General features: G+C 39.5%; 3 protein-coding genes across 8 annotated transcripts; 2 read left to right on the forward strand and 1 right to left on the reverse strand.

The window, feature by feature from the left end:
* Positions 1-5,115: 5,115 nt before the first annotated feature.
* On the forward strand, positions 5,116-61,859 carry GPCPD1 (glycerophosphocholine phosphodiesterase 1). Of its 5 annotated transcripts, none has more exons than XR_014025786.1 (22): positions 5,116-5,350; positions 8,368-8,563; positions 11,865-11,942; positions 17,803-17,899; positions 19,158-19,242; positions 24,855-24,930; positions 27,376-27,414; positions 31,473-31,596; positions 32,089-32,335; positions 33,845-34,007; positions 34,378-34,510; positions 37,512-37,566; positions 40,948-41,040; positions 41,979-42,056; positions 43,427-43,466; positions 44,476-44,537; positions 46,124-46,189; positions 49,978-50,114; positions 51,017-51,152; positions 51,523-51,683; positions 52,322-52,423; positions 60,284-60,410. XR_014025786.1 is itself a non-coding variant. In XM_081322484.1 (21 exons), exons 3-21 carry the CDS (start codon positions 11,894-11,896, stop codon positions 60,468-60,470), a joined length of 2,028 nt encoding a protein of 675 aa, XP_081178610.1. In that variant the 5' UTR covers positions 5,116-5,350; positions 8,368-8,563; positions 11,865-11,893; the 3' UTR covers positions 60,471-61,859. The 5 variants fall into 5 exon arrangements, 3 of the variants coding, with proteins under 3 accessions (XP_081178610.1, XP_081178611.1, XP_081178612.1); XR_014025787.1 differs by lacking the exon at positions 60,284-60,410 and adding an exon at positions 53,130-53,142; XM_081322484.1 differs by lacking the exon at positions 52,322-52,423 and having other exon boundaries at positions 60,284-61,859.
* Positions 61,860-65,430: 3,571 nt separating this feature from the next.
* Positions 65,431-89,056, forward strand: NAPB (NSF attachment protein beta). The gene is made up of 11 exons (XM_081314462.1): positions 65,431-65,553; positions 74,203-74,282; positions 75,776-75,892; positions 77,440-77,486; positions 77,625-77,702; positions 78,209-78,264; positions 78,665-78,749; positions 81,088-81,192; positions 82,446-82,514; positions 83,689-83,739; positions 87,441-89,056. The coding sequence occupies exons 1-11, from the start codon at positions 65,447-65,449 to the stop codon at positions 87,543-87,545; spliced, it is 900 nt and encodes a 299-aa protein (XP_081170588.1). The 5' UTR covers positions 65,431-65,446; the 3' UTR covers positions 87,546-89,056.
* A 5,279-nt stretch (positions 89,057-94,335) lies between these two features.
* On the reverse strand, positions 94,336-111,517 carry LOC308678527 (GDNF-inducible zinc finger protein 1-like). Of its 2 annotated transcripts, none has more exons than XM_081345757.1 (6): positions 111,221-111,517; positions 106,474-107,833; positions 101,837-101,931; positions 100,067-100,234; positions 98,350-98,507; positions 94,336-97,514 (listed from the first exon to the last, which is right to left on the reverse strand). In XM_081345757.1, the coding sequence occupies exons 2-6, from the start codon at positions 107,820-107,822 to the stop codon at positions 97,155-97,157; spliced, it is 2,130 nt and encodes a 709-aa protein (XP_081201883.1). In that variant the 5' UTR covers positions 107,823-107,833; positions 111,221-111,517; the 3' UTR covers positions 94,336-97,154. The 2 variants fall into 2 exon arrangements, with proteins under 2 accessions (XP_081201883.1, XP_081201882.1); XM_081345756.1 differs by lacking the exon at positions 111,221-111,517 and adding an exon at positions 110,997-111,059.
* Between the last annotated feature and the right edge of the window lie 4,830 nt (positions 111,518-116,347).

Consider the following 116,347-nt stretch of genomic DNA (forward strand, 5'->3'; position numbering starts at 1 on the left):
CTCCATACTTTTTGTGGGCAAAGACAGAGTATGAACATAATGAGGACCTAGATTGTTGGGGGCAATTAAGCTGACTTTGTAATAATGCCGCTTGGGGGGTGTGTGAAAGCCCTAATAAGCAGGCATATACATAGAATGAAGGCTACTGCTAAGTTTGGAAAGCCGCCCTGAGTCTTCGGAGAAGGGCGGAATATAAATGGAATTAAAATAAAATAAAATTAAATAAATAATGAACCACTAAACTACAGCCACTCATCATTTTTATTTCCTATAAAAGCCTATAAAGCTGATTTGGGGACCAGAGATGTTCTTAGGAATAAATACCACCTTGAATGGTGGTGTTCTGTTTTGCAGTACAGCAGCTTTTTTTTTGAGGATGACGATGGTGATGTGTGTTTTTTTAAAAAAATACAGAAATCTAATAAAGGCAGATAGCCTAGCTCATGTCAAGGTGATATCCATTATCATATTGGTGGTCAAAACTACACCAGGATTCCAGATTCTATTCTAAGAGCCAATTCCTTCTTGGTAGTCTTCATTAATACTGCCACCTTCAATATTTATGTGTTTCTGATCCACTAAATGAATCAGTTTTTACTTTTTATGATAGAAGGTTGTTTCTAAAAGACTGTATTGGTGTACTTGTTTTTATGGACAGGTTACCCCTTTTATTCTGAGTATCTTCCCTAGTGAGATCTATCTCCAGGTGACTACCCATTTCTCTTAGTTCAGAGCTGCTGCTTCAAGAACCTGGAACACAGAAGGGAGATATTACAAATCAGATAAATCTCAGCTGCTTTTTCCTGTTGCTTTACCAGGAATGGTAATTGGATCAGACCAACCCCCATCATTTCAGATTAAATATCTCCTTTTCGGCTGTGCAGTTTTTAATTAATTTTCCACAGTATTCATAATGTCTCTCTATTCATGTCCTTTAATTAATTAAAATCACTACTGAGATCATCAAAGATGCTCATCAGACAGATTAGACAAGAGCTTGTTTAAAGGGCACACTAAGTGCAAAATAGAAATCTTAAAATCAATATTTAAGGATAAAAAATGAGAAGTTATATTTCAGAGAAACAAATGGTTCATATCCAGTTCTGATCTGGCAGTTCTGCTAGAAGATTAATAAAGTTGAAGACTAATGTACGGTTTGGATATGAGCTGTGTAATATACAGAGGTCATCTTGCTTGATTTAACTTTGACTCCATCACTGTGGCTTATAAACCATGATTTATCACCTAATATGTTATGTAATCTCAGCTAATTGTAATTCAGAAAATAATGTTCAAATGAGCCATGCCACAAATAAGCCATGGCCATGGAATATGTGAACCAATCAAAATCTATATTAAATGCAGAAAAATATATATGCCATACCTGATAACCTCTTGGCCCATGGGTAAACTTTGATTTTCAAAACTCTTTCAGCTCTCCTAGCCCCTTTTCATCACCCTGTCTGATTTGTATAGTTGTACAGGTTTATACAATTGTGCAAGCCAGGCATTCTGAGCCTGAGATGGTAAAATGACAAATGAAATTATACAGCTCCGCCATAAATAAAACTAAAGATTTCATTGGAGCTGTGCAAGTAACGCACACCTTTTAATAATTAAATTTTAGCATGCATGTCTTTGTGTATGTCTATGTGTCTAATAAAATTTTACAACTTCATAGCAGTTTTCCTTCGAAATAAACAGTTAAACTTAAAACCTAAGTGAACTATGCTTACTTAATTTTGCATAGTTTCTTAAATATAGATATCTGAGGCAACTACCATCATTTTTCATTCCACACTTATTTTGGAACAGTATTTGACTTTTATAGCAACAATTATAGATAATTGCAATTGTTGTTGGCACACCCAGGCTGAGTGGGGCCAAGATTTGCACCCATGCTCTGCTATAAGCCATTCTGAAAGGGGGTGCAGTGGCTTAAAGACGCTGGATTTGTCTGCCAGAGAAGGTTGGCTCTCTGCGTTCCAGCAGTTCAAGCCCCAGCACCACGTGAAGGAGTGAGTTCCCATCACTCGCCTCAGCTTCTGTCAACTTAGCAGTTTGAAAGCATGCAAATCCAAGTAGAGAAATATGTATCACTTCAGTGGGATTAACAGCACCGGATCAGCCCGAATGTGAGGCGAAAATGGGATGATGCTGACTCTCCCGCAAAACATTCTTAGCTGCTCTGTGTGTGGAGCTAGTTCACCCTGTAGTGCACTCTGAATAGCATGAGTGTGTGAATTAAACAAATTAGCAATCTTAGGCAAACTTCTACTCTATGATAACATTGTAAACTCCTGGCTTTCATGTACCAACACTATAAATAAATAAATTTTAAAAACCCTCTCTAAAACACCTAAAACAACAATCTCTCTAAACTGCCTTATAACAACACTCCCGGATTCATAAACCGTCATAATCACTGATCTTCAGCCTCACTCTGTCCCAATGCTTGAGAAAAAATCCAGCTTTTTAAGGACTTCCAGAAGACTAAAAGGAAAGCCGTGGATTGCTGAATCTGAAGAGGGCAGGGTCTCCACAGGACAGGAAGTTGTACTAAGAAGTTGTATTATTACCTAGATCCTGCTAGATGACAATATTTAAGAGAAGGGGTCTGGAACATGCCCATGCTGGTGCAGTGGGCACATGATCTCAACGAAAGGCAGTCCCAGAGATAGCCTGATTCAGTTCCATATTGAGCTTTAAAGATGATAACCAGCACCTTGCATTGCACCCAAAAAGAAACTGGAAGCTAGTAAAAGTCACCAGCAGCAGTGGTGTTACCAATTGCAATTTCTGGATGGTCTTCAAGGGCAGCCTCCTGTAGAATACATTGCAATAATCCAGCCAAGAAGTGACCGAGGATTAAAGAGACTATGAACAGGCCTCCCAGGTTAGGAACAGGTGCTTTCAATATGAATCTATGCAAACCCCACCCCCCCATCCCCCAGCCACTGCTTCTACGTGCTCCTCCACCAAGAGCTGCGAGCTACAGTGACCCACTCCCAACTCATGAAACTGATCCAGAAGGATACTGTGGTTGATGGTATCAAAAACTGCTGAGAAATCCAGGAGGCCAGAAGGCCTTTTGAAGAACTGAAAGTAGAATTCCACCTAGTATAAAAATATGCGTTAAGAGACGGGGGAGAGAAAACAAATATTGTGTGGACATAAAAACAAATCATGCAGCGCATGGATGCTTAGACTTGTTTCTTAATAATCACTAGAATTTAATGTACACACTGTAAGAGTCCAGATTGGCTATCTTCACATATTGTAATATGGCTTCAATATTCAATGACAATCACTAGATAGGATGCAGTGTTAGGGTACACGTTCTCCAATTCACGTGCTCTGTATCATACCTCAACCAAGATCCAAGCTACCCTTCTGTTGAGTTAACCACTGTACAGCAGGTTTTCTCTGCTGGTTTCTAATAAACAGAGAGAAGTGTCCTGTCCCTCTGGAACTCAGGACCATAGCCAGGATGGTAATGTAGGAAGCATGGATGATCTTTCTAATACCTTAGCAATGAAACTGATTCTAATCATTTTCTTTGCTTCTGTACAAGGCTTATCCAAGTGTAGTCTTGACATGCGCAAATTTCACGCTCATTCTAAGGAACTGAAAAACCAAATGGGCTTCAGTTCTTCCCGCAAAAAGACTGGTCTAAAGATGATGTTGCAATAGTGAGATATGTGAATCTATTTTTTGGCATGAAAGGATGCCTAAAAATGTGTTCTTCCATGTGATATCATTACATGATTTTGAGATTGTCATCATTTGTCTGAAAAGGCATAGGGTTTCCTGCTTGAGCTGGGCGTTGGACTAGATCGCCAAGGACCCCTCCAACTCTTCTTTAGTTTGTTATTTGCAGCATCAATCTTCAAAAAGACTCATCAGGCTTCGTGCAATGCGCCTCAATAAAAGAGTTACGATGCACACACGAGAGCACTACAAACGACCACCAAGTCGACTAGGACTATATTTAAAATGACCTGCCCTAAGGGGCGGCGATTACTTCCTACAGCTCCTTAGAAAATAAACTGCAAATAGGTTATTACAGGTTTTTTCGTTCGCTTCTATTATAAATGGTCTAATAATAAATGTTTTGCAATGTACGGCAGTGAAAGCTGGACCATAAAAAAGGCTGAGCGCCAAAGAATTGAGGCCTTTGAGCTACGGTGCTGGAGAAGACTCCTGCGAGTCCCTTGGACTGCAAGGCGATCAAACCGGTCAGTCCTAGAGGAGATCAAGCCTGACTGCTCTTTAGAAGGCCAGACCCTGAAGCTGAAACTCAAATCCTTTGGCCACCTAATGAGAAGGAAGGACTCACTGGAGAACAGCCTAATGCTGGGAAAGGTTGAGGGCAAGAGAAGAAGGGGACGACAGAGAATGAGGTGGCTGGATGGAGTCACTGAAGCAGTAGGCATTTTATTTATTTATTTATTTGATTTATATACCGCCCTTCTCCTGAAGGACTCAGGGCGGTGTACAGGGCAATAAAAATAAGAATACAGGATACAAGATTTAAAGTAAAATGATTGTGCCCAATGCATGAGCCTAAATGGACTCCAGAAGATGGTATAGGACAGGAAGGCCTGGAGGAACGTTGTCCATAGGGTCGCGATGAGTCGGACACGACTTCGCCGCTAACAACAACAATAATAAATGTTAACTAGCTCAGCAACAATCGGTGCCAAAACAAGTACAGGACCGCCGCTTACGCAGAGCTCCGCCTAGGGCAGGGGTAGGCAACAACCTCGGCTCTTTTATGACTCGGGGACTTCAACTCCCAGAATTCTGTGAGTTGTAGTCCCCGAGTCATAAAAGAGCCGAGGTTGCCTTACCCCTGGGCTTAGGGCCAGGCGACCCCACGTTCCCACCGTTGGCTTTTCCTGCCACGCGGCCTCGACGGACTCCACCCCCCCCTTCTCTTTTCCCGAGACCGCCCGCGCGCGTCGTCTAAGAAGGGTGTCGCCTTCCCGTCGTTCCCCCCCCCCCGCTAGCTCGCTCCGCCCCTCCCCCCGCCTCCCTCCCCCGCGCTCCCATTGGCCGCCCGCCTCACGTGCTCTTGGTGCCGCTTGTTTTCCCTTCCTCGCCGCCCGGCGACGGCGGTTTCAGCCGGGCGGCTGTAACCGGTTTGGGCCGGGGAGAAGCCGAGGCGTCAAGGAACAAAAGCGCCGCGCCCCTTTCCTTTCCCGCCTGCCGCTTGCGTTAAAGCCGCCCTCCTCCCCCCCTCCTTTGCGGGAAGGTGGTTGCCCGAGGGAGGAAGCCGAGAGCCGACTGGTGCTTTGCCACATCCCGGCTTCCATCCGCAGTTCTCGCCCTTCCCCTCCCGGCACAGGTTAGTCGCGGGCTTCGGGCGGCGGCGGCAGAGAGACGGAGGGAGTGGGGGAGGAGGAAAAGAAGCTCCTCGTTCCTTAAAGGGGATGCTGTGGCTCTGCCGCCTCTTCCTTTCCCGAGACCTGCGGGGGAGCAGTTTCCATCACCCTGGCCGCCGAGCTGCTTTACTCAAGGGTGTAAATCCTGGAGCTCTTTCCTTCTCCCTCAACAATGCGGCTTTTTTCAGACCGTAACTGCTACCTACGCCTCGAAAGTCGCTCGTTCTTTGCCCGACTCGGGAGGAAGAGAGCAGCGCTTGAAAGCAGTGCGGGGTCGGGGACTGTTTTGTTGCCCCCGTTGTTTTTTCACTCGTGATCTGCCCGGTCACTAAAAGAGGCATTGACAAGAATGGACGAGGGTTGTAGTCGGATATGTGTCGATCTCGTGTAGCTTCTCTTGATCGGATACCTTTCCCCCCCCCATTATGTATCTATGGATAGAGTTATACAGCAAATTAAACCAGGGTTAACTAAGCTGTACGAATTCAAATATTCTGGATTTACAAAGCAAGTGACCCGTCTACTCATCACAGCCCGGTCCATACAGTACACTGTGCCACAAATTAGACACGCTTTTATCTTAATAGGTTATGTTAATGCAGCCTTTTTTTGGGGGGGGGATGGGGAGAGTTGAGTAAGACGTGATTTGAAGCACAAGGTTCAGTGTGAAAATTTGCCATGATCGAATAAATTTTGAAGCCAAAATAATTGGCTGCAAATAAATGAAAATCAGCCTGCCTTTCCACCATATGTTTTATTCATGAATGACTATCTTAACTGTGGTTTAACTCAATTTTCTAGTTTTCTACAATATGCTGTAGTATATGAACATATGTATAGTGAGCACAACATCCTGCGCTACAATGTAGTGGTTTGGTGTGTAACCCAGAACAGTAGCCTTAATATGTCAGAAGGAAGGCAAAGATGGATTTACCGGTATTTGTCCAAGACATACAATTCTCCAGTAAAAATGAATATTCTACATGTAAATTTCTACATACTTTTTGCACTTGAAAATCTAAAATAAAACAGATCTGATTTTTAACTTGGATTGAGTGATGGCTTATTCAATGAAGGTATTCAGATGTTTTAGTTCATGCAACCTATTTAGCCACCAACTATCTTTATTAAGTTCTAGTGGTCAATTTCATATGTACAGTATACTGTGGTAGGTGAATATAGCCTTTTGCAATCTGGATAGGCGAAGCCCTTTTATAATGGCTGGTGTTAGAAACAAAATCCTTGGTTTAATTCCAGTCTGCAGAGATTACAGGACAGCTATTGAGTTTAATTCATGATTTGAGCAGTTTTCTCCTCTTGTAGAAGAAAAAACGAAGTTGGTTGGATTATTTGTACTTTGCTGAGCAAATGGAGAAGGATACCAAATTCTCATGAGAATTTATTAAATTTATATGCTGCCTCGCTCTCCCGAATGACTCTGGGTGGCTTACAGTAATACAGTATAAGAGCATAAATATAAAAACTTTAAAAGCATTAAAATCAAGATAAAGATTAACAAAGGTTAAATCCAATGGTATGGATGCTTAATCAACCACCTCCACCCTAGCCATCCCTCCTTTGGGGACCCAAGCCAAGCAGAGCCAGGTTTTAAAGCTCTTCTGGAAGATCAGGTGGAGGCAGACCTCATCTCAGTAGACAAAATGTTTCAGAAAGTATAGGTCATGGCAGAGAAGGCTCTTCTCCTTGACCCCATTTTTAATTGAGTTGGAAGAATTTGATCAAAGAGGACTGTATAAAAATGTTAAATTACTGTACTTGCCATGGTTGTAACCATATGGACAAGATGAGAAGAACTAAATTTTAAAGGTTTTGCTGCATTTCCTGATAAATAGAATATTGCTTCACTGAGGCAACTCATATGGAACAGCTGCCTGGGAAGAATAGAATTATATTAATCCTTACAAAGCTAGATTTCTAGTTTGACTGTCAGAACATACTAAGCCTTAGGTATTTTTGAAAATGAAAGAGTCAAAAGATGAGTTACTTAGAAATGAGATTGAATGAGAATTCTTTGTTAAAGATGAACATGCTTTCTCTGAATTATAGCGAAAATAATTTTAATCCTTGTAGGTAACTGCATTAAAAAATACAGTATTGCACATAAATCTAGACTAAAGTTGAACTCATTCTTTTAGTTGGTCCAGTAAGTAGTAGGTATTTACTTTTTTTGGTAACTGAAACATATTGCCAAAAAAAACCCCTAAAGCAGTTTACAATTAGTAATACAGTCCCTATTATAATATAAAAGTCCATATGTGGAAAAATTGGCATTTTACTTATTTCCAGTAATACAGTGTAAGTTACAATATATTCTTAAGTACTATTGTTGGGGTAAGGGACAGTGTTATGGTGTCATGTGAACTATTGAGGGAACAACATTCTAATATACTTTGATGCTGAACTTCTGGTGGTAAACTTCTTATGTGCACACTCACAAGAATTCATATCAAAATATGTAAGATTTTTTTTTATTTATTTTCAGTCCTTCTGGTACGTGGAACTTTTTTTTGTAGCTTGTCCATAATCTCTATTTTTTGTGATTTGAGCTGCTTTAGAAAAAATAATGAAAGAAGATCTTGTTCTTTCTGCTTACAGCTGCTTTGATATTGTAGCTGAGTCTGCTCACTTTTTTCCATGATAGCAATTTGGAATGGTTGCTGGAAGTCATCTTTAACATGCTAGTAAACAACCTGTGACCTCTGAAATCTTATTTCAGACAGATTTCCTTATCTAAGCAGAGAAACAGAATGACCACCCAAGGGAACAAATTCAAAGCAGGAGCAACTTCTGACCTGCTGCCTGCTTTCCCACTGAATATCCTGGGAAGCTGGCAGTGACCATCAAAAATCTCCTTCCCTTCCTTCCCCCCTTCTTCTTTCTCCTCTTTTCTTCCTTTTCTTTCTCTTCCTTCCTCTCCCTTTTTCCATGTTCCTTCCTTCCTCTTTCCGTTCCTTCCCAGAGGCAATTAAGTGACTGGTGCTGGGTGGAGTAGGAACCAAGTGATTGCGTGAGTGGCTGGGAAGCTGTCAGAGAACATTGAAAATGAGGATCACATGACTGCAGCAGTGCGGTGGCAATGGCACTGAAGAAGCAAAATCCTAGAAGTAAAGCAGACACAACTTTTCCAGATTTCATTCCCTGGGTCCCATTATTCTGTAAGCCCAGAATACATAACTTCTTTACATAACTTCTGTTAAAATGTTCAGTTCAACCTGCTCTTTCCTAGCCCTAAGCCAAAGCATCCATACAGGTATCCTTGACTTAACAACCATTTGTTTAATGACCATTCAAAGTTACAGCGGCTCTGAAAAAAGTGACTTATGACCATCTTTCACACTTCTTACTGTTGCAGTGTTCCTGTGGTCAGGGTGATCAAAATTCAAGCACTTGGAAACTGGCTTGTATTTATGACGGTCGCAGTGTCCCAGGGTCATGAGACTACCTGTTGTGACCTTCTGAAAAGCAAAGTCAATGGGGAAGCCAGATTCACTTAACTGTGTTACTAACTTAACAACTGCAGTGATTCACTGAACAACTGGCAAGAAAAGTCATAAAAGGGCAAAAAACTGTCGCTTAGCAATGGAAATTTTTGGCTCAATGGTGGTCATAAGTCAAGGACTACCTATAGTTGCTGCTTTAGATTTCATGGAGGCATTAAATGGTGTGCTGTATTTCTTTTCTTGTTATGAAATATACCTGGAGTTTGTTGTTACCAATGTGTGACTATTTCTGTGGTAAACATGCCAGAGAGACTAGGTCAGTAGAATTCAGATAACTCACGAATGGGTTTTTCTTAGCCCATTCTTAGTAAGGTGATAATTATAACATTACTGGACTGATGCTTTATAAATTCACAGTGGTGTAGTTGTTTGGTGATCAGCAGCTTATTAATTTCTAATTCACATCAGAAAAGTGATTTTTCTAAAAGGTAATTCACACACTTTCATTGCATTTCATGCAAAGTGACTGCTTTCTGTGTAGTCCACAAAGATGAAACGCATATTATGAGATGTTCTACTGGCTGTCTGCAGTGCTCAAAGCTGAAGGTTTGAGGTCGGTGAATTCTGCACTGCAGTTTAAAGCAAGCTGTAAGAAGAAGCAAATATGGACAAGTGGATTTCCACAAGAAAAAGAATGATTGCAGTAATAGATGCTTTAGTTATTATTGCATTAGATATTTTTATTTTGGTTTAGGATTTGATTGTAAATATACTTGAATGCTGGTTTACGGTTTCTCTATGTAGGATTTTCACCAACATTCTGCTAGAATAAGTTGCAAGTTTCTTACTTATTTCCCCAAAGAATGAAATATTTGAAGACTGCTGTGCAATAATGTAAAGGAAAATAAGCATACTATACAGTTTCTAAAATTGTGATTTAAATTAATGATTTGTCAGAGCTTATTCCCTATACTGTATATATCCAGCTTCTTGGTCCTTTGAACATACAGTATATCCTGAGTGTAAAGAAAAATCTCTGTCCAAGATTGTTTTAGCTATTCATATATAGAAGAGAAAGAGGTTCATTTGATTCTCCGTGTCAGCGAATTAATGGATCAAACCATGGTTGTTGACTGTTCAACCTGGGCTTACTAATAGCGAAATTACAGAATCAAACAATTTAACTCTAAATGAACTAGATTCACAATGTCCTAAAACATAATGTAATTGTTTTTTATTTTAGTTTAACATACTGTATGGATAGTTGAATTGTTAGGTGTGATTTAGTCAGTAAATCATAGTGAAACACTGATTTACATGAAATATAAACCAACTTGTATGATACATGTAGTGCAGTCGTAGTTTCAGCCATTATGGTTTGTAACTAACTACCATTATGAATGAACTAGGTAATTTGACTTCTTCAACAAATCTTGATTAAAACAACCCAGATTGTAGTGCAGTATGTGAACTAAGCACCTATACCTGTCAGTAAGAGGCTTGATGAATATGTGCCATCAAGTTAGTACAGGTAATGATCATTCGAAGTTACAACAATATTGAAAAAGTGACTTATCACCGTTTTTCAGTTGCCGCATCCCCATGGTCATGTGATCAAAATTTGGATGCTTGCAACTTGTTCATGTTTATGACGGTTGCAGTGTCCTGGGGTCATGTGATCATCCTTTGCAATCTTCTGACAAGCAAAGTCAATGGATAAGCCAGATTCATTTAACAACCGTGTTACTAACTTAACAACTACAGTGATTCACTTAACAACTGTGGCAAAAATTGAAGCAAAACTCACTTAACAAATGTCTCGCTTAGCAACAGAAATTTTGGGCTAAATTGTGGCCATAAATCAAAGATGACCTGTATTGACTCTTAGTGTCTACATAGCTAGGTAGTTAGACCCTTAAGATTGGATCAGACTCCTGAGAATATTGTGGGTACTGAAGAAAACAAACAAAAAGGATCATTGAACAAATAAATCCAGAGTTGTCATGTGAGGCACAAAATGAGCAAACCTGTCCTACTTCAGCTACATTATGAAAAGACTTTATCTTTTTGAAAATGTCTGTCGTATTGGAAAAGGTGGAAGAAAATAGTAAGTGGGTTGACTCAGTTACACTGACAATCAGTGCACCGTTGAAAGGATAGATCATTATGGAGAACATCTGTGTGGTCACTAGGAGTCGAAAAAGATTTGATAGCAAATAATCAAATTCACTCTATACTCACTTTTTTAAAAAATGTATTTCTTGGCTTGAAATCATCTCTATTTAACGAGGAAGTTTGCTCCTTGTCTATATTTATCAAAATTAATCCATGAAAACGTAGCCCTTTTATTCGCTGTAAAATAAGTACTGGCTTTGGGGAGCTCCTTTCAAGTGTCATCTTGCAAAATGAGTTTGCATGAATTGTACATCTTCTGAAGAACCAAGCACATCTTTTATGGATTGTTCTGGATCAGTACTATTTGTGGATATGAAGATGGCTGCTTCCTTGTGTGAAATACTGATTTTTAACTCCATTTCCAAATGCAGCTTCATTGGGAAAAGGTGGGCATAGCTTCAATAATTTGTACACTAACTAACTCCACAGCCTTGCAAAAAAAAATAGATGGCTTTTAAGGCTGCAAAAATATTTTAGTATATGCTTTATTTGACAAATCACTCAATTCTGTATGAATATGTTTGAATTTGGTTTCATAGACCTTCATCTCTAGTTTGCTAGTAGTTATGATCAGTTTGGCAGATTGCAGAACTGGTCTCTTCCCCTTGCAGAGAAATTTAACATTTGGCTTTGTTTAGATATGCAGTAAATAACTTTTTTCCCTCTGTGAAATTCAGAGTGCATGACTTGTCCACGTAGTATAATACTTTCTTCCCTTTTTATCCTCTGTTTTTATTTTTTATTTTGGCTTGTATTGTAATTTAAATCAGGGCTCTTTCTTGAAAGATTGTGTGCAGATAAATAAAATAATAAGATGATGCTTTCTTTTCTTTCTCAACAGATTACTGCGCTCTTCGAAAGTAATTGAATATGGCACCTTGTCAGGTTACCTTTGAAATAAGAGGAGTATCTCCACCAGGTAAAAAGCAGTTTTTAGTGCAGACTTGCAATAGAATTGAAAGTTAATTTTCCATGTAACAAATTACATCCAGGCAGTTATAGATGGGGTTTTGGGAAAATTTCATTTCTGTTACCTTTTGTAGATATGCTTTACATTTAATAAGTATGTATGTAAAAATTATTTTTAATGGAACAAGATAAGTTTCCTTAGTTCTAGTATACTGTCTCCAAATATTAGGCCCTCTCAAATATTTGTATAATTATGTCTTACAAGTATGTGAAAATTGAATTTCCATATTTATTCTTCAGACCAGTTTACCACCTATATTTCTTGCTTCTATTACAACACTAGGTGAAGAGATTTTCCTATTGCTTGAGTAATTTAATCCTTACCCAAACTGAATGTTTGTTTGTTTTTGTCCAAAATGGTATCATACGGGTAGTTTTTAACTTAGGACTGTTCGTTCATTCAGTGATCGTTGGAAGTTATGACAGTGCTGAATGAATGATGATTATAATCGGTCCTCAGAATTTCGGCCACCCTAGAATTCCCACAGTCACAGGATTATGATAGGCGCTTGGCAACTGGCTTGCACTTGATGCAGTCACCCAATCTCTATTGGTTGCCTTCTCTGCTGGCTTCTCCTGAAAGTCGGTTGGGAAGCTGGAAGGGAAGGTTAGAAGTCACTAGGGTAAGTCTCCCCTACCCATGTACCCTTTCACTGTCCCTTTGCACTCATGTCACACTGGTCACTCATGCACTCCCACGCACCTTCCTGGAGCCTTGATGTGCCTCTCCTGCCACTTATGCACTTACATCCACCACCACCCCACCCCAGTGTTTCGGTGCACACCTCTTTCAATTTCACACAAACCTTCCTCACTCTGCAGTAGCCACTTACATGCCTGCTCTGCTGCATGCAAGCTGCTTGGGACTTTGCAACTTCCTGCCGGCTTCCCCATTGACTTAACTGTGGTAAGATGGTAAGGAAGTTTCCTTGCTTAATGACCCTGAGATTCAATTAATGGTGGCAACCAGAATTGCAGAGATTGTCATCGCTAAGTGATGCTGTTGCACTTTATGATCACATTGCTTAGCACTGCAATTCTGGTCTCAATTGCCATTGTAAATCGAGGACTGCCTGTATTTCCCTTGCTTCTCCCAGCCAGTTATATAACATTGCTTCACAAAAATTTCTGCAATATAATATAAAATAGAACCTGTGACTAGGCAGTTTCTGCTGTTTCACTCTATAAGACATCTATTTTAAAACTGAGTCCATATTGATTGAATAAATATTAAAAACACTTTTTTCCTCATAGCCCTCAAATTCTGCTACCTTGTGCCATAAGTTGTTTTAAGTTAAATGACTTGGTTCCCTTTTTAAAAATAATATAAGACACTGGATAACATTTTAAGAAAATTAACAGTTCCTCTAAAAATCTGATGCAGGAGACCTGTTGGGAGAAGATTCTGGATGTTTATTTGTTGTCTTTCTAGTCTCCTAGCTTTGAATCCTAATTCATTTTGAATAAAACCACAGCTTTATAAAACCATTTGTCTGAAATGGTATAGGGTTTCCTGCCTGAGCAGGGGGTTGGACTAGAAGACCTCAAGGGTCCCTTCCAACTCTGTTGTTATTGTTAAACAAATATGCTCAGGGAAACAAAGATCCCGTTTAGTGTAGCTAAACCCTATTATGTGCGCAAATGTGCTCAAAAAATAATAATTGTATACATTACTGTAGATCAGGGGTTCCCAACCAGGGGTGCTCACACCCCCTGGGGGAGTGAGACGATATTCCAGGGGGTGCAAAAACTTAGGTTTTCAAAATTATAGTGTATATGCATAAAGGGACGCGGTGGCTCAGTGGGTTAGCGCACTGAGCTTGTCGATCAGAAGGTCGGCAGTTTGGTAGGTTGAATCCCAAGTGCCACGTAGCAGAGTGAGCGCCTTTGACTCGTCCCAGCTTCTGCCAACCTAGCAGTTCGAAAGCACGTAAAAATGCAAGTAGAAAAATAGGGACCACTACGGTGGGAAGGTAACAGCATTCCGTGCGCCTTTGGCGTCTAGTCATGCCGGCCACATGACCACGGAGACGTCCTCGGACAAGCGCTCGCTCTTTGGCTTTGAAACGGAGATGAGCACCAGCCCCTAGAGTTGGAAACGACTAGCACGCATGTGTGGGGGAACCTTTACCTTTATGCATAATTTGTTGCCATTATTTCAAATTTTTGTAGGAGGTGTGAGAATATCTCAGAAGCGTTCTAGGGGTGTGGGGTATAGAAAAGGTTGGGAGCTGCTACTGTAGATGAAGAGGAACCATCTCTGACTCAGTGCTGCCGAAACTCTGTGGCTGGGGGTTAGTACCCCCTAAGTATGGAGACATTCCATTTTTAGTCTTGGATGGGGTAAGGCTTCCCATTCAAGAATGATACACAATCTAAGGATCTTCCTTGATTCACTGTTTCTGCTTTATGGGCTGGTGAGCAGCTGTGGCCAGGAAAACCTTTGTTCACTGCCCATTCTTAGATCTAGCGGCCTTTCAGTCATTCATACCCTAGTCACTCATGGTTTTATTACTGCAATGAGTTTACATGGGTTGCTCTTGAAGACCACCCAGAAACTTCAGCTAGGCCAGAATGCAGCCCTGTGGGCTGTGACAGACATGCTTCAGTGACACCTCTTCTTTATATGAGCTGCACTGGATGCCACTTTCCTTCCTGGTGAGATTCAAGGGACTGCCTGTCCTCTGTGGTGTCAGCCCAGCTAGTTCAGTCCAATACACACTGGGTTCTTTTTAACTGAGCAGGACCATCTATCAGGATCCTGGAAGCATAGGAGCTCTGTGGAATGAGGTTTCCCCTGAGATCTGAGTGGCTTGCAGCCTGATGGCATTCCAGAAGCTCTTAAAGACCTTATGGGTATATATCATGTTTATCATATGGCCTGGATTTGCCAACTTCTTTTTTTTAATAGATATTTTATTGGTTTTTAACTATTAACTATCTCCAGTGCCTGGTGTACGCGTGTTGTCTTGGTTTACATTTTAACAAGGGGGGAAAAAGGACAATTATAATTAACAGTCAATAATAATTAAATTTGATAATTCCATAATGAATATATTAATCAATAATACATTTCTTTGATCTTCCCTTCTCCCATTTGTATTTTCCTTCTTCAACCTTAGCCAGAATATAATTCTTAATATTTTCAATATATAAATAATTAGGTATAGGCATTTTTTATATTTATACAAATAATAATCTCTATAGATAACATTTTTTCAGCTTATATTATTCTCATAACCATCATCTCGTTAGTTCAGCATACATTCTATTTTTATAATTTTTGTTCGATTAGGTTCCCTTATATTCAATCCAATTCTTACCAGTCATAATTTCTTCATATTAGTCTTCTCAATTTCTAAATTTTCCCATTTAGGTACATCATCCCAATATTTTATATCATGCATTATAAAAATACTATACTTTTTATCTTATAGATATAACACCCTTTTTAATCAGTTTATATTTTACTTATATATTAATAAAAGTTACTTCAACCTACTATTTAAACATTTAATATATTGTAAAAACATACTATATTACTTAAATCTCGTTATCTTTCTTGTTATAAGGCCCCTCCCTCTATGTTTGAAATTCTCTGTTCTTTTAGTCCCCTCCCTTGACTTCTGTAGGTTTTCTTGCTTTGGGAATCTTTTCAAGGATTTAAATGGTAGATAGAAGAAACAAGATCAGTACTCTCACCAATTCCAAGCACGCTGTTCACTGATATTTAAGTTCGTGCTCTGGGACTTCGGCTGCAAGTAGCTTGGGCTAGACGCTGATCTCATGCTAGCCTTTCTCCTGTTGGGTTCGGAGAGCTTTCCCCGGATCAAACGAAGCGATTGCCGTCACTCCATGATTGAAGGGGTGTCCCTCCTTCACAGTCACCTCTCCGGGGCAACTTCAGACCCATCTAGGGTCCCCCAAGCAGGAAGAAACTAGCCGTGGGGAGCAGAGGTCCGCTCTCGCGTAGCCATGCGCTGCGGATGCAAAAACCAGAAGTCTAGATTTGCCGACTTCTTCTTGTATGCTCTTTTTTTATTGCATATTTGTTTTGTTATCCCAGAACTGGAATTGGGCAGTCCCTAAGTCAAATAAAGTAATTTAAATAAATTTCATTCTAAAAAGAACATAGAAATAAAATGCCAACAATACCACTGAAAATATGGTAAGTTAAAATTGCCATCATTATATAAGCTAGCCCTGATTTATTTTAAAATATTCTAGGGGCTTTAGCCTCTATTAAAATGTAAGGCATTTCAAATGCAAAACAGTTTGTATTAAAGATAATTTTGTATACTGTTATTATCTAGCCATTTTAACTTGTGGAATCTTATGCAGTCAAAACTCTCCGTAAGATTCACATGTCTGTATATGTATGTATTTATATACATAGACACATGGGGTTTATTCCTATCATTTGAGAGCCTTGGTGGAGCAGTGGGCTAATGCCTCCTTAAGTAACACCAGCTGCCTGCAATTAGTGCAGGTTCGCATCCCACCAGGCTCAAGGTTGACTCAGCCTTCCATCCTTCTGAGGTAGGTAAAATGAGGACCCAGATTGTTGGGGGCAATTAAGCTGACTTTGTAATAATGCCGCTTAGGGGGTGTGTGAAAGCCCTAATAAGCAGGCATATACATAGAATGAAGGCTACTGCTAAGCTTGTAAACCGCCCTGAGTCTTCGGAGAAGGGCGGAATATAAATGGAATTAAAATTTAAAAAAAATAAATTTTTTTTGCTGCATCTAGGCATTCACAGATAAGAAGACTACAGTAATATCAGGCTGCTGATGAAAGTTCTTTGAAACTTGGATCATACCAATGTGAACCAGTACATTTTGAGATTTCAAAGCCTTTTCCAGCTGAGGCAGAGATAACAGAATATTCTTATGCCCAACAGGGAAAGATTGTATTCCCCTTTTCATTACAAATAACTCTTTGTCCAGTTAGAAGAAGGGTAATCAACTTGGGAATTGGATAAAGAGACACTAAGAGTCAAAGGCTCTTCTTTCTTCTGCAATCATGATTAAGTTTATTATTTCCCCCATACACTACAGAACCAACTTTTATGTCCTAGCCACTGAGTTGACAAATGGTTACGGTAGTTAGCTATTAGTTAAATAAGTACTAATTCACAGAGACGCTAAGGAGGGAAAAGTGTAGGGTGGATTGCCCACTTGCAGACTTAGGAGGTAGCTGCTACCAAAAGATTACATGTACAAATCTGTTCAGGAAGGGAGTAATTGTTTTATTAGTGAAGTGTATATTGGGTCCTAAGTGAAAGAAATCCAGCATATAAAATCTCACTTTGGCCTTCTTTTCTATGAGCATGGGCTCCCACAGCAATGTTAATAATTCTAATATTTGGCAAAATCCCTTTCATATTTTTAATAGATAGCTTTGAGATTGTATCATTTTGCTTCTGTGTATATCATTTAAATAGCCTTGGTGGAGCAGTGGGCTAATGCCTCCTAAAGTAACACCAGCTGCCTGCAATTAGTGCAGGTTCGCATCCCACCAGGCTCAAGGTTGACTCAGCCTTCCATCCTTCCGAGGTAGGTAAAATGAGGACCCAGATTGTTGGGGGCAATTAAGCTGACTTTGTAATAATGCCGCTTGGGGGGTGTATGAAAGCCCTAATAAGCAGGCATATACATAGAATGAAGGCTACTGCTAAGCTTGTAAGCCGCCCTGAGTCTTCGGAGAAGGGCGGGATATAAATGGAATTAAAATTAAAAAAAAATTATGTTAATCTGAATACTCGGTATTTGAAAGTTTATTATTTATTTTCTGATACTTTTTTTTCTAGGAGAGGTTTTGGCTGTATGTGGAAGCTGTTATTCCCTAGGAAACTGGAATCCACAGTGTGCAGTAATCCTTCACCCAGAAGATGAGGCTGGTGATACGTAAGCTCTTTTTAGTAGTACCTTAAAACCTAATAACTGTAACAGTCTGGATAATACTAGGTGCATTTGCTCGTTTCATTTCTTTCACTGGTATCAAATTCCATTGTACTTAGGTGATTTGACATTCCTATAGGTTAAGGATTATTTGATTGGTTATTAAATTCAAGGCAACATATGTAATGCCACCATCTCCTAATTTTCCTGACATCAAATATCTTATGAGTAGGGTTGGTCAAAAGACATATAGTTTGTTTTCATGTCTAAAGAAGGACAAGACCAAGAATTCAACATCTCCTGGTTTCTAGTTCAGCACCTTGCTCACTACAACAAACTGGGCCTCATATGTATTTATTGCAGTTGTATTCATCTTTTCTGTATGGGTGCTCAGGTGTTCTTTGCATTATTATTGCCCTCATTTTACCCAACTAGCTTCCATAATTGAGTGAGTAAGAAATGCTGTTTTGCAAAAATTTAAAATTTCTGATTAATTTTCGGCATGGAATGTTTTTTCTCCCAGTCCAAGTGAGTGGAGATATTATTCTGGTCATTTGCTTAGAGGTGATTATATTATAATAAATTATATTATAGCCTGGTTGGTCATAGGTATTCATCAGCCTAGTTAATACAAGGCTGGAGTAGTTGTTAAATACTGTTAAAGCAGTATTATTGTCATAAATGAAGCCTTTGAATAAGTGCCAATATTTAAGTCGAGGTCAATGTTATGTGCGTTGCATTCCAATAAGGTTAATGTCTAATTGGGAGATACATTCTACTGGTAGTTAGTAGTTGGTGCACATGTTCTTTTTTTACTTTTTCTATACCTTTCAATGCAGTACAGTTGTCTGGTTGGGAAAATACATTGTTCTTCCTAAGAATGACTCATTTTCAAAGGACTTTTGAAAATAATTTAAGAGCTATATATATTGACCATACATAGTTTATTAGATTTCATGTTTCTTTTAAAAATGTTTGGGAGCTTTACTAAAACATGGAAGTGACGTTGTCTGAAAACACTTGATAAATGCCTCTTTTTTTTTTAAATCCTGAATAATGTGCTAGGGTGCTTGGATAATTTTTATGTTCTCTTTAACCTATGGAAGTAATTAAAAGCTATGATCTCTACTTAAAGGAAAAGGGAGTAGAAAGGCTTTAAAATCTCATTGTACATGCATGTGTAATATATACTTGCACAGCCAGTTATTTTTATTTGTTATTGTTTAACCTTCCTGTATTTTTTTAAAAAAATATTTTTCTGCAGTCTGCTGTGGAAAGCTACAGTTGATCTCCCTAGTGGAAAGAATATTACATATCGATATTTTCAAGGACGTTTCTTAGAACCCAAGGTATGTATACATCAATGAACATTAATTAAGCTTCTTAGCTAATTGATGGTAACATGTTTAAAAATAATCTACAGGCACTTCAAGACTTATGCAGCTGTTCCAAAAATCTTACTTAATTCAATTTTGCACAAGAATTGTGCCAGCTGTGCAAAAACTGAAGTATATTCACAGGAATCTGACTGGAATTTTGGTGGTAGATGATGAGGACTTAATTACTAATTAATTTTCAAACCTTGAAAATTGTACATGTGGCTTATGAAAACATTCGTTCTAAGTCAAATTTATGTAAGTCAATTCTTGCATACCTCTGGGGTGTTTACACTATATAGTCAGCTAATGAAATTCAAATATCCTGACAGCAGACTCTTTTTAAATCCACATATTTTTTTACACAAAAAGCATCCTATATAAGCATAAAATCTGTATGGCAAAAGCAATGCATGTAGCATTTTTCCTGTATAGGTAGCAAATGACAATTGATCCCTCCTCCTTAATCCATATAGATTGATCCAAATAAGTACCTGTGGTGAATGCACAGCAGTAATATATTCTATTTGTTTCTTATTCAGTTGCTTTCTATGTAGACCATAAGTAGCCTAAAAAAATCAAACTTAATGGTACCTTCAAATCACCTTGTTGCTGATAACTTAAATTTGAACGCAAAGTATTAAATATGGCACTCGCGATTTTTTCAAAATAGAAAATAGAAGTCCTGTTTGAAGGACATGCTAGAAGCAGACAATGACATAGAGGAGGCAGGAAATCCATAAGTGAGAACACTTGCCAAATCAATTCAGTATTGTCATAATTTTGTTAATCATTTATAGTACAAATGATGGCATAACCCAGGGGTAGGCAACCTCAGCTCTTTTATGACTCATGGACTTCAACTCCCAGAATTCCTGAGTCAGCTGACTCAGGAATTCTGGGAGTTGAAGTCCATGAGTCATAAAAGAGCCGAGGTTGCCTATCCCTGGCATAACCATTAAAACCATTTAGACATTGGTAGATCTAATGTAATAAGACATACCCCCTTATAATACATGCAAACTTCATAGTATGTATTGGTAAGTGTGTTTCCTTTGAGTAGGTACTCTGTATTGTGCACGCTATAAGTACCGTGTGATGCAGAGGCTTCTGTGGTAAGTATACATTTTATGGAATAGCAGAGTAGAAACATACATAAAGGATCAGTATAAATGGACATCATGAACGTGGTTGCCAACAAAGATTTAATGATGGATGGAGTTGGTGGGAGAGGATATATTGCAGTGAAGCATAAGTTGCTTCAGTGTGGGGATACAGCGCAGGCAAGGTGAAAATAAATGAGATACAAGAATGAAAAAGAGTTTAGTGTGATTGCAACTCAATATAAAATGAATGTATCCTGTGAATTGGATTAATGATAGGATAGTGCTTTTATAAACTATTTTGCTATAAACATTTAGAATTGAACTAAGATAAAATCCAGATGAGTTTTTTAATGTATTAGAAACACAGGAATTAAATATGGTTTTAAAGTACATGAAATATAATTTGGAACTACAGAAGCTGATGCAGGCTTACTTCCACGTACTATTGACATTTTAAGTATTAAGGTAAATTAATTTTTTTTGAGACCTCCTAACAGAGAAATGGCAAATCTATAAATTTTGCATAAATTTTACATGTTGCTTAAATTTGATTTCTACATGTTGATTAAGTTTGGATTTGTGGTTAGAATGGCAGTAACAAAAGAAAACAGCAGTTTGCTTTTGGACTTAAATCATTTCGGATTGTGAAAGTGCCATATTTTTTTGTAACAGCAACTTATTAAATGACCCTTAGTCTTAAATATTTTGGATACTGACATAATACTCTTTTGGAATTTTAGTAAGAGCAGGCTGAATTGCCAAGAGATGATGACTTGCATATGCACTAGATTATAGTTCCTTGGATTAAATTGAATTAATCAAACATTGTCAAATAGCTCAACTTTTCTCTCACTTTCTTGCTTACCATATTTAAAAACTGATTCATATTTGATTAATGCTTCAAGAATCTTGCTTGACAGAGGCACCTACTTGGGATACTTAAGAAACACTGATTCATTATCATATATTAAAAAACAGATATTAAAAACTAGTGTAAATACACATAGCTGGCAGAATAGTAGATAGGCTGTGAACCTTTTTACCTTTATTACGACAAGCAGAAATCCAATTTTTACTTTTAAGAAAAATGAAACAATATATGTCTTATCCTCCTTTCCCTGCTCAAGTATCTTAAGAAATCTATAAATGATGCTTTCCCCCCTTGTTTTGAGATGAGGTCTTCCTGTTTCTTAAACCAATCAAAATCCCCATCTATAATGATTTTATCAATTTGAAGTTAAGGTTTTTAATCTTATTTGTTTCTTTGTTTATTTTGTAACTTTTGCCTTGAACAACGGAAGTTAATATCTCCTGGTATCAGTTCATTTGAAAATGGAAGCCTAATCAGACAAAAGTTTTTCACTTGGGAGTTTATCCTATTATTGTAATCTTTTTGTTAATGAGGAATATAATGTGCACAAAATACTTTCTTACATCAGTTAAAATATATCATCTTCCACTTTTAATTACTTTAATTTGAAATAGGTTTGACCATGGGCCTGCTTAATACAAATATTTAATAAATTGTATGAGTGCAGTGCCTAATAATTCAGGGATACAAGTGATCATAAATGTTTAATTTGTAAAATCTCATCAGATGATTGTGTCAGTAATTCAAATAAAGCAGCAGTTTAAGTGTTCACTGATTTAAGTAGCTTTTATTTTAAAACATAGCCTGCTTTCAGTGGGAAGTGTGCTGAAAATCAGTAGTCCTGTATGTAAAGAATTGGATGATGGAAAAGCCGCAGGGCATGCTGTAGTTGTTCAATTGCAGGCATGAAGATAGTTTTCATAACTTTTGTGCCACCTTACATGTAATTGGAAGAAAATAATTTATAACGTCAGATTTCTTTGGCCAGACCAGACCAGACCTTCTGTATTATAAAATTATTGTCCTCGCAGATCAGTGCTTTGTCTGTATCTGACTTTTGGTCATGTGGAGGACCTCTGTGAAATAATTCACTAATATGTATGAACAGTGTCCATGAATTGCTTCATCTACAGTTCTGTTCTCTTTCTATTAAAGCCTTAAGTGTTAATCCTATGAATTCTCTGATAGTTTTAAATAAAACTCCTAAACAAATTTTTATCACTGAAAAGAAAATACGGTATATGTTCAACTGCCTCCACCAAAATAAGCTACATGAGCTATATAAAACATTGAAGATATGATATTATTCTATATGCGTAGAGTTAATGTTCCACCCAGGGACAGAATTTCTAAATTTCTAAATTTATGTTACTAAGACATTGCTTTCCATATACGACGAAATTATGTATAATTAAATAGTATATTCTGGCTACCATGCCATCAGCAAAAGGATGCTACTCCCACACCAGATTTTCCTAACAGTTTCTTGAGATGCAGGATTCATAGGAAGACTTCTTCCATCTGATCTGTCCTGAAGTTTAGGTTCACTCTAACTTCACAGGTTCAGACTGTTCTCTTCAGCAACAGAATCGATTTATCAGTTGAGCTGTTGTTTACTTAATTGTTTTATATTCTCCAGTTTGCCTTGCTCTCAAATATTAAACAGAAATTGTCAATCTGAATTCGTTTCATGATCCAGATTTATTGTCTTCTCAAATACTATTTCTTACGAGTCTGCAATCAAAGCAGCTTCATTGCCTTCTGATCCAGGTTTGCCATTATATATAGGGCAGGAGGCATCTGAGTTAATTCCTTCTCAAAACACATATATTAAAATTAAAATATATAGCGTTTGTCTTTATAAATCCTAATCCTGAGATTGGACTTTATTTCCTCAATAACACTTTGCTAGTTCAAATGGATCTTAAGAGATTTACCGTATTTTTCGGACCATAAGACGCACTTTTTTTCCCCAAAAGGGGGGAAAACGAGGGTGCGTCTTATGGTCCGAAGGTGATCCGTATGGCCAGCCCCAACCTCTGCAAGTGGAGCACGAATCGGCACGTGCTGAGAAACGCCGTTATCACGCTCCTGCACTCTCCCTCGCTCGGTTTCAGCTTCCCTTGCTACAAGAGAAAGCAGGCTGAAACGGAGTGAGGAGATTGCCAGGAATGCGAATCGGCTGATCTCGCGCTGCTGCAATCTGCCTCGTTTCAGCTTGCTCTTGTAGCAAGGGAAGCTGAAACCAAGAGAGGGAGTTTGCAGGAGCGTGAGATCGGCCGATTCGCATTTCTGGCAATCTCCCTCACTCCGTTTCAGCTTGCTTTCTCTTGTAGCAAGGGAAGCTGAAACCGAGCGAGGGAGTTTGCAGGAGCGCGAGATCGGCCGATTCGCATTTCTGGCAATCTCCCTCAGTCCGTTTCAGCTTGCTTTCTGCAAGAGAAAGCCGGGCTGCAGGGCCGCCTCCGCGGGTACTGCTCTAATGCAGAGAGGGAAGGACAAAGAGGAAGGAAGGAAGGAAGGAAGGAAGGGACAATGGGAGAGGGAGGGAGAGAAAGAGAGAGGGAGAGAGAGAGAAGGAGAAAGAATTTTTTTCTTGTTTTCCTGCTCTAAAAACTGGGTGCGTCTTATGGTCCGGTGCGTCTTATGGTCCGAAAAATACGGTATGTAAATCTTATTGTTGGGGTAGGAAGAAGGAAATATGCATAACCTATAAATTTATGCATGTTATTTAAAGTCTAACTGGACTTATGCTTTAAAATATAATTTTAGGAAAAGGTGTATATAAAGCAGCTGAGCAATGTTGATACTTTTCAGACAAATATATATATCCAAGTAGTAGGTCTGTGGCTACTTAACGGAATCTTTTGTTAATTCTTGGATATTTTACACTAAAAAAGTTTTCTGTTGAATCTAGGTAAGTGCCACTGATTTTCAGCCAGAAGTCCACTCAGATGTACATTGTGTATATTCCATAGTAACATGGCAGGTTATATAGACTTGCAGCCTAATTAATAATTATGGAGGCTGCAATACCTGCATAATTTGTGATTTCCTACAAAACCATCTTGTTAAAATATAATCCTATTCATAAGTATAAAGTATTCATGCTTTATAATCATATTCTAGGAAGAATGTTGTCCTAAATTATGTTAATAGAATTATATCACTCCCAGTCTGGTCTTCCTTTTTATAAGAAGCCTATTTATGCGACTTATGGTAGAAGGGTTATGTTTGGATGGGATTATACCCACTAGTCTGATTTAGATTTTCACATATTCAATCTAGCCTCTGAATAGGCTGAAATATGCAGATTTTATAAGAGATAAGGATGAATGCATATATATGGGAAATACTGTAAAATGCTATCATAAAATTCCCCCGATACCATTCTTTGACTGGAAAAATAAAAGACTAAATTTTGATTTTACAGTGGGCTAAGGTATCATAATAGCATCAATTATAATAAACTTGGTATAAATTGAGGCTGGTCTTTGTACTTCAAAGGATGTACAAGCAAATTTGGCTCATGAAAGAATGTAAATGGCATCGCAGATAAACCTTAATTTAACAAAAATTATTGCAGACATTTAACTTTTAAATTACAGACTATCGATGGTCCATGCCAAGTCATAATTCACAAGTGGGAGACTCATCTACCAGCACGATCAATAACCCCTTTAGGTATGGGCATCAACTGCATCTGTTTGAAACATATGCATAAGATTGCTAATGTTACAAAATGGTTTAATTGGGTTATTATTTTATAGGATTAACATTAATCTGCTACAAAGGGATCCTCCACCTAGTCAATATGAGCACTGCTTTCACAAATTTTGCAAAATGAATTTATATGACAGAAGACTTACAAATAGTATTATCGTGAGTCCATTTTTATCAGGTGTCCACAGGTTTTCATTGCCAAAATTTGTGATTGCACATCTGGGTTTTAAGGCATGGCATGGTTGGATCCCGGCTCTCTTACCTTCAATCTAGAAGCTAGGAAAAGGTGGTGGAGATCATCCTAGCACAGGTATATCATAGTTTGGAGATTCAGTACTCTGAATCTTACTCGGCTCACAGAAAGGAAAAGGAAGTTTTAAGTTCATTTTTAAAGACTTTGAAACACTATTGATAATCATTATGCTTTGAGATTGAAAATCCATGCTGATATTTTCACAAGTCATGCCTGTGTGATAGAAACTATAAATTGTTAATGGTAAGTTGACATTTAAATACTAGTTAAATTTTCTTAAAGAGAACAATGACTTCAGAAGAAAGACATTCTTTGTCTCCTATATTATGCTAAACAAATTCATGAATAAAACAGGTTTTAAAATAAGCATAGATTACTGTAAGCATAAATCATTACCTTTCATTAATTTAGGAGAAACAATACAACTGGAAACCTGGTATAATTTGGTCTGTTGCCTCCATTAAAAAGGTTATTTTATTCAAATAGCTTGTTTTCAATGAATCTGAAAATATTGTCACTGGCCTTTCCATTCTACACTTCTATTATAATTGAAAGATTATTTCTCATTCAATCGAAATGTATTGCTCAAAAGTAATTTCCATTTATTAAAAAAAATAAGGCTTCAAATTATTAAACCTAGGCTGATAGTCTTAGGCTACAGTTCTGTGCATGTTTAGACAGGACAAGTCAGACGGAGGTCAGTGAGACCTGTCTGAGTAGATATACATACTTACGGTAGTTTATTTTCTGGCTTTCTGATTAAAAACAAGCCTGTCCTAAGTTGTTTTGGCTTATTAATTTCTTTTTTTAGTTAAATAATCAGGGATTTATGTCCTTCAATAATAAAAGTTTTTTTTTCATTCTCTGATAGTCTAGATTCAATCCTGTTCAAGCATAGATAACATCTTAAATTCAGGTAGACTCTTTGTGATAAAACATGATAAATAACTTACAACTGCCTTTAAAGGTAAATTAGTAACTTAATACAATCAAAATATTTTCTAGACCAAGTCTCTAGGTTTCAGTGACTCAACATGCACACATTTTAGAAAATTTCTTATATTTTCCAGCTAGTTTTAAAGTTTTTAATTTACCCCTCCAATCTTGGACAAAATAATCAAATAGAAAAATGCATTATTATCCATGGAGAGGAGGATTATTATTCTAACGAGAATTTTTTTTGTAATAGTGGAAGATATGTGTCTCACATTGAGAGATGAATAATAAAGATTTATACTTTAAAATTTAGGTAAAGGTAAAGGTTCCCCTGCACATGCATGCTAGTCGTTTCCGACTCTAGGGGCCGGTGCTCATCTCCGTTTCAAAGCCAAAGAGCCAGTGCTTGTCCGAGGATGTCTCCGTGGTCATGTGGCTGGCATGACTAGATGCCAAAGGCGCACGGAACGCTGTTACCTTCCCACCGTAGCGGTCCCTATTTTTCTACTTGCATTTTTACGTGCTTTCGAACTGCTAGGTTGGCAGAAGCTGGGACGAGTAACAGGCGCTCACTCAGGATTCGACCCACCAAACTGCCGACCTTCTGATCGACAAGCTCAGCATCCTAACCCACTGAGCCAGGGAGAGTTAAATATAACTTTCAAGATGTCAAAGTTCTATTTTCAAAAACTTATATAATTTTGTTGAGTTTATTGTATATTTAAAGATTTCATTACATTTCTATAGCATGTGAAGACTAATGCTTGAAAAGTGAAAACATTTTAATAAAATATATCTAAATCATAATCAAGTAGCAAATTAGATATTTTAGCTTCTTAGCTGATACCATCTTCTGATTCATTCCATTAGTAATGATACATTGTCAAGTTGATGACATATTGTTTTCATATTTTAGATAACTTGGATGGAACGAAATACATCCTACTAAGGATGTTTTAAGATATACTTTAGCAATAAACAAAACTAAGCAATATTTTTTAGGTGGCAGTAAAGTTATTATCTTCCTGTTTAAATTGTTTATTGCAAACAATGCTAAATTACTGTTAATTGTGTAAACCGCTAGTTATCTAATCAGAAATAAGTTGCTTAAGTCCAAAAGGTTTATTCTTTGGCAAGTGTGTAGGATTGCTGCCTAAACTAACAAATTATAATCTGTGAATGTGTAGTATGCTCACACTTTGTCCTTTTAATTCTAGATAACATTTCCATTGATGATGGATTCTTTGGAGTCTTTGGTAAGTGGTCACTGACTTTAAAAAATTAAACGGCTTAAAAAAGTAAAAGAACTGTGGTGGCGCAGTGGTTAGAATGCAGTACTGCAGTACTACTTCTGCTGACTGCCAGCTGCCAGCAGTTCAGTTCGATTCTCACCCGCTCAAAAGCTTGACTCAGCCTTCCATCCTTCTGAGGTTGGTAAAATGAACACCCAGATTGTTGGGGGCAATAGGCTGACTCTGTAAACCACTTAGAAAGGGCTAGCAAAGCACGGTGAAGCGGTATATAAATCTAAGTGCTATTGCTATTAAGATGTAATATGTAAACATACTAGTAATAGGATGCACTTGAAATGAAAAAAAAATGCTTTTAAATAGAATGTCAGAGAAGTAGAATCTTGGACTCCAAACCCCTAAAGCCCCTCCAAAAATCTTTTACTAAATTTTGATTTTCAATGTGCCCCAAAGAAAGGTGCAATATTATTGATTATTATGGCTGTGACGACTCAAGCAAAGCATCACTTCTTAAGTTTATGGAAGACTTAATGTGGCTGCTTGGAAGAACTCCTGGTTGCTTAAATAAACATGCACAGACACTTTCATTTTGACTTCAGTGGTAGCAGCCATGCATAAACATACTTGCAGAAAACCAACGTAACTATTCAGGACAATTGCATTTATCCTTTCAAGTGCACTTCTCCAAAGTTCTGGGACCTGGAAATATTCCATTAAAAAAATAATTTTACTAGTATTGATGTGATATTTATATTGCTTGTAGTCATTTTATAAGAGCTAAAGTGCAATAGACTTAATAGTTCATTGTTGTTAGCATATGGTAATTTATGTTTGTTTCTACATTTATACCTTGTATTTAGCTCTGAGAAGTCGGGAAGGGGAGGGGGGGAGGGTTGGGAGGGGGTGGGAAGGGGGTGGGTGGGGGAGGAGGGGTTGTTTTGTTAAAGATAAAATGTACTGAAAAACTTTTCAATAAAAAAATAATAATAATTTTACTGAAGTTTTTAGTAAACATTATAAAAACTAATAAAACTAAACTGGAAGAAACAAGAAAAGTAAAGTTCAGAAATGAAGAGGAAAGGGGAAAAAAAAGGAGAAAATAAAAATAAAAACAGACCATAAAGAAATGGCTTCCAACTTTCACCACATTGACTCTAAGCTAATATAGTAACTTCACCCTTTTAAAATTATGAATAAAATAATAATTCTTACTATAACCTAATTTTTATTATGTATAGTCCACAAATCATCATATTTTCAGTGCTGTTCAGCAAAAGATCCATTACGAATTATCAGAAATATCAAACTAATAGTTGATCCCTGATCAAATAGTCCATGTTTATAGTTCTTATTTTTACTCTTCATAAAGTTGACCTTTAAATCATTCCAATGGCATCACAGGATCTGATCTTTCATCAAAAGGAGTCTTTGGCAAAAGGAGTCTTTAAAACTTTCACCAGCCTACTTTGTAAATCCCATAAAGAGGTATCGTCTGAGATTTCTTGTCACAGCCATTCCATGTTCAGATCCTTTTCTTGATTTTTTTTTGTATTCCCATTTTGGTAGTCTCAATTTTGTTATCTTCCATGCCTTCAAAATTATATAATATGTGTGTCAGGTAAGAGCTGTTTTTTAATTTTTTTCATCATTTTCTAAACGTTTAACCATTGAAATCTGTATCATTTCGAGATACTAGTTATTAATATCTCAGCCCATTTTGAAGGATTATCTGGCTCAGCTTTATAACTCTTTTCTGCCCGGTCTTTCAGTTTCCTCTAGTGTCCATCAAGCCTCAATTCCTAATACAAGTTTAATTCTATTTCAGTAATTTCCCATGAGTATATTATTTAATTATATAATTGCTTCCAAATCGTACAGCAAAATAAATATTCCAAATCTCTGTAGTCTTCCAATCCATTTAAAACTTAAATCAAAATCCCTTTTTTGCCAATTGTATATTATTTTAAACTTTTAAACTGTTTGAAATTCCTTTAATTCAAAGAAGATAAGACTCACCAGGCTTCAGATTCTAAAGTTCTCTTAATATCCATAAAATAGTTGAACTGAACATTTCCAAATGTGATTTTAAAAAGTGAGATTTATCTGGCTTATCTGACACTGCTGGGAACAAAGATGTCATCTCCCTTAGTTTCTGGCACTCAGATCCATGGGAGACCACTATTTTATGGTCTTCTCAAAAGAAGCTGCCAGACAGAGCTCTCATGGGCGATCTCCTGTTCTCTCCCTATCTGGAGACATTCCAAAGAACTGATCTACTTGCCAGTTCTTTGTCCTGCACAGCAGTCGTCCATAGTAGAGATGTCTTCAATCAGCCAATACCCAGAAGTCAGAAAACTTGGAGACAACCAACAAAACATTTGCAACAGTTGCATAGATCCTTTCAATGTGCACTACCCATTGTTTATAGGAAAAACTTGGGTTCCTACTTTTAAAATTCAGTCCTAATTATGTTAGAATATAACTCAGAAGAATCCTTCCTACAGGTAAAGTAACAGTAGGAAGTCCTGTAATAGAATGAAAGAACGCTCTGATAAGATCTTTCTCTGCAGTAACTCCTTTCACCTTCTGCAAAATACATTCAATTTCATTTAGAGAATGAAATTGAATTACTATACTTAATGTAAGAGGGCAATTTGGAAATAAACCTTTGTTTGGTTATCAATGACAGACACTCGCAGATGCAGAACTTTTATTGTACGCATTAGAAAACTACAACATTACATTACTTTTTGACATAATACACATTCAAATTGAGGCACTTGTCATAACGACTTACAAGGTTTGAAATTCCTTAGTAGTAAGTTGCTCGGCGCCAAATCTGGGCTATGGGGGGTGGTGATCAAAAACATCCCAACAGAACTGCTTCAAAAGTTCTTGGGGGCGTCTAGAGGTGTGTGGGAGAGCATTATTGTGAACCAACACCACAGCAGAAGTCAACATGCCCCGGCACTTCACAGTAGACTTCTGAATTCATGGTTGAACCACACTCCATGAACTTCACTAGCAGTACTCCTTTGGCATCTTCACATTTGGCGGGATTTTCTATGGCACCACTTCCAGTGTGGTGTTGGTTCACGATAAGGCTTGCCCGCACACCACTAGATGCTCCCAATAACTTTTGAAGCAGTTCTGTTGGGATGTTTTTGATCACCCCACCCCCTATAGCTCAGATTTGGCACTGAACGACTACTGCTAAAGAATTTCAAACCTTGTAAGTCATTATGATAAGTGCCTCAATTTGAATGTTGATTATGTTGAAAAGTAATGTAATGTAGTTTTCTAATGTGTATAATAAAAGTTCTGTATCTGTGAGTGTCTGTCATTGATAATGAAATGGAGAATTATTTCCGAATTGCCCTCATATTTGCTGCTAGTGATGCTGGGATGAGTATGTATTTGTGTGTCTTTCTTCCCTACAGTGTGTTTCTTTAACTTGACTACAGAGCAGTTTACAAGAAAATAAAAGCCACAAATTAATCCCCTTTGCACTATGTAAGATTGATTTTGGAAATCCTAACTTGAATTGTACTCTAGTATTCCATATAATAGTTGCTAAAATTTGATCAACCCAAATCTGTTTTGATTTGGATCCATATTGACTAGTTTCAGCAGCCACCACAATAAGATTAGAATTGATTTTCCCTGTGGAAATGGATACTAATGCAAAAGTACCATATATACTGAAAAATAAACCTACGCATAAGACAACCTTCAAAGTTTCAGTTACGTTTAAATTTTTGCAATTGGCTTATCCATAGGTGGTTCACTTTTCATGGTATTACAGTTACAATTTTGAGGGTTGGCTTGTTCTCAGATGGACTAGGCTACAAGTATAAAGAGGTATCTATTACTTACTGTCTATACTAGTGGTTAAGCCCATCTGTGGCTAAGCCAAACACAACTTTTTGGCTGTAATTTTTTACCCTAAAACTCTCAGCTTATCCATAGTATACAGTACCCAGATTTTTTATTTAGATGAGTTTTAGTGACATTTCAGAATGTAGCAAGATCATTTTTCAATATAACTTTTGTTGCTTTGTCAGATGATGTGGAGAGCGTTGATTCCGGATGGCTGACATGTCAGACAGAAATAAGGCTACGGCTACATTTTTCTGAAAAACCACCTGTATCAATAACGAAGAAAAAATTTAAAAAATCTAGGTTTAGGTATGGTTATTTTAGTCCATTTACCATTCATTAAACTGTTTGTCTTTGCTTTTATAATGTAGTGGTTGTTACGTGCTTACATTTTGTATAGGCTTTGGGTGGATTTTCTCAAAAAAGCAATAATAAAGTCAGTGCCAACATCAATTCTCAGTGGGAGAACTGAAGTTACAGTTCTAAAACTGTTTCCCTTGAACCTATAATAAGCATAGTCACACATCACTTTTTAGTAAGTGTAGGAAAAAAGTGTACATTTTTTAGTAAATATACTATTATAGTAATCTTGGACGTCTTGTGTGACTCACATTTGGATCAATTGGGAGCTTGTCTCTTTCAGCTTCTTGTTTTCCATAATGGTCACTAAAATGCTTCTAGAAAAACATCAAGTAAGATATAAAAGTAGTCACTTTTTTAATGCTGGACTTTGAAGGGCAGCTGAGCAGCTAATCAATCATGTATCCTACTTCAAACTTAGCTTTTTTTTTAACTGTTCAGAGTGAAACTCACCCTTGAAGGTTTGGAGGAAGAGGAGGAAGATGATGATGATGATGACAGACTTTCACCTATGCTTCAACATAAAATGGCAAATACATTAGAGATTTCACTTATAAGTGATACTGAATACAAGTCTCGACATTCTCAGCCTGAATGTGGATATGGTCTGCAGCCTGATCGCTGGACAGAGTATACTATACAGACCATGGTACCGGATAACCTTGAATTAATCTTTGACTTTTTTGAGGTAAAATTTGGCTATGTATAAAATTTGGCTTTTTTGTTTTGATGTTTAATGAGTGTTGATGATGATCAGACATTTTTTTAAAAAAAATATGCCCTAACAGAATGGTGGGACGCGGTGGCTCAGTGGGTTAGGACGCTGTGCTTGTCGATCAGATGGTTGGCAGTTTGGCGGGTCGAATCCCGAGTGCTGCGTAACAGAGTGAGCGCCTGTTACTCATCCCAGCTTCTGCCAACCTAGCAGTTCGAAAGCACGTAAAAATGCAAGTAGAAAAATAGGGACCACTACGGTGGGAAGGTAACAGCATTCCGTGCGCCTTTGGCGTCTAGTCATGCCGGCCACATGACCATGGAGACGTCCTCGGACAAACACTGGCTCTTCGGCTTTGAAACGGAGATGAGCACCGGCCCCTAGAGTCGGAAACGACTAGCACGCATGTGCAGTGACAGGGGGAACCTTTACCTTTACCTTTTTAACAGAGAATGAGATGTTTGCTCGTGAATAGTCATCCTAAATCAGACTACAATTTTTATTTAAAGTTCTTGTTTAGTATGTATAGGAAACCTGAAACTTTTTAAATGTTATGGACTGGAAAGATCTGTTTCTCCCTCTCTGTTTCAGTAACACTGTCTAGTAATACATAATAACATATAGAGCAAACCTCAAATTAATGTTGGAGTAAGCAGCTTAGTATCCTCCAGATATTTTGAACTATCGTTTCCACAGTCACCTGTTGGTGATGCCTGAATAAAGCTATGGATCAAAACGTCCAGACTGCAATACGTTATCTATACCTGGCCTCATCTCACTTAACGTAGCAATCTCTCTTGCCTTAAATGTCAACACCACAGTTCACTAGCCCTTCTCAAAAGTATTGAGTATAGAGCTTAGGCAGATCATTTCCCTTTTTTAAAGAAAATCTTATTTTAAATCTCTCAATCTAGCATTGGGGTTTGAAAATAATGGCAAGTTGAGTTATTTATAAATCAAACATAAAAATGGCTTTAATGAAACACCAAACATAGAATAACAACAGAGTTGGAAGGAACCTTGGAGGTCATTTAATCCAACCCCCTGCTTGAGCAGAAGACCTTATAGCATTTGAGACAAATGATTGTCCAGTCTCTTCTTGAAAGCCTCCAGTGATGGAGCACGGGTGTCAAACTTGCCACGTCACGCGATGTGTCGTGACGTATTACAACTTTTTTTTTTTTGCATTGCCGGAGCTGGGGTGGGTGCAGCCTCCGTATGATGCAACTGGCCCCCGGGCTTTGGCAGTTTAACACCCTTGCTCTAAATGCAAGCCATTCCACTGGTTGATTGTTCTCACTGTTCGGCAATTTCTCCTTAGTTCTAGGTTGCTTCTCCTTGGTTAGTTTCCATCTGTTGTTTCTTGTCTTATGGAATACCTTTCTAGTTTTGTTTTTAGGCAAAGCTGATTTTAAGGGAAACGCTTTCACCTTGCATAAGCAAAATAATAACTTTAAATACCCAATAACTTTGTAATTATAGGAAGATCTTAGTGAAACCGTTATCCAAGGAGATGAAATTCCAGGCCATGTGGGCTCCGCTTGTCTGTTATCTTCCACCCTTGGAGAATCAGGAAAGAGTTCTGGTATTCTCACACTTCCCATTATGAGCAGAATTTCACGAAAAACAATTGGAAAAGTTAGAGGTATGCTTAATTTCTAAAAAAAAAAATGGTGCCGATTGCAAACATGAACTTAGGCTAAAACATTTCCCACTATTTGAATTTTAAATATTGATTCTGGTTAGCGCTTGATAGAATTATATGCATGCCGGAAGGGAGGGTGATAATCTGATGACTCCACCAGAGCACCAAGAGGCAATTTTAAGGAAGACAGGCATTGTGTGCAATGAAAATAACTAGGATCTGTTTAGTGATTATTGTTGTCAGTGTACGTATATCTTTCTTGTTCAGGTTTGGGAAGCTGGGTTGCTTTCCAGTGGACTTAAATGAAATGGACCTTAATTGTTAAAAATGAAGAATCAGAAAAACAATTCTATTTACTATCTTTCCATAGTGGACTATATAATTATTAAGCCAATTAATGGGATTTCCTGTGATATGGAAGCTTCATATGCCAAATACTGGAAGCCAAGAATAGGACTGGATGTTGGGCATCGGGGCGCTGGAAACTCTACAACTACAACTAAGTAAGCTCATCTGATTGAATTATAATTATAAATTCATACATTGAAGTCTTCTGTATGAAAGGCGGGGACAGTGGATTCTTAGATCCTAGACTTGGGTTATATTGTAATTCACGCCCACAAATGACCGTAACCTTCAATACCATCAACTAAGGTATCCTTTTGAGCTGGCTGGGGGTTTGGGGCTGGGCAATGCAGTCTTTTGCTGGTTTGGCTCCTTTTTTCAAGGCACGTCCCAATTAGTGTTGATAGGGAGTGAGAGATTCAGCCTGTAGTCGTTCCAACATTGCTTCGTGCTTCTGATATCCGCCATTTTACCTGGGTGGTGTAGCATTATTTCACCAAGACCATCATTTATTTCTAGCCTACCAAGGCCAATCTAAAGGGTAGTCTATTCACTAGCATTTCTTCAAGTGATTTCTGGCAATTCATGCTTTGCAATGAGCTTCCAAATCGCTGTACCCTGTTCTGAGCACACTCATTCAACCACAGCGATGACAATATTGCCAGCCTTTCATGATCATATTTCTCTGTCAGATGGCCACAGACATTTGATCACCTTATGACGACCAGATCCTCCAGATAATACTTACGTATGTGAATTTTAGAAAGTACAACAACTAGCTGCAGTAGAGACTACATGAATTGATTGTCTGTGGTGGAATTCTTTTGAATAGTCATCTGTAAATTCAAGCAACCTGCATTTCCCTGACATTAGTAGTCTTTCCTACTGTGCTGGTCTTAGGAACTGAAAGGATTCAGCAGACATGGCGCTTGGTAGTAGGATATAGTTTAAGGGCAGGGGTCTTTATGAATAATAGTGTAAGTTCTGGAAAGTCTTGAGCTGAGTTTTCTGCAGTCATAAAACTGATGCATATGAATTCAAAAATGACCACTCAAGGAATTAAAATAGCCAAAGCTGTTAATTCTTCTGTGGTCCTGCAATGGAGACCTACCCAATAGCTGCTATATGAAGCAATCGAACATATGGATGTTCTACCATACAGGTATGAAATCTGCCACTGTATTATGGTTGCTGCTGCTGCTTCACATAGGAGGATTCCATCAAAACCAGACATGTCAAACACAAGGCCCGGGGGCCGGATCTGGCCGGCGGTTTTATGTGGCCCGCAAAGCCATCCTGGAAACAGTGAGGGAACGGCCCCCACTGCCTTGTCCCTGGCCCAGAGACCCTCCTACCAGAGACCCTCAGATCTGTCCCACTCCTGCCCAGGCCCCCACAGGCACCATTGATGCGAAAGATGTAGAGCTGGCCACGCCCACCCAGTAGGCCATACGCACTCTAGCCACGCCCACCCTGGCCATACCCACCTGCCCCCTTGAGGGGAACCGCAATGCTGATGCGGCCCTCAATGAAATTGAGTTTGACACCCCTGATCAAAACCATAAAAGAAAATAAGTGATTTTAACCTTGGGCTTTTACATTGGTGAAGTTCAAGATTTTCAAAGAGAATAATGTATTGTGTGAGGAAGGATAGAAGGGTCTAAATGCAGAGGTTCCCAACCGGGGGTACTTGCACCCCCCCGGGGGTGCGAGATGATATTCCAGGGGGTCGGAAAACTTGGGTTTTCAAAAAAAAATATATAGTGTACATGCATAATTTGTTGCCGTTATTTTGAACTTTTGTAAGAGGGGCAAGAAAATATCAGAAGTGCGGGGTATGGAAAAGGTTGGGAACCACTGGTCTAATGTGTTACTGCTGAGTACAGTCTGCATGAAATAAGATCCCTTGTTCCCCTCACTTGTCTGAAGGGGAAAAGTCAAATTATAGAGGCAAAAGCTGGAACTTCAATTCAATATTCCAAAGTGCTGTTCCCCAAATATTTACTCCTCAACTGACTTCATAAATTAAAACCTTTGGAGCAAGTAACGTAGATAGGGCTCGCAACTTGGGTGTCCTCCTAGACTCACAGCTCTCTTTGGAAGATCATATAGGAGCTGTGACTAGGGGGGCCTTCGCCCAGGTTCGCCTGGTGCGCCAGTTGCGGCCCTATCTGGACCGGGATGCCTTGCGCACAGTCACTCATGCACTCGTGACCTCCCGTTTGGACTACTGCAACGCTCTCTACATGGGGCTGCCCTTGAAGACTACTCGGAGGCTCCAACTGGTGCAGAATGCGGCTGCGCGAGTTGTGGTGGGGGTGTCCCGATACTCCCATGTAACACCTCTACTCCGCGAGCTGCTTTGGCTTCCGGTTGTCCTCCGGGTAAGATTCAAGGTGCTGGTTACGACCTATAAAGCCCTAAATGGCATGGGTCCGGGTTACCTACGGGAGCACCTGCGGCCGGCATCAATTTCCCTTCGTCCAGTGCGCTCCCACACAGAGGGCCTCCTTAGGGTGCCGTCGGTCAAAGAGTGTCGACTGGCGGCCCCCAGGGGGAGGGCGTTCTCTGTGGGCGCGCCAGACCTGTGGAACCGTTTACCGGTGGAGTTCCGGATGGCTCCCGACCTTCGCTCCTTCCGACATGACCTAAAAAAATATTTATTTGAACAAGCCGGCCTGGTCTGATGGGTTTAGGGGTATTTTAATGTTATTGTATTAATGTATTGAATTGGGCTGTAATATTTAATATTTTTTTTAATTTTTGTATGTTGTATTTTATTGTATTGCCCTGTACACCGCCCTGAGTCCTTCGCGAGAAGGGCGGTATAGAAATTAAATTATTATTATTATTATTATTATTATTATTATTATTATTATTATTATTATTATTATTATTATTATTATTATTATTATTAATTATTTTATAGTAATAAAATATTTATAATGGTAATATCATTAACTGATGAATTTTGAATTACTGAATACAGTAATATTTTTGGGTTTTGGTTTTTTTTAAGAAATAGAAAATTTTGTAGCATAAGATTTTATATTTATAATAGCAGGGGAAACCATGACAAGATGAATCTTTACATACTGTAAGATCATATCTGTTTTATTTGTATTTGTACTGACTTTCTTTATATGTGGGTCTTTTCAGACTTGCTAAAATCCGAGAAAATACCATTGCTTCTTTAAAGAATGCTGCTAAACATGTATGTATACTACTTTTTTTAAAAAACATAGATTTCTTTTTGCATACTAAAATTTAGAAATTTCTGTTTGCAAGTAAATAAATGATCCATACTGGAAAGGAACTGGCTGGAATCCAACTAATGTTTTTTCTGCCATTGATAAGCCCTCAATATAAGAGTGAGAGACCCATTGCCCCCTCTTCTTCTGTTCCCCAAATCTGCTGTTGATAGTCAGCAATTATCCTGGGTTCCAATTATAGCATGTGACTTTTTAATGGAAACATAGTAGAATACTTCTTTTTATGCTAGCTTTTGAATGGCACGCATGAATTAATAGATTAGTTTTTTATAAACATCAATGTTCGGTCTTCCTTTTCATTTCTTACAACTATTGTCTCCTCTTTCTTAAAAAAGCAAAAGAAATTGACAGTGGGATATTTATGCAGTTTAATTATACAGCAATCCTACAAGCTAGACTCCAGCAGTATGTGGATCGAGAACTACCAGAAGTACAGGCAGGATTTCAAAGAGGCAGAGGAACTAGAGATCAAATTGCCAACATAACGCTGGATCATGGAGAAAGCTAGAGAGTTCCAGAAAAACATCTACTTCTGCTTCAATGACTATGCTAAAGCCTTTGATTGTGTGGATCATAACAAACAGTGGCAAGTTCTTAAAGAGATGGGCGTACCAGACCATGTTATTTGTCTCTTGAGAAACCTATATGTGGGCCAAGAAGCAACAGTGAGAACTGGACACGGAACCACTGATTGGTTCAAAATTGGGAAAGGAGTCCGGCAAGGCTGTATACTGTCGTCCTGCCTATTTAACTTATATGCAGAGCACATCATGAGAAAGGCAGGGCTAGATTAATCAAAAGTTGGAATTAAGATTGCCGGAAGAAATATCAACAACCTAAGATATGCAGATGATACCACTCTAATGGCAGAAAGTGAAGAGGAACTAAAGAGCCTCTTGTTGCGGGTGAAGAAGGAGAGTGCAAAACTTGGGTTGAAACTTAACATTAAGAAAACCTAGATCATGGCATCCGGCCCTCTCAATTCCTGGCAAATAGATGGGGAAGAAATGGAGGTAGTAACAGATTTTATTTTCCTGGGCTCCAAGATCACTGCAGATGGGGACTGTAGCCAAGAAATTAAAAGACGCTTGCTCCTCAGGAGGAAAGCCATGGCAAATCTAGACAGCACACTAAAAAGCAGAGACATCACCCTGTCAACAAAAGTGCATATAGTCAAGGCTATGGTCTTCCCAGTTGCAATGTATGGCAGTGAAAGTTGGACCATAAAGAAGGCTGAGCGCCAAAGAATTGAGGCCTTTGAACTATGGTGCTGGAGAAGACTCCTGCGAGTCCCTTGGACTGCAAGGCGATCAAACCAGTCAGTGCTAGAGGAGATCAACCCTGACTGCTCTTTAGAAGGCCAGATCCTGAAGTTGAAACTCAAATCCTTTGGCCACCTAATGAGAAGGAAGGACTCACTGGAGAAGAGCCTAATGTTGGGAAAGGTTGAGGGCAAGAGAAGAAGGGGACGACAGAGAATGAGGTGGCTGGATGGAGTCACTGAAGCAGTAGGCATGAGCTTAAATGGATTCCAGAAGATGGTAGAGGACAGGAAGGCCTGGAGGAACGTTGTCCATAGGGTCGCGATGGGTCGGACACGACTTCGCAGCTAACAACAACAAAAATTATACAGCACCTATGTAAAAGATAAAAAGATTGGTGGAAAAGCAGCGTCCACTTCTACATATTTTAATTGTCACATTTTCTATGAAAAATTTATGTTGCTATGCTTGGGATTTTAACATATTAACCCTTTAATAGGTTTTAGTGCTATCCCAAATGTTATCCTTGTAAAATTATAACTGCTGCCTTGAGAATTTTCAGAGTGGGGGAAAATTCTTAAATACTTTACAACCTAATAGCTACCTCAAAATTCTAGCTATATGATTCAAGCCCTCCACACAAAAGGCAAAAGAAGGGCTGCAAAAGCATATAAGCACAAAATTAAGAAGACACTGAAATTATATCATTCTTTTTTAAAAGTCAATATTGATTGTTTACTTAAAAGGTATCTTATGCCAGCAAATTGTCAGTTGATGCAATATATAAAATATAATGGGACGGGATATCTCAGTGGTTAAAGAGTGAGCTCTTGTTACTTAATCCAGCTCCTACCAACGTAGCAGTTTGAAAGCATGCAAATTGTTATTACTTTGGTGGGAAGGTAACAGTGTTATCTGTGCCTCAGTGTATAGTCATGTTGTCCACACCACCACAGAAGTGGACAATGTTGGCTGTCTTGGCTAAGAAACGGAGATGATCTTCATTCTTTATGGTCGGACATGACTGGATAGGGGAAACCTTATCTTTAAAATATCTTTAAAATATAATAACTATATAGGTCCAGGTAAGCACGATGGAACAAAATCGAGAAAAAATATTAAATATCAGAAATTATTTCATAGCACATTTGGGGAAGCAGTAATAGTATCATAAGAAAAAGTATTTGTCAAAAAATTAAATATCTGTTGTGTCCCTGATAATAGGTTCATTTCCTCTGGAAACCATATATACATGGTCAGCTTATCTGATGCTCTCACTGAAGGAAATTGACTCCATTTGCACCAGTTTCTTCAGCCATTATGTCATTGGAAAACTTTTTAAAAGTTTATTACTTTTTAGAAGAGGTGCAATTGAAATTGTGGGAAAGAATGAATGACATAGTTGTTCTAGATCTTAAATTTTCATACATTTCTTTTTCATGCATTTATGCCTGACCTATTCTAAGAGGTCTCCCCACTCATTCTAAGTTGAAGGCAGCTTTGAATCTGTGAAAGAGGCACTGTGGATCCAGTTCAAAGTCAAGGAATTATTTTAGAATTCTTGCCCAAATTACGTACCTAAGGGAATTTTAATGCATGGTAAAAGAACAAGGGATCATTTATGAATTCTGTGAAGGGGGATAATGTTGAACATTGCTTGAACTTTTTGTTTGTTATAGCTTGAGGGTACCTAAAATGTTCCCCCACAGAATCTCAATAAGCTGGTTTTGAATTATTATAAATTTCAATGGGAAGGATGGAAGAAATTTTCAATTTCATGAGGGATTAAATAAATGTTATGTGACTTAGTTAATTAAATGCCTATTAATGAAAATAAAATGAAATTTAGTTTTGTGTGCTGGGCCTTCCTGCTTCTAGAAGTGTGGCTCCTGGCATTTCTCTCAAAGCATACATTGAGCCACCAGATTCCATCAAGAAGGGTGACATGAAAATAATGTAACAGGCTTGGAATGAATGGGAGAGAACTCCTCTCTTTTTTTCTACTCAGCTTCTAAATTCTACATTGTTTAACACCCCCCCCCTTCCTCACTTTTCACCTAGGGAGCAGCCTTTGTGGAATTCGATGTGCACCTTTCTCGAGATCTCATCCCAATTATATATCACGATCTTACTTGCTGCATTGCAATGAAAAAGGTACGTCGATTCATCTTACACGTTTTAGTTTATGTTAGTTAATGTTAAAACGTCTACATGGTTTTAACTCAAGAAGCTAGCATTGTTTTTAGCAATACAATTCAATTAATGGTTTCTTTTTCAGAATACTGTATTTTACCTATTTATTTCCTTCTCTCGATACTCAAGGTTAAAGTTACAATAAATCATTTAAGTTTAAAACAGCTATTTATCTGAATAAATCACATGGATATTTATTAGAGTAACATGTCTCAAATGGGAAATTAGGAAAAAAATATGTGGTTTTCAACAAAGGACTGTCTTTCATGTGAGTTTGCTGTTTTGTCTTGGTTTTTTTGTTTGTTTGTTTGTTCCCCCCCCCCCCGTATCTAAACACCATGAAATTCCTAGTAAGGTAACCTTTAATATTATCCTCAATGTTACCTTACTTAATAGCTTCAGGGTTTTTTTACTTCTTTTTTTAATTAATATATGTAATATAGATTCCTTCGTACAAATTTGTATAAATAGTTATTACAAAAATGCTGGAATTAGTAAAAATTGTAACATTAAGTTTTAAGCATAATCTGTATATGTTCGTCTGGGAGTAAGGCCTATTAAATTTATTTATTAGGTTTTTTTTAAAATCTTACCTTTATTTATTATTTTATAAGTAACTCAAGGCAGTAAACAAACCCCATTCCTCCTCTTATTTTTTCCCATAGCAACAAACGTGTAAAGTGGGTTGAGCTAAAAGAGTGTCTAGCCCAAAATTGCCCAGCTATCTTTTATCCCTAAGGGCAGGGGTGGGGTGGGGGGTGGGGTTAGAACTCATATTTTCCTGATTTCTAACCTGGTACCTTAACTAGCAGATCTACTTCCTAGCAGATAGCCTTAGAAGAATTTCTAATATTCGGTGACTTTATAACCTACCTGTATTTTTCACTCTTTCTGTAAAGAAAAGTGAAGCTGATCCGTTGGAATTATTTGAGATTGCAGTTAAAGAGCTTACATATCCCCAGTTGAAGTTATTAAAGGTACGGTATTGTATTGACTTGATTCATTAAGTATTTCTCAAAAAATACACCAAGTAACATGTTATTTATCCGGGCTGCCTACGGTTAAGGAAACCATTTGTTCCTGTCTTAGTGGGCAGTTCCAGTCAGTGGAAGATATGAGATTGGCCCAGTGGTCTCTCGCTTGTGAGGTACCTCAAAGGTTCTCTCAAACTTTGTATTTCATATCTTCATAAAGCTGCCGGGAGAGGTTATCTGGTTACAGGGGTGCAAAATTATTAATATACTGCTCATGCTCATTTTAATATTACCATCTCAGGCCTTGCTAGAAATGGTGTTCCACTCCTGCCTGGAAGCTGTTAGGGTCTGGATGGCTTTTCTATCATGGTGCCTACATTATGGAACAAACCCCCTCGAAAAATTAGGCTGTCTCCCTCACTGATTGTTTTCTGAAAACTTTGAAGACTTGGTTTTGAAGAATGTTTGTGATGTGTTGTTTTTTTTAATCCCATTTATATCCCGCCCTTCTCCGAAGACTCAGGGCGGCTTACAATCTAAGAAGCACAAATCAATGTGCTTAGCAATAGCCTTCATTCTATGTATATGCCTGCTTATTAGGGCTTTCGGGGGGGGCCCTGGGCATTTTACAAAGTCAGCTTATTGCCCCCAACAATCTGGGTCCTCATTTTACCTACCTCAGAAGGATGGAAGGCTGAGTCAACCTTGAGCCTGGTGGGACTCGAACCTGCACTAATTGCAGGCAGCTGGTGTTACTTAAGGAGGCATTAGCCCACTGCTCCACCAAGGCTCTTGTTGCTATTTGGATGACTGTTTCTCATTATTAAGTACTATTAACTAATGTTTGATTGATTATGTGCTATCACAGCAGCATCAGCTCTTCGAGATCACATAGATTTTCTCTTATAATGTTCTGTTCCTAACCTCTTTAGGTCTTCCAGTGGTGCACTCATCACCACTGAGTCCAACCACCTTACTGCTGATTGTCTTCTCTTTTTTTTCCACCTTTCTCAGCATTTGAGCCTTTTCTAGGGAGTTAGATCCTCACATTACGTGTCTTAAAGATGATAATTTGAGCCTTCATAATTAATGTTATTGTACTTTAATGTTTGAATATTCTGTGGTAAGCCATTGCAGTTGTGAAAACTTGGCAGGATAGAAATTTTATATACACATTCCTGACACTGACATTTATAAGACTCTTATGTTTCTTGACTCTATGTCAAGAAACTCGTGATGCTGGGTAGGCAGTTTATGTCTTTATTTTTAGGACAAAATTTTACAGATACTGTTCAGAAAATGAATATGCTTGAAAGGTTTTGCTACTTTTGATAAACGTTGATTTCTAAAATATTTATTTATTCAATTTGTAGTTGACACATGTGACTGCATTGAAATCTAAAAATAGTCAAGGTATGTAGAAATCTAAATTCTTTGTCATGCTTGCACACTGCATATTTATGAATTCATTAATGACCTTGCTGCTTAATTTCAGTAGTTTGTAGTGTGCTTAGGGGGAGTAGATTTTATAATATAACATTATTAATATGCAAAATATATTTTCTATTCATAAGACCTCTCCCCTGTTTTTAGTGTTTTACTCTCCTATTTTTTAATAAAGCAATAAGCCACAATTTTTTTTAGAAAAACATACAGTAGTTTTTAAAATCAAATTAGTAGTATCCCTTTGAAATTGGTTTTCCTGAACAGTATATCTGATACATTTTGATAATTCTGAATTGAGATATTGGAAGAATGGCAATTACTGCATAGATGTTTTTTAGTCTAGGTCCCTCCTATTTTATGGGGCATTTAAGGTGGGGTTTATAAGAGATGCTTATTGATGTATGATTTTTTTAGCATTCAGAAAAGTCAAGGAAGAAGATTAATAGGAACGATTTAGATGTGCTGTTATCATTAAATTAGCCACTATTGCATTTATCTTACTACAGCTCTGCCTTGGAGCAAGATCACTGACATTTCTAGAGATGGGGCAATAAATTGCTGGCCTTTATAAATGGGTGGGTAGTGTGTCAGCTTCATTGATAGTTCCTGAAGCTCCCTGAGACCTTGGCCCTGAAAATGCATGGCAGAATGTTGAAAAGTTGATGGTGTGATTTATATGCTTAGAAAGAGTGATATAAAAATGATGAGAATGCAGAGTCTCCTACTTTCACCCATAATCCTCAAATCTAATAATGGACCCTACTTTTGCAGTTGTGTCCCTTCCATTGACATGAGATACATTGAAAGATTTCTGATCCATTAACAGTTAGGCATGTGAATTGTAGCCTCCAAGATGAAACAATTGGACATCTCTGCCTCAGACTACGTGAATTATCATTTATAATTGTATAAAATGTTGAAATTGGGTGCCCTTTATTTAATTTTTTTCTTTCATCTTTATATTCCTTCTCTACAGAGTCGTTGAAAGAAGATGAAAATGTACCTTCTGAGATGCAGCCATTCCCTTCTTTACAATCAGTAAGCTACCATTTATTCTGTACATTTTAGTATAAGCTTTGAAATAGAATATACCAGAGGTATTAAAACCCAAGAGAATAATCCCATAGTTTAAAAATAATACTAAAATAATATATGGCCCTATCGTGGATAATGAGCAAGATGATGTAAATAATTTTTATTGCTTTTGTTGGTTTGTAAGTATTTTTAAATCTGTTGCCTAATCGAGAGCTGAACTTTTATGCTTCTAATGCTTGCGGCTAAAGATAGATTATAGACAGTGATTCCAGTGTCTGCTTCATGGAACTCTGCTAGCATTTCTTTTGTTAATTTGATATTATACATGTAGTATGAGTATAGTTAATTGGGTCTTATATAGTTTAGTATAGTTAATTGGGTTTTAACTGGGGTTTTACATGTTGCAGGGACTTAGTTTAATCTTTTTTAAATTGGTCTTAATTTTTGTATTAATGTTTTAAAAATTATACCCTGTAAACCGCCCTGAGTCCTTCGGGAAAGGGCGGTATATAAATTCAATAAATAAAAAATAAATAATACTCAAGGCATGAATAATCAGTATATATGCATCAAACTTAATTTTAAAAATTACATATAATCAATGAAAATAAATCAAGGGTAGGTAGCAGGTAGCAAACACCAGATAAACATTAAGGTGGCTATTGCAAAAGGTGAATCTTTGAAACCAATAGAAATTCTTTAAGATAATGTCAAATAGGTCTCTTGGAGCATCGATGTAGAGAAAATTCCAGTGCGCTAAACTGATAAAAAAAGCAGATTCAAGAAACAGATTTTTAAAAATTAGATCAGTTAACTTCATACACGTTTTCTTTAAATTTCTATAAATAGAAAATCTTCAGAATTTTTTTAATGAAAGCTGATTAAGTTAATGCAAAGATAGGAAGTTAATATAGCGAACTGCATTTATTTATGAAGTAAACCTAATAAATATTTTATTTTTTAAGAATCAATTTTTGCAATGTAGCATTAAACTTAAGAGCACAGACTTTAGAGCAGATATGTCAAACTCGTACGTCACGCAACATATCGGAACTTTTTCCCCATTGCCGGCAATGGAGTGGGCGCAGTTTCATCCTGACATGTCCGGCCTGCAGGTCGGCAGTTTGACACCCCTGCTTTAGAGGATTCAGTTTGGATAAGGGTTAAAATTTCCTTCTTTCACTGGTTGCACCTATTTTTATGTGATGATAGATTTCCTATGTGGCATTCATTACAATGTAATAGAATATTTGAGAATCCAATTGATTCTCAAGTTGCCATTTGTAGTTATTTGGAAGTCTTCAAAAACAACTGTTATAGGTTCTAAAATAACTCCCAAGATCAAAAAAAATCACTTCTAAATACAGGTAAGTTAATACAGTTTTACTGATCAACCATGTAATGTCAAATTTACAAATTGTGCATGCAAAATGATAATTTACATGAATATATATAAATTATATACCAATTACAAATTCAGATTTTGCCTGTAACTGCCAAAATCCATTAAATGAGGGTCTGTAAATCAAGGCTTTATACTTGGCCTGAACAGTAATGCTTATATTCCTGGAATTCCTTTTTTTATCCAGGTATTAGAATTGATTCCTGAAGATGTTGGATTTAATATAGAAGTCAAATGGATCTGCCAGCAAAGGGTAAGAATCAATTTCTTAATATACAGTGTTCACATAAACCTTAAGTTTTATCTATTTCCTTTAAGTCAATGGTTATATTATAGAGCAATAGTGTTGGAAGGTACTAAGACATTTCAATGTTTGTCTGTTACTAAAACCAATATATACACACGAGCTTGTAGTTTGGTGTAAGGAAGATTTATTTTATTTATTTTATTTATTTTTATCACATTTATATACCGCCCTTTCCCGAAGGACTCAGGGCGGTTTACAGGGTGATTAAAAAACAGAGATACAAAAGTTAAAAACAGATTTAAAAAAAATTATATTCGTCCCTGCATAAGTAAAACCCCAGTTAAAATAAGATTAAAGCTAAAATTAGAATTCTCAGCCTGGGCCAGAGAGCTCTTCGAGCCAGGTCTTCAGGTCCCGTCGGAATGAACGGAGGTCGGGGGCAGTCCTCAGCTCCACTGGCAGCTGGTTCCAAAGGGCAGGCGCACCCACTGAGAAGGCCCTATCCCTGGGTGTCGTCCGCCGGCAATCTCTTACCGGTGGCACCCTGAGAAGACCCTGTGGGAGCGCACTGAACGAAGGGAGCTTGATGCAGGCAGCAGGTGTTCCCTCAGATATCCCGGACCCAAGCCATTTAGGGCTTTATAGGTCATCACCAGCACCTTGAATCTCACCCGGAGGGCAACTGGGAGCCAATGCAGCTCGCGGAGTAGAGGTGTTACATGGGAGTATTGAGAAACCCCCATCACAACTCGCGCGGCCGCATTCTACACCAGCTGAAGCCTCCGAGTGGTCCTCAAGGGCAGCCCCATGTAGAGAGCGTTGCAGTAGTCTAAACGGGAGGTCACGAGCGCATGAGTGACTGTGCGTAGGGCATCTCGGTCCAGATAGGGTCGCAACGGGCGCACCAGGCGAACCTGGGCAAAAGCCCCCCTGGTCACGGCTCCTATATGGTCTTCAAAATTGAGTCGTGAATCCAGGAGGATTGCGAGCCCTATCAACGGGGGGTAACACCTCACCCCCCATCGTTAGAGATGGAATAGTCTGGTTGACCTGAGATGCCGATATGCACAGCCACTCAGTCTTGGCGGGATTGAGACGAAGCCTGTTTCTCCCCATCCAGACCTGGACCGCCTCCAGGCAACGGGACATCACGGCGAGGGCATCGCTGGGTTGGTTCGGGGTGGAAAGAAAAAGTTGGGTATCATCAGCGTACTGATGATACCCCACCCCGAAACCACGAATGATCTCACCCAGCGGCTTCATATAGATGTTAAACAGGAGGGGCGAGAGAACCGACCCCTGAGGAACTCCACAAATGAGAGGCCTCGGGGCGGATCTCTGCCCTCCCGTCAACACCGACTGCGAACGGCCCAGGAGATAGGAGGAGAACCACTGTAAAACGGTACCTCCCACTCCCAACCCCCTGAGACGCCGCAGTAGGATACCATGGTCGATGGTATCAAAAGCCGCTGAGAGATCTAATAGGACCAGGACAGAGGAACAACCCCTGTCCCGGGCCCTCCAGAGATCATTCACCAGCGCGACCAATGCCGTCTCCGTGCTGTATCCGGGCCTGAAACCCGATTGGTACGGGTCCAGATAATCAGTTTCCTCCAGGAACAGAGGAAGCTGATGCGCCACCACACTCTCAACAACCTTCGCCAAGAAGCGAAGGTTGGAGACTGGACGATAGTTATTTAAAACAGCTGGGTCCAGGGCAGGCTTCTTGAGGAGAGGTCTCACCACCGCCTCCTTCAAGGCGGCAGGGAAGACACCCTCTTTCAAAGAAGCAGTTATTACTGCCTGGAACCAGCCTCGTGTCTCCTCCCGGGCCGCATAAACTAGCCAGGAGGGGCACGGATCCAACAAACAGGTGGTGGTGCTCAGCCTCCCCATGATCCTGTCCACATCATCAGGGGAAACAGGATCGAACTCAGTCCAGATAACATGCTCAAGACCGTCCGATTCCTCCACGTCAGACTCTGCCCAGTCAGAGTCCAGACCGGTCCGGATCTGAGCGATTTTGTCCGCCAGATGATGACTAAACTCCTCGGCTCGTCCCCGTAAGGGATCCTCCCTCACCTCCTGATTAAGGAGGGAGCGAGTTACCCTAAACAGGGCGGCCGGGCGATTATCTGCGGACGCGATGAGGGCAGCGAAGTAGTTAGACTTCGCCGTCCTTATCGCCGCAAGATAAGACCTTATAAAGGTTCTTAACTGTAATCGGTCAGATTCGGATCGGCTGGACCTCCAACCGCTCTCTAGACCCCGTCTCCGACACTTCATCTCCCGGAGCTCCGCAGAGAAGCACGGAGCCCAGCGGGATCTGCGCCGGGTCAGAGGTCGCAAGGGTACAACACAGTCAAGTGCCCCGGCGGCCGCCCTTTCCCAGGCATCCACCAGGGCATTGACTGGGCTGTGGGTAAGGGTGATGGGTATAGACCCAAGCGCCCTCTGGAACCGTTCCGGGTCCATTAGGCGCCTGGGGCGGAACCACCTGGTCGGTTCCACAGCCCAGCGGCGGGGGGTGGCATAACGGAAGACCAGCCGCAGGAGATAATGATCTGACCATGACAGGGGAACAATGGTTGGTGAACCCCCTCCCAGATCATCCAACCACTGTCCAGACAGGAACACCAGGTCGAGAGTATGATCCCCCACATGAGTCGGGCCCTCAATAACTTGGGTCAGGCCCATGGCCGTCATGGAGGCCATGAACTCCCGAGCTAACTCAGACGACCCTCCCAGTGAAGGCAGGTTGAAGTCACCCAGAACTATAAGCCTGGGGAACTCCACCGCCAACCCTGAGAGAGTGTCGAGCAGCTCGGGCAGGGCTGTTGCCACACAGCTGGGTGCCAGGTATGTGAGCAACAAGCCCAACTGAGCCCGAGGACCACATCTCAAGAGGAGGGATTCACTCCCGGCCATCTGGACAATGGTGGTCTCCCGCGGACATAAAGTCTCCCGGACAACCACCGCCACCCCACCACCCCTGCCCTGAGCCCGTGGCTGGTGTAGCACACGGAAACCTGGAGGGCATAACTCGGTCAGAGGAACCCCTCCCTCCGAGCCCAACCAAGTCTCTGTAATGCACACCAGATCCGCACATTCCTCCTCAATCAAATCGTGAATGAGGGGAGCCTTGTTAACGAAGATATTCTTCTAAGATGAAAAAATGACTTGGAGATATGCCATCTGTCCGTGTTCCAGGTAAAAATTCAGCATTGGCTATTGACTAATTCCATACTACACAATGTTTATATAGAGAGAAAGGGAAATCTCCCAAATATTCATCTGCTGATTTGACCTTCAATTGTAAAATAACTATTCTATACTGTACAGTGAAACCTCTGTACAAGACCATTTTGTGGCAAGAAGTGTCTTTTATGACCAAATATTTATTAGGCTGATTGAAATTCACTTCATATTGCTCTTATTTATGTTTTTTATATCATTTGCATTAGTATATATAATTTTACATAAACAAATGATGTAAATTGATGTAAGTGATACTAACATTTTGTCATTACCTAAAATCTCATAAGTAACATTAATTGTCTGAACAAACCTTGAAAACAACTTCTCTAATATTTCAGGGGTAGAGCCTAAATGCAAATTTAGTCTCTTGTTCCTGAAGTCCATTAATTGGAGTTCCATTGAATTGAGATTTTGGTCCACTGATAACTTCAGTGAATGAGAGCCAAGTTATATATCAAAAGACATTGTCTAATCATGATCTAAATCCATGTCTCTCCATAAAACCTCATTAACCCTGTGGCTTTTATTTTTTGTAGGATGGTGTGTGGGATGGCAACCTTTCAACTTATTTTGACATGAACGTCTATCTAGATATAATTTTGAAGACTGTTCTGCTCAAAGCTGGAAAAAGGAGGATTATATTTTCTTCATTTGATGCAGATATATGCACAATGTGAGTTTAATGAAAATACTTTTAAGGGCCATTTCAATTAAGTAATTTTATCATAGAAATATTTTATATCAATAGAATGTAAAATAACTAGAAGATTCACATTCTCCCCCTCTCCCCCAAAATGCCAATAGAAAGAGACATGTGTCAACAATCCTTACGTTACTATGCTTGAAATTTCTAAGCCAGGGAATAAGCGTATCTATTGCAGCATTGACGATCCTAAATTAGTAGCCAGCCTGCCCAAAGATAATGGAGAATGTACTTCAGCAATTGTTGAAGGGCCATAAAATCCCCAGTTCCTATCCCTAAAGAATATGAATTATTCTGAGCCCCTCTTCTAAAATAAAAAGTATTTCCAAAATCCAGGAAAGTTACACATGTAGAAAATATTACCTAAATGTTTTTAAACAATGAAATCTTTATCTTTTTAAGAGCCCAAATAAAAATATTACAATAGACAAGTGGTATTTTAAACTGAATATTTCAAAAGAAACTCTTGTCAAAGGTAATGTTTCCTACAGGTATAACTTTGCTGGATTTTGGTACTGGTTTTTTTTTTATTAATATAAGAGAACTTCAAAATCACAATACTTTTTACTTGAGAAAAGGGATTCAGAATATTTCATATTCTTTACGAATTAGCAACTGGGGATTTTATGACCTTCAACAATTGCTGGAGTACATTCCCCATTATCTTTGGTTAGGCAGGCTACTAAGGTGGCGGTCATAACTTCACTCTAATTTTCTTAATACTTGAACACTTTGTAAGATACTCCGTAGCCATTTTTATGTACTTAAGTGATATTAATTGTTCTAAATATTCTACATTGAGAAAAAATATAGTTGTGTTATTAGAACCATACCGAAGATAATAAAAATGTTATCTTATTTTAATTTTCTAGGGTCAGACAAAAACAAAATAAGTATCCTATATTGTTCCTAACTCAAGGGAAATGTGATACTTACCCAGAACTCATGGATCTCAGATGCCGTACAACAGCGATTGCTACAAGTTTTGCACTCTTTGAAAATTTGCTGGTAAGTCATAAACCAATAAGACGATTTCATGGCAACTGTTTGGGATTTTCCCCCCCTGTCCATTGCTTGGACAGCACAGCAGTTTTGATCTCCAGATCTCCATTAAATGCAGACCTAATCCTATTCTGCTGCATTTTAAAGCAACCACTCTCATAACCACTTCAGGGGGTTACAGATGAATATGATTGTGTATTCTGAAGTGCTGCATAGACTGTTGACTATCATTTTTTCTCCTACAAACTAAATACTGGAAGGGTACTGTAATGACTGCACAGTATCTTTATAAACATAATCACATGTACCATTTCTGATGCATTCAAATTGATCTTTGCATTGTACGTGTATTTAATGCTTCGTATTTCTTTTCCAGGGTATTAACGCACATGCTGAAGAGTTGCTGAAAACTCCATCGTATATTGACCATGCCATATCTAAAGGCTTAGTTGTCTTTTGCTGGGGAGACGAAGCAAACGACCCAGAGAACAGGAAGAAACTGAGGGAATACGGAGTTCATGGTCTGGTGTATGATAGGTATTACAACATCCTAACTATCACATGTAATTTATAGTGAACATTTAAACTGTTTGCATTTTTTGAGTTGGGCCCTATTATGACTGAACAGACTATAAATGGAAACAAATTTATTTCAGTATTTGTGTTCTTATTTAAGAATTAAGTTGATCAGTTGCATTTCTTCACCAGGTGATTGCTAATAAACCCAGGTGATCAAAATTACCCTCCATGCTTACATCTACTATGGCTCTTTATCCAGGCCTTCCGTGCGGGAGAATGAGAAATCTCACTTCATTGCACTTGCTATCTTATACCTTTGTTTTATTTTTTTATTGATTTTATTATAATTTCTTTCTTTGATCATGGTGAACTGCCCAGAGTTATTGAAGAGTCTTGACAGCATGCACATTTCATAAATTATTATTATTGTTGAGTGTTGGGCAGCATGCACGTTTAACAAGACATCATTATCATCCTGTTGCAGCCATGTCATCTGCACTTTCAGTTTTGAAACCAAATACTTAATATAAAGTCACTAATAGGAATGATGAACATACTTAATACAAAATAGTGTATGCAATTTTAACTGTATGCAAATGAGCAACCATCTTTGCCATGGTGTGAGTAGCGTATTGTAACAATTATACTTGCTTCAGGGTTCCCTGTTTAAAAGGAGGAAGGAAGAACGGATAAATGTACATGCACTTCTCATCACCAAACGTGCGGCAGATAGTCTGCATTTTATCTGCATCAGGCTGGTAATTAAATGAAACATTTGCCAAGGCCAAATTTATAGTTCTTTTCAATGTTGTATCAAATTATTTAGAAAGCAGCAGATCTAAAACATTTATTTCCAAATATGCATTTACATAGGACTAACTCCTAGCAACCCTGACTAATCTAGAAAAAAAAGCTAAGCGGCATTAAAGCTGATTTGTACTTGGATGGGGGATTATCATGAATTCCTAAAGCAATAGATTATACTGGGAAGTCAAACAAATATTGCTGAATAAGTCATTTCTGCATTTTGGTCAGTAAATTACATGGGTGTGGTCATGTAGTCATCAGGAGTCAAGGGATTCTTTATATTTGTATATCTATATGGGACTCTAAATCCAGATCAGGTCATAGAAATTACTAGACTCTAAATCTAAATCTCTACCTTTTGGTAAGTATTTTCTCTGGATTCCCTTTCCAATACATCCAGTAACATGCAAAGCACTGTATGCATGAATCATTCCATGTCATTGAACAGTTAATTTCAGGCAGTCTATTTCTGTACTGAAACGTGTTTGATCCATGTACAAAAACTTGTGTTCTGAGCCAAAGAGTTTTGAGTGGATTGAAGAAAGTGAGAAAAGGGCAAGGAAATCAGTAATTAAGGGAAGGGAAGTTGAGAAGATGGGTATGGACTGTTTGAATAACCACAGCTGTCCATGAGCTTTTCTTTCATTTTGGCACTAGGACAAGATAAGGCACTAGGACAATTAATTGGTGAGTGGAAAAGTACAAAGGCTGTGAAAAAGTAGGAGGGAACAAAATGTACCAGCTTTACCCTGGTTGCAACTCAGAACAACCAGAATGGCTTAGGTGTTGATTCTGCAAAATTGCAGCCAACTCAGAACTGTTTGGCAAGTTTTTATTTCATGCACATCCCTACATTCTCTGAGGAAGATGCACTGAGGTTCATTGATAATAAATGATCAGTTACTTGGCTTTTATTATGTTGGTGAAGTATTTGAAAAAGTAGAACAGCTATTTCTGATTGCAACAAATTTCAAATAAAGTTTTTCATTTGCAGTCCCAAACCCAAATTTCAACTTTCATCATGCTAATGTATGTTGTGAATAACCGCTTTATGTGGGGTGGGTGGGTGTGTGTTTACACTGCTTGCGAGGAGGGGGACAATAGCTGGCATTTGGCAAAAGGTGGAGGTGTACTAAACTTACAGGATGTTATGAATGTAATCAGTTTCAGAGAAGATATCCCACGTGGCCTCACAGATTTTGAAAATCTGGTTATGTCCCAAAAATCTAGTTGACCTTCAGCTTTCTAATTTCTGTTTTTTGAGCAGAATTTTCTCTATTTGAGATCAGGATAATAATGCTAAGGATATTCATTACATTCTTTTACTGAGCTGGTTTTAGTTAAGGGTGTTTTTATTCCTTTGTAAATGATTCTGTCTTCCTCTGTGAAGAACAGTACAGAGACAGAACAATTCTATTTATCCGATTTGAGGTGTGGCTGTTGATGTGTCCTTCTGTGTGCTAATCGTTTGATCTTTATTTGGAAGGAACATTTTTAATTCTACGAAATAAACAGTCTGGTGCATTGTAGAATAGGCATAGGCAAGATCATGGGTAAGAAGACTATAATGCCTTGCAAACTTTTGAGGATAGTGGAGGCAATGGGTCTGGAATGAATTAATCATTCTACGGAATAATCCATCTGTCAACCAATCTGGATGCCACAACATCTGCATCCCTGCCCTCCATATTACTGTTCAGCTATTAAATACTCAAGACTTTAAATTTTAGCATACTTTTTCTGTGAGAATAGAAAACTAACCATCAGTCTTTTGGTTGACCAACCATTTAGTGCTTGTCCAAATGCAGTGGTTAACACTGACTCAAAGGCATACAAAAGTATAGCGTAAAATAGTGTTCAGATTTGGAAGACAAAACTAAATCATCTTATTAAGTATCACCATCCAGCAGTGATGTTCCTATCCATTGGTGTAAGATAAATAGGTAAGTCACCAAGTTATTCTGTATTATGTTAGTATTCCAAATGTGGGTTATTATGCTGAAAGCACAATCCAGTTGATTATTAGCAAACTTATTTTGAGTTTAGAATTGCTCCATAAGGATTCAGAAACAGAATTGGCACATGTTAGAGCAGAGGTCTCCAACCTTTGGGGCACCAGGGCCCGGTTCTGTGGAAAGAGGTTTTCCATGGACCGGAGGGGGGCCTGATTACATGTACTACCTGCATCACCGCAGATGGAGCTTTGCTTGTTTGCGCGGTCCGGTTTCTGGCATGCCGTGGCCCAGTGCCAGTCCACAGACTGGGGATTGGGGACCCTGTGTTAGAGCACAGCAAGAAAAGAAATTTAAAGCCATACAAACAGCATATAACTAGTTCTTTTTTTAAAAAAAAAGCTAATTTGCAACACATGAGGACCAATAATTTACTTTTATTTATTTATTGTTGTTGTTAGCTGCGGTCATGTCCGACCCATCGCGACCCTATGGACAACGTTCCTCCAGGCCTTCCTGTCCTCTACCATCTTCTGGAGTCCATTTAAGCTCACGCCTACTGCTTCAGTGACTCCATCCAGCCACCTCATTCTCTGTCGTCCCCTTCTTCTTTTGCCCTCAATATTTCCCAGCATTAGGCTCTTCTCCAGTGAGTCCTTCCTTCTCATTAGGTGGCCAAAGTATTTGAGTTTTAGCTTTAGGATCTGGCCTTCTAAAGAGCAGTCAGGGTTGATCTCCTCTAGGACTGACCGGATTGATCGCCTTGCAGTCCAAGGGACTCGCAGGAGTCTTCTCCAGCACCATAGTTCAAAGGTCTCAATTCTTTGGCGCTCAGCCTTTCTTATGGTCCAACTTTCACTGCCATACATTGCAACTGGGAAGACCATAGCCTTGACTATACGTACTTTTGTTGACAGGGTGATGTCTCTGCTTTTTAGTGTGCTGTCTAGATTTGCCATGGCTTTCCTCCTGAGGAGCAAGCGTCTTTTAATTTCTTGGCTACAGTCCCCATCTGCAGTGATCTTGGAGCCCAGGAAAATAAAATCTGTCACTACCTCCATTTCTTCCCCATCTATTTGCCAGGAATTGAGAGGGCCGGATGCCATGATCTTGGTTTTTTTAATGTTAAGTTTCAACCCAAGTTTTGCACTCTCCTTCTTCACTCGCAACAAGAGACTCTTCAGTTCCTCTTCACTTTCTGGTATCATCTGCATATCTTAGGTTGTTGATATTTCTTCCGGCAATCTTAATTCCAACTTTTGATTCATCCAGCCCTGCCTTTCTCATGATGTGCTCTGCATATAAGTTAAATAGGCAGGATGACAGTATACATCCTTGCCGGACTCCTTTCCCAATTTTGAACCAATCAGTGGTTCCATGTCCAGTTACTCACTGTTGCTTCTTGGCCCACATATAGGTTTCTCAAGAGACAAATAAGATGGTCTGGTACGCCCATCTCTTTAAGAACTTGCCACAGTTTGTTATGATCCACACAATCAAAGGCTTTAGCATAGTCAATGAAGCAGAAGTAGATGTTTTTCTGGAACTCCCTAGCTTTCTCCATGATCCAGCGTATGTTGGCAATTTGATCTCTAGTTCCTCTGCCTCTTCGAAATCCTGCCTGTACTTCTGGTAGTTCTCGATCCACATACTGCTGGAGTCTAGCTTGTAGGATTTTAAGCATAACTTTACTAGCATGAGAAATGAGTGCAATGGTGCGATAGTTTGAACATTCTTTGGCACTGCCTTTCTTTGGAATTGGAATGTAAACTGATCTTTTCCAATCCTGTGGCCACTGTTGAGTTTTCCAAATTTGCTGGCAAATTGAGTGTAGCACTTTTACTGCATTGTCTTTTAAGATTTTGAATAGCTCAGCTGGAATACTGTCACCTCCACTAGCTTTGTGGTTGCTCAGCTTTTCTAAGTCCCACTTTACTTCACATTCTAGGATGTCTGGCTCGAGGTCAGTGACCACCTCATTGTGATTATCAGGGACATTAAGCTCGTTCTTGTATAGTTCCTCTGTCTAATTTTGCCACCTCTTCTTAATCTCTTCTGTCTCTGTTAAGTCCCTGCCATTTTGGTCCTTTATCATGCCCAATTTTGCATTAAACGTTCCCTTCATCTCTCCAATTTTCTTGAAAAGATCTCTGGTCCTCCCTATTCTACTGTTTTCTTCTATTTCTTTGCACTGTTCATTTAAGAAGGCATTCTCATCTCTTCTAGCTATTCTCTGGAATTCTGCATTCAATCTTTCTTTTTCTCCCTTGCCTTTCGCTTCCCTCCTTTCCTCAGCTTCCTCAGACAACCATTTTGCTTTCTTGCATTTCTTTTTCTTTGGGATGGTTTTGGTTGCTACCTGTTGTACAATGTTGCGAACCTCTGTCCATAGTTCTTCAGGCACTCTGTCTATCAAATCTAATTCCTTAAATCTATTTGACACCTATTGTATATTCAACAGGGATATGTTTTAATTCATACCTGAGTGGCCTAGTGCTTTTCCCTACTTTCTTCAGTTTAAGCCTAAACTTTGCAATGAGAAGCTCATGGTCTGAGCCACAGTCAGCTCCTGGTCTTGTTTTTACTGACTGTATAGAGCTTCTCCATCTTTGGCTGCAGAGCATATAGTCAGTCTGATTTCTGTGTTGACCGTCTGGTGATGTCCATGTGTAGAGCCGTCTCTTGGGTTGTTGGAAAAGAGTGTTTGCTATGACCATCGTATTCTCTTGACAAAATTCTATCAGCCTGTGCCCTGCTTCATTTTGTACTCCAAGGCCAAACTTGCCTGTTATTCCGGTTATCTTTTGGCTTCCTACTTTAGCATTCCAATCCCCCATGATGATAAGCACATCATTTTTTGGTGTTAGTTCTATAAGGTGAAGTAGGGCTTTATCCTCTTCAGCATTGGTGGTTGGGGCATAGACTTGGACTACTGTGGTATTGAATGGTTTGCCTTGGATTCGAACTGAGATCATTCTGTCATTTTGAGGATTGTATCCCAGTATTGCTTTTCCCACTCTTTTATTGACTATGAGGGATTCTTGCCCGCAGTAGTATACCTGATGTATACTTGCCCGCTGATACCTAAGATGTCGATGTTCAGTCTCGTCATCTCTTTTTTGACCACGTCCAGCTTGCCTTGATTCATGGATCTTACATTCCAGGTTCCTATGGAGAAAAAATCTTTACAGCATCGGACTTTCCTTTCACCACCAGACACATCCACAGCTGAGCGTCCTTTCGGCTTTGGCCCAGTCGCTTCATTCTTTCTGGCACTACTAGTACTAGCCCTCTGCTCTTCCCCAGTAGCATATTGGACGCCTTCCGACCTGAGGGGCTCATCTTCCAGCGTCATATCGTTTTGCGTTTTGGTACTGTCCATGGGGTTTTCATAAAAAGATACTGGAGTGGGTTGCCATTTCCTTCTATTATTTTATATTCCACGATGGTGAGAAAACTACAATTTGGTCTTTCCAAGCACTAATCCAGCTTGTCTTGTTTTGTATACGCAAGACTGAATTTTAATCTTTTCTTTTTCAATCAAAAATTCAAGTAATAATGTCAAAGAAAACAGAACGGTTGGCTCTCCTTTTTTATGGTATCTTGGTAGATTTGTTGACAGATTGGTAGAGCGCTATCTAGCAAAGGGCAACTTGGGCCTAACATATGGAGTCCTTTCCATATGTTCCATATGTAGCGATTTAATTTCTGCTACTTTAATAAGCCTAGGCCCTAGTGTTACCAAAATTGAAGTTATTGGAGGAAGGCTAGACTTCACAGTTATGGATGAAGGAGCACATAGAAGAATCAGTTTTTGCGTACCTCCTTCAGAGTAATGCTATTCTCCTTTATTGGTAATGCTACACCACATATAAAATGCCCAGTTCAATCAGGTATATACCTAGAGAGTGCATCTCCTTTCTTAAATGCTTTCTTAGGCTAGAATGTTGCTATTGTTATGATTGTTATTTCATTTTTTGAAGAATCATTGGCTCTCACAAATGTACGTTAGATTGGAATACACATGTAACTATTTGATAATAAAATGATTTCTCTCATGCTGTAAAGAGAGATGTTTTGAAGAAAAAAGGCAATTTGGCTTCAGGTTTACTTTGAATATGTAGTTTTTATGTTCAAAGACTCCAATTTAGTGTGTCAGGAAGGAACTGATATCATCATCACCATCATCATCATAAAAAAAAAATCCACTGTGTCTTAACTAATATAAGGCCAAAGTGAAAATCTTAAACAGAATAATCCGTTTCCAACCATATTATAGTGGTAATTGTAATATTTTTGAAATTAGAGCCCGGAGGATGATTCTTGGTTTTGGGAGAACAGGCAAAAATATGGATACTTATAACCCATTGACAAGAATCTAAAGCAGGGATGGGGAGCATGCGGCCATAGTTGTGGTTGGACTTTCTTCCACTCTAACTAGTGCTGCCAATCATCAGAGATAATCCAGAATCATCTGTAGAACAGATTGTCTACCCCAAGTTAGAAGAAAATTAAAGCTGTTGAGCATGCTAGCTCAAGATCTGTAATAGGCAAGCAACTAATTAGCCCTTGACACATGGATTCCTCTTCCTCTAGAGTTTTACAAGATCCTCAACTTCCACATGATATGCCAGGTTTGTATTTGTTTCCCAGAATGCTTTTGTAAAATAATTCTGGGATTCCTGGTTTTTTTTTAGTTTTTTAAAAATTCCTTTTGTATGGCATGCTTTTGATTTGAAAACAAAGTTTATACTTTGCTTTCTTTAGCAACTGAACTGTAGGGTGAGGGGAATTTCCTTCCTGAAAGGCTTGGGGTGACAATTCTGGAAGAGAAGTCACATCAAAGGAAGGGTTGGGCTGGGCATTTATTTATTTATTTATTTATTTTTGCATGTATTTGGGCTTCTTAAGGATATAAATGAGACAGGAACATAAACTACACCTGTTTCCACTTTTGAAATGACTCCAGCCTCCCCTTCTGCCATGTAGGGGGATGGGATTATGGAAATGAGGAAAATCAGATTTCCTTATCTATTTCAACCCATATCTTGCCAAATGTTGGCTATTTTATTGCATTGTTTTGGCAATACAGTCTCAGTCCTGTGGAGTGCCTACCCCTTTCTCATATATATGTATATATATGTATATATGTGTGTGTGTGTGTGTATATATATATATATGTATATGTATATATATGTGTATATATATATATATATATGTATATGTATATGTATAGTATTTGTTAAGTATTTTAGAATACCTTGCCAGGCCCAAATACGGGCCAAACCTTATTGCCTGTATCAGCCTAACCTAAGGCCATCCACAAGCTGTAGTCACAACTGTGACAACTCATTATTTGTGTAAATTTTTTGGATTGCTAACAAAGAATTAAAGGGAGACTGATATGGCCATTTCAAACTCATTTGTTCTCATCAGTCAGCCATACCCTTCTGAGATTATATACATACATACATACATATATATACACATACACACACATACACATACATATACATATACTAACAACATAGCATGTGAGTAATAAGTAGTGGATGAGTTGATGCATGTAGTCTGAAATTTGGCTCAATTTATAACCTAATAATGCCTAACCAGTAAATTTCTGCCATCCATATTAGCATTGTTACCTCCAGACGTCAAGTGCCCTATTTTGGAAACGATCACTGATTGATAGATGAACATACTAGGATACAAAATGTACATGTAGCCCACATTAAGTGATGATTATTCCATTTTAAGTAGTTTCTAAGTGTTGGCATTAAACTTTTATGTGGCTTCCAATACAGCTTTATTACAGATTGGTAGTAGATTTTAATTCTTTTCTTTGTACATCTATCTTAGGATTTATGACTGGATGCCCGAGCAGCCAAATATATTCCAGACAGAGCAACTTGAACGACTGAAGAAGGAGTTACCAGAGCTTAAAAGCTGTGTGTGTCCCACTGTTAGCCACTTTAATTTTGCTCTGTGTAATTGCAATAGCAGTCAGATAAGAGCAAGAATGGCAGAAAGTACAACCCATTTCTAATGGACTCAGAGAAAAAAAATGCTGTTTCACATGAACATCTAATTAATTTCGCTGAATATGGTAACAGGCCCTGTTCTTCTTGCATCGAAATGAAGCAATAACTCATGGTCCACTGTAGAACATTAAACGTTATTGTAGATTATCAAATCTTGCTAAAATGCCTGAATAATTCTAGTTCTATGGATCTCATACATTTTAAGCAGTTTAAGATAGAATCTGTGGTATTGTAACATATGCACTTAATTTCTGAAGAATCTGAAATGCAATAGTTATCTATGTAGCTAGGATCCAAGCAGCCAAATATAATTATTTTAAGTGATTCAAGCTTAGTCATATTAGACAATAATGTACTGTATAGTATTTTTTCTAGTGGAAAAAATACCTCAAGTGCATGCATTTACACTGATGCATGCAGCCATACAAATGTTTGCTGCAATCTTTAGATTCTATCTTCCCATCCAGCAATTTCCTTCGGGCTATTATTATTTTCTGTTTATACTGCCAGACATAATGGTAAACAGTATGATCTCTTTAGCAACCCAAGGGTGAATAGCATCCCTTCTTCAGTGTTTTTTTTACCTAAAGTTTGCTGGTGATCTGAATGTTGTAAATCAATATAAACCAAATTTCTAGTGTTTGATTCTGGGTTGAAAAAAATTATCATTGTACTTAAATATTAAATGCACAATCCAAAAACCAGTGAGATCTAAATGTGATACTGTAGATGTATGCAGCAGTCTTTGCATCCTTGTGGTGCTACATGATGCAAGGGTAGTAAAGGCTGAATAAAGTGCTTGCATCTTTGCTGAAAAACCACAAGCCTCGAAGTGGATATAGTAAAATGAAGTTTTTATCATTTCTGTATTGCTAGCCCAATAGTTGTGATGGTGTTGTTTAGTTTTAAAACACACATTAATTGATTTTCAGAATGTAATAGGGTCATAGTCTTTAACCTCTAGCTAATGTACACTGTGGATAACTTATTCAGAATTATGATAAGAGTATTTGTCACGTATTTGTTTGCATGTCTTTGAGCTCAGACCTCTCTACAAACTTCAGGTAGTTGAAACTGAAGTTTCTTTACCTTTTTATTGAAGTGTTAAATACATAATAAAAATGGAACTATAAATATATATATTTATTTTTTCTTGCAATGGCCAATCAACTTGTATGATATGATCCTTGTCACTGCTGTACAAAGCTAATTGATATTATTGATCAAATAAATGCAAGTATGTATTACTAAGTTGGAATTATTGCATAAATGGAAGTCTGTATACAACCCAGTTTTTTGGATAAAGTAGTTTGTTTTTCTAAAGCTTTGTAAACATGGTCTTAAGGTCTGGGCACTATCCTACTTTAAAAATAAAAGCATGTTTTATATCTACACTCAGTCTAACTCTTGTCTTAAATTAATAGTTTGGAAATATTGTGAGTATATCTAATATTTGCATCTGGAATCAACTGTAAGCATTAAGTCTTACTATTCAGACAGTATTAATTTAAATTAATTATATCATATATTCTTTTGTAGGAACATATATTTTAACTTTATCTGCTTATGCCATCTGCTTTTTACACCCTACATTGCTATTGTTTTAGATGACAGTTGCTGTAAGAGATTCCAGCTATTTGGGTCTGATAATTTAAAAACTTGCTAAAACAGATGGTCTTGTGCTGTACAATCTATAATATTGCTTGATTTTTTAAAATAATATTTTATTGGTTCTCCAGTTTTACATTTAAGTAATTAAAAAGCAACATGGTGGCAGGGTTAAACAATAATTCAATAACAAAATCTTTAGTACAAATCTCAGGTTATATCATCAAATATTTCTTCTCTTTTTTCTTTAACATTTACTATCTCATATTCAAGCTAGTACGTTTCTAATTATATCAACTCAATGGAAACATCAGAATTACATTTATCAATACATTTTAGCTTATACATATTTTAATTAATCTTCGTAAAGCAATCCATGTCCTGTTGTTAATTTTTACTTAATTTTTAATTTCTCATCAATGTTCCAATCAACCTTTAATATCCATAATTTTCAAACTTTGGATAAACCAAGGTTTCCCTTATCTCACTTCATAAGAAACTGTAATATCTAAATACACAGTTTATCTTTTTAAATGTAATCTTGTTCTGGATGAGGTCTTGCAACTGGAAGGTGCAGGCCTCCAGCTGATCCACCAGTCTGCTCTGCCCCCCTGTTGCCATTCAGCATTGCCATGTGGGTGCCCACATCCTCTGAGGGTGGGAATTCCTGGGTTTCTTGCACTGAAGAAGACAGGCCCAGCCAGTCATAGCAATACTGCTGCCACCTGGGTGAGGGTCATGGTTAGCTCCATCACCAGCATAGCAGCACAGAGTTTACAGTAGAGAAACTGAGTGGCAGGGCCTCCAGCCCAACTCTCTGCACAGCCATATAGCTGACCAGCAGCACTAGGAGTGATGCCATTCAGCCCTAAGTTCACCCCTCAGTCCAGGAGGCCACATACACCAGTTCAGACCCAGATCTAATACTGGTCTCCAAGCAAGTCTTCCATCCAGTCACCCAAAAGGCTGCTCCAGGGGCTCAATTTTTTATCAGTCCCCACACCTTGCCATTTTCATATAGCCCTGTGGTGGTGAACCTATGGCACGGGTGCCACAGGTGGCACGCAGAGCCCTCTCTGTGGGCACACACGCTGTCGCCCCAGTCCTAGGCCTTCAGCTGGGTTTTATAAAAAAATTTCGCTTTAGGCCTGTGCCGCTGTGTGAAAAAAAAAAAAGGTTCAATCAATCAATTTCAACTTCTCGCAGGGAAAAAAAACGATCTCGCAAAGTTGGAATTGATTGATTGAACGTTTTAGTCCCAAACATTCTGCCGTTACCACCACAGCCACGTCCACACAATGGGCCACGCCCACCCGGCACCTGATACACAAGTGGTTTTTGGATTGCAGTTTGGGCACTCGGTCTCTAAAAGGTTCGCCATCACTGATATAGCCACATCAACACTTATTCTATGGCTATTCCAATTGCACATTTGGCCTTAAAATCATTACAAAAAAAAAGTTACTCATCAAGGTAAGGTTGATCTAGGATTTTTTTTTGTTCTTGACAAATACATTTTTATCACACTGCTATATATTGCCCATTTCCACAGCATCTTTTCCTTAAGCTAAGATGCATATAGATAGAAGTAGAAGCAAATAATGAACAATTTATCGAAAGGGCAGACTTCACACCACTAAGTCCTAAACTCTTGATGGGACTGAATACAGAATAATAGAGTTGGAAAGGACCCTGGAGGCCTTCTAGTCCAACCTCCTACTCAGGCAGGAGAGCATATACCATTCCCGACAAATGGCTGTCCAATCTCTTCTTGAAAAGCCCCGGTGATGGAGCATCCACAACTTCTGAAGGAAAGTCATTCAACTGGTTAATTGTTCTCACAGTTAGGAAATTTCTCCTAAGTTCTGGATTGCTTCTCTCTGTGATTACTTTCCATCCATTCTTTTTTTTAAATTAAATTTACTATTACTGCTACTTGTGAGGATGATGATGATGGAAGGGACCTTGGAGGTCATCTAGTCCAACCCTCTGCTCAGGCAGGAAACCCTGCCTCTACCATTTCAGACAAATGGCTGTCCAGTCTCTTTCTTAAAAACATCCGGTGTGGGAGTGTTCACAGCTTCTGGAGGCAGGTTGTTCCACTGATTTAATTGTTCTATAGCTGTCAGGAAATTTAAATCAAGTCAAATCAATTTGATTTGATTTGATTTTGTTTCCTGTCGTTTACGAAAGGCAAAGGAGGTTCAGGGCATTCCATATTTGCTAAGCGCATTTGATTTCTGCTTAGATTGTAAGCCGCCCTGAGTCTTCGGAGAAGGGCGGGATATAAATGGGATTAAAATTAAAATGTTTTCATTTTTAACTGTGTAGTTAATTTATTTGGGGGCTGTTATTTAATTCTTTTTTAATTTTTGTATTGTTGTTTTTTATTGTTGTTAGCCGCCCTGAGTCCTTCGGGAGATAGGGCGGCATATAAGTCCCATAAATAAATAGATAGATAGATAGATAGATAGATAGATAGATAGATAGATAGATAGATAGATAGATAGATAGATAGATAGATAGATAGATAGATTTCAGGAGGCAAGTTTTTCCACGGCATGGGGGAAGCGACAGAGAAGGCGGGGAGGTAGTGAGTGACGTAGTTCTGAGCCCAGGGGTGGGGTGGGGGGCTGCGGTCGAGTTGCCTATGGGGAGAACTTTGTGACGTCATAAAGGCGAATCCATTTGCAGGTTGCTCAGATTATTCCAACTTTCCGAAAGTTGGACCATAAGAAAGGCTGAGCGCCAAAGAATTGAGGCCTTTGAGCTACGGTGCTGGAGAAGACTCCTGCGAGTCCCTTGGACTGCCAGGCGATCAAACCGGTCAGTCCTAGAGGAGATCAACCCTGACTGCTCTTTAGAAGGCCAGACCCTGAAGCTAAAACTCAAATACTTTGGCCACCTAATGAGAAGGAAGGACTCACTGGAGGAGAGCCTAATGCTGGGAAAGATCGAGGGCAATAGAAGAAGGGGACGACAGAGAGTGAGGTGGCTGGATGGAGTCACTGAAGCAGTAGGCGTGAGCTTAAAGGGACTCCAGAAGATGGCAGAGGACAGGAAGGCCTGGAGGAACGTTGTCCATAGAGTCGCGATGGGTCGGACACGACTTCGCAGCTAACAACAACAACAGATTATTCCTGCGGGGGGGGGGGCGGCGACGGCGGGGGCAAACGAGCGGCGCCTCCGCCGCCGCCAGAGGAAGGAGGCGGAGGAGAGGAAAGGAGGCGGAGCGGGAGAGCAAGGCGGTCTCTCCGCTCTCGTCTGCTCGCCTTTCCCCACCCGCCGTCCTCCCCCTAAAACGCCGCCCCCGCCTGAAATTCAGAGCATCGCAGGCGGCCGCCGTCTCTCCTTCTTTTCCTGCGCCGCCGAGATGGACGCTGCAGCTGCGGGCAGCAAGGAGAGGGAGGCCGTGCAGCTCCTGGCAGAGGCCGAGAAGCGGGTCAAATCCTCCCATTCTTTCCTCCGGGGGATTTTCGGGTGAGCCGGCGGGGAAAGGCAGGGCGGGTGCAAGGACCGCTGTCCTCGGCCCTTGAGCAGACCTCGGCGGTGGTTTTTAGGGCCCGGGAACCCGGGAGGGGGGGGAAAAGGGAGAATTGCGGGGCGGGGGTGGGGGCTAGAGGGAAAGAGGACGAGCCGCTGGCTCGTAGCGGCCCCGTCGGAGGGGCGAAGCCGAGTCAACGACGTGGGCCGCAGCTTGGCGGGTGGAAAAGAAATCTTGGGAGTTCAGACGTTCGCGCAGACCCTCCAAGGGGTTGCAAATGACAGCGGCTTTTCCCAGCGGGCCTTCAATCCGACGTTGCCACATGTCAGGCGGCTCTTGCGAGAAGCCCGTTGAAGTGACAGGGCACATTTGACGGGGGCGGGGGGGGGGTCTACAAAACGAGAGCAATTTCGACAAGGACTCTGGTGAAATTCTCCTTGTAGCCTGGGAGTTGCCAGATTTATTGCAAGCATCCTCTACCTGTGGACTCGGTGGTAGGTATGGAGGGTGAAGTCAACGGAGAGAATCCTAGTGCAGGTAGTCCTTGACTTACAACGGTTGGTTTAGTGACAGCTCAGAGTTACACCGGCCCTGAAAAATGTGACCTGTGACTATTTTTCGTAGTTGCAACCTGTGCAGCATTGCCAGCATCATGTGAGCGAAATTCAGATGCTTGGGAACTGGTCGTATTTATTCCCAGGGTCATGTGATTCCCCCCTCTGCCACCTTCTGACAAGCAAAATCAATGGGGAAGCCCAATTCACTTAATAACCAGGTTACTAACTTATCTGCAGTGATTCACTTAACAACCGTGGCAAGAAAAGGCATAGAATGGGGGAAAACTCACTTAACAAATGTCTCACTTAACAACAGAAATTTGGGGCTCAGTTGTGGTTGTAGGTCGAGGACTACCTGGACAGGTAAGGACACTGAGAGGTGTAGACAGGATCGGTGCTTAAGATGGTTCAAATGTTTTTTTTTAAAATTCATAATAATCAACCCTCTCTAGGGTTTGTTTTTAACATACAGTCTTAATCATGTGCTAGTTGTCCTAACCCAGTACCTTCAGGCATGTTGGATTAAAACTCTCATCTCCAGCCAGATAAGAATTAGTTAGTATTAACATATTTAAGATATTTTTCCTTCCATTCACTCATATCTGATTTTGAGAGACTGCCCAAACAAGTCCCTGCAGTTTCCTTGGTATGGTTTTTCAGAAGTGGTTTGCCATTGCCTTCTTCCTAGAGCTGAGAGAAAGTGACTGGCCCAAGGTCACCACCTGGCTTCATGTCCACGGTAGTTTCATGGACTCCCACTTTCTAGTCTGATGACTGCCCACCAAACTGGTGCTCCAAAGAGTTGTTACGAGATTATAATTTTTAGTGGGATGAACTGAACAAGGAATATTATTTCAATGATTAAACACATAAATTGACAATTATGAATAGCATTTAAATTTAAGTAAATATAAATGAAACCCTTCATTAAAGCTGTACATTCTTTCCAAAGTAGGACTTGTGTTGCAAATGATCTAGATTCTTATTTTCTACAGATTTAAGTTTGGCATAGAACAGGGATTCCCAACCAGGGCTGCTCGCACCTCCTGGGGGTACGAGATGGTATTCCAGGGGGTACAAAAAGTTGGGTTTTTAAAATTGTTGTGTATATGCATAATTTGTTGCCGTTATTTTAAACTTTTGTAAGGGGTGTGAGAATATATCAGAAGTGTTCTAGGGGTGCGGGGTATAGAAAAGGTTGGGAACCATTGGCATAGAGATTCCATTAGTCTGATTGGATTTCTTGTATAACATGGTCTTTGGGTTCTTCTGTCTACCATTTTTTTTCCTCTGTCAATTGAGAGTAATGTTTCATGAAGACACCAAAGTAGTATGTGAATCATGAAAGCTATTAAGTCATCAGTGTATTGTTATAATGCTGTGCAGCTTAGCTACAACAGATATGAAGACTATCTTCTGCAATTTGTCAGTAATTCCCTTTCATGGCACCTTGGAGATACAAGAATGTCTGTTTAGGGTTCTTCATTGATCCACAGTTGAGAAAACTAATAGATTGGTGGGGATCAGGAGCATGGTGTTTTGTGTGATTTCTTAAAGTAGCAACATTTAGCCAAACCTCATATGGACCAGAACAGGCATGTCAAACTTGCAATGTCACCTGACATCGCACGCCGTATTGCTGGCAATGGGGTAGGCATGGCTTTGGTGTGATGCATCCGGCCAGCCAGCTGGCAGTTTGACATGCCTGGGCTAGAAAGTTAAGCAAGATTACTAATCAAGATATTAGTCTGGGATTGGGGAAGCTGTGTTTCATGACTCTGCTTAATCATGAAGTTTATCAATCTATCTCAAAGGTCTGAGGTAAGATAAAATTAAGAGTCCCCACACACAACTGCACTGTCATGTAGTCCCTGAAATTTCCTAAATTAATGTAACATTACTAATATTTAATAATGTTTATACACTTCATTGGGTTCTAAAAGAACCCTTTATTATGATTTTATGGCACTGTTTTTCAATAAATGCCACTTCAATCTTTTTTTCTGCTAATGATATTGTTTTGCTGTTTACTGTTAGCATTGCTGTTCTTCTACTGTTCTTCAGTTTCCTTAATGTTTTGCATGCCACCAAGGGGAGATGAACATCAAAAAGAAAATTGCAAAACTATTAAATACAGGTAGTCCTCAACTTACGACCACAATTGAGCCCTAAATTTTTGTTAAGTGAGACATTTATTAAGTGAGTTTTGCTCCATTTTATGACCTTTCTTGCCACAGTTGTTACGTGAATCACTGCAGCTGATTAGTTAGCAACCCGGTTGTTAAGCGAATCTGGCTTCCCCCATTGACTTTGCTTGCCAGGAGGCCGCAAAAGGTGATCACATGACCTTGGGACACAGCAGCAATCATCAATATTGTTGCCAAGCATCTGAACTTTGATCACATGATCATGGGGATGCTGCAAAAGTCATCACTGATAAATGGTCCTAAGTCACTTTTTTCAGTGCTGTTATAACTTTGAGCGGTCACTAAATGAACTGTTGTAAGTCGAGGTCTATGTGTATTTAACCTCTGAGGCCTGGAATAAAACATACCGACCCAGCCTCTAAAAAGGGAAAAGAAGAAAAGGAGAAATCATGTATGCTTTCTCTTCTTTTACCTGCCTGCCCCAGCTTGTCTGTTAGGACAGTTTTCATAAACAGCAACTGAGATGACACACTGTATGCATACATATAAGGGACGTGGTGGCTCAGTGGGTTAGGACGCTGAGCTTGTCGATCAGAAGGTCAGCAGTTTGGCGGGTCGAATCCCGAGTGCCGCGTAGCAGAGTGAGCGCCTGTTACTCGTCCCAGCTTCTGCCAACCTAGCAGTTCGAAAGCACGTAAAAATGCAAGTAGAAAAATAGGGACCACTACGGTGGGAAGGTAACAGCGTTCCGTGCGCCTTTGGCGTCTAGTCATGCCGGCCACATGACCAAGGAGACATCCTCGGACAAGCGCTGGCTCTTCGGCTTTGAAACGGAGATGAGCACCGGCCCCTAGAGTCGAAAACGACTAGCACGCATGTGCGGGGGAACCTTTACCTTTACCTTTATGCATACTGTACAGTCCATGACCTGATTGCTAGTCCAAATTGTAGTCCAAACCTTGTGCATTAATAATTAGGGCTCTTCATTTTCCTGGTACTATAATGAAAGTTTTTAGTCAAATCCCACTTAGGGTCTAAACTGGTATAATAATTTTACTTACAGATCATTTTAGTTGCTGAAGTGAGAATTAGGATGAGAATTTTTAATTCAAACCGAACACTTTCCACATCTGCTTTCTGTTTTATAAAAAGATAAAGTCAGGATTTGTTTTCAGATTGTTAGTTAACTGATTATCTGGTGTCTGGTAACCTTTAATTCCATCTTTCTTAAAGGGTGTGCCAGATAATAGCATTATAAACTATAGTTCAGAGCCAAATTACCTAACTGTATCAGTTTTTCCTCCCCTTCTTAAAAAAAAAATACAGTTGGGGAAGACTGCTGAATTGGGTCAGCGTCTCTCTGTTCCCCATACATAAAGTTCCCATTTTCAATGCAACTGTTTCTGCTTGTTATACCAAAGAAAAAATAGGGGGGAAATTATGGCAGCAGTTGATTCTTATAAATGCAGAGAAAAGAGATGGCTGCTGCAATTGACAGGAATAGCTGTAACTCTGGAGAAAATACTCATCAGAGGTTGGTCTCTGTTAATCTCTTTTTGTCTTTCACCCTGGAAATGAATTGGCAATAATGATAACTGGTACCAGATGCTGCTACCTGTAAATTTCGATGTACTCCATCCTCCTTGCATTTCTGAATTGCAAGTTCTTCAATGACGTGTCTGAGGTTTGTTTTTATATCACTCCAATACATGATTTATTTATTTATTTTACTACGGTTAGCAGACTGCTGTGCTGTAGTATTTGTGAAGAGGCACATTAGGAAGAAAGGGAGGGCAGATAAAGCTCTTCAGGAATTTAACCTTTCTCCCGCTCCCCCAGTCTGGAACTTGCCAATTCTTCCCTCTCCTCAAGACGCTCTACCGCTGAGCCCAGATCATTCAGTATCCCTTATCTGTTCTGTGTAAAGGTTACGGAGGTACTCCCATCAGGAAATAGGACGGAAGTCCATCCCCATTTGTCTCCAAACCTTTTCAGCTCAAATAGGTTTGTGGGCTGATTCTAGCAATTTTCTTTCTGATTTTTGTCATTGTGGGTGTCAAGATAAGTCGGTAGGAGTTGCTCCAATATGTAGGAGGGCAGTTTGTGTTGGAGCTGTTAGCAAATACTAATACTTACATGCTTTATGCATTGCCCTGGTATATTTTACATAGGGTGACTTTATAATGATGTTACATTTATCCCTACTTTATCCATTTAGGTATGAATAAAACTATACCTATTTACCTAAATATTTCTATTTAGGTCTGGTTTGCCTATAATATGTTGAATATCAGCAAGTCATGCTCTTCAGGCTGAGTGTGAATGACAGGCAGAAGGAATTTTGGGTTCAATTTGCCATAGGCAAATTGTTGTGGCCTTTGATTAGGAAATGTAACCCAAAAATATGGTGTTCTCTTTTTTAAAAAAATGCTCTGGTAGGGACTCTTGGCAGTTTTAAGGCATATTTTACTACTAATATTATTAATCCATGGTTTAAGAGAACGTATGGTTTTTAGGAGTCTTATGATTCTGCGAAAACAGTAAAGGATCAATCAATGATTAAAAATTTGTAACAGAAGTTACTTCCACAGGTAAACGAACAAGTGGAGCTGGATATTTTCTCCTACATTGACCATAAAACTGATTTGGTTCTGTCAGACTTCTCTTTTGAAACGTTTGCTTTTAATTAGTATGCATTTATTTAAATTCAGAAGTTCTAGCTTGCTTTTCCAATGATAACATCCAACTCTGCATAACCCGCAACTAAAAATGCAAGTGCAAAATAAAAAAAATGTTGACAATGAAATAAGGTTCACTTGCACTTTAAAAAGCAAAAAAAAAACAACCTAGTATAAAAATGAACAGGAACAGTAATCAGTTTTATGTTTATTTTTTTAACAAAATTAGAAAAATACAAGATGTATGTATGTAGGTAGTCCTTGAATTGTGACCATTTCTTCAGTGACCTTTCAAAGTTATGGCGATACTGAAAGAAATGGATTTATAACCTGTGCCCAAAGTCGTGGCTGCTGCAATGCCCTCATGATCACATGATCAAAACTCAGTTTTTTGGTAGGCTATCCACATTTACAAGTGCGGGGGCGCTTCAAAGCACCCCCACCTGCCTATTTCCCCCCACCTATGTCTTTTTGACTACCCTGCACCCAGCCTTGTGGGGCGCCAAGCAGCTCCCGAACCACATACATCTGGGACTGTTTGCCATGCCCTGGAAAGCCTCAGCTCTTCCTCCTGTTCCTCAAGGTTATTCCTATTTCCCCTCATATACAGAATGATGGGAATATGCATGTATACATGAAGGTGTTCGTCTCTTTTTATGCTTCCCTGTAACTGTACCACTGAAGATTGGTGAAATAATTGCTGAAAATCAGCATCGTGGCTTCCTGCCATTCTGAGACGGAACATTACATAGCTTTAATTAAAAATTACACAATTCATCATCGGTGGCCTCTAATTTTCATCGACAGCATAAAAACAAAACAAGAAATGTCAGCCCTTCGAGGTAGTCCAGAACAAGAAGCGCCAACCATGAGTACAGGTAGTCCTTGCTTAACGACTAATCACGTAGCGACCATTTGAAGTTATGATGAACCCCTGAAAAGATACATATTGACCCGATTCAATATTTCCAATGGTGGCACGCGCATACACACACACACACACACACACACACACCATTGATTATATGACTGCATTTGGGGTGCCTTGTCAACCAACTTACTCTTAACGCCCAGTTGCAGCTTTCCATGGTCCCATGAGATTGGCTCGCTTTATGCCTGCCGCAAAGAAACCACTGTTGTAAAATCAGTCGAATTACATGGGTGCCTTGATTTAACAACCGTCATGAATTATGATGTAAATTACGGGCTCGATTCTAGTTCTAAGGCAAGGGCATTAAGTCACCTGTATTAACATTACTTTTATTGTAAGATTACAGTAACAGAATCTTGTAAGTCTGAAAGCCCCTTTTCCCTTCTTTACTTTTCAGAAAACTAGGGAGGGCCACTTGTGAGATGCTTTCCTTGCCTCCTCCTGTGGGCTGAAATACCTTTGGCTTGATGGTTGCCTAGGCTGCAGCTTTTCCTCTTATCTCCCAAGGTCATTCCCCGAATACCATTATTCAAAAATACAATAAAAAGAGTGATATGACAATTAAAAGGTGGCCAATCCAGTTAATACCACAAACATACCGGTATCATACATGCATAAATGATGTCAACCACCGTAGCCCAACACCTGGAATAAAGAACTGGATTTTAAAGGCCTTCTGGAAAACCATCACTCAACCCGTCAAGCTGCAGCTTCTTTACCACCATATCATATCCTCTGCACGTACTATATAAGGTGGCCCATTAACTCTGTGTAATCTTCCTGTGTCGTCCGTTCCTTCTCACCTTCTGAAAAACACACTGTGACTCTCCCACCAAAGTTTGTGACTGAGAAAATACTTGCACGTTTGCCAGAAATATTTTTCCCTCATGGGATTGCTATGCCTACGGAATAAGATTAGGACTCTGTGCAATCATACTGTTTATTACTACGGATAGTTCTTGACTTATAACCATTTGTTTGGTGACCGAAGTTACAATGGCACTGAATAAGTTAACTTATAACCATTTTCATCCTTATGTCCATTGCAGCATCCCCATGGTCACGTGATCAAAATTCAGATGCTTGGCAACTGGCATGTATTTTATGACGGTTGCGGTGTCCCCGGGGTCACGTGATCCCCTTTTGCGACCTTCTGGCAAGCAAAGTCAATGAGGAAGCCCGATTCATTTAACAACCATGTTATTAACCACTGCAGTGATTCACTTAATCACTCTGGCAAGAAAGGTTGTAAAATGGAGCAAAACTCACTTAACAACTGTCTTGCTTAGCAACAGAAATTTTAGGCTCAGTTGTTTTTGTTAAATAATTCCACTGTTGTTTTTTTTTAAAAATTGCATGATCACATTATGAACCATCGCATATATAAATAGATCAATCCACCACTAAGTATAAATGACCAATTTAGCTTTATGGACTTTCTTAGTACCTTTACGTGCACTTGGAAAGAGGCTACTATAATATTAAAGCACTATTTAACAGCAACTACCGTTCCGTGCGCCTTTGGCGTCTAGTCATGCCGGCCACATGACCACGGAGACGTCCTCGGACAAGCGCTGTCTCTTCGGCTTTGAAATGGAGATGAGCACCGGCCCCTAGAGTCAGAAACGACTAGCACGCATGTGCGGGGGAACCTTTACCTTACCAGTATATAATGATGACATTCATTTTTCTCTTTCTGGGAACACTACATCTTGCCCAGTGTTTATTTATTTATTTATACACACACCCCAATTTTTGTTCTAGGAACTTAGGCAGGTTTTCATGGGCCTCGCCCCTTGTTTTATAAGAACAATCATATGAAGTAGGTTGGACAGAGGGACGGACCCATGTCATCTAGAAGCTCTGTTGAGTGGGGATTTGAACCTAAATCTCTCCCACTCTAGTTCAGCCCCTTAACCCTCATAGTGGACTGGCTCTGAGGTTTTGGTAATAATATAGTCTCCCAGGTTTTCTTCTAGAGAAGTTCCACAATCCAGTTTTCTGTGTGCTGCAGTGATTGGATCCAACTTCTAGTAATATGCATTTGTACGTCTGCGAGAAAAAGCAGGATTGTGCCAGGAGGGAATATTAGCAAAGATTTCAAAGGTCTCTGTGGCTTTCCCAGGTACTCACCATGCACAATTGAGCTTCCGATGCATTATCAAAACCAAGGATCCGTTGCTTGCAATATGCACTATTTATGTGGAACTGGTTTCTATGTTTATTCTCTTAACTTTCCTTTGTATTCTCTGAATATGTTTCATGTTTGTGGTTTCATAGTGCCACAGTATCTGTCTCCTTCTAATTCTGTGTGTCCTTTTATTTCTCCTAGAGGAAATACAAAGCTTGAGGAGGCATGTGAAATGTACACAAGAGCTGCAAATATGTTCAAGATAGCCAAAAACTGGACTGGTATGTATAGACATTTTTATCTTCTTTATAAATATAAAGGACATGTTTGCCTGTAGACCAGTACAACAGGGATGGAGGGTATTGTAACTCTTCAGATATTGTTTGACTTCAGTTCCCAACAATCTTCAAGACTGGCCATGCTGATTGGAGCTACTGAGAATTGGGCTATAGATCCCTCAGTCTTCCCGTAGAAAATTCAGATGCCGTTGCAATAGCTGAGGGGATTAATCCCAAGTCATTGTCCTGAAATAGCATGCCTTAATTGCACATAAAAATGATCACAAGCTGGGGATTTAGCGGCTTTATCTGATATTTCAAGTTGTGACTCGCTAGCGCTGAATTTTAAAGCCCGTCCATCTCTGCATATGGTAGATTGCCTTTCTCTGTTCTTCATTGATAACGTAGTCCCTTCCCCCGAAAAAACCCTCCAAAATAGAGCGATTCATTCTTCCTCAGAAATTATTATGCATACTGTATTTTTGACTCCGTGGTATACAAATTGAGGAGTGACATTTTCACCATTGGTTTTTTTTAAGTGAATGTATAGGAAAATTGGTTTCATTACTGTTAATTTCATTTAACAGCTCTCCTTTTGGTTGTCTTTATGAACTCGTAATGTATTTCTGAAGGTTATAGGATCATTAACATGTCTCCCTAACAACAGAAGTCTCTGTTTCATCTAAATCAATGATTCTCAACTAGCAAACCACAGCAGAAAGCTTTGCCATGGATTGGTTTGTAGTGTGCCACAAGAAAAAAATGCCGCTTGGGGGGGGGGGCAAAGCCCTAATAAGCAGGCATATACATAGAATGAAGGCTATTGCTAAGCACATTGATTTGTGCTTCTTAGATTGTAAGCCGCCCTGAGTCTTCGGAGAAGGGCGGGATATAAATGGGATGGAAAAAAAAAGATCTTTTTTCTATTTTGTGTGTGTGTACACACACACACACACACACATACTGCATTATCCACATATTCAATACAATGCAGATTTTTTTAAAAGTTTAACGTGAACCATGCCTTACAGGCTTAAAAATATGTATTAATAATTTTCTAGTGTGCTACAGAATCTATGGTTCTATTTGATATTAAGACATGGGGTTCATAAAAGTTGAGAGCCATTGATCTAAATAATGGAATCTCCCTGTAGCCAAACCACAACTTACTTTCATCCACTTAGAATTCTGGCTGAAAGGAAAAGTCTGAACAGACCCAGGGCTTCTGATTTCCTTCCACTTGGTTAGAGAAACTGATAATCTCAAGAGAGAGGATTTAAAGCACTGGGGCTGAATTCAAAAGCCATGTGGCTGGAGCAGGTAGGGAAACATGGAAATAATGGAAGGGTCCTTTTCCAACACCCCAAGGAAGGCACCTCTTGGTAGATTTTCCGCAGCAGCTCCTTAAATTCTTTTTGGGAGAGAATTGGGGGAAATGCTTGTTCCTGATTCAAATGGCTACTTTAGATGTCAAAATGTTGCCGTTTCTCTTTCAGCTGCAGGGAATGCCTTTTGTCAGGCAGCAAAACTCCACATGCAATTGCAGAGTAAACATGATTCAGCCACCAGTTTCGTTGATGCGGGGAATGCTTTCAAAAAGGCAGATCCTCAAGGTAAGGTGAATTGGGGGCAGAGTGGCCTCCTCGTGGTTTTTCTTCTTGGTAAGCGAGATAGATAGGAACATCACTCTATTATAAGGCTGTATTAAAAGAAATAAAGCTCCGGACAAAAACAACAAGCTTTCTATTGTTCAGATCAACATAAATGATCCTGAAAGCATCTAGGGAGCTTTGAGATCAATGGAGTACTGTATTAATACTGATTCACACAACTATTATATGCAGTTGTTCGTTAGCCATGGTGGGATAACGGTGTGAGTGTAGATATATGTATAATGTAGTATACGTCTTCCCAATTTTCTCTCATTTTGAATATGATTAAGAAAAAAAATTAAATGATTTCCCCCCCCCCTCTTAAACTAAATCTTTTTGGCTAAGGTACACCTAAACATGTTGCTAATCATTAACTTTGTCCTTTGACTTTCGATCATAACTGAGACTGAATTATGGTCATAAGTCATTGTGGTCGTTAAGTGGGTAACTATCAGGTGCAAAACACCAGGTCCCCATGTGAAAGTTCAATTAAGCTGATTTATTACAAAAAGCCTATGCACACGAATCTTCTCAACTAACTGCCAGCACCTGGTTAAAGTTAGATAAGGGACAATGGCACTCAAAGGGACTTAGACTTTGTGGCTACATAGGGATTCTTGGCTGATCCCTCTTTTTCACTTTGCCCCAGATTTTGCCATTCCTTCTTCCTTCTTTTGAGAAGTAAACACTGGAAACTGGCAAAAAAAACGTTGAAAATTGCAATCTTTGACCACACAATGCTGCAAGTGGCCATAAAGATGAGCCAGCTTCCAAGTACCCAAAATGCATTCATGTGGCTGCAGGGGGAGTGGTAGTGGTGCAGCCACCCAAACTTTGAAATTGGCTTGTAAATACCTTTTGGAAGGTCCCATCCTAATTTCAAAACAGTTGCTAAGCAACTGGTCATTAAGCAAGGACCACCTGTATACAGGGAAACTCTAGAAACCAGAAATCTGTATCACCCCGGAGTATCAATTCCTTAAAGGCATTACTGTATAGAGAAGCAATAGCAGAGCAGAGCAGCTAAAAGGGAGGCCTGGATCTGGCTATTGACTTCTCTATGATTTGCAGTGAACGGGGCAGTAAAGCTTTCTCACTTCAAGTTTTTTTGTCTTTCTGTTGCCCAAAACTAAGCTACTGAAATGAATAGAGGTAGGGATAACTAGGATTGTATTTTTGTGTAGAAAGACGATGAGATTTATTCTTCCTCAGCACTCAAACCAGAGTTTTGAATACACAACTCTGGCATAGGTTTTTGCACCACTTGGTAGACTTTGAGGCTTCACCGTATATGAATGAATGTCATATAAATTTGCCACCTGCATTGCTGGCAGGAAAAAGGTGAGGAGGTTTTGTCTTCAGCTGATCCTGCATGGAGAAATAGCTGTGAATCTAGCTGTTGAATGTGCTGATACAAATCATCCACTTTCTTGCGCCGATAAAATGATTACATTTGGGTGCCTGAGTTGATTGTGTTCATTGTTTTCCTCCAAATGCATCCAATGCAGAGGCTATCAACTGCTTAAATGCTGCCATCGATATTTACACAGACATGGTAAGACACCTGCAGTGCTAGGTTGGGATTCCAATTTACAATCTTTCCTTTTGGTGTTGTCATTGATTCAAATTGCGTTCAGTTTGTATTTGGTGTTGACCCCCCCTCTCACGCTGGGCCGAATTCTTCTTTTCTCAGGGCCGATTTACTATTGCTGCCAAACATTACATTACTATTGCAGAGATTTATGAATCTGAGCTGGTAGACATTGAAAAGGTAAGCCAGTGTGTTGATCTGAAAGGACTCGGGTTTCATTCCTAGGCCTACCTCGCTGAGGTCCCATTAAATTTGGAAGAATTGAGGAAGCCCATCAATTTATATTTCATGACTACTATCCCAAGTTTGTTTTCTTCCCCTAAGTGAAAGGCCCTGGTGATCATAGAGCATCACTTTTGGATTTAACTCATCAATTCTCTCACTGTATGGACTAAAGGACATATGAAAGGAATATTTTCATATGGGTATATGTGAAAAGTTTCCCATCTGTTTTGAAAAACAACATCTTGATCAAGCACTTAACCATCTGTAAACTTGGATGGTGTTAGCATCTTAAGATCTTAAAAGTGGTGTGGACAGCTTTTATCTCATTCCTGTGATGGCTGGGCGATACTGTGAAAATGATGTAAATCCCTACAATAATAAGGAAATGGCCTGAATCTGTTGAATCTGTCAGCACAATGTCAAAGTATAATGTTGAATATGGATATGTTGATTCTTTTTAGGCCATTGCCCACTATGAACAAGCTGCAGACTATTACAAAGGGGAAGAATCTAATAGGCAAGTTTCCATAAGACATGTTGATTATCTAAATCTTACATTCATTCTGTTTTGTTTTGTTTTGTTTTGTATTTTTCTTGTGTGACTGTGACATGAAATTCTATGATGCCCTAACTTAGGCTTTGAAAGGACTTTCAGATCCTAAAACAACTTTTGGTTTGGTATTCTATTTGCTTGTGAATTGTGATATTAAAATGTAAAGCTCAGAAATATTATTCTTATGATAGTTGAAAATTGGCTAGTGGCAACAGATATATCAGAAGATAGCTCGGTATGAATATCAACAGAATGAATCTTATCTCAAGTAGGTCAGATCTTTTTAGCCAGAATGCAACCTGACAGGTTGATTTTCTTACCTGCATTTCTGGGCTCTTCCGTTCATTACGCCTTTTGCTTTTAGCTCTGCTAACAAGTGCCTGCTGAAGGTAGCTGGATACGCGGCTCAGTTGGAGCAATATCAGAAAGCAGTTGAACTTTTTGAACAGGTAGGTACACTACCATTTGGTTTGTTAGAGAAGAATTATAAATCAGAGGCATAGGGTACAAATTAATCAAAGCAATAACTTTTTTTAAAAAAAAGGTTTTATTAGGGTTTATTATAGCAATAAAATGCAATGAAAATAAAGATTAAAAAGAGAGAAGTGCAGGATAAAAAAAAATTTAAAAGAGGAGAGAAAAAGATGTTGACTTCTGACTCTTTCCAATACAGTATAACAGTAATACAGTTACGACCTCGGTTTTTTACAAATACTCATAATTATTACGTCATTTCTATAACTACAAAATTATTAAATCTTCAAACTAACTTCAATCCTAACTCCAATTAACTTATTAAATTTAAGTCGCTCCCTCCAGCTTGACTTCATAAAATAAAATCTTTTTCTTCTTCAGAATGTGTATTAAATAAATATGAACTCCCCTTTTTCTCAAGAGAGTCTCCAATATGACTTTTAAAACAAATATGTCAACATATTTCCATTGTCAATTTCCATTTTGATTTTGGAGTTCCCAAACTTGTTCTCTTGAGGATTGTACACTTACTTGCAACTCTTCTCCTTTCAATTGCACTGGGGGACTTAGAATTAAACAATCTTCATAGTTAGCATTGGTGTTAGATTTATATTCCAAAATTACTGTTAAGTCTTCTGCATTGTCAAATACTTGTGCAATAGCCTCAGTGGTTTGATAGGTTTCTGCACTTGGTTACATCTCTAGATTACTCATCTTTCTTCCAATTATTTGAGTAACTTGTTCCTCTTGCTCCTCTTTTGTGGCATCTTTGGAACCTACTTGATCTATGAAGTGAATTGTTTTGTTTAAATACTCCTCCAAAATAATTTTTGCAATCTCTATCTCACTTGGATGCCTTCAATATGGCTTCATCTTCTGTTCCCTGGTTCCCTCTTGTGGTCAAAGAATAATAATAAAAAAGCTTTTTGTAAATCATTTCCTGACCAATCAGAATCCATTAAAATCGGAAGATTTCAGTCTCCCACAACAAACGATCCACAATTGCAAACGATGACTCCGAATGTCAAATAAAAATGACAAATTCATGAAAATGACAAAATGTAACTGCAACTTTGAAATTGTTATGTGTCTCCATCAAAATTAGAAAGAAAAAGAAATTTCCTAGTTTCGTTATTTTAGCTCACCTTCAGCAACCCTTCTCCCCACAATTCAAACAATAACAGTGTTCCGAAAATGGTGAAGACCTTCAAAAAGGAGTAACTGGTTGCAGCTGAAAAAAGCGTCTTTTCACTTAGTAAAGATAATCAACATGTTTTAAGAAGTGAAAGGCACAACTTATTGCTTATTTGAAAAACCTATTCCAAAACAGCTGCAATGATGAAGTGATTGCAGCCCTATTTCCCAGCTTATGACAATCTCACATGGTTGCTTTGGAGCACTAGTTCAGAGTCTCCTTACAGATTGCTGCTGTACGGAGGATTTTATGGCACAATTCTGGGACTGTTCCCTAACCCAGAAGAATCATATTAATATAAAAAGCTCAGTTCCCTGTTTTTAAGTTGAAAAAGTTTTTGGTCTGGAAAGAGCTTTCTGAACCGGTCAGTCCGCCACATTCATTGGAAGACCAAGCACTAACCTTGTGCAGTTTGCCAAGTGAAGCGATTGGACTGAGATTGTTTGCATTTAAACCATCAGAGAAGTTTCAGTTTACGACACGCATCATTTCAAGGTACAGGTGGAAAGAACATCCGTATTGCATGTATACGCATAATAATTTAAAAAGAAGATTTCTACCATTGTTTAAGCATGGTTATTGCTTTGGGTAATTGGAGCTCAAGAGGAAAAAGGTTCTTCTAGGAAATAAATCCTGAGAGTTATTACTATGCAAGTACTTCCAGTATTTAAAACCACCTGGAATTATTTTAAAATCTCAAAATCCAGTTAACCTTGCAAACTGTTTTAATATCTAGTTTCTAAGCTACTACTATGATTGTAAGTGATGAAGTGATACAAAATGCCTGGCTAGAATCGAATGCTTTGAAGATTCCTGTTGATTGTTGAACAAGATTTGACTGCTTTTGCCAAGCAATAATGTGCATGAGATTCAATATATGCAAATCCCTGTTGTGGAAAAATATGAAATTAAAAGGGTATTTACAATGTCTGGTTTTACAGAGAAATTTAAGGAACAATGTGACATTTGGGAACTTTGGAAGATGGGTCCTTTTGTAGTGGGAAAATATGCATTTCAAATATGAGAACAGGGATTCTCAAGGAACTAAAATACTGTTTTCAACCATGTTCTGCTTTTTTGAACTTTATCAACAATAAATGTAATTTTTATCACCCTAGGTTGGTACAAGTACAATGGATAATCCATTGCTCAAGCACAGTGCAAAAGATTACTTCTTTAAAGCAGCTTTATGTCACTTTATTGTCGACGAGTTGAACGCGAAGGTTAGTGCAGTTTTTTTAATGTACTACAAATATAGAGATCAGAACGCCACAGTATCCCAAGAATAGACAAACTATTTTATTAGTTAGATACTACTAATAATGCCTATTCTTATTGCATGAAGCATCACAGAAGTTCTGCTTTGTAATTTGAATACCCTTTCTGTGCACATACCCACAATCGCACAAGAATGATAAGATTGCTTGGTAGACTTGCCACATGACTTAGCTGACCATTTTATTTGCCTGTTAGAACCAGAGTTATCATTTGCAAATACAGACCCATAGTTTTGAATTCGGTATAAAACAATTCAAAAACAGTATTCCATGTTTTCATTATTTCAGACAATAGATGTTGGATTTGGCCACAAGGCCATGTTTGCTGAAAACAATTGAATATGCTGGAAGCCTCGTGTTTGACCATTGCAGATGTTTCTATCACTATTACTTTACTGAATCTTCCAATCTAATACTAACGTGCAATGCAAATAATACTCACATGGTGCTGCACTTTACGAGAATTGCAGTACGTGGCAGGTTGAGAATTTACCTGCTGTGCAGGAGATGCGTGTACAGAACTCAACCTAAACTGTAGATATGGACTTCATAGTATTTTTTTCTGAGCAGAAAAAAGCAACTTGATCAGAGGTGACTTTTAGTGGACTAATTGTGGGATGGTATAGGCTTAAGCAGTCTCTCTGGCCTTGACAGAGACATGCAAAGTTTATTACCAAAGAGATGAGGGGTGAAACATATCTTAAGTCCACAATAGATATATTGTATAGTATTCAGATGGACACCTCCCTAATTCACTGAAATAGAAGAAGAAAGAGAATGTTGAGCACAACCAGATCTGCAAGATTCTGTTATTATATAGCCACTCTCAATAAAAATAATTTTAGCCTTCTTGTGGATTTGATCTGGTTCACCTAGTGTGGCTGACACTCTTTCTTGTTATTCCTCGGGTGAAGAACATGTCATGCAGTTCCATTTCTGGAAAACATATTGGGAGCCTTTCTCCTCTTAAATGTGGTTTAGTGTGATCCTAAAATCTCCCAATGTCACTTTACAAAAAAGAACATATGTGGCCACTCAGATTCATCAAAATGTCTGACACTGCTTTGAGCATGACACACATGGAACCATGTATGTTGAATGGCTATTCAGCATGGCAGAGTTGGCTGGTTTTCTGAGAAGACATCTGTTATGAGATAACATCTGTTTGATATGAAGTAAATGCAGCTGCTGTTTTTCAGCTGGCTCTTGAGAAATATGAAGAAATGTTCCCAGCATTCACAGATTCAAGAGAATGTAAATTATTGAAAGTAAGTGAAACAGCATGCTTTTTTTTACTGTGCTGAAAACAGAATTGATGCATGATTGCTAGTCTTAATTAGAAGTATTATATACTTATTAAACAATGATGGAGGGTTATGGTCACACTCTGAAAAGAGAGGAAGAATGACCATCCCAATTTACATGTTAAAAAGTAACGAGTTATTTCTTGGTCTGATTTAAACATTAGCTATGTGAAATATGTTTCAGGCTACTTTCAGATCCCTGCAAGTTAGGAGGCAGAACATCTCTCATTATTCCACTGAAACTTTTTAAATGGATGGAACCATCCGCTTGAGGTCTTATAAAACATAAGAACCTGATTATTTTCAATGCTCTCCTTTTGGAACATTATGGAAGGATTCCCAAGACTCTTTAGCTCTTCTAACAAATTTCCTGTCCTACTAATACACGTGGGAATATATTACATAGATACTAGAAGGCACTAATTTATGAAAAATTACATTGGAGGGTTAGTTGGTGTGTTCTTCACTCTTTCCTGTCAAAGAAAGAACCCTTCAAATGAACACCTTGGTATACAGAGGTAGTGCCAGTGACAATGTTTGGATTCACCGGATTGCATTTCTGAAATGAAGGAACTTCCGGTTAGAGACCCCACCCACCCAAGCAGGGGACCCTATACCAGTTCAGACAAGTGGCTGTATTAAATGTTTCTTAAAAACCTCCAGAAAAGTCAAGTCATGTGATGCAAGGATTCCATTGTGGTTCTATAAATGCATAGCATAGGGAAACAGGAAGAACATGCCGGAATCTTGCTCTCTGTCCACAATGAAATCTACAGTCAGTTGGGATCTCAGAACAGTGTGGTCTTCCCCATTCCACTGCCTATAACTATACCATTATGAGGTCACAGTCTCTGAATACAATATATATTATGTGGGAGTAAGCACTTTAGCAAGATATCTTTCAGATTCAATGGTCTGAACAGGACTGAAATAAAAAGAATTGGATATTAATGCCTTTTTCTAGTTGAAGTAGATATTTTATAAATCAATAAGTAGATATTTTATAAAATATATCTTCAGCTAATGCATAGTCTTTTTCCACTTGTAGAGAATATAGAGTTCTTTCACACATCCATCCATTAAAAATTGTAGTAAAAAGATCATTTTTGCTGGTAATCTTGTTATATTGTCTTGCTAGAAATTACTGGAAGCTCATGAGGAACAAAATTGTGAAGCATACACTGAAGCAGTAAGTAGATCTCTATTTTAATTAAACATTTGAACAGTTTCAGATCAGAAAAATGTCAACTTTTTGTTTTGTGAGCATTTTTGAACCACAACTGGACTCTGGGGCAATCAAGCACAGAGGCATCAATTACAGTCCAACCTGATGCATGTCTAGTTAGAATCCAGTAGGTCTCAGTTGAATGGGTATCAGATGCACCCTCAATAAACAACATTTTGTTTCCACTGTAAGCAATTGGCTTTGAAATTACGACTAACTCATTTCACTGATTTCAAGGGAGTTAATTTGATTTGAATCTAACTCATTTGACTTGTAGAACTTGAAGTGAGAGGTTTATGTACACCATTTTGATGATGATATCATCATACTCTGCCTTGTTATTTAAATTTTCTTTTTTTAAAACAATTTTATTAATTTTCTGTTATTACAAGTCATACATGCTTAGTAAACAACATATTGTCTGGGTCCATTTGTAACTCAGTAATGCACATTAACTTCCTCAACATAGATCTATCCAATACTACACAATCCAGTGTTTTCTTGATCCTCTCGTCTTCCAAAGGTGTTCTCATTTTCCCAACACTAAGCAAATACAGATCTTACTATTAATACATGCAAAGTATACACATTCTTGTCATAATTTTCTAACATTATACATAATAAAAATAGTATCAGTTTGCAACATCTCTTCTAACCCACTCAAGTCTCAGTTTTATTTGCAATAAAGTTCCCTTGTTAAGTCAGTATCCTATTTTTCCAGCTCTTTTTAGCTTTAAATAAGAGTATTCAATCTTTTATCAGTTATAATTTTCTCAATATTATAACATATAAGCCATCCTAGTATTTTCATATTTCCCCTATCATAAAGAAGTGTGCTATCCTAATTATAAATCATATCTTTCTAATTATAAAATTCTTTTGGTATCGAGAGGTTATCTGTTCTTTTAGCCATATTCAAACACAGTTTTATTCATATGGTGTCCCATCTGGTAAGTCAGATCTTCTATTTTCTTCAGTCTAACTCTGGCTTTCTTCCTTTGCCAAATAACTTCCCAAGTCATCAAAGGATTCTTCCTCTGTTTTTATGGATATTGTCTGAAAAAGGAAAGACAATTTAGGTAAAGTATTTTTGACGGGGAGTTCAACCCATTTATATTCATTAAACAACTCCCACTTTCCTTCTCCTTCAGATTCTCTTTTCATTTCTTGTTTTCCAATTTCTAACATTTCACCTAACAGTTCTATAGTCCATTCAGTAAGATCTTCTTTCTTGTCCTCAGATATATTTTGAAGTTTTAAGAAATAGGATATCTTTTCCATTTCCGGTGTTATGGTTAAGTCTTCCAGATTTTTATTTACATGTGCTAGTCTGTAATTTTCTTCCTTTTTATCCTCCGTCTTTGGGTCAATTTCCTCTGATTTGCCTTCTGTTTTCTGACTTGCTTGTTCATTCTCCAACAAGAAAAAGCCAAGATTTTTCAGGAGGAAATGCAGTCTATGCTGCAATCAATTCAAGAGGAAATTATCTCACATAAAGAAGACTCAAGAAGAAACTATGATGAGATTAAAAAGGTGTTTGACAATATAAATGAGCAAGTCTTTAACTTAAACCTACAACTAGTAAACTATATTGGCTTTTTCTTATTGGAGCGTCACAGTTCCCTGATATGCCGGGCCGGGGGTTTCAGAGGAAGATATTGAGGATATTTTTTCCCCACTTTTAGCTAGATATGAAACACCCATTTTGTTACCCCCTTCCAGATATACTATTGTATTCCCCAAGTATAGGCCTTAACTGATACAACCAATCTTAAAATCAATACAGCAATACAGTAGTATCTCATAAAGTTCTTATAGTCTTTACGTGTAGCTTTTATAATCCAATAGGCCCAAAATATAGGTCCACCACTAAAGGTAATATTTTGTAACAGCTCTTCTGTTCAGGAGTTCAAAAATTAAAAGTCAACTGATGTTTGTAATCCAAAATATTCAACCACCCTTAAAAACAGTCCATAAGTCTCTCCCAGACAAAAGTAGCCAAAGATCAAATTTTCCTTTCACTCCAAATAGTTCTTAAAATTAAAAGTCAGACTTCAGTCAATATTTGTAATCCAGGAAGGCCACCAGGTTTCAGAACAATTATAGCTCCCACCCTGTAGAAAATAGCCCAAAGTGTTTTTCTCCGTTGCCAGCTACTCTCTGTTGAAACAAGAATCAACAAACATCAAAGAAGCTCAACAGTTATCTTAAGTCTGGGCATTCTGCCAAATGCACTCTAGCCATAACAACTATGTTGCTTTATTCCATCACTAGATGTCATTAAATATCCATTTTCCAACTCTTAAAATGAAAAGTTAATTTCTTGTACTTCACCCCAATATTCTTTCAAAGACAAAATCTTGTTTCCTTACGTTTCAAGTTCGTCAAGACTATAGCTTTGTATTACTTCCATTTTGATGTTATATATTTATGTCCCCCATAAAGAATTAAAATGCCACTTCCGTTTCTCTGGAAGGGTGCGGCTGCAATCCCCTTCCTTTTCACCTTTGGGGTTGGTTTTTTTTTTTTTTTTTTTTTTTTGCTTCTTGGGAATTTGTCTTTTCCAGGAAATCCAGTTGAAAAGTAGTAAAGAAAAGATCAATATTCTCACCCACTTCCATGCACGCTGTTTACAATCTGCTAATTAGTGCTTTCTTTGTTTGGTTGTCAGTAGCTTGGACTGGCCACAGGAATGCAGCCAGTCTTTCCCCTGCCGGTTTGGAGGGCTTTCCTCAAATCAAACGGATCAACCGCCATCTCTCCGTGATCGATGAAAATCCCCTCCTTTTTCATTACCTCTCCAGGGAGACTTTAGACCCCTTTAGGGCCCCCTGGCAGGGCAAAATCAGCCGTGGGGGAGCAGAGCTCCATTTTCCCTCTGCTGCAGCGCCACAATGCAAACCAGAAGTCTATTTAAATTTTCTTCATAAATTAAATAAATGGTGTCAGTGCTAAAGTAGGGCCGGGCATGTTGGACGATACATTTCCAATAGCTGCCTTATTTCATGGAAAATTCATTGTGTCAAAATTCTCCGCTGTCTTTTCTCAGTGGAATATGTATATTTTCTGATTATTAAGGGTTGTCTGATTAATTTCTGGGCTATCTAGAGCTGAATGGGGAGAAGTAATTGGGATTGTGTGAATGATTGCCGGAAATCAGAAGCATCATTCACTTACAGCCTCAGAGGGAAACAGCCTTCTAAATAAGCATGCAGTTAGTCTGCAGTGGTATTTGTCAGCCTGCTGGTGGCTGAGAGGAGAAAGCTGGGAAACTAACTCTGTTCTTCCTCAAATAGTCCATTGTTCTTCTTTGGTGCTTTGTATTCTAGGTGGACATAAGAACAGGTGTAATACTCTCTCTCTCTCCTCCCCTAGCATGGAATTCTTTTAGCAAGGGGGAGGTTAAAAGGAAGCTGAAAAACTTGGCTCACTTGCAATTTTTATCACCCCAGATTCTTAAAGCTGCTCAAATGAGTGGGTTGGTGGTGTTGAATGGTTTTGCAATATGTACAGTTGTTCTTTTCTACTACTTCTAATTTTGGATAACAGAACGATGGTTGTATATTTATAGTTTTCCTCTTGGGCAAAGTTCTTAAAATCACACAAAAAATAAAATGTTAATTCTGTGCTGATGCTACAACATCTAATTATTTACCTCTAACTAGGTTAAAGAATTTGATTCAATATCTCGCTTGGATCAATGGCTCACAACCATGTTACTCCGCATTAAAAAGTCATTTCAAGGAGACAGCGACGGGGACCTAAAGTGAACTGTCTGTGCAGTGTGTGGCATTGTGACTTGTCTGTTGAAATATCTTGTGTCATGGCCAAGGATCATTATGGAATATATGATCAATGCTTTTTGCTTAATTGACTGGTGTCTTGTTTAATATCCTGTTGTGGCTCGCTCATTGTAACTGTGAACACGAATTTATATTTTTTCACTTCTCAAGGGAGAGCTTATGGATTGATCCTATGCATGTTTACTCAGAAAGGCAAGTCCCACTAAATTCATGGATCTTCCTCCCTCATAAATGAGCATAGGATTGTGTAAGTTAACTCTGAAATAAGTTCTCATGAAGCCATATTCAAACCAGTCAGTCAGCTGATACTAAATTATATTCTCATGATATGGGACTCCATACCTCTTGTCCTAGAAATAGTGTTTTTCTACATTATTTATTACAGGATCATCACAAAGGACACAGCTTATCGAATATTTTAAAATATTAACCAATATTACGTTGTTTACATGTGATTTGTACTACCACAGATATAACACAATGAGCATGAGTCACAACACTGAATAGCACTGAGAGGGTAACCAGAGTACAAGTTATCCTTGCAGTGCAATCCCAAGCATGATTCAGTGGGACAAGATTGTGTGAAGCTTCGTTGATGTTCCATAATTAAGAATAAGCCCCAAAAGGGTGGCTTCAAGGGATCAAATTCTAGCCCCTTTCACCCACTTCTGCAGATGCCTTCCCTGGTTGTCACCTAACTCCTGTCCCCCTGGACATTTCCTGGCCATCACAATTAGTGTCACTGAGGGACTCTTCAAAGAGACACATTGCAGGATGGCTGTGTCATCTGCTCACAGCGGCAGTGATTGTAGCCCACTCAGTGCCCTGATCTGAAGGATGTTTCAGAAGCAGTGTTTGCACAGTGATCAGCTGGAGAAGAAGACTTGTGTGATTTAAGTGTGGTGAAGTGACTGCACCAACAGGGAGTCACAAAATGACTGGGCTCCAACTTGCTGACCAATTTGTTCCATTGTCTGAAGTAGACTTTCACAATGGGACTGGAGTTAGCCCATTTTGGGCAAAGATGCTTTGGGTTGCACTATAAAGACAACTTGATTTCTAGAGGGTATCCTCAACAATGTTTAAATTATAACTTTGTGTTTATTTTGATGACGAATGTGTCAGAAAAGATTATTGTATACTATAGTTATTACTTGAGACTAGTGAGAATGGCAGAGTTTTTGAAACTGGATTAGAAGATCTGGGACAATATGATCCACTGTCTGTAATAAACAAGAAAATAGATTGGAATTTATGTGAATTAATCAGTTGTAGCTCACTCTCTTTTGGAGCTGCAAAAATTTTGATCAGGGTGCATGTGAATATATGATCTGGAAACTGGAATGATATAATTCATTTGAAAAGAAAAATGAAAATATTTTTTCCCCAGAAATGCTCATTCCCCTCCCCCTCTCGCTGGGATAAACCTTTAATCTATGAGAGTGTATATTTTATTTGTGATAAATGACACAGCAAATTGTTGGATCAGATACTTTTCCTACTGTTCATTTTCTGTCAATATGAATCTATATGTGATTGTTTCAATAGTTGCTGGTAAAAATGCCATTTTTATCTACACACATGGGTAGGTATGTATTCAGTAGGTATGTGAAACTACAGCAGTCTGGGCCTGAAATAAGTAACATTTTAGGAAGTATAGGAAACAAATTGTTTGTCCAAATTGTTTTTCTCATGTCTGGTCCATGAAGTGATGGATTCTTGATATGATAATGTTGACTACTACAGCAGATGAGAAGATCATACATGTTAACATTCTTTTACATACAGATTCCCTCAAAGGGAAAAACAGCACAGCACAACAATCTAGATCAGACGTGTCAAACACAAGGCCCGGGGGCCGGATCCGGCCCGCGAAGTGGTTTCATGCGGGCCACGAAGCCATCCTGGAAACAGTGAGGGAACGGCCCCCACTGCCTTGGCCCTGGCCCAGAGACCCTCCTTCTGCCAGAGACCCTCAGATCTGTCCCACTCCTGCCCAGGCCCCCATAGGCACCCTTGATGCGAACGATGTAGAGCTGGCCACGCCCACCCAGTAGGCCATACCCACTCTAGCCACGCCCACCCAGTAGGCCACGCCCACCCTGGCCATACCCACCCGGCCCCTTGAGTGCAACCGCAATGCTGATGCGGCCCTCAATGAAATTGAGTTTGACACCCCTGATCTAGATAAACTTTCTTTTCACTGGTCTTGGATTTCGCTTTTTGCTTCTACAATGGCATCTCACCCTTAAAGTATAAAGACATACAGGTTATTCTATCTACCTTTTTCTGCTTTATCAGACCTTTGACCTAGCTTCTCGTGTATTTTACAAAGATTGTGTGTGTGTGTGTGAGAGAGAGAGATTTTCAGTTCTGCAGGTGACAGTCCCCTGAAGAAGTCTTCACTGTGGTTGTGTAAGGACAGAATAAGCATATTCTTACCATTGGCTGTCTTGTGTTGTTGCTGCTTCTCAACATTGTTGAAAAAACAGTAACAAGCTGCTCAGCTCTCAACTTTAACCATATTTGCACTCTTAACTTCCATTCAACTTATGCTTTTGGCTAGGAGAGTATTTCACTAGTATTTCTCAGATGGCATTGGCCATGAAGCATAGGTGTTAGAAGGGACCCAGGCAACCAATGGATAATAGATGTGGGAGATAAGACATATATTTATGATATGACTGCCGTACAGGTATATCTTAGGGCTTAGTCTGCTGCAACCCATTCAAATGAAGTGAGTCTGGATCTAAAGAGGGTTCCAGTAGAAGATCATTAGACAAACTGTGCTCCCTAGCATTGCAGTAGAAGGAAGATTGACCTATACCTAATTTTTAGCTTTTTACTTGGCACACAAACATATGTATTATTTAATTAAGCTAGAATAACAGAGTTGGAAGGGACCTTGGAGGTCTTCTAGTCCAACCCCCTGCTCAGGTAGGAAACCTTATACCATTTCAGACAAATGGCTCTCCTGTCTCTTCTTAAAAACTTCCAGTGCTGGAGCATTCACAACTTCTGGAGACAGGTCGTTCCACTGATTAATTGTTCTGTCAGGAAGTTTCTCCTTAGTTTTAGGTTTGTTCTCTCCTTGATTAGTTTCCATCCATTGCTTCTTGTCCTGCCTTCAGATGCTTTGGAGAATAGCTTGACCCCCTCTTCTTTGTGGCAGACCCTTAGATACTAGAATACTGCTATCATGTCACACCTAGGCCTTCTTTTCATTAAATTAGACATACTCAATTCCTGCAACCGTTCTTCATATGTTTTAGCCTCCAGTTCCCTAATCATCTTTGTTGCTCTTCTCTGCACTCTTTATCTAGAGCAGTGATGGCAAACCTTTTAGAGACTTGAGTGCCCAAACTGCAACCCAAAACCCACTTATGTATCATTGGGTGCCGGGTGAGCGTGGCCCATTGACTGGGTGTGGCCCATTGGGTGGGCGTGGCTGTGGTGGTAACAGCAGACTGGGTGGGACTAAAAAGTTCAATCAATTCCAACTTTGCAAGATCTTTTTTTTCCTGCGAGAAGTTGAAATTGATTGATTGAACCTTTTTTTTTTGCACACGGTGGTGGAGACCTAAAGCAAAAAGGTTTTATAAAACCCAGATGAAGGCCTAGGACTGGGGCGACGGCGTAGGTGCCCACAGAGAGGGCTGCACATGCCACCTGTGGCACGCGTGCCATAGGTTCACCACCAGTGATCTAGAGTCTCAACATCTTTTTTACACTGTGGCAACCAAAACTGGATGCAATATTCCAAGTGTGGTCTTATCAAGGCATTATAAAGTGGCATTAACACTTCGCATAATCTTGATTCTATACCTATTTTAGGACTATGTTGGGTTTTTTTTGGCAGCTGCACCATAATGGTTTACCTGTAAATAGAAGATGGCTGTACTCAGCCAAATTTGCCTGATATTAAAAATCTAAGCAGTGTCGGAGCTGCTTAGTGCTTAGAAGGGAGACCATAGTTATAAAGTAGCTTGGGAAGAAACCCAGGAAAAAGGAATAGGAAATTATTTCCTGTTCCTTGGCAAGTGAAACGTGGAAGTGTTCAGTGGTGATTGAAGTTTTCTCAACTTTATTGGTGTACCTGAAAATTATTTGTAATGCTTTTTATTACAACCACTTTTCTGCACTATGTGTTCACTATGTTCAAACTCATTCGTGTCCTTTTGTCAAAATAGTTCATTAGGCAATCTTCTCGGGCATGAAGGATCCCCAGAGCTGTAGAAGGGGCTGACGTTTGCTTCCCAAGTTAGAGCTCTGGCCTTGGAAAGCAAATCCAGTATTAGGCTCTTCTCTCCTTATCGCTATCTGTGATTGGTGGTTTCCAGTGTTGGAAATCCTTTAAGTTGGAAAGGTCTAAAAGCGTTATACGATAAGAATTGGGCTGGAGTGGGGAGGGGGAGCCATCCAGGAATGAGTCGAGAGAGATGCAAATGCATCTCCACTTTACTTCTCCTTTGTTGGAACTACATCATTGGCCATGTTGGACTGCCCCAACCTTAACATAAAATGACATTTTATGTCATTTCATCAACTGAAAATGTTTACTCGAAAGCAAAACAGCCTCTCTGCAGGACAGCTTTTTGGGAATAAATGGCTCTGGTTTCCTAAGATCAATAGGAGCACAAAATCAAGTTTGCATTACTCTCCAGTGTACTGAACAGAACTTCCCCACACTATGCAGTGCGAACTTTTTTGTTTCTTCACCAGAATGCCACTCACTTTGTGTGCCATTCACTTGTTTTGAGTGTTTGTGTATACGTGGCTGAGTTGCTTGGACTCACTCCTCCCAAACAACAAATGCCATTTCTTTAAGCTAAAGACAGTTATTTAATGCATGAATGTTTTGTGTGCCGGTATTAAGATACAAGCCACCGTTAGCAGTATTTAGGGCCATCGCTTTAGGTTTCAACAAAAAGCTTCACCTGGTAAGTTTTTGGAAATATTTCAAATAAAAATCCACCATGTTATGAAATATTCAGTGTCGAAGAGATACTGTAGACATGCTTACATTCAGTCACTGACAAGACTACAGTCACAACATAGTAATACATTGGTAATATAGTTTAGAAATCTGAAATTTTCCTGGATACACACATGGCAAATTCATTATTGCTTGTTTGTAACACGAGGTATAGAAGTGGCATCACTTGGTCCATTGGATTTTTGTCTTAAAAGCTGGAAAATACTACTCTCTGAACAGCTGTAAGGTTGCAACCCCTGGAGTTCTTGGTATCATCTGTAATTGAAGGAGCTGTAATTCAGTATATTGATGATTTCATCTGTTTGCATTGCTTATTGTTGGTAGTGTCATTAAACCAGTTTATTACCCACTGTGAAGGCAAAGTGTGTTTTTACTAATACTATATTTTTCTCTTCATAAGAGATTGTCAGGCTGGTACAATAGTGCTGGTAATACAATTAGCAAATAATTCTTGAGAGTTGTGCAGATTCAGATTTGAAGGCCAAAACTGAAATTTGGAGCATGCACATAGCATATATCCCAAAAACTTAATGCAGCCAGGATTTTCTCCAGAATCATGTGGTTGCCATTTGCAGAGGATACATGAACTTAAGAAAAAATGTATTTGGTTTAAGATATTTCCTGCAGATGCCAAGTGAGCCCCACATCACATTTTGCCCCTTAATTCCAAGCCTAACGTATTATTTTGGTAAATAGAAAAAAAGACTCAATAGTTGAACAATTTATGACCCTGAAAAGGAGTTAAAGGTAAAGGTTCCCCCGCACATGCGTGCTAGTTGTTTCCAACTCTAGGGGCTGGTGCTCATCTCCGTTTCAAAGCCGAAGAGCCAGCGCTTGTCCAAGGACGTCTCCGTGGTCATGTGGCCGGCATGACTAGACGCCAAAGGTGCACGGAACGCTGTTACCTTCCCACCGTAGTGGTCCCTATTTTTCTACTTGCATTTTTACGTGCTTTCGAACTGCTAGGTTGGCAGAAGCTGGGACGAGTAACAGGCGCTCACTCTGTTACGCGGCACTCGGGATTCGACCCACCAAACTGCTGACCTTCTGATCGACAAGTTCAGCGTCCTAACCCACTGAGCCACCGTGTCCCTCGAAAAGGAGTTACTTGTGAATAATTTTAAATTAAAGCATTCAACATCTGTAATTACATTTTCTCTCTTCACAAGTTGTAGATTTTGAATTAATGGAAAAGCCTTTCCTAACACAGTTCTGTAATGGCTTTGTTGTAGGACCTTACTGTATAAATCAGTTTAATCAGTAACCATGAGTAGGCAAACTAAGCATGAGCAGCCTCAAGAGTTTTCTAAATCCAGCGAACTGTGGTTTATTCAATTACCTTTGCTGAAACTGATCTTAATTTAGCATGAAATAGCACACCAAAGTGAACAGATGCCATTTCTACACTTTCAGCATATAAATTAGTATTTAGCAGGTAGAACTAGGTCCCTTATCTTCCTTTCCAATTATAACAAACTAAAAATTCTCCAGTGTAGCGGTACCTTGCAGTACAGTGGCTGGTTTTGCTTTAAGACCTAAGTGGCTTAAACATTCTTCAGTAACTGCTGTATTCACACCAAAGAACCCACATTATGGTTTAGCATGCTGTGAAAACATCCTGTAGTAGAAAGCAGTTCCATTAATTTTGAAGACAAATATGAATGCTTACAGTGCATATAAATTATATTTCCACATTACTCAGCCTTCTGGATCACGATATTTTCCATCAAATATAGTGTCTTTCTCCAAATAACTTGCAAAAAAGATGGCATTCTTTAATTTTTTAATAAGGCCAATCAATTTATATAAGTCCACCTACTTTCACATTTATACAGTATAAAATAATGATCCCTATCTATTGGTACTTAAGGGTTGAAATATATCCTACAAATGTATTGCAACTGGTCATTAAAATGCAAGTCAAAAGGCGCACATGGTATACAAAATAAATATGTAAATATAACCTCTGGATAGTATTTCTAAAAACATTCCTTTTACCAGATTAAATAAAAACAGAAGAAATGACATAAATCTCTTACTACAGAGTTTACCTTAAAAAAATTATATATAGGAACTTTTTATTGCTTTTCCTTCTGAACAAATAAAATATTAGGGCAAAAATTTTAAAAGCTAATATAGCAAAGTTGGCCTAAATTATTATTCTCTATAAAGTGATGTTGAATTCAATGTAAGGGAAGAGGAAATTTTGAGGATACACAACTAAACGAATCAAAACCTTTACCAAAGGAAACAACCAATATCCAATTCCAATGCAGGAATAAATCAACTTTGAAAAGTAACAGACTAAAAGCAACTAGCATATTCTCTGAATCCACAAATGCCTTGACAGAAATGACATCTTGCAATGCTAAGATTACTTCTGTGAAAATTCTGTCCCCTAAGATAAAACAATTGTGCCTCTCTCCAATTTACCACATTCTTTTGTCATAAAGAGTGCAGGACCCAACACACATCACTAGTTGCATCAATTTCTGAAAGGGACAGCGTATTAAAAAAAATGTCTAAAAGACTTGACAATGTCATGTGAGCAAATTTCCACTTTTGAAATGGGATTCCCCCTACTTTGTTGTCTTCTCCATTTTGTATCTATCTTAAAGATGCATCTTTTAAGATTCTTACAATCTTCCAAAGAAAATTTGGGAGTGCACAGGGAATAATAGAAATTACAACTCTTTAACTTACCTTAGTTCCCCCAATGATAGAAAAACACCAAGATTAACGTAATATACATGATTTGGAAAGAAACATTTAACATGTTGATGTTCTTTTAAATCTAAGGATGGTTTCTGAATATAAAAATTAAAACCCAGAATACTAGCAAATTCAGGACATAGGTGGAATTTCAGATTCACATAGACTTTGGCACTACTTACTTCCTGATTTTAAAAGTAAAAAGGCACATTACTGATGCTTTTTGAGTTAAAAGTTTTCATTTCTACAACCTGTACGATATAGGAAACTTAACTTTCACCTTTGGAGCAACTATTTTATCTTGGTCACACTGCACGGTCTCCCAAGCTATGAGTACTGGAACATAATTGAGTGACTATTTGTTAAAAATCTCTAAATTTCTATATTGCATTGTTTAAAATGTCGGCCCAGATTATAACTTAATTTGCCACAAGAGATGAAGTGTTTCATACAATCATAAATCCAAAGCAGGAAAATTACGTCCAGAATATTTCAGGCACCACTGCCAGAAATCTGATGATTTTAACTTTTGTAATCCAAAATAGCAGTACAATAGGGCAAAGCAAGGTAATTTACAATGAATTATCTACTAGATGTACCATCTTTGGAAAAAAACATTTTTAATATCTTCGGGCAATCTGTTCTAAGAGAATCCTGCCAATGAAACTCATCAAGATATAAAACAAATTCCAGTAAGTAGAATACAGCAGCAAGTGGGAAAGAACTTCTGGGGTGAGGACCAAGAACCGCAAGCACTACCTTCTAAAGAGAGATTCTGGGCAAAGAGTGTAGTGAGAAGACACCTAGGTGGATGCAATTAAGATGAATTTATAAAACAGGTGGGGACCTATAAATCTCTAGATGTTGCAGATAACAATTCTCCGTCTCATTAATAAGAATGCTGGTTGGCACTGTGATTTGTAACTTAGCATTATCTCTGGAAAACCATCAGTTCAGTTCCTTACCTCTATAGTAGAGACCACTATCATATGGACAAATCAATAGGAACTGAATAAAGAGCTAGCAGGCCTACCTGGGAGGGAATTTAGCCCTAGAACCAAGCTGCAATTACAGTATGTTAAAAAAATGTGTTTCAAATTTTTGTTTTTTCCCCCCCTCCCAAGTAGTAGTCTGTCATATTGATTCCATGAATTTCAGAGTGTTCCATTCCTTTTACAAAGTGAGGTCAACACACAAATTGTAGGGGCAAATAAGGTTTTCCCTTTCTCTCCCTCTGTGGTGATTGTAGACATCAACTCTGGAGAATATCCAAAGTAGCAGCTGCAGATTTTTGACAGGTGTAAAAGAGCTATGTGAGGGAAGAGAAAGCCAGGATTTCATTGCAACAGCCAAGGGACGTATTTAGATTCAAATGGTGAATTTCCTGAATTTCATCAGAAGAGGAATTCTGCTGCTTACAAAAAACATGGTTAGCTATTTCCTACTAGCTTGAGATTTCTTTAAAAAAAATTAAACTGCACAAAGTATTGGACCGAGAGATTGTGCTACAGTATTTCACATTCTTCTGCATACAGTATAAAAACAATGTTAAATAAAATGTAAAAAAAAGGAAGCTAACAGAATATAATGCTGAGAAGTAAAGAAAAAAAAATCTGGACTCAAAACAGAACCTCTGTTTTCTTTTATACTGATTCTGATCTGGACCCTGCTTTATGCAGATAAAACATGAAGAGTACTTTTCTCTTTGACAAATGGGTTAAGTACTGACTTCATCCATTTGAATTCAACTAATTTGGGTAGAATACAGGACTCTTAACAGCACCTTTTTACAGGTCATTGTACTGCAAGAGTTTACACAATATAAAGTAACTTTTCCCTTGTTGAACTTCTCCACTCAACTGATGGACCTATTCCATGTTCACCAAGTTGTGAAGAGGTGGTTGAAGCGAGTCAGTCTGTGTGTGCAACACTGTCAGATCATGCAAAGCTGTAGCTATGGGGGCTTCTTGGGACCCGGCTGGAGGCCTCAATTTACAGTCTGTTACAGAGGAAGATCCATTTTCATGCACCGCAGTCATGCTTTCTTGAACAGCCGTCAGACTTTGATAGTGCCCATTTTCGGAGAATGACAGCAGCTTTTCTGATAATTTGGGACGGGACCCATCGTATTCTTCATCAGGAAGCTCAGTCTTATGATCCTCATCATTCTTAGAAGCGCCTTCAACGACTACAAGGAAAGATTTCCAGGGTGTGTTCTTATCATGAATCTATTAAGGAAAAAAGAAATTACCCATATTAAATCACTTATTAATAATACTCATTGGATTCTACAGCACTTTCTGTAGTCTGAAGCTGTAACAAACAAACCCCACGCTCAGAGCTTTAAACTCTGATATAGTATGGAGGAGATTCTTAAGTAGTAGCTAACCTAGTAGTTTTTTTTTCATTCCCCCAAATACAGCAGAATATTTTGGGAGAATTTTATGAGGTTTATATTCACGTAACCAAGTCTATTCCAAAGAAAATGTAGAATTCAGAGAACAGTGGCAATTAAAATGTTCCCCAAGTGAAGGGAAGGTGTGAAACATTACAAGCAAACTAAAAATAATCTCAAGTATTAAACTTGCCTGCGCATTCATTTAAGTGTCAATTATTTTCCCCTTCAAGGGAAAGCTTGTGGGCTTTTTGATGGCAAAGATCAGGCTCTATATTTGAAGCCCTTTGTATATCACATTCCTTAATTGTGCTGGAATGAGTTTTTGTGGATTTTCAAAACGAGGCAAAATTGTCGCTGTATTCTGAAAAGCCTCTTTTGGCAGATGTCACCAATCAGGAGCCCAACAATCCAGCAATAAGGAAGGCATTTCATCCGGAGCAATGGAAATGTCCTCTGCTAATATGTTAAAGGTTCCCACTTTTTTCCATCTGCATAAACGGCTCATCCGTGAAAAGTTCTCCTTCTAATCTCAGTATCCCAAGAGGCAACCATATCATATTGTGGGATTCATGCTAGGCAACCATTCCTATCCTTTACTGCAGCAGTAACGTGTAACTGAAAGTACGTGACATGTGATTTTCATGGAAGTGCCCGTTCTCCCTTACTGAGGTATGACGCCGAAGAGTAGACTTGTCGGTGAATGTCCGCCCACAGGCATTGCACATGAATGGCTTCTCCCCTGTGTGGATCCGATGATGGCGTTGCAGTGCGTTGAGTTGAGTGAATTGCTTGCCACACTGATCACAGCAGTATGGACGCTCACCTGTAAGATAAAGCACCTACAGAAATCATGTGAAGTTTTGCCAATGAAATGCAGGAACGATCTGACTGAAAGCCTTGGCTACACTGCCACCTTGATGAGGTTGCCGTGCTACTCAGCATATTTACACCCTTAACTGAAAGCAAAAACAAAATATTACCAATTGGAGATTACAGAAAAAGATTAGGCTTGATTTCCTGAAGATTAATTGGGAGAATTAATGCAGCTAGAATACAATACAATGAAATAGATTCTTATATACTTTAAAGCAGGGGTGTCAAACTCAATTTCATTGAAGGCCACATCAGCATTGCAGTTGCCCTCAGGGGGCCGGGTGGGTATGGCCAGGGTGGGCGTGTCCTACTGGGTGGGCATGGCTAGAGTGCGTATGGCCTACTGGGTGGGCATGGCCAGCTCTACATCGTTCGCATCAAGGGTGCCTATGGGGGCCTGGGCAGGAGTGGGACAGATCTGAGGGTCTCTGGCAGGAGGAGGGTCTCTGGGCCAGGGCCAAGGCAGTGGGGGCCATTCCCTCACTGTTTCCAGGATGGCTTCGCGGGCCACATAAAACCACTTTGCAGGCCAGATCTGGCCCCCGGGCCTTGTGTTTGACATGTCTGCTTTAAAGAGAAAAAGGCCTAAAGGTCTGAACAACAGAATTTCAGGAAATAATATATGAAAGCTAAAACAGGAGTTGGAGAATTTGCAGGTAAGCAAACCCAACGCAAACAACTCCAAACTGTTAAAGCTAAAAAAAAGTAGCAGTAATCAGTGAAGCTGAGAAGCAGGTTCATAGGTGTACGTATTAAAAAAAACAGCAACAAAAAGAACAAAAGCAGACAGATTTTAATTTAGGGACAGGAAGTTCAGTCAAAAGCAATCAAGTAGAGGGGGAAAAAAGGTTATTTTCTGAAGAGTCCAAAGTATAAAAATTAGATTCAAAGACATTGTGAAGAAATAATTTACAGTGGTGCTTAAAAGTTTGTGAAACCCTTCGAATTTTCAATATTTCTGCATAAGTAACCTAAAACATCTGTTCTTTACAGAAGTCCTAAAACTAAATAACACTAACCCCAAGAAAACAAACGAGTAAAAAAAATATGAGATCTGGAATCCCAAGCTACTGAAGATACTGTATGTTTCTAGATTGTATATGTCAAGATTCAAACAATCTTAAATATTAGATTTGAAACAATTATTTCTAACAATCCATTTGAACGCAGCTACAGTTTAAGTAAGAGATTACAGCAATCTGATTCATAAGGCCACAAATGATGGTTTATAAATCACTGTGACTAGCTGGGCAAAAACCCAAGACACTATGGTATAATTCAGTATAGTTGCGAATTCAGCTTGAAACACAAGACACTCTGGTGATCTGGCAGACAGCGCTATGGAAACCTGGAAACTGTAAAAGATGCTCCCATCATCTGATAAAACTAAGGGCTGCAAGAAGATTGGCATCACCTAGCAAGAACACTTCGGAGAACGCTCTCTCTTAAATTTTCCAATTTTTTTTTTAAAGCCAAACATTTTCCTAAGTTGCTTCTGTAGCTTCCTACCTGTATGAACTTTGATGTGCTGATATAGCGAATTCCTCTGCGCAAATGTCCTGAAACAAACTTCACATTTAAAGGGCTTAGATCCAGTGTGGATTCGATTGTGGTGTTTCAAATACTCCTTGGAGGCAAAGCTCTTCCCACATGTTTCACACATGAAAGGTCGCTCTCCTAGAGCACAAAAGGAATTGGAAGGAAGAAAATAAAAAGACCATTTTTGCTGACGCCAAGATCAACCCCCCCCACACACACAAACAGGAGTTTGCATACAAGGCCATCCATTTCTGCTTTGTCTGTACAAGAAACGTCCCGTGACCATCGTTAGGCACAAATTCTTTGGGGCCTGAGAAACAGCTTTATGTCACAAAGTACACATCATCTGACACATCGTCCTCAAAACAGTTTAGCCTCTACGGCAGGGGTGTCAAACTGCCGGCCTGGAGGGCGGACACGTCATCCCGGAAGCCACACCCACCCCATTGCCGGCAATGGCAATAGTCCTGATACATTTGACATGTCTGCTCTACGGTGTCAGGCTACATCAGCTTCCCCCAGCGGGTGACCTAGCAGTGTTTGACAAAAGGGCCCAGCCAGGAGGGCCAAGTTAAAAAATAGTTATGGGAAACCAAATTCTCCCTGAATATTTTGTACTGGCATCTACAAACTTAACGTGCCCAAGAAGGTTTCTCTCAAATGTATCTCACAATTAATGATGGATGAATGAAAACTTTTGGTATAGTTAACATTTTTAAAAGTATGAAATAAAAACAGTGTTACAAAACAGTTCTTACTTCAGAGTGACATTCATGAGTTTTGTGGGGGGGGGGGGTTTGTAGCTTTACAAAAAAAGCCTTTGTAGGACCAAGATTAACATGAGATTGAGATAAAACTCCAGCAATACTGGCTTATAGCTGGCTTGGAACCAACTTGCCAGTGAGTTAAGGGGGATGGAGATACAGTTTGTACATATGCTTGATTACAGAGTTATTATTAATAGCAAAGTCGCTAATATCCCTTCTTAACACAATCATACATTGTGGCATTTCCAACAGCACCTATTTTTCTGTGCATAGTTTTAATACAAAAAAGGAAGTTATCCTGCTCGTCGGTTTAGCAAAATCTCATTAATGCTACTAATGTAGACAATAAGGCTGTTTTCACATCATACAATGAACTACGAACTAGACAACTATGGTTTAGGCTAGCATAACTTAGGAACTTGTCCATATGGTTTTAATGGTTTCAGGTTAAAAAAAATCTATCCAACTGGGCTACCGGAGTGAACTAGGATTCAGTTAACCATGGGATAACATTTTATGTGAACAAAATATATCTTTATTGGATAGCCTACAGAATAATTATTTCATGCTTTGGTGATACTGCTAACCGTAAAATCTCTAAATAGCAAATCATAAAATTTAACAAGATACAATAACAACCTACTCTTGTCATTTGATCTGCTTTTTGAAAGTAGAAAACTGAATTTCTATTGATTCCAATAATAGCTGTGAGCCACATAGTTCTGGAAAACAGACTGGACTATCCATAGTAAAGGCAGACAGCAATTTTTCTAAACTAATGAGGACGAGATAATTATTTTAAATTGACAAAGAATAAAATTTGATAGCCATTGATCTGCAAGAACATCAACCTTAACCCCATCAGCTCCTGTATATAGTAATAACATACATCAAAACAGATTATATATTGCACATATCAGCCACTGAATGAAAAAAAAACCCTGGAGTGTAAAATGCAGTATTATCCTACTACCTGTATGGCATCTTTTATGGTATATAAGCATGTGATTTTGTGTAAATCTTGCTCCACAATCATTGCAAACAAATGGTTTTTCACCTGTGTGGATTCTGAAATAAGAAAAGAACAACACAAATCAAGACAAGGATTATATTTGCTCCTCAGGATCCCTGAGACATAACCAGTAAATAGCAATCAATAGCATTTACTGGGATCTCTTAAGATTCCCAGTCCAGAATGTGGATACTGACTGGGAAATGTAATACCTAGCAGATCACTTGGGCACAATGTGCCCAATCCAACAGGTAGTACATACATAGATGTCACACACACACACACACACACACACACACAAACTTTTCCAGTTGAATGGCAGTGAGAGATGGCCTTTCATATTAAAAAAGACTTTTTAAAACAAAATTCAGAGAATAAAAGTCTAGGCCTAAGTCTAGGCATACTTCCCCTCAAAAGAGAGAAATCAGAAATAAATTTCAAAACTGACAGAAAAACGGTCTAGTTTAAGAGTTAATTTCTCAAAATCAAAAGCAACAGTGATCTAAATTAACCTGCAGTAAAAAAAAGAACAAATACAATTAAAATTTAACTTGGGAAATAAATGACAACTAAAATGCCTTACCTTTCCCATTAATAAGTCCTTTTGCATTTAGTACAGCAAATACTGCAAATATTTCAGTTTTCAAAAGCTGAGAAAAAATTGTTCACCTATAGATGATATATAGCAATTGCATTTTGATCTCCTTAAATAAAAAAAATACCAGTACGTGTGGATTATAAGTCATCTCCTCTCTTGAGTCCAGGCAATGTTTCATACTCTGCCCCTAAAATAACAATTTTTCCTGAATCAAGTAGCATGAAGGGCCAAAGTGTCCTTATGACCTTGTCATCAGATTTCACCACAAATATCTGCTTTAGGAAATGAGGTGATGGTATCCAAACCCCATTAAATTCTCACTCCTATATTACAAGGGTTGAATTAAAAGCAAGGCTTCCAATGTTGTGCAAGTTGTTAACAGATGGCAATATTAGTGTACTAGAAGTTAGATATTTCCTTCATTTTATAAAATGGAAGCCTGCTGAGAGTACTTGTCATTGTGCTTTAAGCCCTGTGATTGACGTTTTGATTCCCTCCAACTGAAATTCACAACAAATGTAAATTGGGGCAATTACTGCATTGATATGACTACTCTGCACCAAAAAAGGTACAGATGGTGAACTGGGAAAGGCTGATTTGTATCATCAAGAACGTAGATAACCAATGATAGCAATTAGTGAGTCTCATGTAAGGAAGGTTGATAAAACAGATAAAAGAGAATTGGTGAATCAGTCAAAGGGAAACAACCATAGATAGCATTTTAACAGGAATGTGTGGGTCACATTACTGATATACTTCAATATATCAGTAATGTGACCCACATTACATGCTGATAGCAAAGATAAAAGCTTTCAAGGGTTGAAATTTGCCACCAATCATTGTCATATGATAAAAATGAAGATAAGGTAAAATTTCTCCACTGCACTGTGAGAGCCAGTGAAATATGGGTTCATCAATATGATTCAGAAATGAAACAGTGATCCATGGAATACCATTACAAAACTCCACTTTGAAAAAAAATTCAAACCATAGGCTTTGTCAGGAGAACATATAGTTACCACTTTTCAGTCTACTTATGTGGTCTTATTTATGTGAATTTCCTTGAACCTAGCACCACTATTGACTCTAAATTAGTGCAGGTTCGAGTCCCACCAGGCTCAAGGTTGACTCAGCCTTCCATCCTTCCGAGGTAGGTAAAATGAGGACCCAGATCGTTGGGGGCAATAAGCTGACTTTGTAATAATGCCGCTTGGGGGCCCCCGAAAGCCCTAATTAGCAGGCATATACATAGAATGAAGGCTATTGCTAAGCACATTGATTTGTGCTTAGATTGTAAGCCGCCCTGAGTCTTCAGAGAAGGGCGGGATATAAATGGGATTAAAATAAATGCCTGGGGGGGAAAAGAAACAGTTTGGAAGCACAAGGAGATATGGGATGCAACCCTGTAGTCATCAACCCCCTAGGCCTCACTCATACGCCACCCAAGAGACAATGGCAAAGCTTGATCTCACTGTATTAGCCCATCTGCAATATAGTCCAGACTTGGAATAATGCAACTTCCACCTTTTTCCATAATAGAAAGAATAGCTTCATAGGCATCTCTCTAACTCAAATGAAGAGGTGAAAAGACTATTAGAACTAGGCCAAAGAATCCATTTTTTGGTGACAGATTTAAGAAGCTTGTCCATCATTGGCAAGAGTGTCTAGTAAATGCTAGTGATTATGTGGAAAAGTAAACACAGGTCATCTCAAGGATGATTTCCCTGTTTCATTTATTCAAATATTCACATTAATCACCAAAATTACATGGGTGCTTATTTTTCATTCAACCCTTGTATATCCAAATTTCTTCTCTATTTCCAAGAATAAGGAGAATCTTATCTCAGATGATTCACAGGCTAGGATCAGCAGCAGTTTGCCTGGAAGTATAAAAACAACAATCTCTGAAGCAGCTTTCCCCAATGTTATGCCTTCCAGATGTACTGGACCTCAGTTCCTGGAATTCTTAAATCAGCATGGATGTCAATTATATCGGCTGGAGGATTATGGAAGTTATAGCTCAACATTATAGGGGCTAAACTCATGTTGCCCTTTAGGTTACAAAGTAGATCTGCCCTGATCCCACCTTCTACATACAGGTAGTCTTCGACTTACAACCACAATTGAGCCCAAAATTTCTGCTGCTAAGCAAGACAAGTTGTTAAGTGAGTTGAAAAAGAGTGTCCCCTTTTTCAACCTTTCTTGCCAGAGTCATTAAGTGAATCACTGCAGTGGTTAAGTTAGTAATACGGTTCTTAAGTGAATCTGGCTTTCCCCATGACTTTGCTTGTCGGAAGGTCACAAAAGGCGATCACATGATCCCAGTTGCTAAGTGGCCAAATTTTGATCATGTTGCGATGGCCGTTAAGTGTGGAAAAATGATTATAAATCACTTTTCCCAGTGCCGTTGTAGCTTCAGTCACTAAACGTATGGTTGTAAGTCAAGAATTACCTGTATTCCTAGATCTGAAAGTCGTTGGCATATACCTCTTTGCTGGGATGCAGTGCTTAGTCACTGCATCCCAGCCAGGAAGCCATGGAAAAAGCCATTCAGCTATTGTCCTAAATCCTTGCTTAGCTAAATACACACAGCTTTCTCCTAAGCACGCCTAACATCCAGTGGTGGGATTCAGCCGGTTCGCACCACTTCGGTAGAACCGGTAGCTAAATTTGTGTCACCCAGGCCCAGAATGGATTTCCGGAAGCGGCATCCACACGGAGAACTGGTTGTTCACCTATCTGAATCCCACCACTGCTAACATGCCTACTCAACCCTTTCTAATTGCAGACTAACTGTTCCATTAGGTAAGCACAGCTGCCTATTTCATTCAAACGTAAGAGTTTCGCATTGAGATTACCTTCGTCAAATTTGCAACCAGTGTGCTTGAAGCCAAAATGTTTTGAAATTAGACTTCACCCATAATTCCCAGTTGTGGCAAAACAATAAATCAGGATCAGTCAATACGAAACAAGATTCTGAAATTCTCCTCAATCATTGCAGAGAGCGCTAGGGACTAGAGGACTAGCCAAAAAGGCTATGTTCATTTATGCCACGCTAAACCACAACTTAGTCTGTATGATGAAAGTTTTGCATATCCTTTATGTATTATTTTACTTGCCTGGCTACGACTGGAAAGGACTATACAACCAAACACAGGCAGAAATATCTCTATCTTAAAAGAGAATCCAATTTCAAGTTCTTGTCTTACGAAGGAAATATCACTTCCACTCCCTCTAAGGAACATTAGAAACATACTCTCGATTTCTTTTTGTGCCTTCTTTCGTTAAGAAATTTCTTTTCAGAAGAAAAGAAATCTAGCCAAAAGTAATTAGAAATGTTCAGTCAGGACCCTCAAACTTCCACTGGGACAATGTATCTGCTTGGGACAGAGCCAACGAAAGAAAGTCTGCTCTCTGAATGTTTCACAGTGACTGCCAACACCACCGATTACCTCCAAAATTGTGTCAAAACGAGCGGGTGAAGAAACTGTAGTTCCGGCAGTTCCAGTCTACCTCATCTGGAGAGCACCAGAATGAGAAGGCTGAGAACACTGGAATCCTCCCGACAGCATTTGAAGTGATCACCTAATGGCGTGAACTGGTTTTCAGACATGTGACAACCTGCTACAATTCTCCTTCCACACTTTTACACGGTATTTAATTGTATTTTACCCCAATCGGCCTGTGACGGGAATGTTTGTCGTCATTCCCACACAACATAAGCACGTTAATAATCAGGACTCTAAACCGTTCTTGGTTTAGCTTTTCCAGCTAAGGCTTACGTTTATTCCAGCGTACATTACGGTGGCTCAAGAGCATTTTAGATTCTGGCCGTGATCTGCCGTTTCAAAGGAAAAAAAAACACCTATTGCTGAACCCACCGGAGAGGAGCTCCAGCCTATATTTTCTACTTTCTTGCCCAGGAAGAAGCTGCCTCGGGGAGGGCATTAGCTTTTGGCCCGGAGATTTAGCTTACAAGGCCCGTTCCATTTGTTCATACCTCATGTGTGTTTTAAGTGCCGAAGGCTGAGAAAATTTAGCCTCACACTCTGTGCACCCATAAGGCTTGTCGCCTGTGTGTGTCCTTTCATGAAGCCTCAGGGCCGTTTTGGAGCTCAAACCCTTTCCACATTGTTTGCAGTGATGACGCTCCCCACCACCCTCATGAACCTGCAGAATGTGCCGCTTGACGTCCTTCTTGCGCTTGAACTTCTTACCACAGAGCTCACACGGGAAGTGGCGCTCGCTGCTGTGGACGTGGCGCTGGTGGCTTTTGAGGTTGCACCGGTTGGCAAAAGTCTGGCCGCAGGTTTCGCAACGGTAAATGACTTCGGCTGCAATTCCGTGGCTCTGCTTGATGTGTTTCAGAAAGCTCTTCTCGTAGAGGAATTCTCGCTCACAAGTACTGCAAGCGAAGTTGCCACTGCGGTTCTTTTTATCCTCCTCCAATTTAGTCAGGTTTTCTTCCCGGTGGTCCTCAGCGCCATCAAACCCTTTCTCCTCTAGTTTCACGCTGTTCACCGCTTGATCTGTCAAGTCCTCCCCCCCGCCCGTTTCACCGGTGCCTTGCTCTTTGGACAGCCGGCTCTCTTCCTCGACGGCTTCAGCAAACTTCTGTTGCTCTCGCAGGCGCCTTGTATACTTCTTCTTGGGTATCTCCACAAAGACTTTCCTGCCAGCCAATCTGCCACTCGCCCGCCTGATTTTGGCACAGGGGGCCTTCAGGGCTTCTTTTTTTTTGTCCAACTTTTCCTTTAATTTCAGGGTGGGGGACTCGACGTCCGATCCGGTCCTGGGTCTTCTCAGGGCAGAATTTGCAAAATAATCCACACTGTCCCCTTGCGATTCGGTGACTGTTTTAGGCTCGGTTAAAGTGCTAGGATGGGCCCCACCATCCTCATCGGTATCCTGTGACTCAGAAAAATTCTGCAGCTCCAGCAATACCGATTCAAGCATTTGCTTTTTTAGCTGAAAGCAGGTCTCTGACAAATCTAAACATTTCAGCTTCTCGGCCACTTCCAGCATGCGCTGTACCCGATCTTCTTCCACCTCTACCCGGGCGGTATAAACAAACTCCAGAAAAGATGCAAAGTCTGCTACCTGGACTTCGTTCAGTAACACATTAGTCCTTGGTCCGTCCATGCCTTTTTCATTAAGAAAGACCTCCTTAAAGAACTTGCTTGTGGCTGCCAGCACAGCTTTGTGAGCAACAAACTCGGCTCTGACACCTTGATATTCTACGCTCACGGTGACATCACAGAGGTGGCCTAGGAGACGCAGCTGGTGCATTTCATTCAGAAGGTTGATTGGGGAGGATTTGGATTCCAGAAGAACAGCATTACTTTCCATCTTCTTCCTTTCTAAAAATACATTATTACATGTTAATAGTCTGCCCCACAAATAAAATTAAGACCCCCAAAAAGTAATGTTCTTCTGACTAGTTGGAAGAAGGAAATAAATCTGTAAAATCTACAAAATCCAGTTCTGACCCTTCCAGTCAATGAATGGTAATAACAATTTCCTTTGTAGTCGGAGCTTACATAAGTTTAAAATAAGATAAGCTGCCTGCGCTTTGCAACTGTATCTCCCTAAGGTGCTTGGAATATGCAAGTAGTCCTTGTTTAGCAATCACAATGGGGAGCAGCAACTCAATCATTAAGCACATTGATCGCTAAGTAAAACTGCAACTCTGCTTATGATCTTACTTCGGTTTTCCTTTGCTTTACAGACCTGTAAAGGTCGTAATTGCAGGAAATGGACTTACTTTTACATCACTGCTGTAACTATGAATGGTTGCTAAATGAGGACTACCTATATAAACAGCAAGAGAGGAGAAGTTATTTTCTACTGGATTTTGTTTTACAGTGCTGTCATGCTCTTCTGCCACTAGAAGCTCAGAGCAGAAAAAGAGATTAAAAAAGCATTCCTGAGTAGGATGGCATCCCAAGGAATCTGAGTTTTTTTCATTCACATATACCTACAACGGGAAGGATGAGAAAAATATGTAGACAACAAATTTATTAATTAAATACTTGCAACGAGAGGCAAAACTGCTTAGTTCAGATCACTAATGATACAAGAATCTGGGGTTGGGAGGTAGGATTTATGCCCTCTTTGAAGCAAAGCTCACCTAATTGAAGTTCATTGACATCCTTTCCCGTCCCATTGAAAGTCCTATTAAATGCTTATTTTATTTAGAATAACACAGCATTCTGCACTTTCCATATACAGCTTTCTTACAATTTTCAATACATTGCCTATCCATCCAGTTCTCTCCATCTTGACAGTCTTCCTGAACTGTTTTGACATTCACATCTCAAATCTTTTCATTTGGAAGTTGGAAAGAAGTTAATCACAGTTAACCATCCAACCTCGATTGAGATGACACACAGACCTATGGCTAAGGTAAGTAAACCTACAACAAATTAGCGCTTTAACCAGAGTTTGATCCATAGTGACTTTGGACAACCTGCCCATCTAATAGCCATGGGCTTATGGTATCCTGCAAATTCAGTTCAAGGACTGGAGTCCACACTTGCTTGTTTTCCTCACCATTTTTCCTTTCACATGATCTCATTTAGATTATAAACTAACATAAGCCTATACAAGCTGTTCTGAAATCTATTCTGACTGAGGAGGGTAAAAAGCACCCACCTCTATTATTTCCTAACATGTATTTATTTACTTCTAAGTATATATTTATTTACTTCTATATATTTACTTCTAAGTAAAATAATTCACTTTTTTTATTCTGACACTCAGAATAAAATTTCCTTGTCACAATCTACCTTTTATAGGCTTTGTGTGTCTCAAACTTCAGTTTTCCTTATGAATGAACCTTTATTGTCAAAGTACAACCATGTATACATTGAGATACAAGGCTCGTTGCCTTGGAAGAGTGAGGAAGATTCTCAGGGATGACTCACACCCTGGACGGTATCTCTTTACTCTCCTACCATCCGGTAGGAGATATAGGAGTATAGCCAGCCGTACCAACAGGCTGAAAAATAGCTTTTATCCATGGGCTGTTAGGCTGTTAAATGGGATATAATCTCTGTGAACTTATGCAGAATTGACTTGGGAGGCCGGTGTGTGGTGTAGTTGGTTCACATGGTGTGGTAGGATGGTGGGTTTGTTGTCACTGTGTGTTGGGGGGGGAGAGAAGGGGGGGAGGCTCAGCTAATCTCAATGTACACATGTTGCACTTTGACAATAAAAGGTTTGTTTGTTTGTTTGTTTATTTAGATTGACCCTGATGTAAAGCTTGAGTTGTTCATCCTGCTTAGGCAAATACAAGTGAAATGAAATATGTGACAAGCTACATACAGGGGTTCAGAAGATCTGACAGAAAAATGCAGAGTCGCATAGGCGTCTGTTTTTCCCCCCCTCCCAGTTTTATTCACTGAGAGAAAAGAAGAAGCCAGGTTTTATCCAAACAATCAAGCAATTTCATTCTCCCAACTCCAAGCCCAGCTGTTTGGCATTATTATTATTTTTTTTGCTAACAAATCTGCCCAGAGCTTATTACAAAAGTATCAAATGAGCATTTTTTAAATGTTCTCCAGCTTCTAGTTCAAAGCCATTTTAAACACAAACTGCTTACAATTCTTATTATCGGTTTAAAAACAACCCACCTCCATGTGTGTGTGTGTGTGTGTACACACACACACTTCTCTCTCAGCCGAACTTCACCTGATTTCCTCTCATTTTGTCTGCCGCCCTCCTGTACAAATTTAAATTAGCCTATCCTAACTCGATCCACCCCCACCCACCCACCCACCCACACAGAGATATGGGACTACAAGTCCCATTTCACCCTAGGCAGCACCACCAACGGCAAAGGGGAACTGGACATGGTCAGAAACCCACTGGGGAGACACCAAGGCTGTTTTAAAGGGGGAGGACCGCTTGACATCTGCTTTGGCTTTTTTTTTTGTTTGTCCAGCGCGTTGACGTTAGGCACGAATTACTCCCCATCTTTACTGAGCTAAGCCACGAATCCGTTGCCAGCTCACAGCCACACACACACACACACACACACACACACACACACTCATCTTTGGGAGAGGACGGCGCTTTCCTTTTCGTCCTCAGTTCCGCACTGCGATTTTTTTTTTCTGGAGGAGACCCACAAGGAGGGAGAAGGAGAATGAAAACAATAGGGCAGGGGTAGGCAACCTCGGCTCTTTTATGACTCATGGACTTCAACTCCCAGAATTCCTGAGCCAGCATAGCATAGCATAGCATAGCATAGCATAGCATAGCTGGCTCAGGAATTCTGGGAGTTGAAGTCCATGAGTCATAAAAGAGCCGAGGTTGCCTAACCCTGCAATAGGGGCACCACTTTGTCTCGCTTCGTTTCCTTCCCACCCCCCCCACTTCATAAGGGCAGGCCTGCTTCTTCAGCCGCCCCCCCCCAACCCCACTGCGGCCGACCTGCCATCCAAGCGCTACAGACCGGCCATGCCCCTCCCAATTCGACTCCCCCCCCCTCCCAACCCCATCCCATCCCATCCCACTCACCGGGCAGCCCCGCAGCTGGGCAGCCTCAGGGCAGGATGGCCCTCCCCCTCCCGTCACGCTTCCACATCCGGTAACGGCTGCCCCCCCCCTCCGCCCCTTCCTCCCCGATGACGTCACAGCACACCTATGGCGTTCCTTGCCCGGAGAAGGCGGGAGGGGGAGGAGGAGGAGTCAGATTTCCTCGGGACTTCCGCCCTGCTCCTGCGGCCGCTCTATTGTCCTACCTTAACAAAAAAAAGAGAAAGGCCTTTCAACCGTAGAGACGTCTAGGACTGGGAAAGGCGAGCCTCTTCGCGCTTAGCAAAAGTCCCGGTTCTAGCGAGTCTCGTTCCTCCAGCGTTTTTCTCGCGATGTTTGAGATTGCTTGACCCTTTTTCTTACTCGCTTGGTTAGCCCCGCTTTTGGATTCCCACAATACAGGGAGGAGACGTATACCGATCCGAAGTCTGCCCGCATACTTTTAACTGTAAAAATGCCAGTTGGGTGAACTTGGGCCAGTCCTTTTCTCTCAGCCCTAAGAAGTAGGCAATGGCAATTACTTCCTTTACAAAAAAAAACCCAAAAAAAACCTTGCCAAGAAAGCTGCAGGGAATAGTCCAGGTAGTCGCCGGGTGTCGAATGCTGGTTTGAAGGACTGCAGATCTTAACCACAGCTAACTAGTCCCAGCTGACTGTTTTTGCAGGCGTTTCATAACTATTGGCCGGATGCGTGCCAGCGTACCGTACTAGCAGTTTCAACGAGAAAAAGTTACCTGATTTGGCTGCTCACACTAGCCCAGGGGTAGGCAACCTCGGCTCTTTTATGACTCATGGACTTCAACTCCCAGAACTCCTGAGTCAGCTATGCTGACTGAGGAATTCTGGGAGTTGAAGTCCATGAGTCATAAAAGAGCCGAGGTTGCCTACCCCTGCACTAGCCCATTTTGAAAGTGGGCACACAATCTTACAAAAATAAGGCAACAGCATCTGGCTTGCCCATGTTCCATTGAGACTACATAGGATGATGATGGTATCGATATCCTTTCAATCGTGTCCCGTTTTCAGTGATTCTATGGGCCAGCTCTCCGTATTTCCCCATCTTGTTTTGTGGTTTGTAATGCCAGTTGGTGTTGCCTTTGGTGGTGTCTAGCCACCTGCTTTTTGGCGACCTCGTTTCCTTATACCGCTGACCATTCCAAGTATAGTAATTGTAAACCCTGGTTGAAAATAATAGTTGGATTCACTCAACAACTTGGCTAGGCTACAATGTGAATGGATGGTTTGGCCCTGCAACATCACAGGGTAAACCAGACAAGGTAAGGCATTCATTGCATATTGGGTGAATTGCGTTTTGTTAACGTGTATCTCTGCTAAGTCACAAAGAAATAAACTTTTGTTGGTGTGTTTTGTAAGCAGTCTAAAAGTAATAAACCTTGTAAAAGATGAGAATAATTTTTCAAACAAGAGAAAACTATTTAATGGCTCCACCTGTCCTCATGGGAATGCAAACAACTAGGATGCAAAGCGTCCAAGTTAAACTTAGAACAACAGCCTAACATGAATATAAATTAACTTCCACAATTTGTTTTCAACGTAATGCAACTATGTGGAATAGTTGCATGGGAAGCACCAAATATAGCAAGATAGTTCAAGCCGTGATTTGTCATAATTGTGATGATTATGGCGTACAGCTCATGAAAACCCCAAATCCACAATCTCAGAAAATTAGAATATTACATGCAATCAATAAAACAAGGAGTGTACATAGAACAATATCGGACCTCTGAAAAGTATAAGCATGCATATGTACTCAGTACTTGGTTTGGGCCCCTTTTGCAGCAATTACTGCCTCAATGCGGTGTGGCATGGAAGCTATCAGCCTGTGGCATTACTGAGGTGTTATGGAAGACCAGGATGCTTCAATAGCGGTCTTCAGCTCTTCTGCATTGTTCAGTCTCATGTCTCTCATCTTTCTTTTGGTAATGCCCCATAGCTTCTCTATGGGGTTCAGGTCAGGCAAGTTTGCTGGCCAGTCAAGCACAGTAATCCCACGGTCATTGAACCAGGTTTTGGTGCTTTTGGCAGTGTGGGCAGGTGCCAAGTCCTGCTGGAAAATGAAGTCAGCATCCCCATAAAGCTCGTCTGCGGAAGGAAGCATGAAGTGCTCCAAAATCTCCTGGTAGACGGCTGCATTGACCCTGGACTTAATGAAGCACAGTGGACCAACACCAGCAGATGACATGGCTCCCCAAATCAACACAGACTGTGGAAACTTCACACTGGACTTCAAGCATCTTGCAGTGTGTGCCTCTCCATTCTTCCTCCAGACTCTGGGTCCTTGGTTTCCAAATGAGATGCAAAAGTTGCTCTCATCAGAAAAGAGGACTTTGGACCACTGAGCAACAGACCAGGTCTGTTTTTCTTTAGCCCAGGTAAGACACTTCTGACATTGTTTATTGTTCAGGAGCGGCTTGACAAAAGGAATATGACATTTGAAGCCCATTTCCAGGATCCGTCTGTGTGTGGTGGCTCTTGATGCACTGACCAGCCTCAGTCCACTCCTTGTGAAAGTCCCCAACACTTTTGAATGGCCTTTTCCTGACAATCCTCTCCAGGCTGTGGTCATCCCTGCTGCTTGTGCACCTTTTTCTTCCACACTTTTCCCTTCCACATAACTTTCTATTAATGCGCTTTGATACAGCACTTTGGGAACATCCAACTTCTTTTGCAATTACCTTTTGAGGCTTTCCCTCCTTATGGAGGGTGTCAATGATGGTTTTCTGCACAACTGTCAGGTCAGCAGTCTTCCCCATGATTGTGATTCCTACTGAACCAGACTGAGAGACCATTTAAAGGCTCAGGAACCCTTTGCAGGTGTTATGGCTTAATTAGCTGATTAGAATGGAACACTTTGAGCCTAGAATGTTGCACCTTTTCACAATATTCTTATTTTCTGAGATTGTGGATTTGGGGTTTTCATGAGCTGTATGCCATAATCATCACAATTATGACAAATCACGGCTTGAACTATCTTGCTTTGCATGTAATGAGTCTATCTTATATATTAGTTTCCCCTTTTAAGTTGCATTACTGAAATAAATGAACTTTTGCACGATATTCTAATTTTTTGAGTTTCACCTGTAAGCCTCAGAGGTGAGGCGAGGCAAGTACACTGCGTGGGCTGCAGAGCCCTAGCTGCCACTTTGGAATCAGGGCTCCCCGCCCTTCTGGTTCGATGGGGCTGTTGCAGGTGGGGTGGCAGCACCGGCAATAGGTGGAAGCAGAGGCACAGGGGGAGGAGAAGAGTTGCCACCATCTATCTCTCCTGCAATTCAACGGTGAAGCATTGCTCCCTGCTTTAAGCTGCACCTTTCACTGATGTTTTGGGGCCATCCTGTTGCATTGGAAATGACTGTTCCTACAGCTTGGTTTCAGCGACCGTGGATTCTCCCTTCCTGCAGGTTTGTTGGAAACTCTGCTCCTTCCTTCCTGCCACTACACAGGTGCTGCCATTGGTTTTCCTTGCTGCCAGCGTACCCGCCGTATCTTCTCTAGCTCTGATGTTCGCAGGGTCTCTGTGGCTCCGTTCTAGCCCTGCCACCACTTGGCATTGACTCTGATCTTGCCACTCTTTGTCTCTTAAGTGTAGTCTGCCTTTTGCTTCCTTCCTTGACTTTGGTTCCGCTGTTGCTTTTCCTTGCCGCCTCGTTCTGATATTCCCAGGGTCTGCGTGCCTCGATTCTAGCACTTCTCCCACTGGGTATTGACACTCTGATCTTGCCACTTTGTCTTTTTAGTGTACAGTCCATCTGATGCTTTCGTTCCCTTCCTTGACTGTGGTGCCGCCATTGTTTTCCCTTGCTGCCAGCGTACCCGCCGTATCTTCTCCTGATCTTCAGAGGGCCTGCGTGCCTTGATTCTGGCACTACCACCCTCTGATGCTTTCATTCGTTTCCTTGACTTTGGTGCTGCCATTGTTTACCCTTGCCGCCTGCGTACCCGCCATATCTTCTCTAGTTCTGATGTTCTCATTGCCTACGTGCCTCAATTCCAATAGTGCCACCATTGATCAGAGAGTCAATGCCCAGTGGTGGCAGTGCCACAGTGGAGGCACGCAGGCAATGAGAACATGAAAGCTAGAGAAGATACGGAAAGTAAGCTGGCGGCAAGGAAAAGCAATGATGGTACCAAAATCAAGGTCGATTATACACTAAAAAGACAGAGTGGCAAGTTCAGAGAGTCAATGCCCACAGGTGGCAATGAGAACATCAGAGCTAGAGAAGATACGGCGAGCACGCTAGTGGCAAGGAAAAGCAATGACGGCACCAAACTCCAGGAAGGGAACAAAAGGCAGACAACACTTAAGAGACAAAGAGTGGCAAGTTCAGAGAGTGGTGACAGTGCGACTGCTTTTCCTTGCCACCAACTTCCCTGCTGTATCTTCTCTCGTTCTGATATTCCCAGGGCCTGCGTGCCTCGATTCTGGCACTGCCACCATGGGACATTGACTCTCTGGTCTTATTATTTTTTTATTTTAATCCCATTTATATCCCACCCTTCTCCAAAGACTCAGGGCGGCTTACACTCTAGGCACAAATCAATGTGCTTAGCAATAGCCTTCATTCTATGTATATGCCTGCTTATTAGGGCTTTTCCCCCCCCCCCCAAGCGGCATTATTAAAAAGTCAGCTTATTGCCCCCAACAATCTGGGTCCTCATTTTACCTACCTGGGAAGGATGGAAGGCTGAGTCAACCTTGAGCCTGGTGGGATGCGAACCTGCACTAATTGCAGGCAGCTGGTGTTACTTAAGGAGGCATTAGCCCACTGCTCCACCAAGGTCTTGCCAATAGCCTGCGTTTTGTTCCCTTTGCAGTGGATCCGCTTCCCACAGGCCCGGCCCATTCCAAGAGGCTGGACTCACGCATACACTCAGCTTCTTACAAAAACCATAGCTCTCCTCAGGTAATCAGGAGAAAAATATGTCTGCTCTGTATTTTAAGGCAGAAAAGCAAAGTGTCAACTCTACAACAAAACTAGCTGCAGCCACCTTGCTCGGTCTTGGTTGTCACAAGAATGGGAGGGGGGAAGCGGGGAATTTCTGCCAGCCTAAAAATTCTTTGTCCTGTGAGAACCAAGGTCACCTGCCGGCTAGACTGGGTGGGTGGGGCTGAGCATTCTGTTAGAAAGCTTGTCAATCTATTGGGAAGAGTAGCTGATTGCATAGCATCAGGCTGCAAAGTTTCACTCTGTAATAGTGTAACTCTTTGGAGGGAATTTCAGACTTGATTTCACTTTTCACTGTGCTGATACTTTGTTAACCAATAAACATGTTCTTTCAGGAAACCTCTAGCCTCACAATTCTAATTTAAT

The sequence above is a fragment of the Vipera berus genome (assembly GCF_964194415.1).
Source record: "Vipera berus genome assembly, chromosome: 1".
Classification (NCBI taxonomy): Eukaryota; Metazoa; Chordata; class Lepidosauria; order Squamata; family Viperidae; genus Vipera; species Vipera berus.

Bases quoted from the DNA above. Each gene is read 5' to 3' on its own strand.
- GPCPD1 (XM_081322484.1), top strand. From the start codon at position 11,894: ATGGCACCTTGTCAGGTTACCTTTGAAATAAGAGGAGTATCTCCACCA. The intron at 19,243-24,854 runs GTATGTATACAT...TTTAAATTACAG, and splicing joins GACGTTTCTTAGAACCCAAG to ACTATCGATGGTCCATGCCA. The intron at 51,153-51,522 runs GTAAGTCATAAA...TTTCTTTTCCAG, and splicing joins CACTCTTTGAAAATTTGCTG to GGTATTAACGCACATGCTGA.
- NAPB (XM_081314462.1), top strand. From the start codon at position 65,447: ATGGACGCTGCAGCTGCGGGCAGCAAGGAGAGGGAGGCCGTGCAGCTC. The intron at 77,487-77,624 runs GTAAGACACCTG...TTCTTTTCTCAG, and splicing joins TCGATATTTACACAGACATG to GGCCGATTTACTATTGCTGC. The intron at 78,265-78,664 runs GCAAGTTTCCAT...TTTTGCTTTTAG, and splicing joins AAAGGGGAAGAATCTAATAG to CTCTGCTAACAAGTGCCTGC.
- LOC308678527 (XM_081345757.1), bottom strand. From the start codon at position 107,822: ATGGAAAGTAATGCTGTTCTTCTGGAATCCAAATCCTCCCCAATCAAC. The intron at 101,932-106,473 runs GTATGAACAAAT...TTCTTATTTCAG, and splicing joins GCACTTAAAACACACATGAG to AATCCACACAGGTGAAAAAC. The intron at 100,235-101,836 runs GTAGTAGGATAA...TTTGTGCTCTAG, and splicing joins CCATAAAAGATGCCATACAG to GAGAGCGACCTTTCATGTGT.